Raw genomic sequence first — 139,319 nt, forward strand, 5'->3', positions numbered from 1 at the left:
GTTGGTCCTTTCATCTTGGACTTCCCAGCCTCCAGAACTGTGAGAAAAATAGCTATTGTTTATGAGCCACCCAGTTTATGATATTTTGTTATGGCAGTCTGAAGGGACCTAAACACCATGCAAGCAAGAAGAGAATTGAGTAAAATATTTAAAGTATTGACAGCGAGAAAACAAAGTGAAATTATTCCTCAAATATGAAGGAAAACTAAAGGCTGTCAGAAAAACAAAAATTGAAGGAATTTGTTGTTAGTAGATCTGCCTCGCAAGAAATATTTAGAAGATGTTTTTTAAAGAGAAGGAAAATGAAACCCTAGAGGAGAAAGAGGGAAAAGACCTCTCTGACCTCAGCCGTAGCAATCTCTTACTCGACACATCCCCAAAGGCAAGGGAATTAAAAGCAAAAATGAACTACTGGGACCTTATGAAGATAAAAAGCTTCTGCACAGCAAAGGAAACAACCAACAAAACTAAAAGGCAACCAATGGAATGGGAAAAGATGTTTGCAAATGACATATCCGACAAAGGGCTAGTATCCAAAATCTATAAAGAGCTCACCAAACTCCACAACTGAAAAACAAATAACCCAGTGAAGAAATGGGCAGAAAACATGAATAGACACTTCTCTAAAGAAGACATCCGGATGGCCAACAGGCACATGAAAAGATGTTCAGCGTCGCTCCTCATCAGGGAAATACAAATCAAAACCACACTCAGGTATCACCTCACGCCAGTCAGAGTGGCCAAAATGAACAAATCAGGAGACTATAGATGCTGGCGAGGATGTGGAGAAACGGGAACCCTCTTGCACTGTTGGTGGGAATGCAAATTGGTGCAGCCGCTCTGGAAAGCAGTGTGGAGGTTCCTCAGAAAATTAAAAATAGACCTACCCTATGACCCAGCAATAGCATTGCTAGGAATTTACCCAAGGGATACAGGAGTACTGATGCATAGGGGCACTTGTACCCCAGTGTTTATAGCAGCACTCTCAACAATAGCCAAATTATGGAAAGAGCCTAAATGTCCATCAACTGATGAATGGATAAAGAAATTGTGGTTTGTATACACAATGGAGTACTACATAGCAATGAGAAAGAACGAAATATGGCCCTTTGTAGCAACGTGGATGGAACTGGAGAGTGTGATGCTAAGTGAAATAAGCCATACAGAGAAAGAGAGATACCATATGCTTTCACTCTTATGTGGATCCTGAGAAACTTAACAGAAACCCATGGAGGAGGGGAAGGGGAAAAAAAAAAAAGAGGTTAGAGTGGGAGAGAGCCAAAGCATAAGAGACTCTTAAAAACTGAGAACAAACTGAGGGTTGATGGGGGTGGGAGGGAGGGGAGGGTGGGTGATGGGTATTGAGGAGGGCACCTTTTGGGATGAGCACTGGGTGTTGTATGGAAAACAATTTGACAATAAATTTCATATATTGAAAAAAAAGAATAAAGAGAAGGAAAATGATGTATGTCAGAAACTCAGATCTATATTTAAAAAGTAAGAGCATTAACAAATGTATAAGAAAGGGAGGAAAATTTTATCTTATTATAGTTTTAATTTGTATTGCTTTGAATAGAATTAAAGGTAAATATTTCTTTTTCCAAGTTAAAAAAATATATTCACTCGTAGCTTTTTTAACCTTTTAAAATCAATCTTCCTACAGCGAAAATATATACATTTCAGCAAAAATATATACATTTCAGCAAATGATGTTGCAGCAATTAGACAACCATGGCCAAAATAAATACACAAGCCTTGATGTAAAACCTTACACTTATAGAAAAATTAACTCAAAATGTATTATAAATTTCATTAAAAGATAAAAGATTATAAAATTTTTAGAAGAAAATAGAGGAAAAAAGTCTAGGCAAAGGGTTCCTAGACATGACAGCAAAAAGCACAATCACTAAAATAATTAATTTTTTCTACAAAAGACTCTGTCAAGTGTGTGAAAAACAATTTCAAAATTGGGTGAAAATATTTGCAAACTGCATATTTAGCAAGACTAACAAATCACAAAGGATTCAATTGGAAAATAGGCAAAAGATATTAACAGACCAAAGAAAATGTACAGATGGCAAAAAGCATGTCCAAAATCATTGAGCATTAAGGAAATACAAATTAAACGATAATGGAATATCACTATGTACCTTTTAAAATGGTTACAATTACAAAATAGTAATAATATCAAATGCTGATAAGGATGCAAGGAAACTAGCATCCTTTATACATTGCTGATGGGGAAATAAAATGGTACAGCCATTCTGAAAAATCCTGTGGTAGTTTCTGGTAACATTGTATTCACTTACCATATGATCCAACAATTGCACTTCTGCACGTTTATCTCAGAGAAATGAAAACTTAATTTCACATAAAAGCTTGTACATAAATCTTCATAGCAGTTTTATTGTCAATAACCAAAAACTGAAGAAAAAAATCCTTCAATGGGAAAATGGTTAAAAAAATGTAGTACATTCATGCAGTGGCATACTATTCAGAAATACAAAGAAACAAACGACTTATACATGCAACAATTTGAATGTATTTTAAGGGCACTAAAAAAAATTAATAAATAAATGGCCAATATCGAAAGGTTATATAATATATTATTCCATTTACATTACATTTTTCAGATGGCAAAATGGAATACCTTGAAAATGATGAACTTTTAGAGAAGACAGATTAATGATTGCCATCACTATCTTCTGGCAATCACTAATGTGTTGTTGCATGTATAACTAGTTTGTTTCTTTGTATTTCTGAACAGTATGCCACTGTATGAATGTACTACAGTTAGGTAGAAGAATGTAAACGTTGGAGAAGCTAGGTATAAGGTACATGGGATTCTCTTTACTATTTTAGCAACTTCCTACGATTCTATAATTATTTCAAAATAAAGCTTTACAAATGTAAAATTTAACAAATTAAATTTTCCCAAACATTTATATATTGATGTAAATGTGTTTAACCAAATTCTTACATTGATTTATTTCTCATTTAATATATCAGATTATTTAAAATATTTCAGCCCTGTAAGAATTGGAACTTTCAGTGTCTGTTTAGTACGCAGTCAGGGGAAAAGAGTGTTGTGACTCACAGTTATGAAATCAAGCCCTGGTCGTGGGGCCCCATGCTGAGCATGGAGCCTGCTTAAGATTCTCTCTCCTTCTGCCCCTTCCCTGCTTGTTCTCTCTCTCAAAACAAAACAAAACACCAACTAAAGCCCTAGGAAAAGAAGATGCATGCCCATTTCCAGGTGCCAATAATACTTATTTCAGCCACTACTTGGCTACAGATTATGTCTTTGTATGGTAAACACACACATTAAATGGACTAATTCCTTTTTCTAGGTACATAGGATAAAGTAAGTTTAATTCAAGGGAAGTATGCTAGTATATTATGGAACAAGCTGTTCGTGAAATCCGAATACCTCCCCAAAGTCACTCTGTAATAGGTAGGAAGAGATACACCAGTCTAGAACATATATAGAGTCATAGGATGTGGTAGAAATGAGATCAATAGCTAATTAGATCCAGGGGCGCCTGGGTGGCTTAGTCAGTTAAGTGTCCAACTTCGGCTCAGGTCATGATCTCACACTTCATGAGTTCGAACCCCAGGTCGGGCTCTGTGCTGACAGATTCTGTGTCTCCCTCTCTTTCCACCCCTCCCCCACCTCACTCTCCCTCCTGCTCACACTCTGTTTCTCCCTCAGAAATAAATAAATATTTTTAAAAACTATTAAAAATAATTAGATCCAACATTATGGAAGGCCTTATATACCAAATAGAAGAGTTTGAATTTGATACAGAACTAGGTTCTCCTCAAACTGTTCTGCCTAACTGTCTCTAATAAGAGAGAGGAACATAAATATACGTGTCTCGGGATTCTGGAAGTTTGTTGAAGCTACCTGACACTTGCTAAAATTACTTTGAAGTCTCATGTGTTATCTTTAAAATTCAGCAGAAATTTATATGCTAATAATGAATATAAAATATATTTATTACTTATCAAAGTATTAAAGTGCTGCACAAATATTCATGAGGTATTGACACTGTATAAAAGTATGTTGTGCTTATCCCGTGACACTATAGCATGTCATAATGTATACCCTAAAGCATAAACACCACAGTTTCAAAAGCCTGGCATAGGCAATAGGTAGCCTTTTCTACATTCTTAAACAGAGGTGAAAGTGCACTTTTAAAAAGATTTACCTGAAAACTAATACCACAGACTTCATTTTTGGCAAAGTACATTCATATCTGACCCTTACATTAACCTATGGCAGTATGGCAGAGAAAGTATATTCATGTCCATTTATAAATAGATGAGGAAATTGAGACATAGAGAATTTTAATTGCAGTTAGTTAGCAGCAGAGCCAAGAGAACCCATATTGTGACTCTGAATCCAATGCCAATTCTATAATTCCTGATCACCCTAGAGCAAAATATAGGATAAAATCAATTTATCTTGGATCACATTCAAGAGAATTTAGTTGTGCCAGTACTATAAGGTAGATTTTCCCCTTATAGGTCACCCTAACATATACTCTGAGGACAGCATTATGTAAGTTCTCTGGTATAGTAAGTTTTCATTTGCTACGTGCTATCTGCTACTGACACTGACATCTTTTTCTAAGTGAAGAAATGCTATTGATTGTACTTAAAAGAATAAAATTGACCTGCTCAAATTTACTTGAAGGAAGGAAGGAAGGAAGGAAGGAAGGAAGGAAGGAAGGAAGGAAGGAAGGAAGGAAAGAAGGAAGAAAAAGAAAAATGTTCCCCCTCCTAAACCTCATTGAAAGTGGTCACTACGTCAGGGAGACATTTTTTTATAAATGATTTGGGAATTCTCACTGCTATATCCTTAATTTTTAAAACTTTAGTGGGCAATTACTCTGAATAACCCACCAGAAACAAATAAGGACTCAGTTACCTTCCTGTTCTGAGGTTGGCTATTTGTAAGATAACTAACCTACTCTACTTGCACTCACTGAATACTATGCTCATAGCTACCAACTTCTGGCTCTTTCAGAGGGTCCTCCTGCCTGGAGCCATTAAGAAAGTTTTTTTTTTATTTTTATTATTATTTTTTTAAACATACTTACCCTTTTGACTAGAGCCAAAAGCTTTGAAGTTAGTTGTTGATAACGAACCTGTACCTGATGGGCAACCTGGACACTCGACTGAATTTTCCACTAGCACTACCTCAAAAGCATTATCATACTAGTCTCTGGTTCCAGTAAAGGCAGACTTCCTGGAGTATTCTGAATTGGATTCTCTTGGCCTACTGGGCACAGAAAATCCTGCCAAATTAGACCTGGATTCCTGGACTCCTGATTTACGAAAAGTATAGCATGGCATATTTGATATCCATGACCTTCTTTCATATCCACTGATAGCAAAAGTTTCTTGTTTTCCTCTAATCTTATTAGCAAAATATCCTTTGAAAAAACAGAAAAGGAGTAGAGATGATAATAAGAGAATGAGATAAGTAGCTAACTTTGAAAGCAGTTTCTAAAAGAAATAAACAGGGATTTTGGCCTAGGAAAAAAGCTTTTTTCATGAATTGTATTTTTGTTTTTGTTTTTATTTTTATTGACAACTAGGTAGACCAAAATTAAGAACCTAAGAATTTAATCACTATTCTCATAGGGATTATAACTGCCAATTTATTTTTTAAATATTTCTGGCATACATGATTACACTGATAAAAAAAATCTACTAATTACGTTTAATCTTATTTTCTATGTTCAGGGATAACATTCACTACTGTAAATAAAATTAATGGTAAGAAATTAGTTATAATATGTGTTAATGGTGCCTTAGAAACTTCTTCTGAAAAGAAAGAAATGTCAGGCTAAATTGTGATTAAAAGAACTAGTAGTTTCCAGGGCTCCTGGCTGGCTCAGTCAGTTAAGCATCCAACTTCGGCTCAGGTCATGATCCCGTGGTCCGTGAGTTCGAGGCCTACGTCGGGCTCTGTGCTGACAGCTCAGAGCCCGGAGCCTGCTTCAGATTCTGTGTCTCCCTCTGTCTCTCTTTCTCTCTGCCGATCCACCACCTCTCTCTCTTCTCTCAAAAATAAATAAACATTAAAAAAAAAAAAGACTAGTAGTTTCCAAACTTTGCTCAATATTGTAATCACCTGAGAATCTTTAAAAAGTACTGATGGCTGACTCCCACTCTCACATTCTTATTTAATCCCTATGAAGTCCAATCTGAACATCAAGATTATTAAAAGTTCTCCAGTTCAACAGTTTATCTAGTGGAACCAAAAGTACACCACTGGAAGTCTGAAGTCCTTAGTTCAAATCCAGTCTCTTGCTTATTGAGACTGTAGAATCATTCAACTCAGATGACCTTTGCAAGGCTTTTTTTTTCTTATCTGTAAAAGAAGGATATTGATAATTCACTTTCTATCTTTATTATAGGGATTTGTGGAGATTAAATAAGAAACTATACAGGAAGTCACTTTATAAATTATTATCAAGTAAAAGATGAAATGGTACATAAACATGAATTATTTATATTATATTATATTACATATAAATATACACATATACAAATAAATTTATTATAAGGAATTGGCTTACAGGATTATGGAGGCCAGCAAATCTACTATTGACAGGGTAGGCTCGCAGGCCAGACACCCAAGAGAACCAATGTTCCAGTTCAAGTTTGAAGGCCATCTCCAAAGAATTATGTTTTGCTCCTGGTAGGGGAGTGGGTAAGGAGGAATGTGGTGTTTTTGTTCTATTCAGGACTTCACATGATTGGATGAGATCCACTCACATTATGAAAGACAATCTGCTTTACTCAAAGTCTACCAATTTAAATGTTAATCTCACCCAATAATACCCTCACAGAAACAAATAATGTTTGACCAAATATGTGGGCATTCCCTAGCCCAGCCAAATTGACACGTTATTATTCAACACAGTATTACTGTAACCATTTTTAACAGGTAACTGAAAAAAAATCCCACTGAAGAACTAGACCAATTAAAAATGTAGGTTTATAACTACTGAGTTGTATTCTTGGCCCTCATGTTCACCTCAACTTTGTCCCAAATATGTTGACAAATATGTTGTGAGTTGAAGGACAACAAACAGACCTTCTCTCAAATCCTCAGAGGAAAATCATTTTAAGAAAAAGGTTTTCAACTATAAGTGATTTTTCCACCCTTAACCCCAGAGTTACACCTAGGGAAAAAAATGTCTCAGATTCCAGTGGCACCCAAGACTGGCCATATGAGTAGGTGGTATGATCTGAGAAATACCAAGAGGCCGCACCTGCCAAATATACCTTCCCTTAGGGACATTCCTGGAATTCTCATCATTAAAGACAAAACAGAAAGACCCTTTTAAAATGCATAGAAGTGCTAGGATACCATGGATTCATTTACCAGGTTGACTAGAACATGAATAAAAATAGCTTTTTAAGATGGAAAAAATGCCTACTCTCATCTTTACCCTGGCAAAACTATTTTTCTTTACCAGATAAAATTTAGCATCGCTAAATTAATGTACTTCTTTACCTGAACTCAAATAAAACATATACTTTATTGGCTATTATGGCTTTATTACCTGATTCCTTGCTACCTTGTCCATATATTTCTAGGTGGCCACATTGCCACATTTGGTTCTCCACAATAGGACCTACAATAAGCTTAAAAGAGATTTTTTTTAAATTTTCTTAGTAAACACTGGTGGAGTTTGGGGGTTCCTTATCTTTATTGTTTAGAGAAAGCATAAAGTTCAGATTTTTAACCTTAAAAAATGTACATGAATTGCAAATAGAGAGCCATCAAAACAGTTGGAATATAATAATGTTTGCAACTAAAACTCTAACATGAATAAGAGGTTTTTTTGAGGAATACATATATGATTTTTTTAGTGTTTACTTTTTTTTCTGAGAGAGAGAGAGAGAGCTCATAAGCAGAGGAAGGGGCAGAGATGGAGAGGGAGACAAAGAATCCCAAGCAGGCTCCAGGCTCCAAGCTGTCAGCACAGAGCCTGATTCAGGGCTTGAACTCACTAACTGTGAGATCATGACCTGTGCGGAAATCTGACGCTCAACCAACTGAACAACCCAGGCACCCCAGGAAAATTATTTCCTGTGCTTATGAATACATATCTTATATTCCATGCAATCTGGGTAATCAAGAGTAAGGTTCACTTCCATCGTTAGCTCTTGAACCTAATCCTAAGTATTAGTATTTGAAACTCCCTGGGTAAAATCACCTGAGTCCAATTCAAAAAATAAGGATATTTTGTCTCCACCCACAGATATATGTCTCTTCCCAGAGACTGCTTTCTATACTTCTTGACCTCCTCTAAAACTACATTTCTTCTCTAACTTCACTGTGACCTTGGCTAATGCTGCTGTGCATTTATCACTTCTTTCTACAATTCACAGCCTAACACTCTCACCTCCAAAGGTGACTCAAGAATCTAGTACTTCTCTGAGTGATAGATTTCTGCATCATGGGCATCCTAACATTATTAAATACATGAAACACATGGTGGGTTGCAAAAGTCCTGATGGTTGGACAACTCTGTAAATATACTAAAAACCACTGACTTATACCCATTAAACGGATGGATTTTGCAGCAAAATAAATAAATAAATAAATAAATAAATAAAATTAAAAATTAAAAAAAAAAAACCTTAATGTGTGCAAATGAAACAAAAATGATAGAGAGAATCTAGGGATCCCAGAATGGAAAGCAGAATGTTACAAAAGAATCTAAATATATTATAAATGTATGAGGCAACCATACTGAAGGAGGAGAGAAAAAAGCATTAATCTAAGATTTTTGAGAGTGAAGACTTAAAGGATAAAGGACTGTACATAAGCATTGTGTTCTACATTACATAGTTGTTGCTGATAAGGGTAAAAATTAACAATTCTGAAACCACACATGTATACTGCCATTGAACAACTAAGCAAATAAATGGCAAATAATGGGAGCCAAGTTTCTCACTATTGAAGTAGGAGATTACATAGATAGTCAAAGAAAGGAAACTACAGTGACCCATGTAATAATGGATTAAAATTGGAGACATCAATATAAACTTAATATACAGACATACGGTTATATATAGATTTATAGACATGTGACTATACAAACATATTCCTCACTCTGTCAGTTGAGAAGGTCTAGAAGCATTGACACGCCAATAACAACAACCCCTCTTAGTGCCTAGATCCAGGGTTCCAATACCATTCTCCAATAAAAGTAACCTGAGATCCTTAAGGAAATGGCTACCTGGGACAGAAAATATATAAGATGGTCCTGGAGCATCTTGTAGTGACACTATACTGTAGTACAGAAAGTGTTTAAAAATCAAAACCTTACAGTGACAAGTGGTATGACAAAGAGATATAGAAGCCAACTAAAGAGCTCCCAAAGGCCAAATCCTTGAAAAATTTCAGCATTAAAATTAAATAGTATTGGATTATAATCCAAAGTAAAAATAGAATGCATGAGTCCATGCTAATACAAATAAATAATTAAAGAAATTAAAAAAATGAAGAGAAACACTCTCCCATAGGGAATACTGTATATATATATTACGTAGTTTTTATATATAGTGATTATATATTACATATAAATATAAAAATATATAGTAACATATTTTATACTATATTATTACATATTTATTTAAAACACTTTTTGATATTCCACACTCAAAGAGGAGGTATACAACTCCCATTTTTAGGAAAGGACTGTGCATAGTGACTGCTTCCAAAGAGTACAACAAAAACAATTCTAACTAAAGAAATTCCACAAAATACCAATATTTCTTAAAACTGTTAGGGTCATCAAAAATAAAGTCTGAGGGGAGCCTGGATGGCTCAGTCGGTTAAGCGTCCGACTTCACTTTGACTCAGGTCATGATCGCGCTGTTTCTAAGTTTGAGCCCTGCATCGGGCTCTGTGCTGACAGCTCAGAGCCTGGAGCCTGCTTCAGATTCTGTGTCTCCCTCTCTCTCTCTGCCCCTCCCCAGCTTGTGCTCTGTCTCTCTCTGTCTCTCAAAAATGAATAAATGTAAAAAAAAAATTTAAAAAGTGCATAAAAAATAAAAATTTAAAGAAAAAAAAGTCTGAGAGGGGTGCCTGGGTGGCTCAATTGGTTGAGCTTCCCACTTTGGCTCAGGTCCTGATCTCACAGTTCATGAGTTTGAGCCCATGTCAGGCTCTGTGCTGACAGCTCAGATCCTGGAGGCTGCTTCAAATTCTGTTTCCCTCTCTCTCTGCCCCTCTCCTGCTTGCACTCTGTCTCTCTTTCTCTCTCAAAAATAAACAAACATTAAATAAATAAATAAATAAATAAATAAATAAATAAATAAAGCTTGAGAAGCTATCACAGCCAAGAGGAGCCTATGGAGACATGGCAATTAAATGTAATGTAGTATCCCAGACAGGACACTGGATCAGAAAAGAACATTAGGGGAAAAGTGAGGAAATCTGAATAAAGTATGAAATTTGGGTAATAATAATGTATCATTATTGATTAATTAATTATGATAAATGTACTATAGTAATATAAAATCTGAAATAGGGAAAAATGTGCTTAGGGTTGTATGGGAATTCTCTGTACTATCTTTGCAATAATTCTGTAAATCTAAAACTGTTCTAAAGTAAAAGCTTCTTGCACCTGGCTCACTCAGTTGGTAAACCATGAGATTCTTGATTTCAAGATCAAGAGAGGAGAGTTTGAGCCCCACATTTGGTGTAAATATTACTTAAAAGTAAAATCTTAAAAAAGCAAATAAAATGTATTAAATATGCATTTATATTATTACATCTTAAAATAATATTTTAAGGGGGTTAACTTATATGTAAGCATGTTGTGGTTGACATTTATTGTCACTTTAGCCCATGTATCATCATTGTTTCCTAGAATAAGACAAAAGAATATTTATAATACTTTAAATGAAAACAAACTATCCCCACAATAGCACTATAATATAAGTAGCATTATTATACCCCTTTTATAGAGACTAACATAGATAGTAAGTGGTATATATGAGTAAGACCCAAATCCAGGTACCTCTGACTCTAAATTGTGTATTTTAAACTATCCTATCATACCTCTTCCCCAAACCATACACATGTGGTTAAAAGAATGGAAAAAAAAAAGGAAAGAAAGAAAGAAAGAAAGAAAGAAAGAAAGAAAGAAAAGAAAAGAAAAAAAGAAAAGAAAAGAAAAACTATCAAAGACATGTATTCAAAGAGAGTAATTTCTTCCTTGATGAATATATGCATAATATTTTACATGCCAAAAATTGATAGTATCTATTACGTTGTGTCACATTTGAGCATAATATTTATGAAGTTCAATAGCCTTTACTTACTCTTTTCAAGATTAAGAAATAAGTTTGCACTTCTTTTTTACAAAGAAATAATTTGTTTATTATATTCGAATGAAATTGTTCACTGTTTTTTGTATATACTTTATAATGCATAGATTGGTAGAAATAATTTTTAAATTAAACATTTTTTAAAAATATGTATTATATAGAAGCTCAAGAATAATCTTTAATATTATTTTACTGATTTTACTGATATAAAGAGCTATTTAGCTTTTAGCTAATATTTGGAGTAGATATGGCTAGATATTTAATATTTTTTCCCTGAACTGTATAGAATACAGTGTACCTTGTATTTTATGTTTTCTAAATTTCTGTACTTATTTAAATAAAATGCTACCAAGCCAAGTAAAACATTAGTTTGGTAAAGCTGAGTTCCAGCAAATGAACAAGAACCAGTTCTACAAATGAAAGGGGTCTGGTAAGATTCTAAGCCTTATTTTTCTCTTTATACAACTACTAATTAGGGGCAGAGGCTGTAAAACAAAACCTAAAACTGTTCAGTAGAGAAATTTAATTAAGATTTCAACTTTATTCTTCTAAGAATAAATATGCTCAAAATACCTTATTTGATTCTTAATAAGCATGAAAAATCTGACTGACCCATTAACCCAGACTGACCCACTTTACAAATACAGTTGCAAATTTCAAATTTCTCCTGCTGACTTTATTATACTATGTTAAAATAAATGTTAAAATAAAATAAAATAAAATAAAATAAAATGTAATCTCTCTTTTTAGATTAGAATCCATGTGAAGACACATCTATTAAACTTGCTGGAACTCAAAATCTGCACTAATGTAATAACCAGAAACGACAATGAAAATCCCTTTCTGAACTGTGGTGGTCATTCTCTAAATGGCCCCAGTTGTGTTCAAAATAACCTAATCAAATAACTGGGGACCAACTACTTCCTCTTTCTTTCAGAAAACAATTTGACCCAAGGTTAAATGAGGTTTTAATATGCTGTCATCCACAGAGAGAGGCTAAGATAATTTCTCTTTCAGTTATCAACAGTTCTAATCTCTCTATATTTCTCTAGAGTCATTGCCATGCCCCTAAAAAATACGAAAAATAATTTGTAAATGGATCAAACTTTCAAAACTATTTCACAATTATTAACTATCAGGACCAATGGGATAGTAGGAAAAATCAGTACAAATAACAAGCACCGATGATCCACAGGGTCTCAGGGTCTTTCTAAGGCACGTATAAGTACAAATTCTATGTGGCTATTTTTATCTGAGCTGTTACCTTCAAATATTTTTAACAAGGCCCAAACCTATTTTAGTGTCCCTATTAATTGTTTGTATAATGTTGAAAAGAAATATTTATTGTCATCTGTCAAATGAAGGCATTGAAACAACGTAAATCCAGCTTTGTGTTTAAAGTTACATAGATCTACATCATTCCTTATTCTTCGCCAAAACAGAATTTGTCATAATGGCAGAGAAGCAATATGATATTGCATGGTACATCGAGTAACAAGGGTTGGTCTGGGTAATGACAGAATTTGACTCCAGCCATGGCTTTTTTACCTGTGCTTGCTAATTACTTAATCTCTGTGTTCCTCAGTATACTTATATTTAAAATAAAGGTACTGTGCTAAATGACTTCTAAAATGTCCAATAGGGGGGCGCCTGGGTGGCGCAGTCGGTTGGGCGTCCGACTTCAGCCAGGTCACGATCTCGCGGTCCGTGAGTTCGAGCCCCACGTCGGGCTCTGGGCTGATGGCTCAGAGCCTGGAGCCTGTTTCCAATTCTGTGTCTCCCTCTCTCTCTGCCCCTCACCCGTTCATGCTCTGTCTCTCTCTGTCCCAAAAATAAATAAACGTTGAAAAAAAAATTAAAAAAAAATAAAATGTCCAATAGGGTCACCTTGGTGGTTCAGGTCACGATCTCACAGTTTGTTAGTTCAAACCCTGCATTCTGGCTCACTGCTGTTAGTGCAGAGCCTGCTTGGGATCCTCTGTTGCTCTCTATGACCCTCCCCCGCGTGTGCATTCATTCTCTCTCTCTCTCTCTCTCTCTCTCTCTGTCTCTGTCTCTCAAAAATGAATAAACAAACAGGGTGCCTGTTTGTTAAGCTCAGTCGGTTAAGCTTCTGACTTTGGACCAGGTCATGATCTTTTTGTGAGTTCAAGCCCCGTGGTCTCCATGCTGACAGCGCAGAGCCTGGAACCGGCCCCCTCTTTCTGCCCCTCTCCTGCTCACACTCTGTCTCTTTCTCCCTCAAAAATAAACATTATTTTTTAAATGAATAAACATTAAAACTTTCTATACCAGTGGGTTTTAAAAAAAAAAATAAAAAAAAAAGTAAATGTCCAATAGTTCTGGAGTTTTCAATGGAGTAGAAAGATCATAGTAAATGTAACTCCTAAGTAGGCTAAAAGAATTCCTAAAAAAAAGTCATCAAAGGCAAGATAAGAAAAAATGCTGTACTTCTTTTGTTAATATTATAAGGAAAAAAATCAATAAATAGAAAAGAATAAATCAGCAAATTTCAAAAACTTGAAATTTTTACTAATAAGGCAGTTTTTCTAGGATAGTGTATATTTAGTTAAGAAAATTCTTGTTTACAGGTGCCTGGATGCCTCAGTCAGTTGTGTCCAACTTGGCTCAGGTCATGCTCTCATGGTTCACGAGTTCGAGCCCCATATGGGGCTCTGTGCTGACAGCTGGGAGCCTGGAACCTGCTTCAGATTCTGTGTCTCCCTCTCTCTCTCTGGCCCTCCTCCCTCTCTCTCTGGACCTCAAGCTTGGTCTCTCTCTCTCTCTCTCTCTCTCTCTCTCTCTCTCTCTCTCTCAATAAATAAAAACATTAAAAAATTTTTTAAGAAAATTCTTGTTTCTCTAGTCTAAACTATAAGTTCCTAGAGGATAGGTACATTTTCTCTTCTTTTCGTTTTTATCATTCAAGTCAACTTCATGGTATAAGGTTGTCATCAGTCTGTTTCTCACCATTTACTCTGAAATATTGGCACAAGCACAAAGCCACCATGTCATTCTCCCCTGAAACCTAAAAAAGTGTAACAAGTTCCCTGCTTGATAACTCCTGTTGAATGTCTAATAGGCATTTTGAATCTAATATGCCCCAATTGCAAACCTTGCTTGCCAACTTCATTAGTTTTTTGTTGCTATGTAACAAATCACAATAAACTTAGTTACTTAAAACAACACCCATTTGGGGCTCCTGAGTTGCTCAGTTGGTTAAGCATCTGACTCTTGATTCTGGCTCAAGTCATGATTCCAGGGTTGTGAGATTGATCCCAGGGCAGGGCTCCATGCTGAGTGTGAAGCCTGCTTGAAATTCAATCTCTCTCTCCCCCCCTGCCAGCCCTTCTTCCCTACCTGCATGACTCTCTCTCTAAAGTAAATAAAAAAAATAAAATTAAAATAAAATAAAATAACAATACCCATTTACACACAGTTTCTATAGGCTAGAAGCTTAAACTTCTCAGGAGTAGCTGAATTCTCTGTTCAGGATCATGTAGGGCCAAAATCAAGGTGTTAGCTGGAGCTATGGTCTCACATAAATCTTGGGGTACCCATCCAAGCTCATTTATATTGTTGACAGATTCAGTTCCTTGTAGATGTATTATTACTGAGGTCCCTATTTTCTTGGTGACTATCATCCAGGAACAACTATCAGCTAGTTGTTCAGCCTAGAGGCTCCCTCAGGTCTTTGCTATGAGATCTTTTCCTCTCTCAGTTATCTCAGTTTGCTGCTTCTTTGAGGTCAGCAGAAAAGCATCTCTCTGACATTTCACTTTCCTTTAAAGGGCTCACCTGGTTAAGTTAGGCCCACATGCAATAATATCCCTTTTATTAATGGAATATGAACTGATTTGTAACTTAGTTATGGGAGGGATATTCTATCATATTTATGATCCCTGCTCACTCTCAAGGAAAAGAGTTTACACAAGACATGTATACAAGAAAGCAGGGATCTTGGGAGCCATCTTAGTATTCTGCTCACCATACCAACTTACATCCAAACTTCTCTTATGCAGGTCTTCTTCCAATGACTAAACTGTTCTAGCCAAAAGTCTAAGAGTCTTATTTAATCCTTCTTTCCCTAACAACCTATAATCAAGATATCATGAAATTCTGTGAGCTCTACCTCCAACGCATATGTTTGACTCCTTCTCTCCATTAATTTCCTCTATAATCTTTTCTCCATGAAAAGTGGAATGACTTTTAAATTTTACTTTTTAAATTTTTAAAATTTTATTTATTTTTAAACATTTTTTAAACTTTATTTTTTATTTTTTTTAATGTTTACTTATTTTTGATAGAGAGAGACAGACAGATCAAGTGGATGAGGGGCAGAGAAAGAGGGAGACACAGAATCCAAGGCAGGCTCCAGGCTCTGAGATGTTCGCATAGAGCCTGATGTGGGGCTCGAACTCACGAACTGTGAGATCATGACCTGAGCCGAAGTTGGACACCTAACTGACTGAGTCACTCAGGAGCCCCTATTTTTTAAATTAAAAAAAAAATTTTAATGTTTATTTAGTTTTGAGAGAGAGGGACAGAGTGTGAGTGGGGAAGAGACAGACAGAGACAGAAACACAGAATCTGTAGCAGGTTCCAGGCTCCCAGCTGTCAGCACAGAGCCTGACACCGGGGCTCATTGTCATGAAGCCTGAGACCATGACCTGAGCTGAAGTCAGTCACTCAACCAACTGGGCCACCCAGGAGCCCTGGAATGACTTTTATTAAAAAATACTCCTCCTCTCTCTGTGCTGATGTTGCCTTCAAGCCCTCTCCCAGCCTGATCCTTCTCCAGAAGAGTGGATCTTAACTCTCCTATTGTGTCCTCCTAACCTTTAACCCCCTCCTCCATTTTGTGGGCTAAATTACCTATATTTTATAGAGAAAACTCTAAATTTATAGAGATGAAAGGCCCAGGATGGGCCTGTGTCTGTGTATAAACTGTGCAGACTGTGAAGGAAAAAAAAAATTAATCACACCATGTTATCCTTCTTTGACTTCATTTCCCATTTTGACTAAAAGTGAGAATCCTAAACAAGGCCTACTAGGCCCTATGTGAAGGCTTGTTTGATGGGATTCTATTTAACATTTAAATGACTGACTAATGGAGAGAGCCTTGTGACCATCACAGGAAAGAATATGTCTGGCAGAGAAGGTGGTTAATCCAGAAATCCTGAGGCAGAGATAAACTTGACATGTTTGAGGAACTGAAAGAAGGGTAGTAGGACAGACCACTTGCAGTGGGAAGGAAGTAAGGTAACCATAGTTTCTGACTCTTCTAGGAAAAATAAGTGTCAGGAAAGATAATATGTAACTTGTACCAATGTAATTTAACATTGGTTTCCTCTGTCCGTGTTTAAATTTTTTTTTCAACTTTTTTTTTTATTTATATTTGGGACAGAGAGAGACAGAGCATGAACGGGGGAGGGGCAGAGAGAGAGGGAGACACAGAATTGGAAACAGGCTCCAGGCTCTGAGCCATCAGCCCAAAGCCTGACGCGGGGCTCAAACTCACCAACCGCGAGATCGTGACCTGGCTGAAGTCGGATGCTTAACCGACTGTGCCACCCAGGCGCCCCCCTCTGTCCGTGTTTAAACTGCTGGTTACACGGGGGTGCTTTGTGGGTTCTTTGGAAATCTTTGATCACTGCGGTCTTACACCAATATCTCCCTTGATGAGAGTAAATACATTCCCATTGGGTGGTTGATTTTGATACCTCTCTCCTTATTATCTTTTTCTCTTACAGTAGTTCCCTTTTAGACAAGACTCTTAGAGTGAGTCTAAGGCAGCTCCAAGGCTCTTTATAAATGTCCCACATCTGGAGCAGAGGAAACATGCAATCCTAATACACTCTTGGTAGGAATGGAGTTACTTCCTACCTGCATCCTTTAATATGTTGCCTCAAGCTGCTTAAACCAGATTTTGTTGTTTAGATTTCTTGTGTCTCTGTCCCAAGTTGCAAAGGGCATTTATGCAGTTCTACTTGTATTCTATTCTTCTTAATGCCCTTCTCACTTGACTTGAAGTAAGCGAGAAGCAATCCACTACCATTCATGAGAGACTAACACTCTTACAATTATTTTCAATTTCCTACTTTCCGCTTAATTACTGATTTTAACTTATATAAACACTGACCTTTCCAAAGCTGATTTTTAATGATGTGCTTTGTAATTCTAACATGGGTTGTTCTGTAGTTCTCTTTAGATGCTGGCAATAGGAATATACTTAACAGAACATACACTGGTACTATTATGCTGGGGTGTAGCTCCTGGCTTTATTATTCACCATAAATGTGACCCTGGTTAAGTTACTTAAACTTTCTGTGCCTTAATTCCTTCATCTGAAAAATACAGAAAATAATAGCATAAATCTCACAGGGTTATTAAGAAAATTAAAGTAACTATATACACAGGCTTATATACAGTCATATACATATCCAGCTATGTAAACACATTTACACACAAATATACACACAGCTGAGCATGTATATGCTTGTGTGTGTATATATATATATATATATATACACACACATATATATTTATATACACATAGATACATATATATACATATATATACACATAGATACATATATATACATATATATACACATAGATACATATATATTTTTGTATATATTATTTATCAGCATATACTTGTATATATTTTATACCAGTATTTATGTACAAGTATATATATGTATTTATTTTCACTAATAAATATTAGACGTGCTTATCACCTATTATTTTATTGTCAATCTTTGTAGGCCTTAAAATTGAGACAAAAAATCTCATTTTGAGATTCTGTCAAAAAACAGGAAGAAATAAAATGATAAATTTTCATGATAAATCACAAGTAAAGGATGTGTGTCTACTACACACATTGTTTCAAAGTGTTTCACAGTGTTGCAAAAATGTCTGAAATACATATGAACATAAACATTCAAATTTATTTATTTTTTATTTTTATTTTTTTTTTTTTACATTTATTTTTGAGAAACAGAGTGAGACAAAGTGTGAGTGGGGGAGGAGCAGAGAGAGAAGGAGACACAGAATCTGAAGCAGGCTCCAGGCTCTGAGCAAGCGGCAGCACAGAGCCTGATGCGGGGCTCGAGCCCACAAACTGTGAGATCATGACCTGAGCCGAAGTCAGATGCTCAACCGACTGAGCCACCCAGGTGCTCCAAACATTCAAATTTAAAAAAAAAAAAACACTAAAAAACCAAAAAATCTTTCCTTTAACAAAATAGTTTGAGTTCATAAAATGCCCTAAGAGAGTGGCCATTATTATTTTTAACAATATAATACTATATATGTATTGCACTTAAGTGTTCAAAATGTATTGATTACATTATCACATTTGATTTATATTAGCTCATTTGAAGCAAAAGCCATTTTACGTAGCATTATTACATTTTTATTTATTCTTACATGAAAAAAACTGAAATTAAGAAACATTGTGATGTAAGGTGACCCAGTAAATAAAGGTAATAGAGCTAAATAGAAAACAATGCTCCAGCAAGTCCTTGTTTATACTGCCGGACAATGCTCCCTATCCAAGTACAGGAGTAATTTACCCACTATTTGTGATTGCGCAGTATTTTGTGCATTATTTGTAAGATATATAATTAGTATACTGAAGATAAGACTTATAGAATAAATTAAAGTAACAATTCTGTTTTATCTTCAATACTTCCTTAAAATTTATTCAATGTGGGAAATCTTCCCCGCCCTTGGATGTAAAATTGGCTAGGTCTCATTACTTTCCAGCTTACTCTTAGGTAGTAAGCAGTCCTATGATCCCTTAAGACCCAAAACATTGTCTCACTTCAAAAATCATAATATATACAATCCAGATTATTAATCAATGTTTCAATAGCTATTCAAACTGAGACTTCTCCTTCCCAAGGCCAAGGTCTATAGTGGGCTGCCTCAAAATAATTAGAATGCTTGATTGTCCTTTGCTCTTTTTCCTCATATGCCTTCCTCCTTCCTCACTAGCTAGCAGCTTTTTCAGATTCTTCCAGGGTCAAATAAAGCAGGAAATATAGAACAAATGTTTTTTCCTTGGCTGATTGTGCCATATTCTCTGTGCTTGATATGTAGTTAAAGCCCTAATTTCTGATGGGATGATTGCATGGATACTTTGGAGGTTTCCATAGCTGTGGTGTTTCATTCTCCTGGCTGAATACTCTTTATCCAGTCTCTAATTTCCCTGGAGACTCCCTCCCACAATCTCACACTATTGGAGTCCTTTCAACAATCCAGGCTGGTCCTCTTCAGCAGCCCTTAAATGGCTTCGACCCAGCTCTTTTTCCTAAGGGCCCATGTCTGGTCCATTCACATATCCTTTGTCATAGCAGGTTCTAGGAGAATATGCTAGTCTCAAAGCAATAGCAATAATCTCCTGCCTCTACACCAAGCAGCTAGTCAGCCTTTTTTCATCCTCTAGATAGATGAGGTGAGCATCTGCCTCCAGGCTTGGGGCACCACTAGATAGCTGGACGTTCTAATGTGAGTTCAAATAAGGTTGTAGGACAATAAGGATAAATGAAGCAATGAAAAATAAAAGCAGTGAACTTAGATGTCCTTCTTTGAATTTTGTTCTTTATAATAAGTACAGAGGGTCTGACTTCTAATCCTTAAAATTCAAGTGTGCAAAAGTACTAACTTTATTTTTCTATACATAAACAATTTCTATTCTGTGCCCCCCTCCCCCCTGTTTTGCTGGGTAGTAAAAATAATCTTGGTCAATTTAGAGTAATCTTAATCATTTTAGTTACTTACCTTTGTACCTACAAACCCTTCACTGAGGTTATATCTAAGTTGCAAAGCTCTTAGTATCACATAATTAGAAAGTTTTATATGGTTCTTAATGGTCACTTCACACTAATTTCCATCATGGGGTACTTCTTTTTCTCTTCTATATTTTCTGTCATTTGCCCTTGTATATGACAGCTGCATCTTCCTCTTCCTCAAAATAACCCCTCCTACCATCTGTTGGTTCCTTGCTCCCTCCCTGTGCTGCTCTCAACTTAATGGAAAAACATACTTTTGCTCTCTAGTCTATATTAAAGGAGCAAGAGATTCTAAGAGGCTATCTTAGAGCTGTGTCTTGAATACCCCATCCATCTGTACTCTTTTGTTCCTCTCCATGCAAGGGGGAGAGTGTATAGATGAAGGTAGAGGAAGAGTAGGGTAGATACAAAGTATACAGCTTGACAGGTCTCTAAACTCCACTTGAGAAATATCAGGTCCCTTAGAATCCCAAATTTTTGAGATTGATCTATTGTTAATTCCCATTAACCCAATAGTTGGGGAAACAAGGTACATAGACTCTCTTATCAAGTGATCCACCAATATCAAAATGCTCTTTATCCTCTGCTTCTTGTCCTCTTCTCCAACAAAAAATTTTTCTTGGTGGGTTGGGAAAACTAGTTTTGATTGGTATAGTTAGTTTATTTTTGCACCTTGGCTTTTTTCTCCTATTATTTGCTTTGTGTGTGTGTTTTAAAAATTCCTTTTTATTTTTGCATTTGAAAGTCAAACACCAATACTTTCATTTTATTGTTGTTATTCTATTGTTTCATCCCTTTTCTAGGATATAAGCTCAGAACACCCTGGTTGCTGCTAGAATTGGGGCCAGGGTTGAGAGGGGAGCGTAGGGTGGGGGAGAATACACCATATAATAACCAAAATATCAGGAAAAATGTTTCAAAATATTATATTGTTACATAATGACCAGGTTAATTGGGTTTATTAGAAAAGAACTATATAATTTAGAGTGACAATTTCATAAAATGTTCTATTATTTATTCTTAAGTAAAAATCAATTATTTTCTGAGTCTTAAGTAATTATGTCTAAAATAAGTCTTCTGTTAAATACTGGGTTCATTATCAATCTTGAGGCAGTTATTAAGGATTATTAAAACAAATACAAATGGAAAAATTCAGTTTCTTGCATAAAGGAGTGCCTAATAAAATGTATTTTATTAATGATAAATATCACAATCTGAACTTTTATTATTTTCTCACCCATGTAACTGAATACTAAAATCCTCAGTTTGGGGCGCCTGGGTGGCTCAGTCAGTTAAGCGTTGGACTTCAGCTCGGGTCATGATCCCATGGTTCATGGGTTCCAGCCCCATGTTGTGCTCTGTGCTGACAGCTCAGAGCCTGGAGCCTGCTTCTGATGGTGTCTCCTCTCTCTGCCCCTTGCACACTTGCACTCTCTCTCTCTCTCACAAATAAATAAACATTAAAAAAAGATTTTTTTTAACCCTCAGTTTGTCTCACGCAATCACTGAAAGGTCTAGTCAAATAAGTTTCCATAAAACCTATGAAATACATCTGATATTAATTGTACTTGTTAAGTGTGGTGATCAATATGTCCAAATTCTTTCAAATTGGATGTTGTATATACTTTCATATGGGATTCCAAAATTATCTGAACATTTCTGAATTTTTAAATTATTCAATTATAATATAATTAGGCCTAATTGAAAACCATTTTGGAAAGGATACAAGGTAAAATTATTACATATATATGTAATTATATATATATTTCTGTAACTCTATGTAATATTTTTACCCTGCATGTTTTCCAAAATCACACAGACGCCCCAGCAATTTAATCTTTTTTTAAAATAAATTCTAATGTTAGTTCCTAATTAAGGAAAAACTTGAATACTGCTCTTCCTTAACACATGCTACAAAATAAAACCCCATTTCAGTGATTCTGTAGTCTGCTCTTAAGAAAATCTAGAATAAGTGTTGCAATGTGAGTCAAAGACAGAACACTGAAATTGATTCATATTTCACAGAGATCTGCAAAACTGTGGATCTAGATTGCAGCTCTTAGCCACTAGCCAGCTTTGCCTGCATTTCCATGATAGGCTCTGTCTTCACTTTTTAAAATACTAACAGGCTTCTTGTGGGTGGGATCAAATGACTGCCCCTCTCCCTTCACCTGTGAAATTTCAGAGCCTATTTGAAAAGGGCCATTGTTTCCCAGGAATGCCAGGCCTAGTCCAGGAAAGAAAGTCTTCATTTCAACAGGAATTTGGAGCCTGCCTGAGAAGGCCAGCCAGTTTACTTGGTGAAAACCAGCAATTCATTCAAGTTCTGAACAGTTACTATCCTGGCCTTACTCTCTTACTCTTAACTCCTAAGCTTTATGACAAATGTGGGTTTTTCCCCCTAAATTATAGGTGTGTGTGTGTGTGTGTGTGTGTGTGTGCGTGTGTGTGTGACAGCAGAAAGAAATAAGTGTGTACGCAGTGTAGCATGCGCATAGGCAGTGAGCTGATGAAGGAAACCTCTCTCATCAGTGAGCTGCAGCCATGAGTATGAGACATAGGTTCCTCTGTTCCAATTTCTGCCCCTACAGTTACAGCACTTGACTACATTAATGTGACTAAGCTCATATGTTTAACAAGCATTTTGAAATAGGTTCCCAATAAAATATATTTGCACAAGAATACAAAACAAAGATATAATACTTGCATTCAAGACCTGGACAGAAAGCTCCTGTCTGAAGCATATCAAAAATAATTTCTAAAGTAAAATTAGGACCAGAAGCCAAAATAATACATTGTTTTAAAACAAACAAACAAACAAACAACAACAAAAACAAAACATCTCGTACAGAGATACAGAGTCACATCTTTCTTATTACAGTCTACAGGGGTTGACTATGAATTTACTACCTAAAATTCCTACTGTTTAGAGTTCTCTGACATTTTCTACAAAATGACTTGGACATTTTCCAAGATTTGTTCATTCTACTAATCAGATATTTAAGTTCACAGAATCCTTATTAAGAAAATCTACAGCTGCCCCTCAATAATTTCAAAACATCACCCAAGCATTCAAATAGACTAAAATGTAAAAAAAAATTAAAAACAATAATAATGTCAATGAACTTGAAAGCAAAACACTCACCCTTATGTGTGTTTATTAGCAGAGAAGGAAGTAGTGATGCCAATACAGCCTCAGGATAGGATTTTGGAAATATTTTTTCAAGGCGAGGGCAAGCAGTGTTAAATATGATTAACTTCTTCATTCACAACCTTCATTATGGAAAGCTTTTTATTTTATTTTTACTTTATGATTCTTGACACAACCCAGGTTTAATCTCTCATTTAACAATAAAGTACCATTAGTTTGTGATAAATTACCATGTAATTATTTCCAAAAAGAATGTTCTAATATTAGAAAACAGAGTTAAACAAAGGCTAATCAAGTCAAACAATGACATTTTTTTCTTTGCTTCTCCTTCGTCAGATGTTTCCTGTGATCTTGTGAAAAACCTGATGTTGTAACATTATTAGTCACTGGACTTTAGGAAAGATGGGGCACAAAAGGAAGCTTGTCCTTTTGAGACCTGGTTTTGAATCGGTTACAGACGACAGAAAAATACTCTTTTGTGGCTGCTAAAGTTCAGGAATGAATTCTGGCAGTCTTACCCAATTCCCTAAAGCAGAGTCCACATTACCAACATCTAATTGGCAGGCTTCGCGTGTAACTCCCACTAGGGGCCAGGGTAATGAATGGATTTAGCGAAGGTGTCCTGAGTCATCTGTAGAGTGGCTGGTCTGGACACTGAGGCTCTTCCTTATAAACTCCCCAGACATGTCACTCAAGGAAAAGAGAGAGGCCTAGGAGTTTGTATAACAGTGACAGACTCGGCAGTTTTATTGAATTGTATTCCTAAAATGCTTATTTTCTTTATTTGATCTAGAAAACCAAAGGAAATCTTAGGAAAGAAAACATTCTTGTTGGATCACTTCATTCCTATATTTCCATTCCAAAATCTTTTATATTTGACTTGAATATGACTATAGTTGAATGTGACTTCCCCTAGGCCTATGACAGGTTATTTTTTAGGTAGTCAGGGAAGAAATTTGGCCCATTTTTGCCTAGAAAGCAAAAGATTAAGGGTGACCCAAAAGCTAGATTCCTACTCTAACAAGGTGAGGTTCTAAGAATAACATTATGTAATTTCTTTTTTAGTCCTTAGGCTTGCTCTATGAGGATTTACTTTCATGCATTAAGTAACTTTTATTACTATATTATTTGTTTACTCCCTCTAGTTCTATATATATCAATAGCATTAAATATTTAATATTAATTCATTTTTATCTTAAGTCTTTAAATCATTTATGCCAAATTCTATCTGAAATATTTTTATATCTGCCTCTTTAGCAAAGTTCCAACAGTCTCCCAAATCTGGCAATCAAGACTAAATACTGACTACACTTCAGTGGTAATACTACTGTCTAGTTGAAATTAGAGAAGTAGGGAGAGTTGAGAACAAAAACAAAATGGCAGTCATGCCAAAAATAACGACTGAATGTTGAAGAAAGCACTCTCACTTTCTATCAACAGACTTATGAAGAAGTAATATTATTTATTTTCTTAGCAAACATTTTCAACATTGATTCCTCTTGAACTAATTCATAAGGCATTGTAATCTAATAGTTGCAGAGAATTATGTCATGAGATCATTTTCATCCTTTGTTATGTTAAGTCCCTTCTCTTTCTTGAAATTACCAATGAACATATACACTACATATACTACATTTTTTTAAATGACTAAAAAGATAAAGAGAAGTTTCAATAACAAAATCCACATTGCAAAGTTAGGTGCTTTGAACTTTCTCATCACCTTACCAGGGTTTCCGCATGGGCAGCCTAAAAGACAACTCAGCAACTGAATGGAACTGCAAACAATGGCTCCTTCACAAGTGGGTCTTTAATTGATTACGGCTGTGTTTATGGAAGCAGAAGAGAATTTACACAAGATGACAGATTCCCTTCATTTTAAGGGGGTTTTACTGGCATTCGCGTGGTAAGGGTGGTTTCTCTATTGACTAGTCCTGCTCTTTCCCCACATATACCCACCTGATAACTACCCATATGAATGAACATTAAAAATGATTACTTTATACCACTTTTTATTAGAAATATCTCCTCAGGTTTTTGTTTTTAATAAAGTAAAATTTACACTTTATAAGATATAGCTTGTGTTTAGAGAATCCAAACAAGGTCCTGCTTTCATCTATCTTTTTGCTGTATATTCTTATAAATATTATACAAAATATTAGACAAAATAAACAACAGAAAATTCTTAAAACTAAATTTAAGGGGTCTTTCTTCTTTCAATTTGTTTAAGAAACTGCAGAGATGGGAAATTTTAAATCATATGATGTGACTCTCTCACCCAAGTAGTAAGATTTACTTTCATCATTTAATTATCTAAAAATTTCTGATTTAAATTTTTGTTACATTTTTATAATGTCTTTATGCAAGGGAGTACTATGGTCTTTCTAGTAATTTGGGGCACACACAATTTCAGATTTAGCTATATTAACCTCTAATTCCAATATGCTTTTCATTTGTCTGTTAATAGTGACCTCTACAGGTCTACTATAACAACAACATAGTATCTGTAGGTAGCTGCTCTGAGTCAAAGGTTTATCCAATGAAGAACAGTGGTATAATTGTAATATTAAGTTTAAAATATTAGACGCACTGTGCCAGTTTATATTTTAAATCTTTAAACCCCACACAAATCAATGGGTTCCATAAATATCTGTGTATTCCAATTTAAAAACAAAGTGATATCTGACAAGGTCTTAGCTGATTTATTCAAAAAGATTAATAAATTTTGATAACTCCAAAGAAGAAAAACCTAAAATGTATGTTAATGGCAATATTTTTGTTATGTAAAATTAAGGAAAAAAACATTATATTATGGGTATGACTTCTTTTTCTAAAAAACGTGTGAACATGAGTTGATATAAAAGAATAAATCTGTCTTACCTTAGAGCATTAACAGCATATTCTTCCTCATTCACCATGGACTTCTTTCCAAGCTAAAAGCACAAATGAGTACTTGTAAAACTTTCTTATTTTTAATAGATTGTATACATTTATTTTATTAACACAGTATTAATTCATTGACTTTAAATAACAATATACTTGGGTAAATCCATAAAAGATAAAATTTCATTGTTTGCAGTATTAAATTTTGTAATTATATACAAGTAAACTGGGAAATATTTCAATATTGATTAAGTTACAGTTACCATTATGGGTATTCAAGGTAAAACTTTCTGACTCAAGTCAGCCAAAAAAATTAATCAATCCAATGACTAGTTTTCAATCCAACTTCTTAGTTTTAGTTATTTTCCTCTATTTAAACTAGACATTCTAGGGGCGCCTGGGTGGCGCAGTCGGTTAAGCATCCGACTTCAGCCAGGTCACGATCTCGCGGTCCGTGAGTTCGAGCCCCGCGTCAGGCTCTGGGCTGACGCTGACGGCTCAGAGCCTGGAGCCTGTTTCCGATTCTGTGTCTCCCTCTCTCTCTGCCCCTCCCCCGTTCGTGCTCTGTCTCTCTCTGTCCCAAAAATAAATAAACGTTGAAAAAAAAAATTAAACTAGACATTCTAATGAACACTTGAAAAGTATAAATTAATATATTGTAATTTTCTGACTCCAACCTCTTACCTTTCCATTTATTCACTTATCTTTTACTTCACTGAGTGCTCAAGATTATTGATATATCTTTATTTTCCCCTTGCTATGGCCTAATACTTCAAACACTTTCTTGTCAACATCTTACACTCCTTGGCACTTTTCCATTACATGCCAGTAGGCTAACATAATCCTAACTTCAATGATACCTTTCTGTCTGATTTACGTAGGCCTATTCTCAGAGGAGCTTGGCAATTATAGAATATGTTTGAGCTATAATGTCCCCAGTAACAAACCTGCAGGTGGCAGTAGTGCAGGGAGACCCTCCCCCAGGGGATCAGTGAAGGACCAAACCCTTGGATCCCTAAAATTTGGAGTTATAGAGCCTAGCCACAGACTTAACATAAAGCACAGGAGTGCTGTGCTGCCCGGCAGGCAGACAGTTCAGACTCAGGCAGGGTGAAGGCAGGGTGAGGCCAGGGACACACGGAAAAGTGAAAGTCTGCTCTTCCGTGAAGGCTTCCTGAAGGGTGGTGGGCATGAGCTCCCCACTCAGGGGTCAAGCAAGCAGGGAAATGCCATTTTCACCCTGTCCATAGCACTGATCAAAGTCAGGGACAAAACAATGCCGCCTAGTGGAGGCAGGAGCTACCTACACCAATCCCCCTGCACCCTGCAGGCGTGTCTACACTGGGGCAAGTCCCTCTGAGAATCAGTGCAACAGGCTCTTCCCCGGAAGACCAACACAAACCCTCTGTATGCACCAAGTCTTCAGATCATAGAGCACTACAAAAGCTTTAGCTCTAGGGGAAATAGTATACAGCTTCCTTTTTATTTTTATTTTACTATTATCATTTTTAAAAATTTTATTCTCAAACTATTCCAAAAAACAGAAAAGGAAGAAAAACTTCCAAATTTATTCTTTGAGACCAGGAATACCCTGACACCAAAATGAGATACAGAATCCACTAAAAAAGAGAACCACAATATCACTGAACAAGGATGCAAAAATTCTCAATAAAATATTAGCAAATTGAATCTAATATTAAAAAACTCATTCACATGAGCACCATGATCAAGTGGGATTTATTCCTGGGTTTTAAGAATGGTTCAATAATTCAAATCAATCAATGTGACACACCACATTAATAAAAGAAAAGAACCATATGATCCTTCCAATAGATGCAGAAAAAGCATTTAACAAAGTTCATAATCCATTCATGATAAAAACCCTCAAAAAAGTAGGTTTAGCTAGAATATACCTCAACATAATAAAGACAATATTACAAAAACCCACAGCTAACATCGTCCCCAATAGGGAAAAACAGAGCTTTTTCTCTACCATCATAAAATTGATAAAGACAACTTATCAATTTATCAAGAAATCATAAAATTGATAAGACATGGATGTCCACTCTCATCTCAGGGATGTCTTATTTTACATAGTACCAGAAGTCCTAGCCACAGCAATCAGGCAACAAAAAGAAACAAAAGGTAGCCAAATGAGCAAGAAGAAGTCGAACTTCCAGTATTTGCAGATAACATGATACTCTATATAGAAAACCTGAAAAACTCCACAAAAAAACTGCTAGAACTGATAACACAAATTCAGTAAGTCGAGGGATACAAAGTCAATGTAGAGAAATCTTGCATTTCTATAACCAATAATGAAGCAGCAGAAAGAGAAATCAAGGCACCAAATTGCGCCAAAAACTAAAAGAGATCTAGGAATAAACCTAACCAAAGAGGTAAAAGATCTGTACTCTGAAAAATATAAAACACTGATGAAAGAAAATGAAGATCACACAAAGAAATGGAAAGACATTCCATGCTCATGGATTGGAATAATAAACATTGTTAAAATGTCTATACTAACCAAAGCAATATACACATTTAACGTAATCTCTGTCAAAATACCACAAACATTTTTCAAAGAGGTAGAACAAACAACCCTACAATTTATACGGAACCACAAAAGACCTCAAATAGCCACAGTAACCTTGAAAAAGACAAGCAAAGCTGGAGGCATCATGATTCCAGACTTCAAGCTATATTACAAAGCTGTAGTCATCAAGAGAGTATGGTACTGGCACAAACACAGACACACAGATCAATGGAACAGAACGGAAAACCCAGAAATGGGCCCACAACTATATGGTCAACTCATCTTTGGTAAAGCAGAAAAGGATATCCAATGGAAAAAAGACCATCTCTTCAACAAATGGTATTGGGAAAACTGGACAAGTCATGCAAGAGAATAAAACTGGATCACTTTCTTACCTCATACACAAAAAAATAAATTCAAAATGGATGAAAAACCTAAATGTGAGATAGGTAACTATTAAAATCCTAGAAGAGAACATAGGTAGTAAACTCTCTGACATCGGCCATAGCAGCTTCTTTCTAGATATGTTTCCTGAGGCAAGGGAAACAAAAGCAAAAATAAACTATTGGGATTTCAATAAAATAAAAAGCTTGTTCACAAAAAAAGGAATCAATCAGCAAAACTAAAAGGCAACTGACAGAATGGGAGAAGATCTTCACAGATGACATATCTGATAAAGGTTTAGTATTTAAAATATATAAAGAACTTATAAAACTCAACACTCAAAAAATGGATAATTCAATTTAAAAATGGGCAGAAGACATGAATATAGATTTTCCCAGAGAAGACATACAGATGGCCAACAGACACATGAAAAGATGCTCAATATCACTCATCATCAGTTAAATACCCATCAAAACTACAATGAGATATTACCTCACGCCTGTCATAATGTCTAAAATCAACAACACAGTTGTGCCTGGGTGGCTCAGTCAGTTAAGCATCCAACTGTTGATTTTGGCTCAGGTCATGATCTCACAGTTGGTAAGATCAAGCCCCACATCAGGCTCGGTGCTGAAAGTGTAGAGCCTGTTTGGGATTCTCTCCCTACACCTCTCTCTGCTCCTCCCCTGCTCACACATGCACATGCATGTACATGTATTCTCTCTCTCTCGAAATAAATAAATAAACTTAATAAAAAAAACACACAAGAAACAACAGATGTTGGCAAGGATGTGGGGAAAGGGGAATGCTCTTGCTCTGTTGGTGGGAATGCAAACTGGTACAGCCACTCTGGAAAACAGTATGGAGAGTCCTCAAAAAGTTAAAAATAGAACTACCCTATGATCCAGCAATTGCACTACTAGGTAATTTCCCAAAGAATACAATAATACTAATTCAAAGGGATACAAGCATCCTGATGTTTATAGCAGCATAATCAACAATGGCCAAATTATGAAACAGCCCAAGTTTTCACCAACTGATAAATGAATAAGAAGTGACATATATATTATATCTATAATATATATATAATGGAATATTACTTAACCACAAAGAAGACACACATTTGAGCTCATTTTAGAACTCTGTGTGTGTGTGCATGTGTGTGATAGTCACCAGGTGTAGTACTGAAGTGATGAATAACTATATTGTACACGTGAAACTAATATTACACTGTTAACTAACTGGAATTTAAATAATAAAAACAAATAAAATGAACCATGTGACTAAAAAAAGATAAAATATTATAGCTCAATAATTATCATGTACTTTTCATATCAAGTTTGGGTCATATTAAAATTTTTGTGGAAGTTCAAAAACGTAAAGTGTCTTGTAGTCACTATTAAAAAAATAAAAATAAAAAATGAAAAAACAAAATAAAAAAGGGATTCTGTCAAAAAAAGAAAGGAAATAATAAGATTAAAAACAAAAACAGATGATGTTCAATAAAAAAAAAGTTGGTCTTGCAAAAATTTATAAAATCAAGAAAAGTCATAAAATTGATCAAGTAAAAAGAGGGAAGGCCCAAATAAAGAGGATTGGAAATGAAATGGGGACATAACTAATTGCACTTGCTGCTGGCATTAAAATTATAATAAAAGATATAACAATTATTTTTACAACAACTTTGAAAATAGGTGGACTAGAAAAATTCCTAGAAACATCCTACTGAATCTGAATCAAAAAAGTGAATGAAAATAGAAAAGTGCTACGTTTATTTTAAAAATTGGATCACAATTAAATCTTTCAATAAAGAAAACTTTAAGCACAAATAATTAGGCCAGCAAGTTCTATCAAACTTTTAAGAAACAAATAATTATAGGGGCGCCTGGATGGCTCAATCAGTTAAGCATCTGACTTTGGCTCAAGTCATGATCTCACGGTCCGTGAATCTGGGCTCCGCATGGGGCTCTGCACTGACAGCTCAGAGCCTGGAGCCTGCTTCCCATTCTGTGTCTCTCTTTTTCTCTGCCCCTTCCCAGCTTGTGTTCTCTCTCTCTCTCTCTTTCTCAAAAATAAATAAATGTTTAAAAAAAGAATAAATAGGGGTGCCTGGGTGGCTCAGCCAGTTAAGCATCCGACTTCAGCTCAGGTCATGATCTCACAGTCTGTGGGTTTGAGCCCTGCATCAGGCATTGTGCTGACAGCTCAGAGCCTGGAGCCTGCTTCAGATTCTGTGTCTCCCTCTCCCTGCCCCTCCCCTGCTCATGCTCTGTCTCTCTCTGTCTCAAAATAAATAAAAAGCATTTCATTTTTTTTTAAATAATAAATAATTATAGTCTTTCACAAATATAATTTTAGGTATAGAGAAAAGAAGCACCCCCATTTTCCTTTATGAAGCTAATAAAAACTTGATAACAAACATTACAAAGACAGTTCTAGGAAGTAAACTGTGGCTTATTGAACTCACAAACATGCATTCCAAAATTATAAACAAAATATATCCAAACTGACTCCTACAATGAATTTTAAAAATAAAATATTGTAGGGTGCTTGGGTGGCTCAGTCAGTTGAATGTCTGATTTTGATTTTGGTTCAGTTCATGATCCCAGGGTAGTGGGATTGAGCCCCACAATAGACTCTGCACTGAGCGTGGAGCATGCTTGAGATTCTCCCTCTCCTCTCTCTGACCCTCTGCATCTTTTCCCTGATCATGTTCTCTCTATATAAAAAACAATTTAAATTAAATTAAATTAAGTTAAATTAAAATAATTGTGATCGGTTAAGTTTATTCTAGAAGCACAGGGTAGTTTTAAAATTAGCACTAAAAGTTTCAGAAAGATCGTCACACTCAAGTTTTTAAGCTGGAAAACAATTTTCTGAAAATATAATGGTACTAGCAACAAATGTTTATCAGGGTAATAAAGATTATTACTGGCTTGGTCGGAAGATGGCAGCGTAGGAGGACACTGGGCTCACCGTGTCTTGCGGATCACTTAGATTCCACCCACACCTGCCTGAATAACCCAGAAAACCACCAGAAGACTAGCAGAACCGATTCTCCGGAGCTGGCGGGAGGGAGCTGGGGTGGAGGGGCAGCCCACCGGCAAAGCAGAGCCCCCGTCTGGCTTGCAAAAGCAGAGGGGCCAGACATAGTGTGTTCTGAGAGCAAACAGGACTTAACATCTGGAAAGTTATTGGTTAACAGCTCTGCTTGGAGAGCGGGAGGGCTAGGGGACAACGGGAGGGAGAGTTGTTGAGCCCGGGACAACAGAGCTCAGCTTGGCAGGGAACAAAGGCGATCACCAGCACCATCTCCCTCACTCATCCCCCAGCCAAATCCCAAAGGGAACAGTTTCTGTCAGGGAATTTACTTGCACTGCGCAAACAGCCAACACTGTGCTTCTGCGGATCTATCCCTCCAGCGGCAGGTCTCACTCCCTCCCAGTGCCGCAGGGCCCCTCCTGAAACAGACCACCAACGGAAAAGCGAGCAGAGGCTGCTGCTCCCGCCCCCTTGCACCTTGCCGATCCACCCCAGCTAATACGCCAGATCCCAAGCACCACAAGTCTGGCAGTGTGCAAGTAGCCCAGATGGGCCACACCACCCCACAGTGAATCCTGTCCCTAGGAGACGGGAAGAGAAGGTACCCACCAGTCTGACTGTTGCCCCAGCGGTGGGCTGGGGGCAGACATCAGGTCTGACTGTGGCCCCCCCCACCAATGCAAGCTATTCAAGACAGCACAGGTGAAGTGCCCTGCAGTTCGGCACCACTCCAGGGACTATCCAAAACGACAAAACGGAAGAATTCCCCTCAAAAAAACCTCCAAGAGGGGCGCCTGGGTGGCTCAGTTGGTTGAGCGGCTGACTTCGGCTCAGGTCATGATCTCGCGGTCCGTGAGTTCGAGCCCCGCCTCGGGCTCTGTGCTGACAGCTCAGAGCCTGGAGCCCGTTTCAGATTCTGTGTCTCCCTCTCTCTGACCCTCCCCCATTCATGCTCTGTCTCTCTCTGTCTCAAAATAAATAAACATTAAAAAAAAAAAAACCTCCAGGAAATAACGACAGCTAACGAACTGATCAAAAAGGATTTAAACAATATAGCAGAAAGTGAATTTAGAATAATAGTCATAAAATTACTCACTGGGGTTGAAAACAGTATAGAGGACAGCAGAGAATCTATTGCTACAGAGATCAAGGGACTAAGGAACAGCCAGGAGGAGCTAAAAAATGCTATCAATGAGCTGCAAAATAAAATGGAGACGACCACGGCTCGGACTGAAGAGGCAGAGGAGAGAACAGGTGAACTAGAAGATAAAATTATGGAAAAAGAAGAAGCTGAGAAAAAGAGAAATAAAAAAATTCAGGAGTATGAGGGGAAAATTAGAGAACTAAGTGATGCACTAAAGAGAAATAATCTATGCATAATTGGTATTCCAGAGGAGGAAGAGAGAGGGAAAGGTGCTGAAGTTGTACTTGAAGAAATAATAGCTGAGAACTTCCCTGATCTGGGGAAGGAAAAAGGCATTGAAATCCAAGAGGCACAGAGAACTCCCTTCAGATGTAACTTGAATTGATCTTCTGCACGGCATATCATAGTGAAACTGGCAAAATACAAGGATAAAGAGAAAATTCTGAAAGCAGCTAGGGATAAACGTGCTCTAACATATAAAGGGAGACCTATAAGACTAGTGACCGATCTCTCTACTGAAGCTTGGCAGGCCAGAAAGGAATGGCAGGAAATCTTCAATGTGATGAACAGAAAAAATATGCAGCCAAGAATCCTCTATCCAGCAAATCTGTCATTTAGAATAGAAGGAGAGATAAAGGTCTTCCCAAACAAACAAAACTAAAGGAATTCATCACCACTGAACCAGCCCTACAAGAGATCCTAAGGGGGATCCTGGGAGACAAAGTACCAGAGACATCGCTACAAACATGAAACCTACAGACATCGCAATGACACTAAACCCATATCTTTCCATAATAACACTGAATGTAAATGGACTAAATGCACCAACCAAAAGACATAGGGTATCAGAATGGATAAAAAAACAAGACCCATCTATTTGTTGTCTACAAGAGACTCATTTTAGGACTGAGGACACTTTCAGATTGAAAGTGAGGGGATGGAGAACTACTTATCATGCTACTGAAGTCACAAGAAAGCTGGGGTAGCCATACTTATATCAGACAAACTAGACTTTAAATTAAAAGCTGTAACAAGAGATGAAGAAGGACATTATATAATAATCACAGGGTCTATCCATCAAGAAGAACTAACAATTCCAAATGTCTATGTGCTGAATACAGGAGCCCCCAAATATATAAAACAATTACAAACATAAGCAACCTTATTGACAAGAATGTGGTAATTGCAGGGGACTTTAATACCCCACTTACAACAATGGATAGATCATCTAGACACACGGTCAATAAAGAAACAAGGGCCCTGAATGAGACATTGGATCAGATGGACTTGACAGATATATTTAGAACTCTGCATCCCAAAGCAACAGAATATACTTTCTTCTCAAGTGCACATGGAACATTCTCCAAGATAGATCACATACTGGGTCACAAAACAGCCCTTCATAAGTAGAGAAGAATTGAGATCATACCATGCATACTTTCAGACCACAATGCTATGAAGCTTGAAATCAACCACAGGGAAAAGTCTGGAAAACCTCCCAAAGCATGGAGGTTAAAGAACACCCTACTAAAGAATGAATGGGTTAACCAGGCAATTAGAGAAGAAATTTAAAAATATATGGAAACAAACGAAAATGAAAATACAACAATCCAAACGCTTTGGGACGCAGTGAAGGCAGTCCTGAGAGGAAAATACATTGCAATCCAAGGCCTATCTCAAGAAACAAGAAAAACCCCAAATACAAAATCTAACAGCACGCCTAAAGGAAATAGAAGCAGAGCAGCAAAGACACCCCAACCCAGCAGAAGAAGAGAAATAATAAAGATCAGACCAGAAATAAACAACATACAATCTAAAAAAAACTGTAGAGCAGATCAATGAAGCCAGGAGTTGGTTTTTTGAAAAAATAAACAAAATTGATAAACCTCTAGCCAGGCTTCTCAAAAAGAAAAGGGAGATGACCCAAATAGATAAAATCATGAATGAAAATGGCATTATTACAACCAATCCCTCAGAGATACAAGCAATTATCAGGGAATACTATGAAAAATTATATGCCAACAAACTGGACAACCTGGAAAAAATGGACAAATTCCTAAACACCCACACACCTCCAAAACTCAATCAGGAGGAAATAGAAAGCTTGAACAGACCCATAACCAGCGAAGAAATTGAATCGGTTATCAAAAATCTCCCAACAAATGAGTCCAGGACCAGATGGCTTCCCTGGGGAATTCTACCAGACATTTAAAGCAGAGATAATACCTATCCTTCTCAAGCTATCCCAAAAAATAGAAAGGGAAAGAAAACTTCCAGACTCATTCTATGAAGCCAGTATTACTTTGATTCCTAAACCAGACAGAGACCCAGTAAAAACAGAGAACTACAGGCCAACATCCCTGATGAATATGGATGCAAAAATTCTCAATAAGATACTAAAATAGAATTCAACAGCTCATAAAAAGAATTATTCACCATGATCAAGTGGGATTCATTCCTGGGATGCAGGGCTGGTTCAACATTCCTAAATCATTCAACGTGATACATCACATTAATAAAAGAAAAGATAAGAACCATATGATTCTGTCAATCAATGCAGAAAAAGCATTTGACAAAATTCAACATCCTTTCTTAATAAAAACCCTCGAGAAAGTCAGGATAGAAGGAACATACTTAAACATCATAAAAGCCATTTTTGAAAAGCCCACAGCTAACATCATCCTCAATGGGGGAAAAATGAGAGCTTTTTCCCTGAGATCAGGAACACGACAGGGATGTCCACTCTCACCACTGTTGTTTAACATAGTGTTGGAAATTCTAGTAGCATCAGCAATCAGACAACAAAAGGAAATCAAAGGCATCAAAATTGGCAAAGATGAAGTCAAGCTTTCGCTTTTTGCAGATGACATGATATTATACATGGAAAATGCGATAGACTCCACCAAAAGTCTGCTAGAACTGATACAGGAATTCAGCAAAGTTGCAGGATACAAAATCAATGTAAAGAAATCAGTTGCATTCTTATACACTAATAATGAAGCAACAGAAAGACAAATAAAGAAACTGATCCCATTCACAATTGCACCAAGAAGCATAAAATACCTAGGAATAAATCTAACCAAAGATGTAAAAGATCTGTATGCTGAAAACTATAGAAAGCTTATGAAGGAAATTGAAGAAGATATAAAGAAACGGAAAAACATTCCATGCTCATGGGTTGGAAGAATAAATATTGTTAAAATGTCAATACTACCCAAAGCAATCTACACATTCAATGCAATCCCAATCAAAATTGCACCAGCATCCTTCTCGAAACTAGAACAAGCAATCCTAAAATTCATATGGAACCACAAAAGGCCCCGAATAGCCAAAGGAATTTTGAAGAAGAAGACCAAAACAGGAGGCATCACAATCCCAGACTTTAGCCTCTACTACAAAGCTGTCATCATCAAGACAGCATGATATTGGCACAAAAACAGACACATAGACCAATGGAATAGAATAGAAACCCCAGAACTAGACACACAAAAGTATGGCCAACTTATCTTTGACAAAGGAGGAAAGAATATCCAATGGAAAAAAGACAGTCTCTTTAACCAATGGTGCTGGGAGAAGTGGACAGCAACATGCAGAAGATGAAGCTAGATCACTTTCTTACACCATTCAAAAAAATAAACTCAAAATGGATAAAGGACCTGAATGTGAGATAGGAAACCATCAAAACCCTAGAGGAGAAAACAGGAAAAGACCTCGCTGACCTCAGCCGTAGCAATTTCTTACTTGACACATCCCCAAAGGCAAGCGAATTAAAAGCAAAAATGAACTATTGGGACCTCATGAAGATAAAATGTTTCTGCATAGCAAAGGAAACAATCAACAAAACTAAAAGGCAACCAACGGAATGGGAAAAGATGTTTGCAAATGACATATCCGACAAAGGGCTAGTATCCAAAATCTATAAAGAGCTCACCAAACTCCACACCTGAAAAACAAATAACCCAGTGAAGAAATGGGCAAAAAAACATGAATAGACACTTCTCTAAAGAAGACATCCGGATGGCAAACAGACACATGAAAAGATGCTCAACGTCGCTCCTCATCAGGGAAATACAAATCAAAACCACACTCAGATATCACCTCACGCCAGTCAGAGTGGCCAAAATGAACAAATCAGGAGACTATAGATGCTGGATAGGATGTGAAGAAACGGGAACCCTCTTGCACTGTTGGTGGGAATGCAAATTGGTGCAGCCGCTCTGGAAAACAGTGTGGAAGTTCCTCAAAAAATTAAAAATAGACCTACCCTATGACCCAGCAGTAGCACTGCTAGGAATTTACCCAAGGGATACAGGAGTACTGATGCATAGGGGCACTTGTACCCCAATGTTTATAGCAGCACTCTCAACAATAGCCAAATTGTGGAAAGGGCCTAAATGTCCATCAACTGATGAATGGGTAAAGAAATTGTGGTTTATATACACAATGGAGTACTACATGGCAATGAGAAATAATGAAATATGTCCCTTTGTAGCAACGTGGATGGAACTGGAGAGTGTGATGCTAAGTGAAATAAGTCATACAGAGAAAGACAGATACCATATGGTTTCACTCTTATGTGGATTCTGAGAAACTTAACAGAAACCCATGGGGGAGGGGAAGGAAAAAAAAAAAAAGAGGTTAGAGTCGGAGAGAGCCAAAGCATAAGACACTCTTAAAAACTGAGAGCAAACTGAGGGTTGATGGGGGATGGGAGGGAGGGGAGGGGAGGTGATGGGTATTGAAGAGGGCATCTTTTGGGATGAGCACTGGGTGTTGTATGAAAACCAATTTGACAATAAATTTCATGGATTAAAACAAAAGATTACTATTACTAAGATCATTTCACTTTTTGTGAGGTGACAAAATATTAACTTGAAATATGTTGTGATAAATTAAAGATGCATATTGTAATCTGTAGGGTGAGCACTTAGGAAAAAGAAACAGGTACAAAGAGGAATATCTAAAAGCTATGGGAGGAATTAAAACAAAAGTCTGAAAAGTAGCTAACATGGTTAGTTACTGAGGGTTTAAAGGTGGGGATCATGAAACAGAATTGGAAGAACTACAGTGTATACTCAATTAGAGGTGAGTAATCAGCAAATGCATTGGATACTATATTGTCACTCTTCAATATATTATATTATGTTTATTTTTAAAATCTTTGATTCTTTCAGTTCTCTTTTAGAATTGATTGTAGTGACATGATGAATGAGATAAGGCTTGATATGTAATATTTACATTTGTCTAACATCAGAGACGCTATCCTTGGTGACAAGATGTTTGTCGAGAGCCAAGAATATATCTGTTAACAATTGTGTGCTGTAGGTCATAAAATGCTAAAAATATATTAGAAAGAAAAAAAAAGATCAGTTGATAAAACCCTTAGGAAAAACACCTTTGAATATAGGGCAAAGCTTCCATTTGTAGGCCCACTCTTTCAAGTCTTCTGAGTACACTGATACCATTATGATTAATGGGGGAAGGCTAAAATTGGAGGGGATCTGGGAAACATGCTAGATATAGACAGGATTTTAAATTTTTAAGAAAATTGACTTGTAACTTGGCATAAGATATCCTTTAATGACTAATTTGATTATGTCTTAGGGAATGGCTTATGTCAGTAAGTTTACAGAAGATTCAGAAGTCAGACTAAGTAGTGATCCCTGCTATACAACTCAAGGATCTCAGAGAGACTAAAAGTCTTATGAAGAATCAGTCCCATACATGGGATAGTAGGGCCATTGTTTGAGTCCCCACAACTGAAGCACTCCATAATTTAGAGTATCTTATTTGTCAAGGCCATTTGGGCAGGGCCTCTCAAGCCCAGCCCAGCACCCACAAAGAAGTTGATCCCTACTTTTCCCCTTTGGAGAACTCTCCAACTCTCTATCCTTGTTTTTGTTTTGTTTTGTTTTAAGTTTATTTATTTACTGAGAGAGAGAAAGAGAGGAGGAGGAGGAGGAGGAGGAGAGATAGAGAGAGAAGAGAGAGAATCCTAAGCAGGCTCTGTAGTGTCAGCACAGAGCCTGACATAGGGCTTGAACCCATGAACTGTGAGATCATGACCTGAACCTAAATCAAGAGTCGTACACTCAACTGGCTGAACCACCCAGGCACCCCTCCAGCTCTCTACCCTAAGTGTTGTCTTGACTAGATGGCATGAGTAGTTTTGGGTTTATACTTATAGGAACCATAGTTGGTCTCTGTTTCCTGGAAGGTGGCTTAGCAAACCAATCATTTCTACTGGCTGGGGTAGTATTTCTTTAATGTAAGATTGGCTTCCAGAATCCTATTGATATAATTTTTGAGGGGATTTCAAATACAGGCCAAGTTCAAGGCTATGAGATATATTAGTCTTTCACAGAACATTGGTCTTGAGCTTTATGTATGGCCTTGTGCATGGATATCAATTGTATATAGTTTAACTGCTGTGCCAACTTTGGTCAACAACACCCAAGGGAGGTGGGATTGGCAGCAGACATTTTTTACTCTGAATATCCTGCCCCAGACATCCTGGGTGTTTACTCTCTTTGCCGACTCCACCCACGTGTTAAGCCATCTTATCCTCCAGGGGTGGCTATGCATATCTTCTTTGAGGGCTTTCAACACTATTGTTCTGTAATACCAATAGGTTCTTTCTTCTTCTTCTTTTTTTTTTTTTAATGTTTATTTATTTTTGAGAGAGAGACAGAGAGAGATAGCACAACAGAAGCTGAGGAGGGGTAGAGAGAGGGAGACACAGAATCCAAAACAGGCTCCAGGCTCTCAGCTGTCAGCACAGAGCCTGACGCAGGGCTCACACTCAAACTGGGAGATCATGATCTGAGCTGAAGGTGGACCATTAACCAACTGACTCACCGAGGCGCCCCCAATGGGTTCTTTCAATCAACGTCCTCTCTTGCCTTTAATTGATGTGATTTCATGCTCTTCCAGATAAGTTTTAAGCCTTTCTAGGTGAAGAACAGACAATCAATCATTGTACAACTAGGACCACTTTTCTTGCACTGCTCCTAATGTTCCTCATCTTTCCTCTCATCACTGCCAGTATATGTAGGTACAGGTGCAGTCTACATTAAATGAGATCACATTTTTAGGACTACAATTATTGTGTCCTAGAGTTTAAGAGAAGACATTGTTATAAATGGGTTGCTCTATATTTACGCTATAAAATTCCACATGGTAAGCTTAACAAAACCAAAAAATAAATTATCATTATATTTCCTCCATGCTCTGAATAAGACTTGCATGAATGTCATCAAATAAAACACAGTTTGAGAGAAGAATTGGAAGTCACTATTTAGAGCAACATTATGGATGAGAGAGCAACATCATTAAGTAGTGACAAATAAATGGCATTGGAAATAGAAAGGCAAAAAGACCTGGATTGTTTCAATAAAAATATGTTCCAAAGACCATAGCATTGTAAAAAATAAGTTGCTATCTTTGTCTTGTAGTGGAAATATGACACTGGACAGGAATCACACCTTTGACAATAAAGAATGAAAAGAAATAGCTCCTGAATTAAAAAGGAATGCATAATGCTTGAGCACCATAAAGAATTTTTATTCATACTATTGACAATAAACAAATATGATTGTGTATTTTTTCTATCCACTGTTTTCGATCTTCATCAACAAATCATAATACCTCCTATGGGCCCAGAAATTTTCTAGTTCTTAAAATCAGATTACTTATTTCTATAGTAAGTTATACCAAAAATATTTTCTTGGTGTCTCATTTATCCTAGGAGTGATCCTACATTTTGAAAAAGGCTGGGGCAGAGGATGGGTGTAAAGGAGTAGGAGAATAGTAGAGTCAACTAATTTTGAGTCTTTGTATTAGATGTTTTACATTAATTAGACATTTAATCTTCACAATTGGCCTATAAAATAGATATTTATGAAGTGCTTTCTAAAAGTGTACTTATTTTGAGAGAGAGAGAGGGCACAAGCAGAGAGAGGTGTAGCAAGAGAGTCCCAAGCAGGCTCCATGCTATTAGCATGAAAGTCGATATCTCAGGCTGGATCTCACAAACCTTGAGATCATGACCTGAACCAAAACCAAGAGTCAGATGTAACTGACTGAACCACACAGCTGCCCCTATATTGGGTATTTTTTTTTTTTAAGAATACATCTCTTTTTTTTTTAAGTTTATTTATTTATTTATTTATTTATTTATTTATTTATTTTGAGAGAGAGAGAGAGAAAGAGAGCGCAAGCACAAACACGCACAGGGGAGGAGCAGAGAGAGACAGAGACAGAGAATCCCAAGCAGGCTCAGTGCTGTCAGCACAGACCCCAATGCAGGGCTAAATCTCACAAACGGTTAAGATCATGACCTGAGCCAAAATCAAGAGTTGGATGCTCAACTGACTGAGCCACCCAGGTGCCCCTATATTGGGTAATTTTTAGAACCAAAACAAATAACTTAGTTCTATCAACAAGAGTTTATTTCAATGTGATATTTCTTGGAAAAATAATACAACATAAATACATTTTAACAATCTATATGACTATATTAAATCTGTCCTTGTGATTTTTCAGGTGTCCTTTAAAATTTTTTTTATATTTTATTTATTTTTTATAGACACAGAGAGACAGAGCACAAGTGGGGGAGGGGCAGAAAGAGAAGGAGACACAGAATCCGAAGCAGGCTCCAGGCTCCAAGCTGTCAGCACAGAGCCCGACGTGGGGCTCCAACTCACAAATTGAGAGACCATGACCTAAGCCCAAATCAAACGCTCAACCAACTGAGCCACCTAGGCACCCCTCAGGTGTCCTTTTAAATGTTCTTTGAATTTTCATCTTTAGGGAAAACAAGTCTTTAACAACATGAAGCAAACTTTAGAGTATCCATTTCTAGTCCTGTAATAAGGGAATATAACAATGACTTTAAATTTGAATTTGGTATCATCAACAAGAAATTCAAAAGATCCACTGAACACCCAATTTAAAGAGAAGAGTTAATGTGGCTATAGGAAAACTCATTAAAGATAATGCTGATCTTTAATCATAATTGAATTCAATGTTCTATTCAATTAAATAGAACAATTGGAAAGGAGCCATCATACTTTGTTTTCTGGTAAAAAATAAATGTATGCAGCAGAGAAATAAAAAAATGCCTGATGGAATTTTCTTTGATCACCAGGTTGTTTCTTTCAGGGCAGATAATCCTCTTTCTGGTCACTCATAATACAAAGGAGATGGTATAACAAAAGTCTAACATTTATATAATGTTAATCATACACTTGACACTATTCTAATGTTCTACATATATTAACTCATTTAATCCTTATAATGTCCTAATGGAGAAGATACTATCTCTATTATTCCTATCACCATTTTGCAGAGGGGACCATTGAGACAGAGAAATTAAATCACTTCTCTAGGTCCACACAACTGGTTAATGGCAGAGTGGAATTTGAACCCAACTGATCAGGCTTCTGTGTCTATGTTTTAATCACTATGCAGCATAGCTTTTCTATAGAGTACAGTGGTAGAGCATAAATGCTGCGGCCAGATTGCCTAAAATAAAATTACAGCTCCATTACATACTGAATATGTGACTCTCAGCATAATTTTTCTCAGCCTCAGTTTCCTCATTTGCACACTAGAATACCTGATGTAAATCTTTGTCAGGATTGTATGAGGTAGTCCACAAATAGCACTCGGTCTAGTGCTCAATAATTGGAGGCATTCAATCTTTATGAGCCAATTATGATAATGAAGCCATTCTTCCTTTTCCTATTATGTAAGTAGAGTGATGTAGATTCATTGAGGAATAGCCTCAAACTTTGGCCTGATGGGCAAAAGGGATCAACCAATATATGGGTAGTTTAACATATAAATATTACATATCCTTAACTTTGTGCTTATATTTTTAATATGCTTGAAAATAATATTAGGTCATGGAACATATAATAAATTATGATATTTTATTTAATCTAAGATGCTATTGATTATGTCCCACAATCTTTTATGACACAATATTAGCAAAATGCTCCCAGCTACATGGAGATAAATTGTTTTTCACCTATAATTTTATTGAACATATTTTATATTTATTCAAGCATAGATTTTTAAATATTTTTAAATTTTATTTTAAAGAGAGAGAAAGAGAGTGCAAGCAGGGGAGAGGGGCAAAGAGACAGAAAGAATTCCAAGTAGGTTCCATGCTAGCATGAAACTTGACACAGGGCTCAATCCCATGACCCTATGATCATGACCTGAGCCAAAATCAAAAATCAGACACTCAACTGACTGAGCCACCCAGGCACCCCGAAACATATATTTTTAACATATATCACATGAAGGAAAATGCTAGAAAAAGAAATTTGTTTGTTCCTAGAAAATTCATCATAAAGCCTGACTCTACTATATCTGTTTTTAACTTGGAGTCATTTCTTTCCTTATTTTTTCAACACAGTATTGTTCTCTGTGCCATCAAAATTGCTGGTGATGCAGCATTTCTTAAAAGATTCTTGTCTACATGATTTTTCTTTTAAGTTGCTGATATACACTCTGAAAGTTGTGATGCTAGTGCTATTCTATCTGAATAAGCTCATAGTTTTACTTTTTTCCTCATTCAAATTACATTTTTCTGAAACTTAGGCACCTTTTGTTCAAACAGAAAGCTTTTAAACAAACATGTGTTTCAATACTCTAACAATAATCTTGCATGATTTGTGAAGTTGGTCATTCCATCCTCTGTAAGATTTATCTATTTCAAGACTTCGTAATCTCTACAGTTACACTATGTAGTGTGTAGTAACAATACATGTAGTTCCAACAACACACATAACTCAAGGAGGTGAGTAAAATATGAATAGCTATGCCAAATTTGCATATGTGCAGGCATTAACTAGTACATCATTATCGACACTTAGTTGATAGCAGTTGTAAAATGCATCCCAATTTTAAATATGTTAGTTATTTGGAAAAAAATATACGTCTTCAATTTGGTGAAATGCCATGATTTACTACATTGTTCATCTGATTACATAAATGTATCTGTCATGCCTCCAGTGTCACGAATTCCACTATGCATAGCTTTTTCATCCTCTCTTTCTTTGCATATCCAAACAGGAAAATTTTTAACTTCTCCCAAACTTCAGTTTAGAATAGCGATAACAAGCCCTCTGGCACAGGGCTACCAGGAGAAATATTGTCTACTAACTAGTCTATGAAAACCAAGATAAAAGCTTGTAAGTTGTAGTTAATCAAAAGTCAACCTATTCTTCCAAATGTTTGTGTTCACACTTCCTCCCTACAACTTACACCCGTTGTAAGAGTTAATTACCTTACGTTTTGAAGGAATAGAATGTACTACAAGAATGTGCTCAGCTCTTTTTAGACCTGTAAGGCCCAGTTAGACTCATTGCAGAGGTTCAAGAGTATATTACAAATCTACAGAGCTGTGATAATTTTGTCACCAATTATTTGCTCTTTTCTGTCCAAAGCTTCTGAAAAAGCTTACACAAAGTTTAGAATTAGAATGTAAACAAACCTTTGCATCTCCAGTGTAAAAGGCATTAACCCTATTCTTCTGGAGAGTGACCATTAAGATCTTGACATTTATCCTTTTTAAATATATACCTTTATATTTTTTCTGCTCCAAGTTTTAAAGTTCTACTTTAATACTATTTGTTTTCTGAAATAACCAAAAGGCAATATAATTTTTTAAGCAGAGAAACAACTTACAGATAATAGAGGCTAGAGATTAAAGAACAAAACATTCTGATTAAAACTTAAATCTCAAATTGAAATTTAACAATCTTTCATAACAACCTAAGTAATTCACTATTCTTAAATAAATTCGAAGAGAAAAATCTCTTAGGATTTGGTCTATATTTAATTTATAAATGTAATTTTTTTAGTGAAGCTTTGTTTTCTCAGACACAAGACTCTTCCAAGTTTTTTATAAATCAGAGGAAATGTATGCAGCAAATTCCAGTTTATTTATTGACATATCCAAATGTATTTCTGTGCAGAGCATTCTGCTATAGAATATGAGATTGAAAATATATATAATTCTAAAAATATGCAACAAGAAAAGACGAAAAAATGGAAAGTTGAATCATATGGGTACAAAATGTGATTAGGTGTCATTTTAAGAACACTGTATTCCTTTAAGAACTAAAAGACCTTATACATCTATTGAGTTATAACTATTCATAACTAGTTATAATTAGGTTTGACTTATATAAGAGAGATTTAATTTCAGTGATCCAAGACAGAAATGTTCTATTTTTAACATGCATCTGCTGAGGACATCGTAGGAAACGTCTTTATTCCTATTAACAGAAAAAAACAAAAAGAACATGGAGGATCACCCGTGGGAATTTTGTGGGTCAGCCCTGGAAGGACTACAGATCACTTTTGTATTCCACTGGTTAGAACTCAACCACATGACCACTTGTAACTACAAAGGAAACTGGGAAAGAACTCCCAGCTGAAAAAGAAGAGGAGGCTATGGATTGCGTGAGCACTTAGAAGTTGTGTCACTTCTCCTCAGAGGCTTTTTTTTTGGTATGTGTGTGACCATTAAATGAATTAATACATACGGATTACTTTAACAATTCCTAATTCGTGGTAAGTGCTCAATAAATGTCCACTCTTATTATTTTCAATTCTTTTCCCACAAACAAATTTTTGTCCTTTAACTCAGAATAACTAAGTCTTACCAAAAGCATCTTTAAAAAAAAAAGAATATTTATTCTATTTCTTTATGTTTCTGCCAAATAGAGTCTAGTACTGTTGACCTATAGTAGTTAATTTAAAAGATCTAGTTGACCTAAATATAAATTTAATTTTGTATGAAACTTCCACACTTTCATTGAACATATTATTGTCCATGTAAACTACTATTTTAAACATAAAATAGATTACCTCATATTGATGTTACATATAAATTTTACGACAAAGTAGGAGATAAACATAAACTGATCTTTGGTAGATTAAACAGTGCATTTGTAACAAGTGTGATAGGAGTAACACTTTTTCTTCTGCTCCCTGACATTCAATATAAGAATTTGGAAAAAAATTCCCTAAACTAGTTTAATTAGTGTAGGTAAAATGGTGAAAAAGGAATTAATGAGAAACTTTTCCCTAGTAAATTAAATTTATAGCTGATAAAGAGCACTAGAAGACTCCATTTACTTAAATGTGTATCCTGTTAAATATTACTGTCCTTGGAACTAGTGTTTAAACAATTATTCCAGGCAGTGGTTCAATATGGAAATTAGTGTAACTAACTACATCTTACTTTATCCTACTAAAAAGTACAGCATTATAAAGTTTTCACATTGTACTCTGAAATCACAAGTCATTAACTGTCTCAGCATGCTACTAAATGGTGCATTCCAATTCAGAATGTGGTTCTAATGAGCTTCTTAATTAGCTTATCTTAAATAAAGTAAATAGTATCTAACAGTATTTGTTTGAAAAACACATTATTTGAGAGATATTATTAAATAAAAAAAAAGAACATGTGTGGCAATCACTAAGTGAAGAAACAGACTGAATTTAAAAACTTTTTTGTATTAAAATATAACTGACATTTAACATTAGTTTCAGGTGCACAACATAATGATTTACGTATGTAGTGTGAAAAAGTCACACAAGTCTAATTAACACACATTGCTACACATAGTTATTTTTCTTGTAATGAGAAATTTTAAAATCTATTCTCTTAGCAACTTTGAAATATACAATACAGTGTTTTAACTATAGTCACCATGTTATACATTACAAACCAGAACTTATTTGTTTTATAACTTTTTACCAGTTTATTCCTTTTCACTTATGCCCACTCCCTCCTCTGGCAACCATCAATCTGCAGAACTGATTTTTGAAGGTATACAACTATATATAACTATATAAAATTTAGAAGATTTTAATATTAAAAGCCCATCTGTGACAATTTAAAAGTAACCTCAATATTCAACAAAATGGGTAACTGATGTTGAGTAAAAGTAAAGAATTTCTGGGTAGGTTGACAACTTTTATATTCTGTCAATGCCTTCCAGTTAAAGACCACCAGGAACATACCTAGAATTAAATTAAGTTTATTACTTGCTACCATTAAGAGAAAATGCATACTAAGAAGAACTATGGGACTTTTCAGGTAGGAGCAGTTAGAAAAGACTTATTGTAGGATTTGGGTTATGATTGATTTGGGTGAGGGTACGACAAAGAATGCCCTGAATTGAGTTCTTTCAGAAAGCAGGACAATTTTATAATTGGGTTTCTCAATAAATCTCATTTATATAGGAAAGGTATACTAGAGTGAGGCTAAAGCAATAATTGGTTAAGAAGCAACAGCCGTTCATATTAACTAGGAAAGGGAGGTGTTTGCTTTCTTGTGGCTTCCATAATTATTCATGTTTTGTGTTCAGACAGGATTATAAGGTAAGCTTGTGTTTGTCTTGTTCTCTTATGGTCTCTCATGACCTTTGCCATCTACAAAATTATTCCATGCTCAAGAACACCAACACTTAGCTGTAAAAGGCTGGCTGACAGGACCACCAAAGTCTGATTGATAGTATCAGGCCACCCACAAATTTTTCCTTTCTCTTTCTTAGTATCGATTGATTGATTGATTGATTTTATTTTTAGGTTATCCCTACACCCAATGTGGGGCTCGAACTTAAACGTCAAAATCAAGAGTCACGTGCTCTACTGACTGAGCCAGAGAGGAACCTCCTTAGCATTCTTTTATATAAACAAGTAATTGCTTTGAACTCAATAAATATGTGGCTTTGTTTTTACTAAATTCTGCTGCACTATACCATCATGTGTATTGACATAGATGTGCTGCGGAATAAGTGATATGGCTGGAGTGAATTCAGCATTAATTTTCCTAAGTTTAATTTTTTATTATAACTATGATGTGATCTTCAAGAAATATAAGTTTTAATAATATTTGATGGGCTTCCAATTTACATTATGGGTCACATAGAGAAAATTTTTCCATCAAAACTAATAATCCAGTAGGATTTGAAAAAATATATATGGAGAAGCCAGTTCTGTGGCATGTAGTGGAGTATATATAGAGAAAATAAAGCTGAAATAGGAACTGGGTTTTTAATTTATTTTAGAGAATCAAATTTAGATAAAGTAAAAATAATAAAGTAAATAGAGTACAAATAGCTAATGGTTAACATTTATTAACTTATTAAATCGATAATATTAACTGACATTTTGAGTGTTTACTATGGACTAAGTAACTGACATGCATTAACTCATTTGCTCCTTGCAACAATGACATGAAACAAATTCTAGCATTATCCCTATTTCACAGATGAGGAAAATGTATTATACAACTTGCCTAACTTAGGCTAATATATAATAGACATATATATGAAATCATGTCTGTCTGAATTTAGAGCCATGTCCTCAATTTTTATGCTATTACTTTACCTTCTAAGGAGGTTCTTCTAGGAAAATCATTAGTTATAGGGGTTAAGATTATGAGACATCAGAGTGCCCATTCAGTATGACAGGATAATATGATGCCAATTATTGACGATGAAATTAGTTTAGCCAAATAATACAACAAAATATTAGTATAAAGTATGGGAAAGCTCATAAATAGTTTTCTACTGTGAAAAACACAAGAACATATCAATAGAGTCACGAATTTGAAATGATTTATCACATTATGTTCAGGCTATGTTGAGGCAATGAAATGAAGATAATTGTTCAAAACAAATGTAATTTCTAATGATTTTTTTTTTTGGAATTTACTTTTTAAGCAATCTCTACACCCAACATGGGACTTGAAATCACAACTTCGAGTTCATGCTCCACCGACTGAGTCAGCCAGGTGCCCTGAAACAAATGTAATTTTTAAATTATGGCTTTAACCCCAAAATAGATAATCCAGTAAAGAAATGGGCAAAAGACATGAACAGACACTTTTCCAAAGAAGACATCCAGATGGCTAGCAGACATATGAAAAGATGCTCAATATCACTCATCATAAGGGAAATACCAATCAAAACCACAATGAGATACCACTACACATCTGTCAGAATGGCTAAAATTAACAACTCAGGAAATAACAGATGTTGGTGAGGATGCAGAGAAAGTGGAACACTTTTGAACTGCTGGTGGGAATGCAACGTGATGCAGTCATTCTGGAAAATAGCATGGAGGTTCCTCAAAAAGTTAAAAACAGAGCTACCCTATGACCCAGTAATTGCACTTCTAGGTATTTGTCCAAAGGATACAGAAATGCTGATTTGAAGAGGCCACGCACCCCAATGTTTAGAGCAGCACTATCAACAATAGCCAAAGTATAGAAAGAGACCAAAATGTCCATCAACTGATGAATGGATAAAGAAGATTAACACAGGAGCATACCTGTGTTAATATATAGCATATATATTACTATTATGCTAAGCAATATATATATATATATTATGCTAAGCAAAATAAGTCAGAAAAGATAAATATCATATGATTTCACTCATATGTGGATTTAAAGAAACAAAACAGATGAACATAGGGGAAGGGAAGCAAAAATAAGATAAAAACAAGGAGGGAGGCAAACCATAAGAGACTCTTAAAGAGAGAACAAACTGAGGGTTTCTGGAGGGGTGTTGGGTGGGTGGATGGGATACATGGGTGATGGGCATTAAGGAGGGCACTTGTTGGAATGAGCACTGGGTGTTATATGTAAGTGCTGAATCACTAAATTCTACACCTGAAACCATTATTATATTACATGTTAACTAACTTGGATTTCAATAAAATAAAAAAAATAAAAATAAAAATATGGCTTCAATGAATAGATCTTTCAGAATAAAAGGGGGGTGAGTACTTTTCATAATCTGCCTCTATTTTGCTAGATCTTTCAGAATAAAAGGGGGGTGAGTACTTTTCATAATGTGCCTCTATTTTGCTAAATAAAACTTTTTAGTTGAAATGAAAGCACAAATCTAGATTTCTCTCTTTACATTTGGAATTAAATTTTAATTTAAGACATATTCTCAGGACTGCTATCTTCCCCTAGATCATTACTAGATGATAAGTAAAAAGGATTAACAAAAGCAATGTTGTAAAATGATATGATCCTTCCAGAAATTTGCCAATAACTTGGCAATTGAAAAATCTTAAAATTTTCATACCCTGCTTCCTTATTACTCACCAGAAATCTACTTCCAAAATGCAGACAAAAATTTATGAACAAAGAATTTAATCAACCTAAGTTTTATAATGTTGGAAACAAGCCAAATTTGCAATATTAGGGGAATAGCTAAGTGAGTTATACACTCAAATAATTTAACGTGAGGTGGCAATTTATAACTTGTCTTTTAGCATTTTTAATGATGTAAGGAAACTATGCTGTATCAAGAAATAACAAGAAAGAAAAATAAAAATATATAAATGCATACATGATCATAACTATAAAAATGCATATTAAAAGACTGAAGAGAAATATAGTGTACTTTTAATATTGAATATTTAAGAGCAGTAATGATATATTATTTAAATATTCCTTAAAACTTGACTTCTAAAATTTTTAACAAGTATAGTAGACATGCCTGTCATTTCCTCTCCTAGACACTCATTTTCTAGAATCTACTATAACCACAGACCCTAGAGAGACAGATTTTTATGACCCTTTCACCCATCTCCTCATGTTCAATCATGAATAATCATCTAGCCCAAAGCCCGTCAAGATACTGGCAGTCCAATGATAAATCTGAGTCTTTCAAGAATTGAAATGAGACAGAGAGATAGCAATCAATTACTAATAAGAACAGATACCAAGTATTCATAATTTATAGCTGTTACTGGTGATTCTAATTGGCATCATACTAAATAGGTTACAAGGTGGTAACAGAGAAAGACACAGAATAGTTCAGCATCAAAGAGAAAGCTAGAAGAGCAGGATTTAGAGTCCATAGGGCTCCTGAGAATGTAACAAAGACTGGTCTCTGTTCCTGACATCCCAAATCCAGGTCCCATGAGGTCCAACATTATTCATTTCCATTCTTTAAAATTATGAGACATCCATGGCTTTATAATAAACAACTTTTTACTTGACCCAGTTTAAGTTGGTTCCCATCCCTGAAAACAAAAGAATTTTACTGAATAAATGAAAGGAAATATGCCAGAACAACTTAATATACTCCCATTCTTATGAAAAAAAAAATGGAATAGGAATCTGAGCTAGAAAAGCACAAGTTTCAATTGTGTCCCTACAATTTTTTTCATTTTGAGTTCTGAAGTTAACATGTTTTCTTTTATGTGACTAGTCGAAGTTTTACTTAAAAGCAGAAGAATGAGTCAGAGAGATTGGCAAAAGGAGAAGTCTGACAGAATCCAAGCATGAAAAGCACTCAACACACTGACACTGGCTCTGAGATGAAGAAGAAAGATTTCTTTCGAAGCCAGGGGCAATCCCTAGCTGAGAGCCAACAAGGAAGGAGGACCTCTGCCCTACAACCATAAGGAACTAGACTCTGCCAACAACCCAAATAAGCATGGAAGTGGATTCTTCCTAGAGCCTTCTCATAAGTGCTCAATTAGCCAACACTTTGATATTGGCCTTGTGAAATCTGGATCATAGAAACCAGCTAAACCAATACAGCCTTCTGACTTATGGAGTTATGAGATAATAAATTTGCACTGTTTTAAGCCACTAAGTCTGTGGTAATTTATTATGGCAGCAACAGGAAACTAATATACCACTTTAGACCATCAACCCCTTGTTGAGTGTTGAGATGACTACAGTCACATATGATACCAGCTGAGTCTAGACCAAATGCTGATCCAGAGAGCTGTTTGATGTCTTAAGCCACCAAATTTTGGGGTGATTTGTTAGGCAGTAATAAATAACCAATACAGAAATATGTACTGAGAACTAGAGTCTGCTGTATTCAAATTTGAAAACCAATGGTATTGACTGTAAGATTAGGTCAAAGGTAGAGCCTTGTAAAGTAGAGAGGAAATGCTTAGTGAGGCAGAAAAAAAATGGTGATGAAATTGCCATAGGAAGCTAACCTAGAAACCATGTGCCTAGATATTATATTCCAGTAAGATATGTATAGTGAGAAGAGCACAGTCAAATCCTTGGGAAGCAGAAACATGTAAGGGGTCCAGAAAGAAAGAAGCTATCAGTAAAGGAGATTGACAAGCAGTGTTTGAGAAGATAGGCTGAGCCAGGAAAGAGCGATTCAAGTAAATCAACAATCAAGGTTGGCAGGGGTGTTCAGAAAGGTGTGTGTGAGAAATTTTACCATCTGTCTTCCGGACTTTAAAAATATGTGTATATTTTGATTTAGAGTTATGCTTTTGGCCAATTATCCTAAAGAAAATCACAGCATTATTTTAATAGCTAAGGAAAAATTCAAAAACAACTGAAACATCTGACAATAAATTATTGGTTAAATAAATGATACGGCCATTTTGTGCAACCATTAAACCATTAAAAATTATTTTGTTAGAAAGTGTTTATTGACATATAAGATAGTAACCTTTCACTGACCAGTGAAAAAAAGTAGATTACAAAATTTCATAGACTTTGCATTTAAAAAATATGTATGAATATCTATGAATATTCATAAATATGAAAGTATGTGAATCAGAGTTATTCTGAAAGTATATACAGTGAAATAGTAATGTTAATCACCTCTGAATGGTAGGATTACTCTTGATTTTTTTCTTTATTAGTGTTTTCCAATTTTCTTATTACAAACATGTGTAAGTCAGGATTTTTTCACTAACATTAAAGAAGACATCTTTCTCTAAAAAGAGTGCTCAGAAATACTAAATGCCACAAATAATTAAAAAGGAAAAAAATGCTAACTTAATCTGACATTCAATAGATTATTCACAATTTAAGAAAAGACATTTCATTTGAATTTGGAAGCTCCATGGAGGTTGAGGAATGAATGGGGGCATCCACTTCACAGAGATGTCATGAGAACAAACCAACAGGATGTGGCTTAAGATCTTAACCAATGCCTGATACATATTAACAGAGTAGGCAATCATTCAGTGAACAGCAGTTAATTTTAGGGAGGATGAAAATATCTATATTCTAGTGTACAGACTTTGGGTTTAGATTATGTTCAGCAAGTGCTTTAACCTGTCTCAACCTCAGTTTCCTCATCAGTAAATAGGGAGTAGGAGATATCTACATATATTTTGTCAGACAGTTAAGAATTAAATTTGACAGTCTGTGTAACACTCGAGCTTTACATGCTGGCTTAGAAATGTCTCTAATTACTAAATAAAGGAGTGGAAAGAGGAATCTTTTAAAAAGCCTTTGCAAGAAGATTGGCTGTGAAATAAAGGAATAAGTGTGATTGGAGTACACAGAAGTAAGGGAGAGTATTTTGAGGACAAGAGAAATCAATTATACACATGCATTTTCTGGAGAAAAGGAAATAGTTAAAGAGAGATAAAAATGAAGCTTTGAAGAAAGAAATGGATTAATCTGTGAAAAAATATCCTTGAAGAAATGCAGGTAGGTGGGGTCTACAGCATAGGAGAGGCATTTATTTTAGTCATCTTTCCTGTAAGCCAGAAGGTAAGAACAGGTATCAATATCTTTAGGAAATCTTTAGGAAATTATTTTCTTGGTATGTCCCACCTTGAGTGGGCTTCTCCCTGAAGCTTGGGGAATATTCATTTTTGACCCACAAGTTTGAAAGCAGCTATTATTATTATTACTATTATTATCATCATTTTTTGTCTTCCTTCATGTATTAAAAAAGCATCCCTTCCCTCACAAAAAAAAGGGGGGGGAGAAACTTTGAAAGGTATTTTACTGAATTAAGATAAAAAACATTGAGAGAAAGACACTTACTTACTTGAGTAGTGCCTTATCCAAACACCTTACCCAAAAATTATTGCTAGGCCCTAGATATCTTTATACAATTAAGCCTCAGTAATGTGAATTCCCACTCCATATAAACACTGGTTAACACAAGGTATGAGTTTGTTCCCTTAGTACTTTGAATTAACATTTTGAACACTTTTCACTTTTTGGGCTCTGGAAAAGGAACATTTTTAAGGTATTTTTGGCAGGTGCTTTGGCTCGCTTCACTGAATCTATTCATTAGTACAAGGGAGCATTTTCCACTGGTTGCAGACCAAACCTAAGGTAAAACTTACTGGGTAAACATTTCTGTTTACCTGTCATGGTAAATTATTTGATTTATGGTTGAATTAGTTCACTATACACAATAGTTTTGTTTGATAAAGAAATTAAGAAATAACATATGGGGCCAATATAGATGGTTGGTAATATGCTGAGGACCATATAACACTGAGGTTTAAATAAAGTGGATCATAATATAATCTGTATAGCTATATTCCAATTATCATCATCATTTTATTTTCATTTGAAATAGAAGTTTCCCCTGCAAAATGAATACGAACATACTTCATATTTAGTAACTGTTTTGGTTGTGCCCTTGAATTAGGATTATCCAGAAAAATAGAACCAATAGTATGTATGTATATAAAGAGATTTATTTTGAGAAACTGGCTTACTGGATTATGGAGGCTGGCAAATTCAAAATCCACAAGGTAGGCTGGCAGGTTGGAGATCCACTGCAATAGTTCAAGTCTGAAAGCCTTTTCCTGTGAATTCTCTCTTACTCAGAGGAACTCAATCTTTTGTTCTATTCAGGTCTTTAACTGATTGGATGAGGCACAACCACCTTGCAGAAGGTAATCCACTTTACTGAAAGTTTACCTGTTTAAACATTAATCTCACCCCCCCCCCCAAAAAAAGTCTCAGAAACATGGAGAATAATGTTTGACCACATATCTGGGCACCATAGCCCAGCCAAGTTAATGCATAAAATTAGCCATCATACGCTTCCTTAATTGTAATCAAGTTTAATGCAACTTTTAAAATTAGGCTAGAAGGATACATACCTGTGAGAGATAGAGTTGGTACAATAAGTGAATACCAGAGAGAAAACTGTCAGTGTCTTTCCTCACCTCAGTCACTTCTGTTATGCTGGTAAATAGGCTGCGTGCAATACATGCCACCCTGCCTGTCTTGGATCTCCACTCTCACTCTTTAATCGTTACCCCTATCTGGAGGAGCCACCAATATTTGTCTGCCTTTGGCCTTACTCAAAAATATAGGCAGACAGTATCCCGTACTGTATTTCTCTTCTCTCTCTCTACTTCTCTCCTCTGCTTCCCTCCTTTCCCCCTTTCTCTTTGGAGGTCTCCAAACCCAGGGACTCCCCTCATTTAGCCTATGCCTGAGTGGGTAATACACCTTTAAATTACTTTTAATCATTGGCTCTGGCGAGGACTGTTTGTCATCTAATATTTTGCACAGGAGGTAATGCAGACATGACAACTGGCCCAGTCATGCAAAAGCAATAACACCAAACTGTTAAAATGATCATTCCTAGACAGAAGTGCAGAGGTTAAAATTTCTAGTTTCTAATCAATGTATATGTGTATTAACAAATAAATATTTCATATTAAAAAATTCATTTTAAAAGTAGGCCATCTAATTAGAGTAGCTCTGATGAATACTATATAGATCATGCATTTTTATTGTATACATTTCAAATATAGTATTACCAACTGCATAAACAAGAATGAAGTCTATTTTCACACAAGTTAAAGGCCCTTGCAGGTATGGCAGTTGTACTATACGAAGTAATCAGAAGGTTAACTTCCTTCTGTCTTGTGGTTTGTCCATCTCTGGAGTCTCAGACGGCTCATTACCACTTGCACAAATTCTAGCTAGCAGTAAAAAGGAAAGAAGGAAGGAAAGGTATTTTCCTTTCTTTTAAGGGTATTACTTGTGGGTGGCAGAGATTATGTCTGCTCATATGCCATTGTCCAGTATATAAGCACATCTAGCTTGAAGGGAGACTGGGAATATTTAGTCTGCATGATCTAGTGCCTAGTATTATAAGAAGAGGGAAAATGGATGACAGGGAATAAATAACCAGCAGAGTTGACCACATATGTAAGCTTTAACTTAATAATTAGATGGATATGTATTTGTATGTACGTGTGTGTGTGTGTGCGTGTGTGTGTGTGTGTGTGTGTGTGTGTGTGTGTGTAGGGAGAGAGGGGAAGAGAGAGAAGTGGGGAAGGAAGTGAATAGTGTGATTCATAGCTTGAAATTAACTAAAATTGTAACTATCCATCTGCTATGATGGTAATATAATTCAACTCTGTCAATAGGATTTGCTTTATGTCATAAGGCATACTAGATTCATTTTGATTGATTATGAAAATATGTATGCACTAGAAAATTTTTCTGTGGATATAAAATAAACTGTGTGGTTTATTCATGAATTAGTCATATGAAAAAAATCTCTTCGTAGATAAGTTTCAGCTATTGCCACAACTGTGCTTGTAACAAACTACCCTATGACTCTGAGGCATAAAACAACATTTATTCTTGCTTACACATTTGTGTCCCATAGAGGTCGGATGATTTAGGCTGACCTTGGTTCCAAACTATAGGTTAGGTTCAAGTCTGCTCTATCTTTCCTGGATCAGTGCAACTAGTGGGTTACCCAGGACATGTTCTTCACATGACAATAACAGAAGCACAACAGGGCAGACTCAACTACTTTATATAAGTTCTGTCATGGCTGCTAACAGTTCATACCCCACTGCTAGTCAAATGTGAAAGCCTTGAATTAAAGGCTGATGAAGTACTTCCTACCTACCTGGAGACATGGCAATGGTGTGGATATATATTACTATTATAAGGAAGTGAAAATTTGGATGACTACATGTAATTTCACATGGCATATCAGACTTATTCCTTTAAATTACTTTATTGATCCGATACTTACTTGGCTCCAATTATGTGCAAGGTACATTTTCTTTTTTGAAAAAAAAAATACACTTCCTACTCTAAAGAAAATTAGCCTGGTGGAAGATTACAACAAACTAAAAAACAATTATAGTATAATGTGGTAAATTCAGTGATAAAGATATGGAGAGGGCAATTCACAGACACAAAGGCATCTGTTCCAGCCTAAGAAAAAGGAAGAATATTGGGAAGATTTCCTGGAATAAATGTCTTGAAAAGCTATGTAAAAGAGAATTAAATTCTATCAGTTATCTTTTGATGCATTAAAACTGCCCAGAAAACCTCTCAGAAGTTTTATTCACATGTCTTTGGGTTTGCTGGAGTGGCTCTACTTCACATGATGTTCATTCCCTGCCTGGAGCCAGTAGCTAGCCAGGGTATTCTCCTCATGGTAAGAAGCTGGATGGAAAGCCTGAATATACAAATACATTGTGTTATATCTTTTAAAATCCCACTGGCCAAAGCAAGTCATATGACTGAGTAAAACATTAAAAGGTAGGGAAGAAAGTATACTCTTTCATGTTTGGGAAGGAGGGTAAAGTTGTAAAGTTACAGGGCAAATGATTACAGGGAGCAGGCAAAAGAACTGAAGCAAATAACTCAGTCTACCATAGAAGTAAAACAAACCTCCAAAAACCCCATTTCCTACAAACACTGATCTGTCTACATTAATATATATTCATATATGTCTAATATTATAATAAAAACAAATACATAAAATGAATAAATGCAATTAAAAATACATACTCAGTTTATATTGTGATTAGTTCATATTAGATGCGATTTAGTCCATATCAAATGTTGGGCACTATGGTATGTGTTTGGATATGTTAATAAATATACACCATACTAATTCCTACAGCATTGGGAATGCTCCCTGATACCATGGTCCACAATGATAACATTTATATAGTATTTAGTTATCCATTCTTTACATAAATGTTTATTTATTTTGAGAGAGAGAGAGAAAGCATGAAAGCGGAAGGGGCAGAGAGAGAGGGAGAGAGAATCCCAAGCTGGCTCCACGTTCGGCGCAGAGCCTGATGTGGGGCTTGGCTCCATCTCACGACTGTGAGGTCAGGACCTGAGCCAAAATCAAGAGTTGGATGCTTAACCAATTGAGCCACTCAGATGCCCCTTATACTTTTTATGCCACTTTTCTATATTCTCACAGAATTATTTTGTGATATAACTATATAGATACATTAATTAAGCCCTTTATTAAATTCTCAGTACCAATTTTGGTGTTTTTTTTTGTTGTTGTTATTAAACATAATAATATAGGACTTAATTTTGTAGACTGACTTTAGTAAAGTTAAAACCAGTGGCCATTAATAGGACATTAACAGTAACTAACAGGTTTATGTATGTGTGTTTTAAGTTCCATGGAAAACAGGACTTTGCCTCTGCATTACAAGGGGAGTTTAACAAAGTAGTTTCTCAGGTGTCATTCAAGAGAGTCTGGTGGTGTAGGCTTTTTTATGGATTCAAAAACATCTAATAGAAATTGATTAAATCATTTAGTACATGTTATAAAAAAGCAGTCAGTTGATACAGGTAGTCCTAGAATCCCCTTTGGGAACAGGTTTTGGGTTTAGGAACTCTGGAGAAAAGACATGAAGACAGATAATAATGGACAAAAATAGTTCTCAATTCTTGGCTATTTATTTTTTCTGATATGTACTTTGAACATAAAATAAGAAATGCAGTAACTCCTGGAATCATTATTGCACCATAGCCTAACTAACTTGGATGTAAATTTAACAATCAATCAATCAATCAATCAATCAATAAATAAAAGACATGCACTAGATGAGTGTGTATAAAGCACACTGGAACTGGTAAATGAAGATGCATGCTATTTTGTATATCATTAGTATTTGCAATGAATCTGTGGATATTTAGTAGAATTGCCTAACTGTAAAAGTCATAATAAGATGCTTTTCAGACTCTCCTTGATTATTAATTAGAAGTAAAGACTTTGAATAATTTGCTTTCTTGCTGTTATTAAGATGTCCTCAAGTCTCATGACTGATAGCCCTAATTCATATTATTTTCTAATATATCTAATCTGCTATAAGAATTAGTATAGTTGGATAAGCCAGGCAGGATTTTCAGCTTCCTTGCTGTCAACATTCTATACAAATGAATGCCACCAATATTCTTAAATTGAGACATCTGATGTGAGAATCTGGTAAGTACTTAATGGAATATATAAATCCAACCTTGACTGGATATGCTTGGTGTCAAATTTAACTACAAAATTTAGCTTTCAACAAAATTTGAAAGTTATAACAATGCAGTAAAAACCAAACATTATTAAATTATGCCAAAGTTCATCATTCATTCATTACAATAAGAGTAGCTAACAGTTATTGAGCTCTTATAGGCACTTTACATACTTTATTTCATTAAATCCTCAAAGAAATTCTTAAGCTTGATATTATAATTATTTTACAGATGAGGTTCAGAAAAGTACTTTCTCATGATTATACAATTAATAATATGAGTTTTTCCTTACCTATTTATGTCTATCTATGGCTTAATAGTATAAACATAAATATGCTTTTCTTCAATCATCAAATATTTCAGGCAAAATAACCCAGATTTTTTTTTCTACTAAGTTATAGTGCTCTTTTCTACTTTTCTCCTTTTCTACTAAGTAGTGCTTATAGTGCTCTTTTCTACTTTTCTACTTTTCTACTAAGTTATAGTGCTCTTAATTATTTTGTTCATTTTTCCCTTAGGTAATAATTGAACAATTACAATGTGTAAGAAATTGCCCTAGAAATTGTTGACAGAGACTTAAAAAGGAAGATATGGTCCACTACCTTCATGAGTTTCTTAGTCTGATGATAGTTTAATAAATATTCACTGACTGATTGAATGGCTGACTGATGGCAGTGAGCCTACCCATTTTTCTCCTTCAAATTTTTGTCAACTGTTTGCTTGAAAACCACAAAATGGAGGTTTTTAGAATCATTCATAAACTAAAGATATGTATCTGAATAAGAAACTAAAGACATAGCCCAAATAAACTAAATCAATAAGTTAGAATTCTTTTGGTTGCAAGTGACAGAAAATGCAACAAAGCTAGATGTTACAAAAAAGGAGGGATACTGGCTAACATAAAGGAACACTGTAGGGGTAAATCTATCTCTAGTTCAGAAACAAAACTGCACCAGGATCAATTTTCAGTCTCTACTCCCCTTGAGGCTCTGATCTCAGGCCATGGTCCTCCAATTAACAGAATCCAAGCCACTCACATCAAGTCCAGTGTTGAAGAGAAGATCTGCCCTGGTATTCACAGCAACAGTCCTGAAGTTTACTTCAGTCGGACTGGCTCTTCTACTCATGTATGAAATAAACTCAGTGGCCGGATGGCAACTGCTTCAAGTCAATGAGTCTAGCCAAGTACCTAGGGGTAACTCAATTCAAACATGAAGTCTGAGGAATGGCTGAGCAGAGAGCAAGTTCCCCAGATAACTATCAAGAGACTCTTGCAAGTATTTTTCTGATGGGGGCTATGCTTTATTTTACATAGAATAGGTTGCCAGGCTGCTTAATTCTAGAAAATTAGAGTATTTTCTAGAATTACTGAGCAATTCTCACCAAAATAATTTATTTAGCAACTATTGACTGCCACGCTTTGATTGGTTAGCTATACTATAAAAATTATCCAGAAGAGAATAAGATATCATTTTTAATCTTAAGAAATAGGTATTTTCTCTGACTTTATAAACTTGGTTTATCTAAAATTATGTAAAAATAGTTAAAAGTGTTTAAAACATGATAGAAGCAAAAAAACCCTTTAAGCAAAAAAAAATCCTTTTTTCTAGAAGTAGAGAAAATTTACTTTAAATGAGGCTTTTGATTAAGAAAAGGTAAAGCAAAGATCCTATTCTGGAATGAAAAGTTTAAAAAGATACAAGTTAGGGGTGCCTGGGTGGCTCATTAGGTTAAGCATTGGATTCTTGGTTTCAGCTCAGAGAGCCCCGTGTGTGTTGAGCTCTGTGCCGACAGCATGAGTTTGGGATTTTCTCTGTCCCTCTCTGCTTTGCCCCTGCTCATGCTTTTTCTCTCTCAAAATAAATAAATTTTTAAAAATATAACAAGGTAGTTGTTTCATATAATATTGTAAGTGCTTTCTTTACTGTGAAAGGAGCTGCATTGATACAGGTGGTCTCTGTTATGAAAATGAATCTTTGCTAAATTTGGATGAAGATGAATGTTTTTGAAAACTATTTATTTGGGGGAGATGTGATACCTACATGCCTGCCTATCCTTATCCAAATTGTTACTCGTAAGTGTTACAGATCAAAACAAGACACTAGATAAAGGCAAGAAGGAAAAAACTGACCTCAAGTAGATGGAAAAAATTCTACAGAGGCAGAACTGTGAGTGCTGGAACCCAACCTACATTGTTCAGCTGTACTTGCTCACATGGTATTATATACACTGAGGAATTTGTCAATGTATAGTAATCGTTGTTAGGCAATGTTTTAATTTAGAAGTGAGGTAGCAGATTCATGGATGTCCTTTTTATTATTACTAGGCTCTATAACATTTATATTAGATATGTTATTTTATATCTATCTAATAGTATATTCGATATATATTAAGGGAAAATAATAAAGGGATTGGTTGAATTCATGCATTGGGATACTATAAAACATGATTTGAAGAACAGTATATAATTATATAAGATGTTTGTAATACATTACTAAGAATTACAAAGTAATATGAATGATAAACTTCAATTTTTACAAATACATGTATATAAAATAGGTAAACAACTAAAAGGAATATACAAACTGTTAACAGAATTTATCAATAGTTGATGGGGTTATATTTTATCATTCTTTCATTTGCTAATCAGCACAGTTCAATATAAATATATATTACTTTTAGAAAATATTAACTTATTAATTTCCAGGATGGTATAGTTGTTTTTTAAATATGTGAGTTGTTAAGGTGACTTAATCTGGGATATTTGTGGGACAGTCATATATTTGAAAAATTTACTTGGGGGAAGCCTTCTTAGTATAATAGCTCAACTCATAAATCCTCTCTCAAGTTGAATATAAAATAATTTTTTGAGTCAGGTTTGAAAGACAATAGAGTAGAGAGATTAGAGAGAGGCAGAAATCAATGTAAGACTCAGAATTCATGCTACAAGTCTTCCCATGATGTAAGAAATCACTGTACTGAATGTGTTTTTCCACTTTGAATCGTTTAAACTGAGAAAGACTTTTAATATGTCTGAATTCCTTCCAGCATTGCTAATGGTAGCAAGGTGTAAAAAATTAATATTAATAATTAAATAATTTATATTCCTTTCATTCTAAGCCACTGTAATTGAGACAGTTGAGTAATAATCACCCTTCTTACTAAGCATAGAAAAGGAAGAAAAAAAAATCATTTCTTCAACAGTTGAAAGAAAGTTAATCAAGTTTCTTTCTTATAGCCAACAACATTTCACATCACATTACAAAGGGAAAAATAGGGGCGCCTGGGCGGCGCAGTCGGTTAAGCGTCCGACTTCAGCCAGGTCACAATCTCGCCGTCTGTGAGTTCGAGCCCCGCGTCAGGCTCTGGGCTGATGGCTCAGAGCCTGGAGCCTGTTTCCGATTCTGTGTCTCCCTCTCTCTCTGCCCCTCCCCTGTTCATGCTCTGTCTCTCTCTGTCCCAAAAATAAATAAACGTTGAAAAAAAAAATTTTTCAAAGGGAAAAATAATAAGACCACTCTCTTAAAGTACTATTATTCATGTTACATGTCCACATTTTGAATATATTTTAGTAAATTTATTTTACCAGAGCATCTGCATATATTTAACCAATTTTAATTAATGGATATTTATAAAATTAATTTTCAGAATCAAAAAATTTGATCATTTATTTGTAGGCTCTTCAACACTTTCTTTTCTTTCTTTTATACCAGGTGCCTGTTAATAATTTTGTTAAACAAAAGTAAAGTTGAACAAACACAATGGCATTGAACCCCACAATTTCTTTTCCCAAGATGATACATTAGTAGCTAGAAGAAAACAAAAATGACACATGGTTCACATCAGTGTGAGTGACCAATAATCAAAATAAAAGTTAAAGTTCTTGTATAAGAATGAGAAATGGAGGGTATAAGATATAGAATAACTCATGTCTCAGCCAAAATCATAATGGATTTTTAGAACCAGCAGGCATAGGTTTGAAAGGAAACTTTTGTTAATAATAAATACTATAATAAAACTTTCTAAACACTGTTTTTTAATAGAAAATTATGAATAATGCAACAAGGAGCTAGTAGAATGACAGAAATGCTAAAAATCATCACTGCAAAAGAAGCTGGTCAGAAGGGTAGAACATACAATGGAATAAAGCAGAATAAAATATAGGCGACTCTTCTTATTTTATTATTAAACTTTCATCTTCATATCATCCTGCCAACCTAAAAAACATACATATGACATTTCCCCCTCTCTTCCACTTTCACTCGGTTTCATGAGGCCTGATGCCAGCAACATTTGCCTTGCCTAAAACAAGTTTGCCATCTGCTGTCAATTACTAGTAACTACAGAATATGAGAATGCATTCAGTGCATACAAATATGCATTCATTACCTCAAAACTTATACCATTGCTTTTTCTTTTTTCAACAGAATTTATAGAGTTTCTATTATGAACTGGAATCTTGGGATACGGCGGTGAGAAAAAAAAAGACAATATGGTTCCTAAAAGTCTCATGAGGAAGACAGATGTTACTCAATCACCAATTAACGTAAAAAAATGCATCAAATATAACAATGAAGCACTAACTCTGTGCCAGATTAATTCATATAATACTCATAAAAAGCCTATGGGGAAGATATTTTCTACATTTTACTGATCAGAAAACTGAGGCAGAAAGTCACATTACTTCCCCTAGGTCACACAGAACAGGAATATAAACCCAGACTGTTTCACTCTCAAATCTGTGTTTTTAAACACTTCTGAACGTGGTGGTTAAAACTAAAACTTTGCTATATGCAAGAAAGACAAATATATGATTGGAAAGCACTCATTAATTCACTATTTTGGGGGCATCTGGGGGGCTCAGTCGGTTAAGTGTCTGGCTTTGGCTCAGGTCATGATCTCACAGTATACATGAGTTTGAGCCCCACATTGGGCTCTCTGCTCTAAGCACAAAGCCTGCTTTGGATCCTCTGTCCCCCTCTCTCTCTGCTCCTGCCCTGCATGCTCTTTCTTTCTCAAAAATAAGTAAACATTTTTAAAAATTCATTATTTTTGGCCTGTGAAGAAGCAAATATAAAAAAGACAAGACAAACACACTTAACACACACGCATGAACACACTCATATACATAAGCACTAATGTATAATGCATAGGCTGTTATATGCCCAAAATATAATACATCAGGATAAGTGATTAGTGATGGGAAGGTGAGGAGGTACACTATTTCCAGGAAAATCCTGAGGAAAGGACATCTGAATAGGCATTGAATAAATGTGAGGGATGTGAGCATCTAGAAGAATGCTAGAGAGGTAGATAACACAAACGCCATTAGGAAGGATTCTATTTTTCATTCTTTGTCTCCACCCTCCCACTCCCCTCCCCATATGAAACAAGGATGACTAAAGGGGAGTGCATAAGAAACATAGTAGGATTATATGAGATTACAGAAGTACCTTAAAAAGCTTTAGAGGACATGGTAAGGACTTTATATTCCAAGTGTGATGGGAAACCAATTGAAAGGTTCCAACAGGGAAATAACAAAATCAAATTTATGTCTTTTTTTTAACGTTTATTTATTTTTGAGAGAGAGGCAGAGAGAGAGAGAGAGTAGGGAAGGGTCAGAAAGACAGGGAAACAGAATCCAAAGTAGGCTCCGGGTTCTGTACTGTTAGCACAGAGCCTGACACGGGGCTCGAACTCAGGAACCGGAAGATCATGGCCTGAGCTGAAGTCAGATGCTTAACTGACTGAGCCACCCAGGTGCCCCTCAAATTTATGTCTTTTAAAGATCACACTAATTACTGTGAACAGAGTAGCTTGCAGGATGTATAGAGTGAAAACAAAAGAAATTGATCAGAAGGTTATTGCAACTTTCCAGGTAAGTCACAATTATGAATCTAAAAATCAGGTGTGCTGGCTGGCTCAGAAGGGAAAGGATGCAACTCTTGGTCTCAGGGTTCTGAGTTCAAGCCCTACGTTGGGTGTAGAGATTACTTAAAAATAATCTTCAAAAAAAATGTTTTAATCTAATAATCAAACTTACAAATTACTGTAATACAAAGGAAACTATAGGTGTCATAGTAGAAGTTACAAAGTATATAGGGCATCAAAGTTTGTATTTGTATGAAGACCAAGAAACTCATCACTAGGGGCCAGCATACACAACCATACTTAAGTACACAGAGAATACGTGAATGTGTTCAAGAAAGAGTAAATACACTTTACTATGTAATAAGGTGCATGGAAGGGTGAAACATAAATTAGAGTCAAATAATGGAGCAACTAAAAGGACTAGGGACATTAAAATTAGTCTATTTTTTTCTTCTCTGCTTTCTTACACAGCTTCCTGTAACAACTCAGTTACATGCTAGTTTCCATCTGTCATTGTGGTTGGTCTATGTCTTTTTAAATGTCCTTGAGACTGTTGGGGAGAGAAAATGTTGCTCAAAAATAATTAATAAATCTGTTCAAAAGACCACCAAACTGTACCACATCTCTAGTCTGACAAACGTAGGTGTATTTGCTGCCAAGAAATTATACATTAGCAAGAAATGCGAGGATTTCACCAAAACAAAGGTAGAGCCAGTGGTCTTATCGATTTGGGGTTAAGGTAGAGCTTAACTAAAATTTACTTTTTCATTTATTTTAATTCCAGTGTAATTAACACACACTGTTATATTAGTTTCAGGTGTACAATGTAGTGGCTTCAACAATCCTGTACATTACTCTGTGCTCATCACCATAAGTATACTCTCAATCGTCTTCATCTATTTTACCCATCCCCCTACTTACCTTCCCTTTGGTAACCATCAGTTTGTTCTCTATACTTAAGAATCTGTTTTTTTGTGTGTGTCTTTTTTCCTTTCTTCATTTGTTGTTTCTCAAATTCTAAGTACGAATGAAATCATATGGTATTTGTCTTTCTCTGACGTTTCACTTATCATTATACCTTATAGATCCACCCACACTGTTAAAAATGGAAGATTTCATTTTTAATGATTAATAGTCCATTGCAAATATATAAAACACCTCATCTTTATCCATTAATCTACTGATGGAAACTTGGATTCCTCCCATATTTTTGACCATTATAAATAATGCTGCAATAAACATATGGGTTTATTCACCTTGGTGTTTTTATATTCTTTGGGTAAATGCCCAGTAGTGTGATTACTGAATTGTAGGGCAGTTTTATTTTTAATTTTTTGAGGAACCTCCATACCATTTTCCAGAGTGGTTGCACCAGTTTGCATTCCCACCAACAGTGTACAGGGGTTCCTTTTTTGGCATATCCTTGTTGATACCTGTTGTTTCTTGTGTTTTTTATTTTAGCCATTTGGACCAGTGTGGGGTAATATCTCACTGCGGTTTTGATTTGCATTCCCTGATGATTAGTGATATTGAGCATCTTTTCATGTGTCTGTTGGCCATGTGGATGTCTTCTTTGGAAAAATATCTGTTCTTCTCTTCTGCCTATTTTTAAATTGGATTATTTGTGCTTTTTGGGTGTTGAGTTATGGAAGTTTTTTTATACATTTTGGATTAGCCATTATCAGATAGGTATTTGCAAATATCTTCTCCCATTCAGTAGGTTGTCTTTTAGTTTTGTTGATTGTTTCCTTCACTGTGCAGAAGCTTTTTATTTTGATGCAGTCCCAATAGTTTATTTTTGCTTTGTTTCCATTGTCTCAGGAGACATTATCTGGAAATATGTTTCTATGGCCAGTGTCAGGGAAATTACCACCTCTCTTCTAGGATTTTTATGGTTTCACCTCTCACATTTATGTTTTTCTTCCATTTTGAATTTATTTTTGTTCACAGTGTAAGAAAGTGGTCCAGTTTCAGTCTTTTGCATGTACTTGTCCAGTTTTCCTAACACCATTTGTTGAAGAGACTTTTTCCCATTGCATATTCTTGCCTGCTTTGTTGAAAACTAATTGACCATTGGTTCATGGGTTGATTTCTAGGTTCACTATTCTGTTCCATTGATCTATGTATCTTTTTTTTTTTTTGTGCCAGTACCATAATATTTTGACCACTTTATAATATAATGAGAAGTCTGGAATTGTGATGCCTCCAGTTTTGCTTGTCTTTCTCAAGATTTCTTGGGCTATTTGGGGTCTTTTGTGGTTCCATACAAACTTTAGGATTGTTTGTTCTAGTTCTGTGAAAAATGCTGGTGGTATTTTGATAGGGATTGGATTAAGTGTGTAGATTGCTTTGGGCAGTATAGACATTTTAACAATATTTGTTCTTCTAATCCATGAGCATGAACTCTTTCCATTTCTTTATGCTGCCTTCAATTTTTTTCTTCAGTATTTTATAGTTTTCAGACTGTAGGTCTTTTACCTCTTTGGTTAGGTTTATTACTAGGCATCTTATTGTTTTTGGTGCAATTGTAAATGGCATTGATTCCTTAATTTCTCTTCCTGCTGCTTCATTATTGATGTATAGAAATGTGACAGATTTCTATAGATTGATTTTATATCCTGTGACTTTACTAAATTCATGTATTAGTTCTAGTAGTTGTGTGTGTGTGTGTGTGTGTGTGTGTGTGTGTGTGTGTGTGTGTGGAGTCTTTTGGGTTTTCTATATAGAGTATCATGTCATCTGCAAATAGTAAAAGTTTGATTTCACTATTCCTTACTATTGGATACTATTCACTACTTCCTTACCTATTTGGATACCTTTCATTTCTTTTTGTTGTCTGATTGCTATGGCTAGGACCTTTAGTATCACATTGAATAAAAGTGGTAAGAGTGGACATCCTTGTCTTGCTCCTGGCCTAAGGGGAAAGGCTCTCTGTTTTTCCCCATTGAGGATGATGTTAGCTAGGGGGTTTTCATATATGGATTTTATTATATTGAGGTATGTTCCCTCTAAACCTACTTTGTTGAAAATTTTTATCATGAATGGCTGCTATACTTTGTCAAATGCTTTTATGCTTCTTTTGAAATTATCATATCATTCTTATATTTTCTCTTATTGATGTGATGTATCACACTGATTGATTTACAAATATTAAAACACTCTCACAACACAGAAATAAATCCCACTTGATCATGGTGAATGTTTTTTTTAATGTATTGTTGGATTTGGTTTGCTATTATTTTGTTGAGGATTTTTGCATGCATGTTCATCAGAGATATTGCCCTGTAGTTCTCTCTCTCTCTCTCTCTCTCTCTCTCTCTCTCTCTCCCTCTCTCTCTCTCTCTCTCTCTCTCTCTCTCTCTCTGTGTGTGTGTGTGTGTGTGTGTGTGTGTGTGTGTGTGTGTGTGGTATCATTATCTGGTTTTGGTATCAGGACAATGCTGGCATCATAGAATGAATTTGGAAGTTTTCCTTCCGTGTCTATTTTTTGGAGTAGTTGAGAAGAATAGGTATCGACTCTTCAAATATTTGGTAAAATTTGCCTGTGAAGCCATTTGATCCTGGACTTTTGTTTGTTGGGAGTGTTTTGATTACTGATTCAATTTCTTTGCTGGGAAATAGTCTGTTAAAAATTTATATTTGAAAATCTCTTGTTTCAGGTTTGGTAGTTTATATGTTTCTAGAAATTTATCCATTTCTTCCAGGTTGTCCAATTTGTTGGCATATATTTTTTCATAATATTCTCTTAATATTGTTAGTATTTCAATGGTGTTTGTTGTTATTTCTCCTTTTTCATTTGTGATTTTATTTATTTTGGTTATTCCTCTTTTTTTTCTTGATGAGTCTGGCAAGATGTTTACCAATTTTCTTGATTTTTTTCAAAGAACCAGCTCCTAGTTTCATTGATCTGTTCTACTATTTTTTTTTAGTTTCTGTATCACTTATTTCTGCTGTAATCTTCATTATTTCCTTCCTTCTGTTGTTTTTAGGTTTTATTTATTGTTCTTTTTCTGGCTCCTGTAGGTGTAAGGTTAGGTTGTTTGAGACTTTTCCTGCTGATTGAAGTAGAACTGTAATACTATAAACTTCCCTCTTAGAGCCTCCCAAAGATTTTGAATCACTGTGTTTTCATTTTCATTTTTTTCCAGGTACTTTTTTATTTCTTCTTTTACTTCCTGGTTAATCCATTCATTGTTTAATAGCATGTTATTTAACCTCCATATATTTGTGGTCTTTTCAGATTTTTTCTTGTATTCGACTTTTGGTTTCATACTGTGGTGGTCAGAAAAGATGCATGTATGACTTTCATCTTTTAAAATTTGTTGAGGCATCTTTTGAGGCCTAATATGTGATCTATTCTGGAGAATATTCCATGTGCACTTGAAAAGAATGTGTATTCTACTGTTTTAAGATGGAAAGTTCTGAATATACCTGTTAAATTCATATGGTCCAGTGTGTTATATAAAGCCATTATTTCCTTGTTGATTTCCGGTTTAGAGAATCTATCCATTGATATAAGTGGGGTTAAGGTCCCCTACTATTATATTATTGTTGATTAATTCCTTTATGTTAATTCCCCTGTTAGGTGTATAAATATTTACAATTGTTATCTTCTTGTTGGATTGTCCCTTTTATTATATAGTATCCTCTGTATCTCTACAGTCTTTGTTTTAAAGTTTATTTTGTTCAATATATGTATTGCTACTTTTTCTTTTGACATCCATTTGCATGATAAATGTTTTTCCATCCCCTTTCTTTTTTTTTATTATTTTAATTTTTTTTAACATTTATTCATTTTTGAAAGACAGAGAGAGACAGAGCATGAATGGGGGAGGGACAGAGAGAGAGGGAGACACAGAAACAGAAGCAGGCTCTAGGCTCCGAGCTATGAGCACAGAGCCCGATGCAGGGCTTGAACTCACAGACCGTGAGATCATGCCCTGAGCCCAAGTCAGCCACTTAACTGACTGAGCCACCCAGGTGCCCCTATATCCCCTTACTTTCAATCTGCATGTGTGTTTAGGTAGAAAATGAGTTTCTCGTAGGGAGCAATAGATGGGTGTTGTTATTTTATCCATTCTGTCACCCCTATGTCTTTGATTGAAACATTTAGTCCATTTACATTCAAAGTAACTATTGATAGATATATATTTATTGCCTGTCATTTTATTACTTGTTTGTGGTTGTTTCCAAAGATTTTCTCTGGTCCTTTCTTGTCCTTTTCTCTTTCATAGTTTGTTGGTTCCCTTCAGTAATATATTTGATTTTTTTTCTCTTTATTTTTGTGTATTTGTTAGTGGTTTTTGACTTGTGGTTACAATTAGGTTTGTAATAACATCTTCCACATATAGCAGTCTATGCGTTTTTTAAATTTTCTTAATGTTTATTCATTTTGGGGAGCATGAGTCACGTAGGGGCAGAGAGAGAGGGAGACACAAAACCCAAAGTAGGCTCCAAGCTCCCAGCCTCAGCACAGAGCCTGATGCAAAGCCCGCACCCAAAACCCAGAGAACATGACCTGAGCCAAAGTCAGACACTTGACCAACTCAGCCACCCAGGTGCCCCATAGTAGTCTATATTATGTTGATAGTTGCTTAAGTTTGAACCCATTCTTTACTCCTCTCCTCCCTATATTTTAGGTATATGGTGTCAGATTTGCATCCTTTTGTTTTGTGAGTTCCATGATGGAGTTTTAAACCAAAATACTCATTTTTCACTCCTTTGTGTTTCCTACCTTCATACTGTCATTTTTGTTTTTTCCTTTCCACTCTAACAGTCCTCTTTAATATTTCTTGCAGGGCTGGTTTAATGATCAAGAATTCTTTTAACTTTTGTTTGAGAAACTCTTTATCTCTCCTTCTCTTCTGAATGATAGCCTTGCTGCATAAAGTACTCTTGGCTGCAGGTTTTTCCCATTCAGTACTTTGAATACATCTTGTTGCTCCTTTCTGGCTTGCAAAGTTTCTGCTGAAAAATCTGCTGATAGCCTTATGGGATTTCCTTTGTGTGTAACTGTCTTCTTTTGTCTTCTTTTTTTTAATGTTTTTTTTTTGGGGGGGGGGAGGGCAGAGAGAGGGAGACAGAGGTCTAAAGTGGGCTTTGTGCTGATAGCAGAAAGCCTGATGTAGGGCTCAAATTCATGAACTGTGAAGTTGGACGCTTAACCAACTGAACCACCCAGGTGCCCGTGTCTTGCTTCTTTTAATATTTCTTTCTTTATCACTGTATTTTTCCATTTTACTCACAATATGTCTTGGTGTGGGTCTGCTTTTGTTGGGGGTTCTCTGTGTCACTTGGATCTGGATATCTGTTTCCTTCCTCAGATTAGGGAAGTTTTATTTCTTCAAATAAACTCTCTGGTCCTCTTTTCTTTCTCTTCTCCTTCTGGACATTCGATTGAGTCATTGAATTCCCTAACTATTCTCATTTTGCAAAATTATTTTTCTCTCTTTTGTTCAGCTTGATTACTTTCTATTACTGTCTTCTAATCATTAATTCATTCCTCTGCTTCTTCCAGTCTGCTGTTCCCTCCATCAAGTGTGTTTCTCATTTAGTTTATTGAGTCCTTTATTTCTATTTCCTTCCTTATCTTTGTCTTAATGGTCTCACTGATGTCCTCCACTGTTTTTTAAAGTCCAGTGAGGACATTTAGGATCATGTACTTTAAATTCCCCATCAGGCATGTTACTTATATCTGATATCCTTTGGTTAGATCTCCAGCCATGGCCTTATTTTGTTATTTCATTTGGGACAAATTCCTCTGTCTTCTCATTTTGTCTAAGTCACTGTGCCTGTTTCTGTGTGTTAGAGAAGTCAGCTATACCTCCTGTTCTTGAGGGTAATGGATTTATGAAGAAGAGGTCTTAGAGTGCCCTGCAGTATAGTGTTCCTTGTTCCCCAAGGACTGGTGCTTCCAGAAGTATATCCAGTTGTGCTGTGTGCACTCTGCTGTTGTATCATGGCTGCTTTATCCTTCAGGTCAGTCACCAACAGAGGTTCTTTGACTGTTGTGGGCAGTATTTGGTCCCTGGCCTAAATGTGGCATATTTTAACTAGGTGGGCACTGGTCTGCTTGTGAAATGAGACCTGCTGCTGGAACCAAGATCCTGAAAAACTCTAAGGTCAGGATATGCAGTGTTGGCAGGGGTATGGACCAATCTTCTGGGGATGGGGGTCCACAGTAAAGGGACTGAGGCATGCATGACTAAGAAGGGTGTTTCTTACAGAACATGGTGTGGGGTGGGGGTGTATGCAAGTTAGGTAGGGAGAGCCAGCACTGCACTGATTCCTGCAGGTGATTCTGTGTTTATGCTGAAGAGTAGATAGAGGGAAAAGGCCTGTCAATTCCTTTATTCCTGGAGTGTTCTCTCTGTGAATGCTGCCTTTCTGGGAAACACTCTAATATGAGCAAGATGGGCCACTCTGTGCCCCAAGCATAGAACATAGAACAGATGACTGTTTCTATGTTGTATGTCTATGTGCTGTTTGCCTGCCTTCTTTCTAAGAGCAGTCCCAATGTCCTCCAAGCTCTCTTAGAGCCAAGCACACTGACCTTTAAAACTCCAGGCTTTAAGCCCTGCAGGTTGCAGGAACTTACAAAATTCAGGGTCTCTCACTTTCCAAGCCAATTTGCTATGGAGATTCATTTTCCCCATGCACTCTCTTGTGTGTTAGTCTATCTCTCAAGCTTCTCCATAACCATGGATCCCTCCTCACCACAGTGACCACAATCCATTTCTCTCCGAAGCCACATCTCTGCACTTCCTACCTTCTTCAATGTGGCCTCTTTTCTACCTGTAATTGTGGTGTTTGTTCTTCCAGTCTTCAGATCAATTTCTGGGATAGATAGTATGCTTTGATAGTTACATAATTGTATTTGTGGGATGAGGCCAACCTAGGGTCCTCCTATTCCTCTACTATCTTCCCCTCCCCAAATATACTCTTATTATAAGACTAATATATAATATATATTCTTCAATATGTATATAAAGCAAATTTAAAATCTTATAAATAAAAGCTATATATTCACATAGAGAAAATACTTATTTTGAGGAATTGGCTCATGTGAGTATGGAGGCTGTAAAGTCCCATGATTTTCCTTCTGTCAGCTAGAGATCCAGGAACACTGGGTATATAAATCACTCCAAATTTGAGTGTCTGAGAACCAGGGGAGGTAATGGTATAATTCTCAGTAAAGGCCAGAGGTGAGATATTCCAGCTCAATAGTAAGGCAGGAAAAAAAGGGACAGACTCTTTCACCATATACTTCATGTTCCATTCAAGCTCTCAAGGGATTGTATGATGCTCACCAATATTAGACTAGGCAAACCACTTTACTGAGTCCACCACATCTAATGCTAATCACATCTAAAACCACCCTCAGAGACAAACCAAGAAATAATGTTTAACCTGGGCATCCTGTGGCCAGTCAAGTTGACTCATAAAATCAACCATCAGAGTGTATTTTTATTCATAATAGAATTTGCTTTGCTATGGCTAAAAAAAATAATAACCCTAAACTATCAGTGCATTAACATAATAAAAGATATTTCTTAATTATGGAAAGTTTGGTGGGAGTCAAGTAATTTTGTAAGGCAGTTGTCATTTAAATGGTGACTGTGTATTCTGTTATGTTTACCTGTCTACTTATGTTTACCTTATCTCTATAATCTCAATGTGTGGTCCCCATGATCACTGCTTTCACATCTACTCTTCCATGCTATGGTCTGGAATTGACACATGTTGCTTTCACTAACAGCCCATTGACCAGAATGAACTGCATAGTCATACCGAAGAACAAGGGAGTTGGGAAATGAAGAACACATGGAATAATTGTTGAGCCTTTTTGTGTCTGCTGAAGGGGCAAGGACAAAAGTAGAATGGCCATAAGGCCACTGCAATTTCAGAAAGTTCATGGTGGCTTTAACAAGGGTGGTAACAGTGGGGATGGAGAAAAATGGTCCAATTTTTGATATATTTTGAAGGTACAATAAGGGTTTGTTGAATGGAAAGTCATGGGGTATAAAAGATAAAGAGAAATCAAAAGTAACTGAGATGGAAAAAACTTGAGAGTTTTAAAGAATATCAAGAGCTCAGTTTTATTTATTTATTTATTTAACTTATTTTTGAGAGAGAGAGAGAGAGTGAGCAAGTATGGGAGGGGCAGAGAGAGAGAGAGAGAGAGAGAATCCCAAGCAGGCTCAGTGCTCTCAACATGGAGCCCGATGTGGAGCTTGAACCCATGAACTGTGAGATCATGACCTAAGCTGGAATCAAGAGTCAGACATTTAACCGACTGAGTCACCCAGAAGCCCCAAGAGCTCAGTTTTAAACAACTTATGTTTTTGATGATTATTATATAACATGGAGGAGGTATCAAAGCAAGCAGTTAGATATAGGAAAGAGGTATAGGCTGGAGATATTAAATTAGGAGGCATCAATATATGGATGATTTTAAAAGCCATGAAACTTGATAAATTACCTGTAGGATGGGCAGAGTAAAAAGAAACTCCAACATTTGGAGGTCAGGGAGATAAGGAGGAACCAGCAAAAGAAACAAAGAGAGTGATCAGAATGACTGAGGGAAAACATTGCAAGTGTGGTACCCAGTAAGTCAAATGAAGGGAGCTTAGTTTGGGAGTTGTGCTTTGTTTTGGTTGTTTTTACAGCAGAGAGTAAATAATTGTGTTTAGTGATATTGATAGATCAAGTAGCATAAGATCTGAGAAATTACCATTGGATTTAGCAATGTATTGGTCATTAGTGACCTTGAAAAGGGCAATTTAAGTAGAATAGTGGGGTTGCTCACTTGATTAGAATAAACTGCTAATGAAAAAATTCAACTGAGTAAATTTGAAGATCTAATTGGCTTTATTAAGTGATTCATGAATCACTTAATAATCAGGCAGCATCCGATCTAACAAGCAGGTTTTTATAGGTAGGGGGCTGGAGCAAGAAGTTATTAGCAAAAGAAAAGAAAGGATTGTTCCAGACAAGTTTACCTTCCCTTAGGGGAGCTTAGGCAGATTATCTCATCTTCATTTCCGGGGTTGAGAGGGTGCATGTGACAGACTACCTAATTGATGCTTAAGAGAAAACTCTTGATTACTTAAGACTAAATTTCTGGGGGAGGTTAAAACTCCAAGTAGGTTATACATTAAGCTTTGATTTGGTGACAGCCTAAGTGAAACCATTTTGGGCCTGTGGTTTTCTTTTTAACAATTCCCCCCCCCTCCCCCCACCATTGATCAGACTCAGTTTAACTAAGAGATGTGATAAAAATGTAAGGCATCAGCACCACTCTTAGCTACTGCTCTAAAATTCTTGCAGTTTGTGTTTTTCCTTCAGTGTGGTAGCCATATGTCATGCGTAACCTCCATGATATTCACAAGTCATGGTTTCATTTAAGTCAGTCATTTTCTTGGCTTCTCCTCCAAGGTTTCACTCTCAGGAAGATCATCTGCTTGGTAGTTAGCAGTTACAAACATGCATTTCAAGTTTTTGAGAGGATACAATATGCCAAGGAGATTATAAGAATAGTTCCCAATGTTCAGAGTGCACTTCAAAGCCATAGTCCCCAAGACATAAATATAATCATGAATTCATAAACCTAAATCAAAAGTAAAAGAAAGACTTCCTTGAAGAAGTGAACTTTTTAAGCCAAGTGGCTTGCTCCATGATTTAATATAATGAAGTTTTAACTTCCCCAGAAGTGTTAATCCAGATACAGCAAGTGGTGTTGGCCACAGCTCAAACACCTCCTTGCTCAGCTGTAAGATAATTATGGGCTATCCTATTATCAAGAACTTTGGCCAGAGAGTCTAAAGACCTTTTTGGGGCCACCATTACTTCAGCAGATGGTTCTGCAATAATTAAGAATTAAGGAGAGGTTGTTGGTCATAGCCTCCTTTACATTTAGCCCTAACCAGGGAAATAGAGACCTGACAAACAGAAAGAATCCTAAATCATGAAAACCTCCTTAAGAGGTCCTTTCTAACTCAACAATGTAAATTCAGGGGAGTCAACCAATGAGAGATCTTATTTTGCTTGTGAAAAGTTAGGGCACAATTAGATTTTCTCCTAGCCTGAAATAAATTCTAGATTACCCCCTCTTAGCAATGGACTGGGAGATATAGATGATGGCATTATCTTTCCAGGCAAATGCCAAAGTACAGGAAAAGAAAACAAGGGGAAAGGGTTTCATCTTTAAAGTCTGCAGTTGATTCACTGTCATGGGCAGAATCAGTTTACCTTGATGTCACCTACTTCTCCTCCTTGTCAATGTGATTCAGAGGTCTCCAGTGTCTTATAGTTTCACAACAGTATCAGTGGTTAGGAGAACTTGGTAAGGTCCCTTTTAGCTGAGCTCAAGAACTGTCTTCCTTTGATAATGTTTCCAGAATACCCAGTCACCAGGCTTTAGACTGTGCCCAACAGGTTCCTCTGAGTTGGGATCCATAAAGTCTTCTATAACCTGTTGATAGGTTTCAGCATAAGACATGGAAGATTTACTGTAGTTGGTCATACTAGCAGGAGAAAACAAGGGATCTACAGAAAGCTGTATGCCAACAGACATTGGTCTGCCTGTGACTATATAATGTGGTATGAGTTTATGCTTCCCAAAGGAAAGCTTCTAATAGTAAGACCAAGGGCAATCAATACCTTAGGACAGAGAAGTCCAGTAATTTTGGCAAGTTTAGAAATGTTCAGTTTGAGGATCCCATTAGTTCTCTCAACCTTGTCTGATGATGGAAATGATATGAACAGTGATAATTCCAAAAAGTTTTCAAGATTTCCATTAAGGCTCATGTGATTTTTCTCCGTGAAGTAGGTGCCTTGGTCATCAGAGATCATGGAAGGTATATTAAGTAGGAAACACATTTTCTAGCAGTTTTTTTAGCTACCATGAGGATATCAGCCTTATAGGAAAAGAAAGCTTCAATCTATGTGGAAAACACACAAAAAAGAACAGGAGCATATTGGTAAACTATACTAAGAGACAGTTGAATGAAGTCCAGCTTCAGGTATCCTAAGGGTCCAAAGGGAGGAAGTGTGAATCCTCTTGGAAAAAAACCAGTTTCTCCAGGATTATGGACATGACAGGTCAGACATCATTGGTAGACTATTTTTGCAATTTTATAAAAGTCTTCCCTGCAATGTCTATTAATAATTTGAGACATCTTGAATGCATGAGAGTGGTTAAAAAAATGTAAACACCAAAAAAATGGGGCATGCCAGGGAGCCAGAAAGAACTGTGCAGTCATCTTGGGTTTCCCATAGCCTTAATTTAAATTTGTTATGTTTATTTTTGAGAGAGAGAGAGAGAGAGAGAGAGAGAGACAATGTGAGCAGTGGAGGGGCAGTGAGAGAGAGGGAGACACAAGATCTGAAGCAAGCTCCAGGCTCTGAGCTGTCAGCATACAGCCTGACACAGGGTTCAAACTCATGGACCACAAGATCATGACCTGAGCTGAAGTCAGACGCCCAACCAACTGAGCCACCCAGGCACCCCAACCCCCCATAGCCTTAATTGTTCATTTAATTTACAACTATTGTTTACCCATCTTAATTTCTTTGTTTTAGAAGTAGGCTGTTGCCATGGGCAAAGACATCAGGATGGTAAAAGTCTGGCATCAAAGGGTCATTTTCTGCAGAGGCAGAATAGACTTCATCCACATATGCCACAATCTTTATAGATTCTGTTGCTGCTGCCTCTGCATGAAAGTCAGCTAAAGCATTTCCTTGATACTCAAGTTTAGTCCTTTTAATATGAGTCTCATTTTTGATGAGACACTTCAGAAGGTAAAAGAATATTTTCAAGTGGTAACATACCAGGACACGTATTTCTAGGAATTTCACATAATTTCTAGAACTCTTATATATTTATACAAAAACAACATAAAAAAAGAATAGTATTAGTTCTTATTTGACAATACTTCCCATATAGTTTAACATATGAAATAAGCCTAGTTTATTAACAAATCCCTTGGAATGTTCCAGGGAAATTTCTAGAAAAATTCCAGTTTCTTCTAGGACTAAAAGACTTCACTTAGAATTTGATTTGGGGAAGTTTGTAAAAATAGCACACAAAAAACTTTTTTAGGGCTGACCTGAGTAGTATCACAGATCATTATAAAACTTAATTACCTATTAGCAAAATTTAGTTTTTTTTTTTTTAATATCCTTTATTTTTAAAAGAGAGAGAGAGACAAAGCACAAGCGGGAGAGGGGCAAAGACAGAGGGAGACACAAAATCCCAAGCAGGCTCCAGGCTCTGAGCCATCAGCACAGAGCCCGACACAGGGCATGAACTCATGAACTGTGAGATCATGACCTGAGGTGAAGTTGGATGCTCAACCAACTGAGCCACCCAAGATCCCCCAAATTTAGCTCTTTTAATATTAAGAAGACTCAGGGGTACCTGGCTGTATCAGTTGGTAGTGCATGCAACTATTGATCTTGGGGTCATGAGTTTGAGCCTCATATTGGGGAAAGAGATTACTTTAAAAAGAAAAAAGATATATACGTACACACACACACACACACACACACACACACACACACACACACACATATATGGAAAACTCAGTTTTCCTAGGTAATCAAAGACCTGATAAAGACAGTAGACACAGGAAATTATTTTTTATAAAACACAGAATATTTGTTTTCTAGGCAAATCACTCAAAAGGTAAAGAAATGTTCATAATCTATTAACAAAAGCAGACCAAAAATCCAGCAACTTTGTCCTTTTAATGGAGAAAGCCAAATTCCAATTTTGTAAGTTTACTTTTGATATTAAAACTTACTCATTCCAACCTCCTGACTGATGGGGTTTTAGAATGGTGGGGGTCTGTAGCCCATGGCCAGGAACGAATTCTTGAGACATCTTTGGTGCAAAAAAGGTGATTTTATTAAAGCACAAGGACAGAGGACAGGCTCCTGGGCAGAAAGAGCTGCACTGGGGTTATGAAGAGTGACTGGTTATATACTATGTAATTTGGGGGAAGTAAAGGCAAGAGGGAGGCCTCCAGAAGGACTTTCATATGTTAAAGAGAAAAAAAATATATGCTAAAGAGGACTCCTAAGATACCTGAGTTCTTGCTTTTGTGAGTTCTTGCTTTTGTTTTCCCCCTAATAAGGGATTAACATTATGACAGTAGGGGGTTCCTGGAGAAATGTTATACTCTATTTGCCTCAAGTATTTATTTGTCAATGGGCTGCAGGTTATAAAGAAATTTAACTTTACCTACCATTTCCTTCTTGCCTTTGTTCCCCACATCACTATGGAGGGGAGGGTGATATTGGAAGTACACATTTCTAGACATTAGGCTATTGATAAGATTGCCTTTTTCTTGTAATTTACTAAGATATTTGAAAATTGTCCTGTATGACTGTGATCTCTATCAGTTAACTGTTTGTTTTCTTTTCTTTCCTTTGTTCTTGGGCAGCCAGGAGTACCTGAGGAATATCACACATATACCATGGGTGGGGGTGGCTATAGGGTGTCAGCTTGCCTTATGGTCCCTTATCACTGACCACATATAAAATTATTTTCCAAAGTTTCCTTTTTCACAAACTTTCTACAATTTTCTTTTTTATATTCAGATTTTGTCTATTTTCTCTTTAAACAACCAGTCTCATTTTAGGACAAAATTACTTTCTTTTTCCTCAACAAAAATTGCATCTCAATTTCTCCTATCTTTTAATATCGAAAATACATCCTACTTTCTTGGTATGATAGGAAAAGATAGGATAAAATAAGCAGAGAGGGAAACTTCCTGAGGTCCCTTGGTGGGGAAAAACACGTATTTTGGAACAATGCTGGGAGCATCTGACCACAGTATGCCCTGGGGCATAAGGTTCCTCTTAAGAATGTAACAGACACCACCCCCATAGGTTTTTCTCAGGAATTTGACAAAAGACCTCACTAAAAATAAGTAGATCATAAAACCTATGATTCACAAGGAACAGGTATGGCCTTAGACCACCCCTTATACAATGGAAATGAGTCAATCAGGAATGGACAACCCAACACCTAGCTATCCAGTCAATAAGGGTAGAACCTGAGAAGGAATAAGGAGGAAGGGTGGGGGGGTGGGGGGTGGTGGTGACCAGAACCTTATAAAACAAGGACCCCTGCCTATTGTCCATAGGTATGATGACTGAGCATGAGGCAGGCTGAGGGCAAAACACAAGCCAGAACCAACCTTCCCTCAAGGTGGGACATGTGTGATACTCCTTGGACACTCCTGGCTACCCAAGAACAAAGGAAAGGGGTTTAAGTGCTTGCCATGATAATGTGGGAAACTAAGGCAAATGAGAAATTAAATTACCTTACTGCCTACAGCCCATTAACAAGTTCTTGAAACCAGCAGAGTGACCTCCCTTTAGAAGCTCAGTGATGACACTCGCTGGGGGCAAAAGAGAACCTTGGCTTAACATTGTCCCAACCTCACAGATCCTGTAAGTCTACCTCCTTTATCTCAACTGCCCCAAGATATATGCTGGCAATCATACTCCAAACTTATAGCCCCCCAATATGCATCTGAAGGGTCTTACGACTGAGGTTTTATTAAAATGGTGATGAATGGTGTTTTGCTAGCAACAGCTAGCCCCTCAAGGTCCTGGAAACCTTGTTTCCAAAATTCTTTAGAGACTTACTCTATCCCTGATCTCCTCCCAACCTGAGGGTATATAATGAGTTACCCATCATGACTCCAGTGCAGCTCTTCCTGCTCATGGATCCTGTCCCCGTGCTTTAATAAAATCACTCTTTTGCACCAAAGACATCTTAAAGAATTCTTTCTTGGCCATCGGCTCCAGACCCCACAAACCCCCCATCATCCCAAAACTTCATCAAGTATTCACCTTCGAATGCCCCTCTCTGTAAAGAGAGCTTTCCTACTATTCTTCCTTTCTAATCTTATATTCTAATAAACCTCTGCCTGCTGCTCATTCTGTGCCCACCTCTTCAGTTTTCAAAGCAGTGAAACAACGAATCCCAGGTAATGAGGTAAAAAATCCTACAACATAAGGAGATATTTCCCTTATTATTTCTAGTTGTTTTAATCACATATTAATTAGAATTCTTAACTCTTAGAAACCTTAATTTCTAGTGAAAACTAGAAGTAGGCAATTGTGAACCTTTATACCAGCATTCTTTACATTGGCAAATTTATGAACACATTTCATAATTTCCAGATGCATGTGCCTTTTCCAATGTAGCATTAACACATCTGAATATCTTAGTTTCTCTGTTATAAAAAGCCAAAAGTAGAGAAATCTATGTTTAGTAATTAACGTTTTATTATTTTATTAGAAAATGATCCCAATATTCAACAAATTTAATTCATCCCGTAGCAAAACTTTAACGTTTCGAGTTACCAAGAAGATTTGGGGAAATAATTTTTAAAGTCTACCCAAAACGTTATCTGTTCAATCTACTCGTTTTTAACAATTATGTTTAGATTATGTATAAAAACTTCATAAGACACCAGATAAAATCAACTATAATTCTAAACTATTTTTGCTAACAAATTGCAAATGATATTACATGAATTTAACTAGTAAATAAATTTAACTAGTAGAATAAAATTTGTTTATCAGAATTATATTCGATGTTGATAACTCTAAAGACATGCCTCTTTTAATTAAACCAGTGAATTTATTGAGCTAACTTTAATTTCCTGAAGATTATCCCAGAATACAATGATGTAGAGAATAAAGGTAAAAGAAATATAGATAAAATTAAATCTCCTTAGGACTTATAGCCCATTGACAAGTACTTGGGACAGCCAGAGTGACCTTCCTCAAGGAGCTTAGCTGCCTCAATGATGATAAAACTTTGCTAGAGGCAAAAGACAACCTAATCTTAATATTAACAATATTAACCAGACCGCCAAGATCCTGTAAGTCTTCTTTAACAAATGAAAATCCTTTTGGAAACTTCCTTTGTCTGTACTTCCCCCAACTCCAAAGTATAAAATCAGCCATTTCTCACAAGTCCAGTGCAGCTCTTTCTGCCCAGGGGTCTTGTCCCAGTGTTACAATAAAAACACCCTTTTGCACTTTTCAAGAATACTTTCTTGGCCATTGACTCATGGACCCTAGTTCAAACCATACCAACAAGAACCTGAAAAACATTTGGGTTACTTTCTATTACATTTCTGAGAACTTTTATGTACACTAATTTACGTAAGTGCTAGTTTGTTTAAGCCAGTTAAACAGAGCTTTAGCAAATTAATTTTGGCAATACCATCTGGAGGTAGAAAATATCACACATCTACAAGACAGATATAGACACATATGAACTGTATGTTCAGATATACAGAGACCTTATAGCTTCCATTTTAAAATTACTGCCATGAGGTGTGCCTGGTGGCTCAGTCCATTAAGCATCCAATTCTTGATTTAGACTCAGGTCATGATTTCATGGTTTGTGGGTTCGAGCCCCATGTTAGACTCTGAGCAAACAGCATGGGATCACCTTGGGATTTTCTCTTTCTCTCTTTCTCTCTTTCTTTCTCTCTCTCTCTCTCTCTCCCCCCCTCCCCTGTTCACATTCTCTCTCAAAATAAATAAATAAACTTTTAAAAGAGAGATAGCTGTTTAATAGCCTCTTCAGAGTAGATATAAGTCTTATAATCTTTGTTTTAGGTACATTTTCTCTATTTTTTTATTAGACATTTGCAATGAATCTTCCATTGAAACTATTTTAGAAGTTTGAAAACTTTTGGAGACTTCTGCATGCAAATTAAAATAAGTATCCCATTCTACTTAATTTGGGGACTGTTAATTTCAAGTATTCTTCTTAAGTGATCTTATCTAATTATAATGTTTCCCATAATGGCCATTGTAATTTTAGGTTGTTTTCAGTAAAACTGTTCATCTTGCTAGATATCTGCAACTTTCAGGACTATAGCTCTTAGATATAGAATAAGCAGGTGTGTGCTCAACTCTCTAATCTAAAGAATCCTATTTCTTTAAGCTAGGCCTTTTAGTTAGGATTCTTGGAGGCAAACGCACACCTAAGAGGGATGTGCCATGAGGTTGGTTTTGGGGAGGTATTTTACAGTGTACCTCATTGTACAGATATTTTCTTGAAGCTGGCAAGTAACCGAGTGTCAGTCTAACTTATTCCATAACCAAGTTATCCTACCATGGGAGTCTTCTTGAGATGGAAAATACTCCAAAAGCCTTTAAATGCTCAACCCATGTCTATCAATGTTTGCAGCTTTATTTTTGGCTTCCAATATTCCCATTAGCTACTAATTTCTATTTAAAACACCAAGTCTCACACTAAATGCAATCCAGCTTAAATCAGACCCAGTCCAATCCCAGACTCATTCTAGTTCTTAAATCAGACCCTGATTCTGAACTCAGTCTGGTTCTTAAGTCCAACCCAGTCCAACTCTAGCTGGTAACTACCAAAAATTCCCAATACAGACCAAACTAGAAAACTCCAGTAAACAGGGACTACAGACTGGAACTGGGGAAGGGATTCATATATCGCATTGTGGACTGAACCAAGGGTTGACTGACGATCTGTTACAGCTACTTTTAAGTCTAGAATGACTTATTAACTCTGGACAAAAAAAAAGGCCAATTAGGTCAGAGTTCAAACGTAAAGAGAGCAGAGCTCAAACTGAGAGGAACTCACCAACGACATTTGGAAACAGCGAGAAAGACAGTGAATTCAACAAGGTTCATAGAGCACCATGCTTCTGTTTTTCATTGTCCCTGAATTTTGATGGAGGTTTGCTTCGGATCCCACTGCTGCCACCAAATCTGTTAAAGAACAAAATTCAACTGAATAAATTTGAAGATCTAATTGGCTTTAGTAATTCATGAATCAGACAGCATCCCATCTAGAAGGTGGAGGGGAGCTCCAAGGAATTGCACAAAATAAAAGGTTTTTATAGGAAGGAGGATGGAACAAGAAATTATTAGCAAAAGAAAAGAAAGAACTGTTCCAGGAAAGGTTGCTTTCCCTTATAGGGAATGGTAGAAAGTCTTTACTAAGTAGACCACCTCATCTTCCTTTGGGGGCTGGAGAGGGCCCAATTGACAGATGCTTAACAGAAAACTCCTGATGGACCAGTTAAGATTATATTTCTTGGGGAGGTTGAAACTATAATTATGTTATATATTAATCCTTATTTCAATGACTTGGCCTAAGTGATTCCATTTTGGGCCTGCAGTTTTCTTTGTTAACAAAACTGAAGAAAATATAGGAGAAAAAAATATAAAAATATAGGAGACAACAAATATAAATCCTATTTCTAGAAGTTTTGCTATAAACAGAAAGAGATGGCAGCTGGAGAGGGAAGTGGAAACAAAAGTTGTTTTTTTTTAATTTGTATATTTGCTGATATGAAATGTTGGGGTTCAGTAGTGAATGTTCAAGAAAGAATTCTTGAAATGTCTTTGGTACAAAAATAAAGATGGTTTTATTAAAGCACAGGGACAGATTCCTGAAAGAGTTGCACTACAATTGTGAGGAGTGACTAATTATACACTTTCAAGTTGGGAGGGGGTTAGGGATAGCATAAGTCTCCGAGGAATTTGCAAGCAAGGTTTCTAGGACCTTGAGGGGTCATTTACTACTGTCTAGTAAAACCTTAGTCATGAGATCCTTCAGATGTATTTCAGTGGGCCATATGTTTGGAGGGCTATTGCTAACATATATCCTCTGCAGGAGGAGGAGGTGAGGGTAAGAGATAAAGGAAGTTTCCAAAGGGATTTTTATATGTTAAAGAAGACTTATAGGATCCTGGAGGTCAAGCTAATGTCAAGCTAAGGTTGCTTTTGCTTTTTGCCTCTAGCAAAGTATTAAAGGTAAGGCACTTGAGTTACTAAAGAAAGATCACCCTACCTGTCCCAAGTACTTGTTAATGGGCTGTAAGTTGTAAGAAATTTTAATTTTTTTCTATATTTCTTTAGCCTTTGTTCTCCAAATCATTTACTTTGCTTTTTTAAAAATTTTTTTTTTATTTTATTTTTTGAGAGACAAAGAGAAACAGAGCATGAGCAGAAGAGGGGCAGAGAAAGAGGGAGACACAGAATCCAAAGCAGGCTACAGGCTCTGAGATATAAGCACAGAGCCTGATGTGGGGCTTGAACCCATGAACCATGTGATCACAACCTGAGTTGAAGTTGGATGCTCAACTGACTCAATCACCCAGGTGCCTCTGCTTTGCTTTTTCAAAAAGCAAAATGATAATAGCATACATACTGAATGAGACTGGCTCAGAGTACCCAAGAAGGCAGGGGATCCACTTCTGAGGTGAGAGTTTGGCTTAACCAAAGAGAACAAATATAAGTATGATTGATGGGTATGGGAGTCCTCAATTTTTTTCAATGAGATTAACAAACAAGGTTGTAATATAACACTAAAAGTGGAAAGAAAGTTCAAAGTTAGGTGACAGAGGGAAAAATAAGGAATTGAAAATTTATTAGAATCAGGTTAGAGAAAAAGTGAGCTAGAACAATAAGAGAAATGGTAAGCATCAGGGAGGCTGATGCTTCAAAAAGAAAGTTGTCAAATGTTTCAAGTGCTGTGAAAAGTTAAAATGACACTGAAAAAGTCCACTAGATTTAGAGATTTGGAGATATCTGTTGACCCTAGTGAGAATTATTTTAAGGACTAATGGAATCAGAAGTCAGATAGAAATGCATTTTTGAGTGAGTAGAAGGTAAATGAATAAGGATAATTTATGTTTCTCTCTAGATGTTTGGCTATGAAGGAAGAGGAGACTGTTTTTAACAAAAAATTTGGGAAAGAATTCATGAAACTCAATAGCAAAAGAATATACAATAATTCAATTAAACATGAGCAGAAAATCTAAGTAGACGTATCTCCAAAGAAGACATCCTGATGGCTAATGGATACACAAATGGATGCTCAACATCAGTAATCCTCAGGGAAATGCAAATCAAAACCACAACGAAATACCAACTCATGCCTATTAGAATGGCTATTATCAAAAGAAAGAAAGAAAGAAAGAAAGAAAGAAAGAAAGAAAGAAAGAACGAACAAGTGTTGGCAAGGATGTGGAGAAAAAGGGAATCCTTGTGCACTATAGGCAGAAATGTAAACTGGTATAGCCACTATGTAAAACAGTATGGGGCCTCCTCAAAAAATAAAAGTAGAACTACCATATGATCCAGCAATCCCACTTGTGGGTCTTAGCTAAATAAAACTAGCTCAAAAAGATATATGTATCCTCACATTTACTACAGCATTATTTACAATAGTCAAGATATAGGCTAAACAACCTACACATCTCTTAATGAGTGAATGGATGAAGAAAATGTGATATGTAATGAAATATTATGAAATATTTTTCAGAAATAAAAATGAAGGAAATCTTGACTTTTGTGGCGAAGTGGATGGATCTCAAGGTCATTTTGCTAAGTGAAATAAGTCAGACAAAGAAAAATGACATCTGATCTCACTTACATGGGACTCAAAAACAAGACAAAACAAAACCAAGCTCAGAGATACAAAAAGTGGTTGTCATAGGCCGGGGGGCGGGGTGAGGGGGGGAAGATGGGAGAAATGGGTGAAGGATGTCAAAAGATACAAAGTTCTAGTTATAAAATAAATACTGGAGATGTAATGTACAGCATGGTAACTAGAGTTAATAATATTGTATTGTATATTTGAAAGTTGCTAAGAGTTGATCTCAAAAGTTCTTGATCATAAGAAAAAAATATTTGTAACTATGTAAGATGATGGATGTAAACTAGACTTACTGTGGTGACCATTTTGTAATGTATACAGACATCATATCATTATGTTGTATACCTAAAACTAATATAATATTGTATGTCAATTATATTTTAATTTAAAAAAAAAGTCTGAAAAAAAAGAGTAAATTCCTTTCTCAGGTTAGTTCTCCACAGCCTTCCAAAAATAGCAGAAATAGGCCCCAGCAGTGCTCCTAGCTTCATGGGAAAAAATAGGGAGCTTGAAAATGGAAAGGAATGCAGATAAACTAGGGACGGAATCCAAAGTAAGGGCCAAGGAGCAGGGAAAGCTATTCTTATCTCAGAAGGTACTCAGTGATAGAGGGGGGATTGATGAATATGAGCCCCTAAAAACCACATTAGCAGAGACTTCCATCCACAGAAAGATAGAACCAGAGAGAATCAGAGTGAGATAAAGAACCAACATTTGGTCAATGAGGTAAGATACTCCCAACCTCTAACATTCCCTCCTTCCTTGCAATGAAGAAAATCAAAACCAAAAAGAAGTTAGAGCCACAATTCTCAAACTGTACGCTGAGGTGCCCCAGGTGCCCCAGCCACGTCACAGGAGTGCTATGGAATAATTTATTTTGATTTTTAATTAATTAATTAATTAATTATTGTTTTAAGCAATCTCCACATGCAACGTGGAGTTTGAACTCATGACCCCAAATCAAGACTGAGCCAGCCAGATGCCCCTGCTATGGAACATTTTAAATATTTGAGGGAAACAGCAACACTCAATATCTGCCAGACACTACATGAATCACCAGCTTGAAATATTTTTGAATTTAAAAATGTTTGGTGGGGTGCCCATTGTCTCAGTCAGTCAATTCAAGCCCCATGTTGGGTGTGGAGCCTACTTAAAAATAAATAAATAAATAAATAAATAAACAAACAAACAAATAAATGAATAAAAAATCTTTGCAAAGCTGGGTTTTTGGTTTTTTTTACCCCTGTTGCTTTGAGAAAAAACAAGTGCCTCTTGAAAGTCAAGGTGGAACAGGAAGCAAGGAGGCACCAAAGGATGTTATGAAAAAATTATTGAGACAATAAAAGCAACATGAGTTGAGAAAATTTGGGAACCTCTGCAGTATAACAAGAAAAGAAAATGAGAAATGTGCAACTCAGAACAGAGCACATCCACTTCTACTCAAACATGGGAGAAATAAAAGCAAATTATATCTTCCTCCTATCTCTCAGGTTAAGGCTAAAAAGTGAGGGTAAAAAGTGAGGCCTGAATGTAATTTAGAGTTGACATTTCAAGACCACTGGGACTATTAACTGAAAGTGACTAAGAAATTATGAAATCTGTCTGAGCTATTGGCAAGAGAAGGATAAGACAGATTTAAGTGAGTGCAGATAAAAGTAATTAAATTAAATGGTAAACTATCCCAATGAGTTGTGATACTCAATTATAATATATAAGGACCATTAAATTTATGTTGATGGCCGATGGAGCAATTTTTGACCATAAGAAACAGTTATAAATATTAAGGTTAATCCATTCCTGAATTCATTCCTTGAACAGATATTTATACATTATATGCTCATCATTTAACTAATGGTAAGAGACACAGCAAAAGTTTGCAAAAGACAGTGTTTAAAGCAGCATGCCTTCTCTAATAAGTTTATCCCTCTACCCTGTCTCTATTTTTTTTTTTCTCCAAAGCACATATAACTCTCCAAAGGAACTTATTTACTTATCTACATGTTGTGGTCTATCTTTACTACTAGAATATAAGTGCCAAAAGAAAAAGAATTATCTTGTTCTTTCTCCTCTCCTCCATTTCCCAACATTGGCACGCTCCATAGATCAATACTGGGCCCCCTTCCCCTGGCCTACACTATCTCTCATCCCTTGGATAGAAATATTATGTGTGTTGCTGGGAAAAAATATTTACAAACAGAGAGGGATGGAGACAAACCACAAGAAACTCTTAAATACAGAGAACAAACTGAGGGTGGATGGGGGGGGGTGGTGGAGGAGAGGTGAAAATGGGTGATGGGCCTTGAGGGGGGGCCTTTGTTGGGATGAGCACTGGGTGTTGTATGTAAGCCAGTTTGACAATACATTATGTTAAAAAAAATCAGAAAATCGTCGAGTACTACCAAATACTAATACTAAATTAGAGCCTCCCGAATTGCTCATAGTGCTTAATACAACTATAGAATTTAGACGTCCAAGCTTTCTTATGATAATAAACATCAGGGATTTCATGTTAAAAAAAAAAAAAAAGGTCCCTTCCCTGCTTCTCCAACAATGCTTCATGAAAGCAGAAGTTTAGTATATTGCTTGCTGTTATATCTTTAATACCTAATTAAGTAGGAAATAAAAAGTAGGCTCCATAGGCCCCTAGACTATAGCAGCACCTGTACAGAATGTAGCCGACTGTAACAAATACCGCTCTCTAGAATCCTCAAGGGATTCTAGAAATTTTCATATCCAAAATTTAATCATTATACACACACACACACACACACACACACACACACACACACACACCCCTACTAGAAAAATCAGTGAGGAAGATTTCTGATTGACTTCTTGGGATGATCTTTCCCTCACTACATTCAGAAACTAGGCAGGATAGTGGATCAAAGTGTAACGCCAGTCACGCTAACAGGGTCGAATCTCAGCTTTGCCATTTACTAGCTGTAAAACTTAAACATCAATGCCCTCATTGTATATCAATGCCCCCTGTACATCAACGTCCTCACTTATAAAATCGAAATGAGTACCTACCCCCTTAGGGTTGTTATGAGGATTAAACGTGGAGATATATCGCTTTATCTATATAATCATTTATTTACATTTATTAGAGTATATCTCCCTAGAGGCCACCAATTCCGTGAAATAAAAAGTGGCCAGAGCCTATGAGGCTGCTATATGCACGATGATTCAAGAAAACAAAACACATTTCTTTGTTAACTTTTTGTTCCTTAAACTGAGTTCTAAATGCACTTACTGAAGGAAGAGCCTGCTATCTTTAGGTTTTACTCTTCCGAGACTGTAAGCAACACCCCCCCCCCCCGCCGCCAGCCAGTCAATACGCTTTCGCGATTGGCCAGGAAACAGGAATCCAGTGAGCTCAGCTCCCGCCCAGGCCAGCGCCGCGTCCCGTTTTGCTCCCCGCCTGCGCTGTCGCGGCGGTGGCTCTTTCATTCCCTGGGTTTACGTTCTTTCCCCTTCACGCGACTGGGGCCCCTCATTCCTTATTTGATACATTTTTAAATCCTCACGCTTCTCTAGGGCAAAGGTTTTTTTTTTTTTAATACCTTCAGCAGCTACCTGTAATTTAAAACCACTTTGCTTTCCCTTCGTTTGGAACCTAGTTCTTCATTTTTAGAAACCGGTTTCCGAAGAGACATCCGTCGCGGATGCAAGTCTCGCGAGAAAGTGACCCTCTATCGCGGTATTTCTCTGTTTCCAGAATCCTTAGCGCGAGGCGGAAAAATACTCATTTATCCCCAGCTTCTGTTGATTAGCTCATTTTCACTGCGGCCTCTTCGCTTTCCGTGTTGCAGTTTCTCTGTGGGAAATGGCGGCTCCCGAGCAGCCTCTACCGCCGATGGCAAGAGGATGTCAGAGCTCTGCTTCACTCTCTCCGTCACGGGGCGACCGAACCCTTCTTGTGAGGCACCTGCCAGCCGAGCTGACTGCTGAGGAGAAAGAGGATTTGCTGAAATATTTCGGGGCGCAGTCCGTGCGCGTCCTGTCAGATAAGGGACGACTGGTAAGGGCGCTTCTGTCCCAAGCCGCCGGGGAAGGCCCTTGACTCGGGGAGGGGGAAGGTTTGACAGAAGGAAGACAGAAAAGAGTGGGAAAATGCGCTTGTGTAGTGAGGGCGTGTCTGTCTTTCCTCTTTAATGTCCAGACGTCTTGCGTACCATGTGAAGTTTTAATTGGCTTGAGCCTGCGTTAGTCACAGCGCCGCCGAGAAGGGCAAGGCAGAAGAGTGGCTTATGTTCCCTTTTCTGATCCATCCGGGGAATCTCAAAACTCCTCTGAATTTGAGAGCATTTCTTTTAGACTCAGTACTCAAATATAAAGTACAAAGGACTTTGCAAAAATGTTGGTTCACGTATATGCCACTGTGAAGATATTCATTAAAATAGAGGAGAAACTACAATAGTAACTTCAGTAAGCCAGTTATAGAATTTCTACTAGATTTTTTACGAAGAAATTATTCATAAAATCTTTTTCTAAAGTAAAGTGAAAAAAATAAAAAGGGGCACCTGGGTGGGTCAGTGGTTGAGGCTTCATTTCTTGATTTCGGTCAGATCGTGTTCTGTGGGAGGTGAGATGGAGTTCCTCTCCGGCTACCCGCAGAGCTTGGACCCCGCTTAGGATTCTCTCTCTCTCCCTCGCCCCTCTGCCCCGCTCATGCTCGCTTGCTCGCTCTCTCTCTCTCTCTCTCAAATAAAATAAAAATAAAATAAAAATTTATTTCTGACGGAATCTTTGAGGAACAATATTTTGAGACTGCAGGAATTTACTCAATAACTTCATTTGCTTTTATGCCTGAAGATGTTTTAGATGGGTTTCACTCCATTAAAATTGTACGGTGATGTTAAGTTTCTGCAAGATGGTCTATGATGCAGCGAAATCAGTGGTTTTAGTCTCCTCTGGTGATTCTAATATGCAGCCACGGTTAAGAAGTACTGAGAAGAACGACCAGTTTTGATCAAAGTGTCATGTATACCAGCAAGTACAAGTATTCTGTGTTATTCAGTTTAAATACACTCTGATTAGGTCATGTTGGATCAGATCTGACAAAATTAGAATGTGTGATATAATATAAGCAACTCTTGACAACAACTCTTTCACAGCATAAGGATTCATTTACTTTTGACTTATGTTTTTTTTCTGATGGTTTTTAAACTATTTACAGTTTATATTGAAAAATAGACTTCTCCCATTGAACCCTTATTACAAGGATAAATTACAAAGGAAACATGCACTTAATGATTTTCTGTTGGTAAACATTTTTAAACTTCGCATTTATCTTATAAAGTTTTTAAGATCTTCATATATATTATAAATTGCAGATATTTGTATATTGAGATAGTTTAAGAGTTGTCCTGTGTATAGTAGGGGTTTTTAAACTTCTGGTCTATTGAACTATTTAAAAGCACGTGTAAAACATACTGTATATGTGTGTACACCTTCGTATTTAAAAGGCTACATAGCTGTCATCTCAAGGAGCTCTGAAGCAAAAAAGATTCAGAACCACTGTACTGAAATTAATTATCAGTTAAAACAATCTCGATTTTCCATCCTTTTCCATGACTTTATTAATTTTTGAAATCACTGTCAACTGAAGTATCAGACTTCCTTATGGAAGACTGAAATTATGTTACAAATAATTTGTACCTTAATTATTTTTCAGAAACATACAGCTTTTGCTACTTTTCCTAGTGAAAAAGCAGCTATAAAGGTATGACTTTTTTATTTATTTATTTTTTTACTATTAAAGTTGTCAGCAATTTCCTATTATCTTTGTTCAAAAATGTGATGTTAAACCACAGTTTTCAAAAGCAAAAGGGTCTGTATTTCAAGAGTTTTCTTCATAGACTGCATTTGGTTTATCAGTTGGCAAATCTTCTCCAATGTTTAGGTATTTGGAAATTAGAATAGATTCACTGGAGGGGCGCCTGAGTAGCTCAGTCAGTTAAGCATTGGACTCAGGTCATGATCTTGCAGTTCGGGGGTTTGAGCCCTGTCAGGCTGACAGCTTGGAGCCGCGAGTCTGCTTCAGATTTTGTGTCTCCCTCTCTCTCTCACAGTAAATAAATAAACAAACAAATAAACATAGATTAACTGGAAAGCAAATTAAGATTGAATTGTAATTTCATATGTAATTAAAAATAAATTCTAAAGGATGCAAAGATTGATAACTGTCTTTAACTGCAAGGTAAGATGTTTTAAGTATTAAAGGGAAAATACATGTATTTTAAAAACCCTAGGGATTCATTCACAAAGAAGTTGACCTTTGAGGTAGACCTTTAAATGATTAGTTGGATTTTGAGAAGAAAACAAAGGGAGATGGGCCCTCTCAGGTTGGGTGAACACTAAGTGAAGCTGTCAAACATAGAAAGTTGTAAGTAGAGCAAGAATTAAGGGTTGAAATAGAAATAGGACTTGGAAAATAGGTTGAGATCTAAATTTGGGTGGGAGGGAGGGACTGAATTTTGTTTAGTAGATATTAAGGCACTGATAGTTTTGAACTGGCCAATAATATAGTCAGATCTGTGAAAATATCTGGTAGAGTTCATGTAATGGATTAGATGGGGAAAAACTAAAGGTAGGAAGACCAAATGGAAAGCCAAGACAAGAGAAGTGTTATAATGGGCAAGGCAAGATAAAAGGTCTGAGTAAATCAATAAGAAGACAAAGGAAGACGTAGGTATACACTTGGTAGAGAGTGAGTTTGTAGGTCTTGTGATTCCTATACATAATTAGGTTTGAGATTTTTGGGCTGAGGTATTAGGTTATTACATTAGCTGACATTAAGGGCAGGATTTAAAAGATACTTGCAAAGCTAGATAATGAATTCAAATGCTATCTGTTAACTTTGAGGAGTCAGTGAGCTACTTCTGTGGAAATATTTTTAATACAGTTAAAAATATGGCTTTAGAGCTGAGACAAGCTCAAAATGGAGTTTTTTGAATCAGGTGAATGGGTATGGTTGCCCAAGGAAGACAGACCAGCAAAGGAGAATGAGAAGAAGAAGTTGAAAAGGAAGTAGAACTACAAAGTAAGTAGCTGAGAGAGGTGGGGGAAATTAGCTAACATTAAAAATGAAAAACCATATATCCTTAAAGAGAATATGTATGACATCCATTTTGCGAGGAAGAAAATAATAATAAAGATTTATGTTCTCATTGAGGCTCACATTCTCTAAAGGGGAGGCAGATTATAAATAATAAACATAATTGTTTAATATTTTAGAAAATGATAAATGCTATGGAATACAGAGGAAAAGGAAATAGGATCAAGAGTGCTAGATGGGAATGGTTAAGTTGCTGTTGAGTTGATAAGGGTCATATTTGAGTAACGATTTGAAGGAGGTGAAGGACGTTAGCTAAGAGAGTACCTGGGGAAAGTACATTCCAGTCAGAATAATGGCTGGAACGAGGGCTGTAGTATGGGAGAACATCATGTTTAAGTAAGCCAAAGTGGCTGAAGCAGACAAAATGAGGGAGAAATAATTGGATTTGAGGTTAGAGAAGTAATAGAGGCCATATCATGTAGGTATTCTTTTTTTTTTTTTTTTTAAGTTTATTTAGAGAGTGAGCAAGAATAAGCAGGGAGGTACAGAGTGAGAGGGAGACAGAATCCCAAGCAGACTCTGTGCTGACAAAACTCACGAACCCTGAGATTATGACCTGAGCTGAAATCAAGAGTTGGACACCTAACCAACTAAACCACCCAGGCGACCCTCATTTAGGTATTCTAAGGATCCTAGATTTTACTCTGAGTAAATGGGGAGCAATTGGAATATTTTGAGCAAAGCAGTAACATAATCTAACATATCTTTAAAAGGATCACCTTGGGTGTTGTGTTGAGAAGAGATGTAAAGCAGGGAAGAGTAGAAACAAGGAAATCTGTAAAAAGGTTATGGTGGCAATTTAGTTCAGAGATGATAGCTGTTTGGAATGAGGTGATAGAAGTGGTTAGATGCTGGATATATTTTGAAGATAGAAACAAACAATTTCTTGATGTGGGAAGAAGTCTTACAGATGATTCCAATATTTTTGACATAAGTGAGTAGAAGAATGGAGTTATACCAGCAACTGAAATGTGAAAAGTTCCAGATAGAAAATATTTGAGGGGATGAGGAGAGAGCATTAGTGGCTCAGTTTCTGAAGTGTGACAAGTTTGAGATGTTTGTTTGACACCTAACAGGAGCCATCCTGTAGTTTGGATATGTTTTCTTGGACTTCAGGACAGGTTTGCGCTGAAGTTATGAATTGGGGAATTATAAGCATAGTGATGGAATTTAAATTTAGGATGCTGATTAGATCACCAAGATAGTAGCTGGAAAGAGGGCCCATAATAGAATTCTGGTGTATGCCAACATTTAGAATTTGAGAAGGCACAAGCCAAGAGATTAAGCAGTAGAAACCAGTGAGCTAGGAAGCAAACAGCAGGAAAGTATGATGTTTTGACACCAAGTGAAGAACATGTATCAAGGAGGGAGTGATCAACTGTGTTAAATGCAATAAGATGATGATTGAAAGTAGACCATTGGCTTGGCAGTACAGAATTTGTTGTCTTTACTAAGCAGTGCCAGTGGACTGAGTTGGCGACTGGATGGGAGCAAAGGAATTCTAGGTAAAGGGCTTAGGTAATTCGTAAGTAGTTTTACTGCAACAGTAATTAAAGGAGGGGAGAAGACCAAAGTGGGATCAATGGATGAAGAAAAACAAATTAGGATGGGAGAAATAGAAGCATATTTGTGTGCTAATATGGACGATTTAGTAGAGGACAGAAAATTAAAGAAGACTTCCCATACAGTTTCAGGGAGCAGAAGAGAGACTCTTGAGTAGATGAGAGGGTGGGATTTAGTATACAAGTCCAGCAACTGGATTGAGATTAAAAACATGACTAGTTAATACATTATAGCAGAAGGTAGAATATGTAGATGCATATGCTGGTAGATGGGAGTTATAGTGGGAATCTGAAGTTCTCATATAGTTGTTTCAGTTTTCCCAAAGTAGGAAGCAAAGTCCTAGGGTAAAGAATGGGAAAGGAATGTTGTGAGGGTTGAGGAGCCAGGAGAAAGTACAAAGTAGTCTTAGAAATTAGTAGAAAAAATGAACTAAAAATGAGATATGTATGGCATCATTAAGTTCCACTCCAGATTTGTGGTTGTGGTCATGAATTTAAAGTGAGTCCAGGCTGATTGTGTTTGTTTTTTTAACCTTTTCAGTTGCCTAGGTATAGGCAGATTTGGATTTCAGCAGATTTTAGTTATGGTAAGTGATAGGAAGCAGTCCCTTAATAAACGACAAAGGCTAACCAGCCTGACATTAGAAATGGGTAAGAAATAGCCAAGGAAATATTAACAGCATTAACAAAGAACATGTGTAAGTTATTATATAGATGTTCTCTAACAAATAATTTTTGGTGGAATTATAAAATATTTTACTCTTGCTTTTCCAACTGAAGGCATTGACAAGACTTCATCAGCTGAAACTTTTGGGTCATACTTTAGTTGTTGAATTTGCAAAAGAACAAGATCGAGTTCATTCCCCATGTCCCTCTTCAGACACTGAAAAAAAGAAAAGGTATGTAGATAGGTTTTGCTAAAATTTTAAAGTGTTTTTAATCAATTGTGTTTCTATTGAGTTGTCTTCAGACCAGCAAGTAAATGATTTCAGATAATAAATGATACATCTCTTGAATCTAGTGTATTATATTTATGTTTGTTCTTAATTGTGCATTAGGAATCTTGAGTGTTGATTTAATATTACGAATTTAATCAGTGTGAAGTGAGAAGAGGGTAGGGTGAAAAGTAATCAATTTTAAGTGGAGGAAAAGTAATCAATTTTAAGTGGAGGAATATAACTAGACTTCAATTTTAAGTGGAGGAATAAAACTAGTATAAGTCCTTGTATTACAGATAGCAGGGTGTCATGAAAAGGCATGGCCTTTGAAATCAAAGACTTGTATTTAGTTCCCAACTGTAACTCTTTATAGTTATAAAACTTATAAATTTGGTTTGCACTAGTGGTTCTCAGAGTACTCCCTGGACTGGCTGCATCATCTGCACCCCAGATTCTTGGGGTGCCTGGGTGGCTCAGTTGGTTAAGCATCCATCCATCTCTTGATTTCAGATCAGGTCATGATCTCACTATTCCTGAAATTGAGCCCTGTGTTTATTATCTGTCAACACAGAGCCTAGCTGGGATTCTCTGTCTCCCTCTCTCTGCCACCCCTCTGCTCACTCTCGCTCTCTCTCTCTCTCAAAATAAATAAATAAACAAACATTAATGAAAAAAGAAATACAGATTCTTGGGCCTTACCCTAGTCCTACTGAATTTGAAATTTGGTGGGGGGAAGGGTAGGAAGGGGAAGATAAAGCCCAGCAGTCTGAATTGTAACAAACTCTTTAAGTGATATTGATACATGTTAAGAAATTTGAGTACCACTATTGTATACTGTGTGAACTCCAGGGGTATTTTTTTTGCTTTTTGTTGTTGTTTTTTTGTCTGTTTTGTCAATGAGATTTGTCATACCATCTTCATAGGGTTTCATTGAAGAGTAAAAAGACTAAATGAAAATGTGTGCCTTGTATAATGTCTAGGATAGAGAAGGACGTTTACTAATGTTGATTACTATTTACCTTTCTTTTGCTATTTGTTTGAGAAATGGTTGGAAGTTTTATTTATTATGGAACTATTTTCATAATACAGTACCATGTTTGAAAAGGTAATATGTCTTTTCTGTATGCAGTTTTTTTACTCTATTTCTAAAGATAAGATCAACTGTGATTCTGTATTTTTTAGATCTGATGATCCTGTGGAAGATGATAAAGAAAAGAAAGAACTTGGTTGTTTAACCATAGAAAATGGGATTGCACCAAACCATGGGTTAGTATTTTTTGTTAGTGTCTTGTTGTTTTTTCAGTTTTGTCATTCAGAGTGTGTGTGTGTGTGTGTGTGTGTGTGTGTGTGCACGTGTGCGTGCCTGTATTGCAAATAAGATGTTCTACAGGATATTTTATTATCTATCATGTATATTTTTAACATGTTGATTGAACATTTTCAGCAGCTAGAGTTTGTCACTGAATTTGGGACCATTAAAATGTTAAGAGCTATAAGGGCACCTGGGTGGCTCAGTTAAGCATCCGACTTTGGCTTAGGTCATGATCTCACAGCTCATGAATTAGAGCCTCGCGTCAGGCTCTGTGCTGATAGCTCAGAGCCTGGAGCCTTCTTCAGATTCTGTGTCTCCCTCTCTTTCTCTCTGCCCATCCCCTTCTCACACTCTTTCTCTCTCTCTTAAAAATAAATGAACATAAAAAAAAATGTTCAGAGCTATAAGATAAGCTCTGGTAAGAAATACCTTTTTTTAGTGCAGTCAGAAAGCAAGTTTCTTTTTAAATGTACTTATTTGGGATTATTAGGAACAAGGTAAATCTAAAAGTACTGAATTATGTGAGCAATTTTGTATGTTACCTAAAAGTGAGTTATTGATAAGAAATTTACTAAAACATGATAAACATTTTAAATATTTTTTTAGGCTGACTTTTCCTCTGAATTCATGTCTCAAGTATATGTACCCACCACCTTCAAGCACAATCCTAGCAAACATAGTAAATGCTTTGGCAAGTGTGCCTAAGTTCTATGTACAGGTAAGTAGAATGAAACGTAACTTTCCTCAAAGTAAATGCTTAAATGACTTGATAAGTTATTCTCCATGCTAATTTTTATACTTTTCATAATAGTGTTAATCAGACTAATTCCAAGATGCAATGATATTATAGTAATTAAAGGTGTCTTAGTTTGGGTTGCTATAACTAAGTACTGTAGACTCACTGGCTTATAAACAGAAAATTATTTCTCACAGTGCTGGGGATTGGAACTCTGAGATTAGGGTGCCCGCAAGGTTGAGTTCTGGTAAGGGCCCTTTCCTGGGATGCAGGTGGCTGTTTTCTCTTTGGATCCTCACCTTGCTGAAAAAAGGTGAGAGAGCTCTCTCGGGTCCGTTTTATAAGGGATACTAATCCCATTCATGGGAGTCTACCCTTATGACCTAATTACTTCCCAAAGGCCCTACCTTCTAAGACCATCCATCACACTGAGTGTTAGGATTCAGTATATGTATATGGGTGGAGGTTCAGTCCTTTTCAAAAGGTAATGAAGTGTTACTGGATTCAAGTAGAAGTTTTTCTAAACTGTGGTATAAACATAGCAATATGCTTACTATTAATAATACTAATAAACACAATGTAATTTGGGAAATATAATTTCTGGTAATTTTTGTTACTTAAGCATACACCTTTAACATAGAGATTCTTTCTTAAAGAAAAAGGCAGAGTAGACCCTTAAGCAAATGTTTGAAAGTATTGATAGTACTAAGATACTTTGAGGTACAAAATGTACACGATATTTATTTTCTTTATTGTACCTTCTGTTTCATAATTCTACAGTAATTAAGGGGAAAGACATAACATTTTGATAGCATTCACATTGCAAGAACATGACATTTTTAATAATGAGAATAATAGTATTCGTAGAATTGACAAACATTTCAGGAAGGCTAATCTTCTGAGATATACCAGCACCTGGTATTATCCCTGTTCTGGGATAAGGCAAGAGGTGGCCAGCCTTTGCACTAAATCAGGAGTGTTATTGCAAAGTTTTAAATTACATAAAATATAAGATGTGAGTTGAATCGGGTGCCTAGGTGGCCCAGTTGGTTAAGCATCCAACTTCGGCTCAGGTCATGATCTCATGGTTTGTGGGTTCGAGCCCCGCGTCGGGCTCTGTGCTGACAGCTCAGAGCCTGGAGCCTGCTTTGGATTCTGTGTCTCCTTCTCTCTCTGCCTCTCCCCCACTTGTGCTCTGTCTCTCTCTATCAAAAATAAATAAATGTAAAAAAAAAAAAAAGATGTGAGTTGAATCGTCATTTTATTATATGATTTTAAACGTGTTTCTACTTTAAGGTTCTTCATCTTATGAATAAAATGAATTTGCCCACACCTTTTGGACCAATTACTGCGCGACCTCCCATGGTAAGAAATCTCTTAGAATTTTAAAGATTTACAACATCTCTTCTGAGGTGGGATTATTTAGGATAAAGTTCACAAATATTGTGCCAGTAACCTCTAATGTGCATTGAAAATAAGGGACAAATACAAAGTTAATAGAACATTAGTCAAATGAACAATTAAAAGTGGAAAAAAGCCAGAACATGAAAGAGATGCATTTGGTAATAGAGGCCATCATTTCTGTGATAGCTTTTTTTTTTTTTTTTTTTTTAACATTTTTTTAAATTAAGTAAGCTCTACATCGTGGGGCTTGGACTCATGCCCTTGAGATCTAGTCACATGCTTGGGGTGCTTGGGTGTCTTAGTTAAGTGTCTGACTCTTCATCTCAGCTCAGGTCTTGATCTCTAAGACCATGAGTGTAAGCCCTGTGTTGGGCCCCATGCTAGGAGTGAAGCCTACTAACGAAAAAAACAAAAAGAGTGGCATGCCTTACCTACTGAGCCAGCCATTGCCTCCCTAGAGGCCATCATCTGCTGCCAGTGTTGTTGTTCAGTCCTCTGATCCAGAACGTTCTGCCATTTTATAAAATAATTACATTCAACAATTATGAAAATTTCCATTGTTTCTGGTTTTACTGCATATAGAACTTCATTTGCAAAAGACAAGAAATGTTGCTAATAATTTTTATTAGAATTTACTGTGCAAACCTATCAGTAATTTAGATCATCTGTGTCTGCTGTTGAATAATTCTAGTTTCTATTTTGGTGTTGTACTCTTAGTATTTGTTTAGACAGTAGCATAGAGAAATTATTTTGAGTCCTAACATTTAAGTAGAACATTTGCTTTTCTACTATGTATTGCATATTGGCTACTTTTCTAATGTCTATACTATTAACCTTGATAATATTTTGTAATCCCAACATCTCAATGCCTGGCACATTACAGGATTATTAGTTAAGATTAGGCTAACTGTTGGGTGCATGGGGGCTCAGCTCAGTTGGTTAGGTGTCCAACTCTTGATTTTGGCTCAGGTCATGATCTTGTTGTTTGTGGGATTGAGCCCTGTATCAGGCTCTGTGCTGAGAGCGTGGAGCCTGCTTGGGATTCTCTCTCTCCCTCTGCCTCTCAGCCCCACAAGCTCACATGCACACCCTTTCTCTCTCTCAAAATAAAAAATAAACAAAAAAAGATTAGGCTAACTACTGTTAACATAAAACTCAAATCTTAGTCACTTAACACAGTATAATTTATTTCTTATGCATGTTAAGTCCATCCCAAAATGGACAGAATGGTGTTGTACTCTACTGAATCATTCAAAAGACATAACTTCATTACGTGCATTCCCATATCAGTGAGGGTATTACCATATATCTTGCAGATCAAGAAGGAAGAGAGGATTATGGGTGGATTTTTTTTTTTTTATGCTAGCATTTTGTTGGCTAAAACTGTTGTATGGTGAAATCTAACTGTAGGAGGTTTGGAAATTTAGTCCAGCTAGGTGCGAAGGAGGAAGAAACAAGTTTTGTGATCAATTAGCCATCTTCTGTAGCAGGTGTTACTCAATGTTGCGTGTGTAAAAGAATATCGTGAGGGAAAGAGATCTGAGAATAATGTGTCTGGATGGAAATAGTTTTTCTGTTCTATAAATATCATGGATTGCTGTAGTCTTTTTGTTTTTTCTTTTAATTAGTATGAAGACTATATGCCATTACATGCACCTCTTCCACCTGCATCTCCTCAGCCACCAGAGGAACCTCCTTTGCCAGATGAGGAGGAGGAATTATCAAGTAAAGAATCAGAATATGAAAGCAGTGATGATGAAGACCGACAGAGGTTTGTAATATCAAGTAAGATTTGTTTAGATTTGAAGAAACAGAATGATTCACTTGCTCTTATTAAATTTTGCCTGTAATTGTTCGTAATTTGGGGTGATTAGAATTTGTCCCCAACCCTCCAACTCTTGACCATGCATATTAGGTACAGATTAAGACCTGGGACTATATATTAAGACCTAAGGAAAAATTTTTGGATTATGAGTGATTTTTTAGATTGACGATTATGATACTATAAAGTACAATTGATCCTCATTATTTGTGGATTGCTTATTTGTGAATGTGCCTACCTGCTAAAATTTATTTGTAACCCCAAAATCATTACTTATAGATAGGGCTTTTATGGTCTTTTGCCAATGTGGGCATGGTGCAATGATGAAAAATTTGAGTTGCTTGACGTGTGTATTCCCAGATGAGGTATAACAGGGTGACATTCTGCTCCCATACTGTTAACAGGTATCCTTTTCATGGTCTATTTAATACTAATCTTTTCACATTTTTATGCTGTTTGTTGGAGATTTTGCTGTTTAAAGCGGTTTCCAACCATAGTGTTGTAGTTCTGTCTAATGTTTACAAGATCAAGGAGGCTGTGATGTGTCTGATGGAGAAAACACATTAGATAAACCTTGTTCAGGTTGGAGCTGTAGTGCTGTTGACTGTGAGTTCAGTGTTAATGAATCAACCATATTTAAAATAAGGTGCCCTTAAACCAGAAACACATAAAACAAGGTGTTTATAGATCAGTTGGTGAAATGTTAGAGAATAGGCTTGCAGGAAACTAATCCTGACTTTCCCCTAGGGGCATTGATTCATTCATTATTCACTAATTCTTTGTGGACACTTTTTTTGGCGGAGGGGACACTTTATAAAACATAACTCTCTCGAATAACAAGAATAAGAATAGATTGTATTCATATTTTTTCAGCTTATTCCGTGAATTTTATTCACCTTTGACTATTTCCAGAGCATTTCTGAGGGATTTTATGCAAAGCCATTCATAGTTACTAATGCAAGTGAATTTATTGGTTGTTCTTGACAGCCTACATATATTTTATTTAAAGATTCTGGTGAAAAGCAGTAAGTTGTTAATAATGTCCAGGTGTATAATCCATAGCATAGCCTAGAATAGGAATTGCTAAACATTTTCTGTATAGGGCTAGAGAGTTCTGTTATAGTAGGAAAGTAGCCGTAGACAAACCTACATGAGCAGATTTGGTTGTGTTCCAGCACAACTTTCTGTTTACAAAAACAGGTAGCTGGCTGAATTTGGTCCTAAGGCTGTTAATTGGCCAATCCCTCCTCCAGCAGACTAGTATGTGCACATGATGGGAATCTTTTTTTTTTTCTTGTTTTTTAAGATTATTTATTTATTTTTAAGATTATTTATTTATTTTTAAAGTTTAATTGTTTTGAGAGAGAAAGACCAAGTGTGGGAGGGGCAGAGAGAGAGAGAGAGAGAGAGAGAGAGAGAGAGAGAGAGAGGGAAAGAGAGGGAAAGAGAGAATCCCAGGCATGCTCCACACTTGAGTGTGGATCCTGACATGGGGCTTGAACTCAGGAACCGTGAGATCATGACTTGAGCCAAAATCAAGAGTTGGATGGTCAATCAACTGGGGTCATCCAGGCGCCCCTAAGATTTTTTATATTTAAGTAATCTCTACACCAAACGTGGAGCACACCAACTGAGCCAGCCAGGTACCCCATAGGTTGGGAATCTTAGGTAACTGTACAGAAGTCAGATACAGGAATAGTTGACAGGAGTCAAAACCCAAGCAGAGAATCTAGGCAATAGTTACAAATAATCAGTAAGAATTTCACTATTAATTGAGTCAGTGTTCACTTAAGTAGTGGCTCAATATATATATTCTTTCAAGAGAAATAGTTAAAATCAAAGTGTAGGTGGAGCCAAAACTACATAAATGGGGTGACCAGAGTGTCTTCAATAGAGACATTTTAGGAAAGCTGACAGCTCTTGGTAGACTATAACTTTAACTTGTTACTGAATAAAGAACAACATAGAGTGTTGCCTTGTGTTAATTCCATAACCTCTGTAAATTTTACTTTCTTTGTAAAAATTATGCAAACTGGTGAAAACTCTGTTGTTTTATTTAGGTTTTCATTTAGGGATATAGTGAGGAATTCTCTAAGTAATTCATCTCGAGTAATGAGAATAAAGTCTTTGCATGAAACAGTCTCTGGTTTCTGCTTTTCCAGTATCTTCTGGAAATTAAAAAAAAAAAAAAGGAAAAACAAAAACCTGTACTGTTCATTCAGCAAATATTTGTTGATTACCTACCTAACTTATGCCTGGCAGTGTTGTAGAGGCTTAGTGTACTTTGAGCAGTTTGTGAACAGAGGCATGTTTTTGTATTACTAGATTTATTCATAAAATTTTGGGTAAACTATGATTGTTAAGAGGCTTTATGTTTACATAGCATAAGCTTAAATTTTTCCTCACTTAGATTTAAAGCTTATGTTAACGACTTAATTCTCTTTTCTTGAATTTTGTGTGCATGTTTATTTTGCTTCCAAATTTCACAAATGTAACTATAGATATAGAGCTATCTATGACTAGTGGTTTTTGAGCTTGTGCTCTGTGGAAACACCACGTCCGATCCTGTGGAAGATACAAAAAAGCCTAGACAAGATCTTTTCTAAATATTATTCACACTCACAATGAAGATAAACTACATACAATGTATCAATTGTTACACCTTGATAGTTATTTATAAACTACTTCAGAGTATAGTACTGTATTTGAAAACATTGTTCTCAAGTAACTTATCTTGTTTGTGTAATGATTCATGTGCAACAATTATACACAAAATGCTTTAAAATAAAAATACTTCAGTTTAGGCTATCTTTAATTAGAAGAAAAGTCAGTCAATGAAAGAGAAAAGTTACATAAGTTGTTGTATTACTGTATCCTGTTTTAACTTTTTGGCATCAGGTGTAGTCATTTTATTTGAACAACTAATAATTTTTATACTAAAACGTATCTTTTAGAGATAAATTGAAACTAAGTAAATTTCCAATTCCTTTAAAGTAAGATGAAAGTTGACCAAGGAAATTTAGAATATGAGCTTATTTTAAATTATTATCTTAATTGATGGCTTAGAAACTATACTTAATGGAGCCCTGGGTGGCTCAGTTTGTTGAACGTCCGACTTCAGCTCAGGTCATGATCTCGCGGTTCATGAGTTTGAGCCCCACATTGAGTTCTGTGCTGACAGCATGGAGCCTGGAGCCTGCTTCAGATTCTGTGTCACTCTCTCTCTGCCCTTCCCCCACTCGCACTCTGTCTCTTTCAAAAATAAACATTAAAAAAATTTTAAAAAACAGACTATACTTATGCTACATAAATCCTAATTTACTAGAATATGTCATTTATACTTATAGCTTAATTTATATTATATGCGCCTACATGAGGAATTTTTTGTTTTTATTTTTCTTTCCCTAATGTAGAATGACCAAACTAATGGAACTAGCAAATCTTCAGCCCAAAAGACCAAAAACAATAAAGCAGCAACATGTTAGAAAAAAGCGAAAAATAAAGGATATGTTGAAAACACCATCTACTGCACACAGGTAATTTTGTTTTGGGTTATGAAATAAGCATTTTCTGTGTACTTTGTCTACTTGCTTAACTTATGTCATTTAAAAACAATTATGGCAGATATTTTACTTGCCTGTTTGCCATGGAATTTTATGCATTTTAATATCTTAGATAAAATTATCATTAATTGCAATTTTAGTTTTTTTTTAGCTATTCTACAATATAATTTCCCTTGAACTTGTAAGTAACTTCATAGAGAGTTTTCTAAAAATCTTTTTTCCATTTGAAAGGAATGAGTCTTATTTTTTTAAAGTTTCATATTAAGTATAAATATGATGTATGTTTCTTACCTATGTATGTCTTGATACCACAGTTCCATGCTTTTAATCTCTATAGCAGCACAAATAACTAAAGATAAGTCATGTGAATCAAATTCAGTTTTCCAATAGCCACATTAAAGGAGTAAAAAGATGCAGATGAAATTAATTTTGATAGTATATTTTATTTATCCCATAATATCCAAAATATTATTTTAGCTTATAATTAACATAAACAATTATTGACATTCAACATTTTTTTGTACAAAGTTGTTATATTCTTGTGTGTATTTTATATGCTTATATTTTAATTTGGAAAGCAATATTTCAGGTGCTCATTAGCCACATGTTTGGCTAGTGGCAATTCTGTTGGACAGTACAGCTTTATTGTACAGCATATAGAATACAGTACATAAACATGCATATATTAAACATAGAATGAACTTCTTTGTGTATTGGTAAATATCCTCAAGTTTGGAATCAGTAGTCCCCAAGTACTGTCTCTGTCATCTAATGAGTGATATCCCTTAATCTCAATCTCCTTGTCTAACTAGGAATTTAATAATACTCATATTAGAAAATTTGTTAGGATTTATTGAAGTATTAAATGGAAGTTACTTTGTGTAATGCTTATAGTATTATGAGCACTTTATCATTGTTATGGTAAATATGAAATGAAGTTTTACTCAGGATTTTATTTGCAATTACAAAGTAATGCTGTCACTGTTTATAAACAGCAGTTTACATCCAGTGCTGTTACCTTCGGATGTATTTGACCAACCACAACCTGTAGGTAATAAGAAAATTGAATTTCATATATCTACTGACATGCCATCTGCATTTAAGAAAGATCTAGAAAAAGAAAAAAATTGTGAAGAACAAAATTATGGTAAGCATATTCTAGTTCTTTATTTAATATGCTATGTAAAAATTCTTAATCTGCTTTTTGTGTTAGAATTAAATATTTGAAATATGCAGACTTCCTTAATATCATGAAATACTATCCATTTTGAACTTTTTCCTGTAATCAAAATTAGTGCTTAATGATGAGACCATCACTGTTGCCTTTTGCTAGCAATGAACTATGGGATGAAATTTAGTCTGGTTTTTGCTGATGTTTACACTAAAAATACAATAGAAAAGTTTCTTCTGTTGACTTATGTTTTCATTGTTAGATGTGATGTTGTATTATTGATTAGGAAACAAGCTATGTGACTATTGTGTCTGTTGTAGATTTCATGTAAATTTTTTTTTTTATCCAAAAGACATGGAAGATTGTTTACTAAGATGGTGTTAAGTGTAAAGATTATTAACATTACAGATACTTTTTCTGCTTACTTTAGGCATTAATTTGATATTATAATAACATTCCTTTTTTTTAATCTTGTTTTTTAATTTTGGAAATAATACGAGCTTATAGAAAATAAACATATAAAGTAACATTTTAAGAGTTAACACCTCAAACCCCACTGTGCCCTATCTTACTCCATAGAAGACGGCCATTGTTAATAATGTAGAATATAGTTATTCTTCAGACCTTATCCTACACATGTGTAAACACGTTTTCTTTTTTTTTTAAATGGGCATCATGTTTTATGTATTTGCCATTCACTTAATATTGACTTATTGAAAGTGTAGAGCATAGCAGACTTTGTGCTCGACACTAAAAGGCAAGTTAGGCATTGTCTCTGACCTCTTGGAGTTTAAAATCTAGTGGGAGTGGCTTACTGTATTAGAACATAAAATATATACCTTATTTTGTTTTATGGTTGCATAATACTACATAGTCTAGTTGCATTAATCTTTATTTTTATTTTTTTTTAATGTTTATATATTTTTGAGACAGGGAGAGAGAGAGAGAGATAGCATGAGTGAGGGAGGGGCAGAGAGAGAGACACACAGAATCCGAAGCAGGCTCCAGGCTCTGAGCTGTCAGCACAGAGCCTGATGCAGGGCTTGAGCCCACGAACTGTGAGATCATGACCTGAGCCAAAGTTGGATGCTCAACTGACCGAGCCACCCAAGTGCCCTTCATCAATCTTTATTTAACCATGCTCTGTTGGTAGAAGTTGAGGTTGTTTCTGTTTACTATTTGAGAAACCACTGGAACATAAATTTTTGCACATGTGTTTTTGAGCACTTATGTGAATATATGATCAGAGTTCCAATAACTGTTAGAAAGTGAGTGGAAAAACTGCTTTTAAGTCCTTTCTCAGGGTTAGTGAGAAGGCATTACCTTTTTTTCTTCTTCTTTTTTTTTTTTTTTTTTTAAGAGAATGGTATGATGCCTCCATCTGTACTCTTTTCCTGGCCCTGCTGGCATTAGGGTTGGGCTTGTGTCAGCCATCTGACCATAATCTCCACCAGAGAGGCAGCATGTGCAGTACCCCGGCCCCAGAGCACAGTGCCCATCACAGAAGAGGAGATAATAAATATTGTGAGAAACAACCAAGATGATCCAAGTAAACTGCTTGGCCTGGTCTAAATGTCTAAATATTAGCTATTGTTGTTTAATAAACGAACAGTAGGTAGAGCACAGATAGCTCCTTTTTTGTTTATATATATATATACACACATATATATATGTGTATATATATGCATATATATATACACATATATATATACACATATATACATATGTATATACACATATATATGTATATATATGTGTATATATATATATATTATATATATATATATGTATATATATATGTTTATTTATTTAGAGAGAGTGAGCCCAACCAGGGGAGGGACACAGAGAGAGAGGGAGAAAGAGAATCCCAAGCAGGTTCTTATGCCATCAGCGTAGAGCCCGATTCAAGACTCAAACCCACAAACTGAGATCATGATCTGAACCAAGATCAAGAGCCCAATGCTTAACTGACTGAGCCACCCAGACACCCCTATATTTTTCTTTTTGTATATTTTTCTTTCTTGTTTCATGTTAGTCACCCTTACATGCAATATTTTTAGTTTTTAAGTTTAATTTTCTCAAAGGTTTAGACCTGTATGAGAGGGTAATAGTCTTCCCATTCTACATCAGTGCAAGTAGTAATGTTGAGGTAATAGTAGAAGCAGTCTTAAAGTTTTTTTTCTTATTGATGCTTTCAGGCCACAGGAGATCTGTTTGTACAACAATTTTTCAACATTATGTACAAACTTTTGTAATTCTAAATATGGCATATTCTTTGCACTATTTTCATAGCTTTTTAGTTTTTTGGTAGTATGACTAGAATTTTTCTAGTGAATGTTTAACCCTAACCCTATCCTTCCCATACCAGTTTAATTTTTGCTGAAGGTAAAATTCATGTTTTGTAAATGAAATCTTTAATGTTGCTATATAAAATTTAAAATTTGCCATGTTGGGGAACCTGGATAGGTCAGTTTGTTAAGTGTTAGACTTCAACAGTTCAGGTCATGACCTTGCAGTTTGTGAGTCCAAGCCCCACATTGGGCTTTGTGCTGATAGCTTAGAGCCTGGAGCCTGCTTCAGATTTCGTGTCTCCCTCTCTCTCTGCCCCTCCCTGCTTGTTTGTTCTTTCTCTCTCAAAAATAAATAAACATTCAAAAAATTTTTAAGGGGCGCCTGGGTGGCGCAGTCGGTTAGGCGCCGACTTCAGCCAGGTCACGATCTCGCGGTCCGTGAGTTCAAGCCCCGCGTCAGGCTCTGGGCTGATGGCTCGGAGCCTGGAGCCTGTTTCCGGTTCTGTGTCTCCCTCTCTCTCTGCCCCTCCCCCGTTCATGCTCTGTCTCTCTCTGTCCCAAAAATAAATAAACGTTGAAAAAAAAAAAATTAAAAAAAAAAATTTTTAAAAATTGCAGTGTTTTTGAATTTTCCTAGTCAGTAATCTCTTAAGTATGAGTACTTGTTTTTCTGTACTTCTTGCAGGATCCAAGAGTAGGATTGACTTTTTTTTTGGTGGGAGAGTGGGGAGAGATTTAATGAAGTTTTTTTGGTAACTTCGAATGAAAGTGTCTTATGATTTCAGCAAATGTTCTGATCTTAATCTTTTAATCTTTGATGGTTGTTTTCTAATATTCTGATGTAACATTATGAAGTCATCAAATGCATTGTATAATCTTGAATGACCACATGCCATTACAGAATGCCTTTGATAGTTATGTAATTTATTTAATAAATTGCAGATTTCTTTCATGTAATTATTCATAGTTCAGAGTGGGTAGGTTAAACAAAATACTGTTGACACCCCCTCCCCTCCAACACACATTTCTGCTTATCTTGCTCACCACATTTAATTAGATATCCCCTCTGGCACCTCGAACTAAATTCCTTGAAAATAAATTCATTTTCTTTCCACTTTGCAAGCTCTTACAGGTAGCAACACAAAGCAACCATTTGGCTGTTTAGCTTTTGTCTGTGTCTGTTTCATGTTACAGTGACAGAGTTTAATAGCCATGGTAAAAACCATATGGTCTGAAAAGCCTAAAATATTTGCTATTTGAACATTTACAGAAAAAGTTTGCCTACAGAAAAGTTCTAAAGCATTGAGAAAAACACTACAGAGTTTTAGTGCCAGAAGATACCTTAAAATGGAAAACAAAACCTGTTTTGAAGGGAGGGAATTTTTAATTGCTGATGTTAACATTAACTTTTAGATTTACCTGCTACTGAAGGTGATGCACCCAATGTAGGATTTGGAAAAATCTTCCCCAAACCTAATTTGAACATCACAGAGGAGATTAAAGAAGACTGTGATGAAATGCCATCAGAGTGTATTTCTAGAAGGGAGTTGGAAAAAGGCAGAATTTCTAGAGAAGGTAATTTTGTGAAATAAACCAGTGCTCATTCCATTTCTTTGATGCTTCAGAAACAACAAAACTTTTCATGTTCTTTACCATATTTAAGGCATATCCTTCAAAACATCTTTCCAGTTAATGTTTTTAATCACTTTTTTTTTGATTTTTAATACCCATATTCGGTAGGGAGGAAAGTGTCTCTCAATACAGTGTTTTCAGTCTATATATAATTGGAAAAAATTTTTGTTTTCATTCCTAAAACTTTCATATGACATTTAAAAAAATCAAGTGGCCCATAATTTGTAGTTCTATATTCCAAATGCAGTAGATATATCATCACAATATTGTGTCTGAGATGCATGCAAAGCAGTTGTTTGTTTTAAAAAAAAAGTTTCAATTTTGTAGTGATTAAAGTCTGTGTTTATGGATTTTATTTCCTAACATGATAGTTTTTTATTTCTAAAGAATTTTTCCTGTTTTACTACATTTTAGGAAATTAGGGGTTTTAATTGACGTGTAGCATGTTATAATTTTTTCCATAATAATGGGAAATAACCCTCCAGCTATCATTTTTGCATAGAATGTCAGTTGTTAGGAACTGATAATTGACACTTAATAGGAGTAACTGTATTCAGTTACTGTGATTCAGAAGCCACAGTTTGTATGAAATACTTGATTATCAGGTTTGACTAAATTAATACTTAAATTTGACTGTGTTTGTGCCTGGTGGTTTGGGAAATTGACTTTAAGCAAAACAGTGACACAAATGGTTGATAACATTAAATTGCTTCAGTCTTTTTAATAAAGTAACATCATAAAGGAGCCTCAATAATAGATATTTTATTGGATAAGTTTTGGTTATTCTAGATGCCTGATTTTTTTTTTTTTTTTAAATGTTGATTTATTTTTGAGAGAGATAGATAGAGCATAAGTGGGGGGAGGGGCAGAGAGGGAGGAAGACCCAGAATCTGAAGCAGGCTCCAGGCTCAAAGCTGTCAGCACAGAGCCCCACGTGGGGCTCAAACTCACAAACTGTGAGATCATGACCTGAGCCAAAGTCACATGCTTAACTGACTGAGCCACCCAGTGCCCCTAGATGCCTTAAGTTCTTAAATTTATTTTCATATTATCAACTCACATTTTTAGTGGGTATTTTTGTTAATAATACTGCTATTAATGGCTGTAGTTTTGACAATTTCATATGCTTTTTTCATCTATTTAACATTTGTATTTGTTATTATGGTTTTTCTTTGAAAAAAATTAATGAAAAAATACTAATTTTATATTGTTTTGTTTTCCTTTTAAATAAGAAATGGAAACACTTTCAGTTTTCAGAAGTTATGAACCTGGTGAACCAAACTGTAGAATTTACGTAAAGAATTTAGCTAAACATGTTCAAGAAAAGGTAAGTTGAAATTTATAAATTGGCTTTTTATTTTACCTTTTTTTTCCCCTGAACCTTCTTATTTTTCTTTTTCTTATTAAAATTCTAGGACCTTAAGTTTATTTTTGGGAGATATGTTGACTTTTCTTCAGAAACACAACGGATAATGTAAGTGGAAGCATATTCTTAAATTTTTTTATTTTATCTGTTACAAATTAACCCCTTTTTATCCCAGCATTTTCCCTGTTGCATAAGTTTTAGATATCTAAAGCAGTAGTCAGCAAACTTCTTTGTAAATGGGCAGGTAGCAGACATTTTCTATTTTTAATTTATTACAGGCCATAAAGTGTCTGTTGGAGCTACTCAGTTCTACTTTTGTAGTATGAAAGCAGGCATAAACAATACATAAACTATTATTTATGGCTGAGTTCCAATAAAACTTTATTTATACAAGTAGCATAAATTCCAGTGTTAGTCCCCAGTTGTAAAGCAGTGGTTCTCAAACTTTACCCTGAGTAAAAATCACCTGGAGAGCTTGGTAAAAACAGTTTCTTCAGTCCATCTGGGTTGAGGTAAGACCCATGAATTTGTATTTCTAAAAAGCTCATGGATGATGCCAAAGCTGCTGGTCCAAAGACTACACTTTGGAAACTACTGCTTTAATAACTCATGCAGGAATATATAGCAGTCAGGCCTAATTTTCAGATTCTTAACATTGGTAGTAACTTCCCTTCTTTTAATTAGTCTGCATTAAGCAAGTCTCCCACTTTTTGTGAGAGCAAAAGAAATGGATGTGATTTGTAAATGAGTTAAAAGCTAATGTTTAGAGTTAGAATATCATTCTTTAAAATGCCATCATTAGTTAACTCAAGTATTTAAGACCCTCAACCATATAAATTAGAAGTAGGGAAAAGTAGAAAAGGAAAAGAGACACTTGAGTAGAGGTAAAAGAGTGGAGATAAAAGAGTAACTGGAACTAGTTAGTCTTGTTTTAATCTTTTGAAGTCTGCTGGCTTGTTTATACTTGTCAGTGGCAAATATCTTCTTATACTATACCAATAGTTTCTGTTGCTAGGCATGCAAAATACTGTTCCTTTATCTTGTTTCTACTTTTGAATCATTATAAGAAACAGAAGAATATATGTATGAAATGTTTAGTGTACATAAATACATATGTGTGTGTGTGTCTATCCATTTCCTCTGTTTTTTTGTATTGCTGCATTTAGAATTTGAGAGGAAAGATAATTCTATATGGAGAAAGCTGTATATGTCAAAATGATCAATTAATTGTTTTCCATGGGACTCGTCATGTGAATTAAAAAAAAAATTACTGCATTTTTAAAGTGCTTTGTATGGACTATCACAGTTGTAGGCAGTACTTTAGTTGTAAATTACAGTTTGGTTTTTCCGATTTTCTAATATAGTTTTCCAAAAAATGTTGAAAAATGAATATGCTATAAAATAATAGAACACTACACTTAGAATAAAAAAAATCTGATATCTGTTTCACTCTAACTTTATCTGTATGACCTTGAAGTCACTCATTCTCTGTAGGCGTCACTTGTAAAAATGATTTTGACTAGATAATAAAGTCCGTTTCTACTTTGAAATTCTATGTTACTTTTCTGTGGTACCTCTCAGCCTTTCTGTTCTTGGTTATGTAGTTGTTTTTTGTCACTTGGGTAGATAGTATTGAGTTGGCTGTATGAAATTTTTTAAAAATAGAGCTACAAAATAAAAATTTAAATTTGTTTTCATAGTTTCTAGCAATATAATTTTTAAACAATGTAAATACAGCATGGCAGAGTATCTCTTTGACAAGCACATGTTGGGAAACAGTGATAATGAGAGCTAAGCCTTAGGCTGTCTTCCCATCGCCACATGGGTGACTTCCCTGGTCACTGAGGCAGTGCATGTATGTTGGGGTGACATTTTCCCTTTTCTATAAGTTGTACCAAAACATCTACTTAACTTCCTTCATTTGTAACATTCCTTCAAACAAAGTAATTTGGTACCCCCCAAAAAATAAATAAAAATAAACTACCTAAATACATTTAACATAGCTTTAAAAAGCTAGATATAAGCACATTATCAACTTTTATTACGTAGAATCAATTTTAGAACAGAATACAAAACATAATTTTAAGAAGTCTTGAGTAATGTTCTAATCAGACACTGTAGTCATTTATACTCTGAAATAGAAAAAATTTTAGATGTTTGACACATTTCTATTCCCCTCATCAAAATTGTTTGACATTCTTTAAATCAAAACCTCTTTTTCTTTCTTGACTTCTAGGTTTGATATACGTTTGATGAAAGAAGGTCGCATGAAAGGACAAGCTTTCATTGGACTTCCAAATGAAAAAGCAGCAGCAAAAGCCTTAAAGGAAGCTAATGGATATGTTCTTTTTGGAAAACCTATGGTGGTTGTATCCTTTAAACAGTCTTTTCCAAAGACAATGTGTCTTTTAAGCAGAAGGGTATACTTGCAACTAATTTTTATGTTATTGTTAAGAAGTCTCAACACTTGGCATTCTAGCTCCAGATGCTCAGTTACAAACATACTTAGCTGAATCAGGTGGTTGTTTAGATTTTTATTGGAGAATAGAGGAACCTCAGCAGCATGGGGTTATTAAAATTTAGCCATGTTTAAACATTTCATTTCTACAGCTCAGTAGTACATTTTTATGCTAAGCCTAAAAGACTATAGTATTCACAAATCCACTAGGAGTCATTTAAAAAAGATATGATTCACTGCAGTTTTACTGTTTTATTTTGTAATTCATATTTCTATTTGAAAATTTACCAAAATATATTATTGATTAAACGTTCTGCTTTTAGTAGTTAATGCAGTTTGCAAGATAGAAATCAGAGGGATATATGTAGTGAAGGTCCAGGTGTAAAAAAAATGACTATAAAGGTAAATTTTGTACTTTTGCAAATCATGAGCAGCAGGTAGGCACTCAAAAAAAAATTTGACAAATGTCTGATAGTAGGAAGACAAGTATAAGAGATACATTTTAAAAACTGTACTTCTGGAGCGCCTGGGTGGCTCAGTCGGTTGAACATCCGACTTCGGCTCAGATCATGATCTTAAGGTTCATGGGTTCAAGCCCCACATCAGGCTCTGTGCTGACAGCTCAGAGCCTGGAACCTGCTTCGGATTCTGTGTCTCCTATCTCTGCTCCTCCCCTGCTCATGCTCTGCGTCTCTCAAAAATAAATAAACATTAAAAAAATTTAAAAACTGTACTTCTACCCTATATTAGAATGTTCTTAATAATTATTTAGAGAGGATTACTGTCATGTTTGTGAAGGAAACCTTAATTTTTAAATATTAGCAATTTGCTCGATCTGCTAGACCAAAACAAGATTCTAAAGAAGGAAAAAGAAAGTGTTAAAAATTAATAAAGGTAAGTGTGGATATAACATAATAAAAGAACAAACTGTCTTGAGATAAAATTAAGGAAAGATAAAAGCCTGATAGTGATAAATTCGGTATCTCCTAAGGTTTTTAAAGGATGTGAATCAATTGATCGATACACCCATGTCTCTATCTCTCTGTGTCACTGTGCAGTTAATTCTCAGTGAATTTCAAAATTTTAACTACCTTATGAATAAAGCCCATATGTATGTAAAAATTTAGTTTGGAGAATGAATTTATGAGAGGAATGAGTCTTTGTCTTAAATCTTTTTCTAGCTAGAGGAAAGCAATGCTTCTTAAACTTTAATATGTACTATGGTATTCCGAAGGTCTGATAAAACAGTTTGCTAGGCTTCCCCTCACCCTCACCCATTTCCTAACTCAGTAGGTCTGGAGTAGGGGTCTTGGGTAGTCAGTCATCCCAGTTTTCCTGTGCTGAGACTGGGAAAATGTCTACCAAGCCAAGACAAATTGGTCACTCTTAATGGGCCTAAGAATGTGCATTACTAATTATATATGTCACAGAACTATTTACATATTTTTTGAGGCAAGAAATTTTTTGCCTTTCCAATAAGTAATTTTAATGCGTACTTAAGTAATTTAATGATTAGAAGTGGTAGAATTAACCATTTTAAGCTTCAAAGTTTGTGTTACATTGTTTGATTTTAGGAAATCAAATGAGTAGAAATACATTCATTTTGTTTTATTTTAAATCTTCCTGCCTTTATAAACTGGAGGAACATGAAATAACTTGGTCAACTTCACTGGTGTTAAGCTGAAAAAAATATAATTAGGGAAAATTTTGCAAAATGTTTATTTCTTTTGTGAAATGCCATGATAATTTGAATTTTGTGAAGTATATATCCTGATGTAGTCAGAATTCTTACAAATACCTTAATGGACCAGTTAAAAATAAACAATTTTCAGTGTGTGTTTAAAAAAGTAATTTATTTGTAAATATAATGTGAAAACTGAGAAAAAAATTAAACTGCATTCTGCTGTTCTTCTTTAGAAGCATTCCTGCGTAAATACTGCTGTAATACTGTCATACAAAGTGTATCCTTTCTTGTTGTATCCTTTTTGGGGCAGTGTTTTTTGTTCTTCCTAGAAATGTTTTGTCACTTTCCCACTCATGGATTCAGAATAAGCAATAGTTTTTTATAATTTTATTCAAATGAGTTATTTTTAAAATTATCAACATTGATTGGACAAATCATTTATGTGGTGTTTTTTTTGTTTTTTGGGGAGTTTTTTTGTTTGTTTTTTTGTTGTTTTGTTTTTTTTTTGTTGTTGTTTTTGTTTTTTTGGTTTTTTTGCTTTGTTGCTGAATTTTCTATGCCGTTCTTGAGGTTATGTAATTTTTCCAGGGAAAGTTAGTGAATCAGGTCAACGTATTTACTTGGAGAATGTATGCATTTGCTTTAACACAGAAATTAGTCTTGTTTCTTATATTTATGTATTTCCTAAACCTAATTCAGTAACATGCCTTCTGTTTTATGATGTATCTGGTTTAGGTGTTCTATATAATGTGTTGTAAATTTTGTTTGGGGAAAGGATTTTTTTCATTTAAAAAAGTACACATAATGAAAATTAAAATAACTGGATTTCCTTGTCAGTTCCAAATAAGAGGAGCAGACCTCACATCTCAGGTTTTAATATTGATATGTCTTTTGAGATAGATAGCAAGCAGAAGTATCTTTTTTCCTCTTTCTTTTTCTAAACAAAACAAAAGGAATAAGAAAAGAGGAACAGAGAGGAGAAGACATAATGTTGACTCAGGGTAGCACATTAAGTGAAAAGAAACAATACTGGTAGGTATACATAATAACAATGGTTTCCAGACTAGTTGATGACTGGTATTACCCAAAACAGTGGTTTTTAATCCTGGCCACATTTTGGAATCACCTGAGAAACTTTTCAAAAATACTGATAAAGAAAAAAGAAAAAAACCCCTGAAAAATAACACTATTGCTTAGGTTTCTCTCCATTTTGATTTAATTGGTCTGGCGTACAACATAGATACTGGAATTTTTCAACCCTCCTAATGTGTGACCAAGGTTGAGAACCACTGAGGAAGGTTTTTACATATAAAGATTCCTGGGCTTTCTCCTAAAACTAATAAATCAGAATTTCTGTGAATGAGACCAAGAATCTAATTCGAAAAGGTTCCTTCAGTAGTTACAAGGGCTGACCAGTTTAGATACTACTTAGATTAAAATAGTTAGATGCCTAGCCATCCAACCTTCTACAAGTAGGAAAATCAAGAATTAGAGCCTCTACATTTCTTGCAAATTCTATTCCTAGTACTATGAAAATAATTCAAAATTCTGTTAATAAATTATCACTCTGAGTACGAAAATTTGCAGATGTTGAAATTGCTATTTTTTAATAGAGACAGTTAAAATGTTTTATTTTCTAATGTTATAAATCCGTTTCCATATAAGCTGTTTATGTTGACAATCAAAAATTTGTAGTACTGACATGATTCACTAATTTTCTAAATATAAATGTTTTAGCTTTTAGTTATTTTAAAACAATTGAAATGTTTTATAATCATTATTTTTAATGAATTCTTACGGTGTTTTAGGTTCCTTTTGCTTCCATGTCTTCCAACTGCTTTCCAACTTTGAGGAGAAGAAATTGACACCTGGACTATGGAACTGTGCGTAACAGCTTTTAAAGTATATTTAAAAATTAAATCTATATGCATTTAAATCTGTTTATTGGGGATATATTACATGTATTTTAATCATCTTCCTCATATATAATAAATTATTTTCTTTCCAATAAATGTTCTTAATTTTTCTTTATGTTTAATACATTTGGAAAGTGTAATTTGATAATTACATAAAAAATTTTCCAGGTAAAAATTTTTTTTCAGGTAATTTTACAATACTAAATAGAAATTTTCTTTTATGATTATGGATACAGCTCTTTTTTCATTCTTACCTGGATACCACTGCACTCACATACTTTTTTTTTTTTTTTAAATAATGTTACTACTTATTTCTTGTAATTATTTTAGGAGTGGTTTGTTTGGCTATGAGTTTTGCTGTTTTTTGTTGTTGCTTGTTTTGTTTTAGTAGTGGGAGATTTTTCCCACTACAGGGGATTTGTATTCTTGTTCTTAATTGTCTTTTATTTTGGTGCCCCCAAACCTTAAAGGTGTAAATGTTTCCCATACAAAAGTATCCTGTTATCTTAGTGAAATTAGTTTCAGCTATGTGTTAATATAAAACTTTGATATATTTAATTTGTTTATTAAAAGTGTCCTGTGAATATGTAATAGTAGCTTCATCTTAGAATCACTGCCCAAAGACTTGGGTCTTTGTTAGAAAGCTGTTGTGAATCACAGTTTATTCTTCATAGCATTGTGAAATAAAGAAAATAGAAATTTTAAAGGTAAGCATTAGAAGTATGGTGAAGTGAATCCGGGAACATGCTCGTGTTTAGATGTCAAATATGTAAAGAAGACTAAGGAATAGGCAGAAGCCAAATGAAGAAGGTATCTCAAGTAGGAAGGGGTGGTCAACTACATCAGATCTGTTCTTAACACACCTCTCTCCTGACAAACTGATTTGATAGATGGAAGAAATGAGAGGAGGTAAATTTAATATAGTGAGAAATGAAGATGACTGTTAGAAGAGTCTTGCTCTCAAGGGGAATAGAAAAATGTACTCTTAATCTAGGGAGATACAGTATTAAAAAGGTTTTTGATTTTGTTTTGTTTTATAAAGATTGAGGATATAGCATGTTTGTATGGACTAATCCAGTAGAGGAAAAAGCAAAACCAAGTATGATAGGAGGGAAAGGGATATTGCTGGAGGTACAGATACGGTGTACAAATAGAAGAGTTAGTTTTAAAGATGGGCATGAAACATCTCATTAATAGCAACAGAAGGGACAGATTGTGTAAGTCTAAATGGTTATAGTTTGGTAGATACATAGTAGGAGCATGTAGAAGTTGTGTTCTATTTTTTTCAGTGAAATAGGAAGGAAGCAAGATCATGAAGAGGAAAAGAGTGTTGGATCCAGGGGCAAAAAGGAAGGTGTAAAATAGACACTTGAATGGCAGAGTGAATAGACTTAGAAGGATGGCTAGAAGGTACTTAAGTGGTGTTTTGAAGTCTGTTGTTAATTTAAGTGACACTAGTCAAATAGTTCTGTGTTCATTTCCAAGTATTCTAGAATTGGTGCTATCACTAAGTAGACAGAATTGAATTTAATTATAATTGAAATATTCCTAGGTGAATACAGCCAAGTGGGAGAAATGAAAAAGTGTTGATACACTCAAGGGAATGAGTATAAAGAAGTGGTGTAGAAAGAGATCTGGGTAAAGAGCAAAGTGAGAAAATGAAGGTTAAGACACAATGGAGAAATGGTATGATCAATTACAGATTGCAGTATGATTAAAGATATGTTGGAGTTATATACTAGAGTAAGAAGTACAAATTTGGGAGGTTGAAATAAGAGAATAAGGTGACGGCAATTGACAATAGTAGAGAGAATACGGTAATTAGTGACTGCAAGTTCCAGGATGTGGACATGGTAGTTGAGTGAAAGCAGAGTCATGGAAAGAGATTAATTAAAGATACTGAGAAACTTGGGTATTAAAAGAAATATCTAAGTGGATTTTGAGATTATTAAGATTTATGACAGGAGCAGTGAGCTAAGAGCTAAATAAAATTATTCCTTAGAACATGTAATTATATCAGGTATGCAAAAAACAGTTTTTAAAAATTAATCATAAAACTTTTCTACAGTGACAGGAAGTTCAGGTTAATTTACTGAAAAGTGGTATACTGCAGTGGTTTTATAGATGTATATTCTAACATCACATCTTGTTTCTAAGGCTTAATTGCTTTATGGCCTTGGTCAAGTTATTACCTTCTCTATCAGTTTCCCTGGGCATAATCATAATACTTAGGGTTGTTGTAAAGATGTGTGATGAATATAAAATACTTAACGAGTCTGATATATGTATATCTATATAATATTCAAATTCTCCATAAATATTAACTCTTGTAGTAGTAGTTGTGGTGGTTCTCAACTCACACCGATTCCAAAGGTGACATAAACATTCTGAGATCTTAGACAGACAGTCATTTCTCCACTGTGATGACCAGAACTTCTATTGCCTCTGTTCAGCAGGAAAATTTCCTCTATTATTCAAGTTTCTTCTAGCTGATCTAAGAAGTAAATTGACATGAGACATAATTCATAATTTCAAGAAATGTGCTTCTTCAAAATATAATCTTTCAGTAAAACATAAGAAAATGTTCAGTATCAGAACTCAAGCTTATCTTTAGTTTCTCTGTAATAAGGAAGCCACAAGTAGATAAATCTATGTTCAGTAATTGTTTCATTATTTTATCATATTTGGAAATGATTTATTAGATATTCCTTAAATTTACCTTAACTCCTCAGTTAGCAAAACTTTTAGGTTTCAGATTACCAAAAAGATTTGGGGACAATATTTTAAAAGTTTACCTAAAACCTTTTTATCTTACCTATATCTGTCTAACTTACTTGTTCTTAACAATTATGTGTAGGTTGCCCACAAAAACAACTCTGTCTGCAGAATCTGACATTATTCTCAGTTTATATTGTTTTGGGCTGACAAGTTTTGCAATAGAGATTACATGAACTTATTTGACTTTCAGTAAACCCAGGTGGAATAAAAGTATTATTTTAATGCTGATAACTCTAAAGACATGTCTATTTTAATTAAACCAAAACCTTCAGTTAGTTTTAATACCAAATACTTTCCCAGATCACATGAAGTTGAAATTCATTTGGATTTTCTTTTTTATTTTGAGAAATTTTAGGAATTCAAAATTATTATGTGCTTAATTTTCTTTAAGCAAATTAAACAGAGGTCTTTTACAAATTAATTTTAGCAATACCAACTGAAGGTAGAAAAAGCCATATATCTACAATAGATACATATACTGACAAAGGCAGAAGCCTTACAGTTAGCAATATTTGAAGAGAAAAAGGGGCAAGAGAGCCCTTTTGCAGTGTACTTTTTAAAAAGAGCTGCTTTCAGGGGGTGCCCAGGTGGCTCATTTGGTTGAGCATCCAACTTTGACTCAGGTCATGATCTCCTGATTCATGAGTTCGAGTTCCACATAGGGCTCTGTACTGACAGCTCAGAGCCTGGAACCTGCTTCGGATTCTTTGTCTCCCTCTGTGCATCTCCCCAACTTGTGCTCTGTTTCTCTCTCTCGAAAATAAATAAGAATTAAAAAAAAAAAAAAAAAAAAAGACCTGCTTCCTTCTTTTTTTCCTTTGCCTTGGTAGTTGTGGGCTGTATTTACACTTCAGAGATACAAGATTTATGACTTTAAGGGACAGAAAAAGAATGTAAATTGTGTGTGTGTGTGTTTTCTAGGAGTTACAGGATAATTGCTGTTTAGAATTTACCTTTTTTAAAATACAGCACAATTTTGCTTCAATATCCTGATCTTTATAGTATCTATAAACGTGTCAAGAGGAATAGGTGAGGTTTTGGAATTGGTAGAGACTGCGGCGGGGCAGGGGGCGGGGTTGATTTGCTTCTAGAGTTGCATTTTTCGTTTTGTAGAAATTTGGCAGGCAAACTTGTTTCTAATTCCCACAAAGAACTGAATTACAGTTAGAATATCAGGATTGATCAGCCATCTAAAACTTGCCTCTTTAGATCAGGGAGATTTCAACTGAAGTGGGAATCAGAAGATTTATATCTTTGTAAAAAATTCTGTAAAAATTATTTTAACAGAAGCCTTCACAATTCAATGTTGGCTTCTGTTAGCCCCTGAATATCAGCCTTCTGCTCTTCATTTGTAGGAAGGCCAGAAGAAATTATGGTCATCTGTTTATTCTGTAGTGGGGAGGTTGTGAGTGGCTACTAATCTTCTAATTTCTTTCTAAATTTGGTGGGATCTTCTGAAAGTGGAGGTAAAAACAGGCTTTGTAATTTTTAAGATTTACTGCTCTCCTAGGGACATGAAATTTTTTTCCCCCTGGGTGGGGTGGTTCAGGATATATCTACAAATGATATTGCATAGGAATGCCTACAGCTGGCAGAGCCTGATTACAGAGCTCTGGAAAGTAGGAATTGTTATGAAACAGGAAAGTGAGCCGTATCACTTGCTTCAGTGCTTTTGTTAAATTCCACTTCATGGGTTTTATTTAGCATTGACATAAGTTACCTATATACTTTGAATCTAGAGTTTAGGCTGGAGTACTTTTTGTAGGGAAAGGGAAGTTAAAATAGGCAGATGGGGCCAGATTTTAAGAAGGGGAATTTACTTTGAATGTAGACATCAGTATTTGTCTTAGGTCTAATTTCTCTTTCATTTTGTCAAGGGAATCCCTAAGGCTGGCAATTACTATACTATTAAGACAATTAAGAGCTGTATATAAAGAAATTTTTTTTAAACAGCCAATGTGAAGGATTTATTTTCTCACCATTGATGAGTAAGATTTTATTAATTTTATTTATTTATTTAAAAAAACTTATTTTTTAATGTTTATTTTTTGAGAGAGATAGAGACAGAGCATGAGTGGGTGAGGGGCAGAAAGGGCAGGAGATGTAGAATCTGAAGCAAGCTCCAGGCTCCAAACTGTCGGCACTGAGCCCAATGCAGGACTCGAACTCATGAACTGCAAAATGATGACCTGAGCCAAAGTCGGATGCATAACCGCTGAGCCACCCAGGCACCCCAAGATCTTACTCATTTTAATAGCAACTCAAACCGATAAGCCTTTTTATGGAAAGACTCCTAGGTGACTTTCTAGGCTTAGGCCATGAATGTGAGAGGCATATCTAGAAGGCATAGATGATAGATACAGTTCTCATGATCCCAAAGTTAATAGTCTAAGGAAGCAAAAACCTTTGTTACATAGGCAGTGTGGATGAGTTTAGTGAAAACAGTGTCTTTGATAGCACACAGAAACCTGAGATACCTCCAGTCATAGACCCATTAATCTGTGACACCAGGCAGATGCTACTGGAATGGGACTTTTCGGCAGTAATCAGCAAACCACAAAAGTCCCTTCTGGACTGGGACCTTTTATGACTTACCTTTCTGAGAGCTGGCTTGGCTGGACAAAGAGAGTGCTGCTTTCAACTTCGTATCTCACAACCCCACTCTCTGTGGCTACCAAGGTGCACCCCAGTAAGTACACCCTCCAGAGTGGTGGAGACCAGAGAGAATATATTCACAGATCACAAATCCAAGTTCTCAAGACATAAAGCAAGACAAAAGGAAAAACCTCATCCAGTTTTTACGTGGGAGACCCACACAGCAAAGTTTGTCAAAGCATATGCCAGTCTGATGAGAATTGTGAACTCAGAAGTCTGTAATACTAGTTTGAACAGCAGACTTGTAAGGGCCTTTGCTGATATTCTTAACCTGTAGTAATTCCTTTTTATAACAATGGAGCGACGATCTCTGGAAGGAAATCAGTCAGTAAAAACCAAGAGTACTCTCTACCAAATTAATTCGAATTGCTAAGCCCAAGCAACTATTTCCAAAAATATTTTCTCTCGCTCCTCTAAATTTAGAAAGAAAAAGGACTCATGCTGCTTGTTCCACCGGACCTTGCAGACAGATTGCAGGAGGTTGACATGGTAAGAAATCTTACCTTTTGCCAGCTGTCTCAGATGTGCCAGGATTTTTCAACTACAACAATCTCAGGGTGAGCAATATTTAGCAAGTTAAAGTTTATCCTGCCAACTAGCCAACTGTTGGGGAGGAAAAAATTTCCTTCAAGATTCTTCTAACTGGTCTAAGAATTAAGCTGACATGAAACAAATTCATAGTAGGAAACAAATTTTAATTAATGGAGGCCCAATAATAACACGAAGTCTTAAATATTCAAGTTATATGCTTCTGTACATTTTATGCAGATGTTGCCAGGTGAACTGGGGAGACCCAGGGAGATTCCAGGCCAGGGGTCCTCAACCTAGCTGAAGGAGTTGTCAAGAGCTCTCTGTCTTGTCTTGAAAAAACTGAAGGACAGGCACACAACACAGTGGATGAGCGACATAAGCAGAAAAGTTTATTAAACTGAAAAGTATACTCTGGAGATATGAGAGCAAGTGAGCTCAAGAGAGAGCTGTGTGCCTTAGGGGTTGGGTTTCTAACTTTTATTGACAGTTGTTAACTAGGGGGTGGAATATTTATTACTTGGGGCAGGAAGCAGGCTTTCATACTTTTTCTTACTAATTTGGTCAGGGGTTTCCTGTCATGGCATCTGCCATCTTGGGCCTGTCTGGTTTGATCCAGATTCTTGTGGACTGCTACCAGGACAGGCCTCTCTCTGACGTTTCTGATAGCTGGCCATGACTTCCTTTTTGCTGGCCTCCAGGTATCCTGTTAGAACCTAACTGCTTACTCCAACACAGACATAAATCAATGAGGAATTGACAAGATAAAGAAAACTTAATTTGGGAGCTTCAAATAGTGAAGGATTCTAAACAGAATTTAGGCTATGGTTGTAAGTTACTAAAACTAACAAGACCTGTTCACACAACCTTCACAGCTCTGAATTTCCTATCTCTGGTGATAAAGATACCTCAGGGAGAGTGCCTTTCATTTATTTCCTGCTTTCAGGAGACAAGGTGGGGAGGGGGAGAGCATTCTTAATAATTAGTATGCCAAGGTGGCACATTTTGGGGACAGCCTGTCCTTGGCCTTCACACTTCCTTGCCACACTTGGACGATGAGACTTCTTGGCAAGTTTAAGAACTTTGGTGTCCAGGAATTATTAACCTGTTTATGGATAATGCACAACCATCCCACCACTGTGTCTATTTGATAAATTGAGCATATGACCCGAATAGGTCCAATTAGAAGGATTTCCAGGGCTTGTACAGACCTTCCTTCCTTCCTTCCTTCCTTCCTTCCTTCCTTCCTTCCTTCCTTCCTTCCTTTCCTTCCTTCTTTCTTTTCTTTCTTTCTTTCTTTCCTTTTTCTTGCTTGCTTGCTATCTTTTTTCTTTCTTTCTTTCTTTCTTTCTTTCTTTCTTTCTTTCTTTCTTTTCTTTTCTTTTCTTTTCTTTCTTTTTTTCTTTTCTTTCCTTCCTTCCTTCCTTCCTTCTTTTCTTTTTCTTTTCTTTTTCTTTTCTTTTTCTTTTCTTTTTCTTTTCTTTTTCTTTTCTTTTTCTTTTCTTTTCTTTTCTTTTCTTTTCTTTTCTTTTCTTTTCTTTTCTTTTCTTTTCTTTCTTTTCTTTTCTTTCAACTGGATAGAGCTATACCTGGAGCTGCTAAGCATTATCCTGGTAATTGTGATAATTGTTTGTTATCGGTGAGTTTTTAAAAAAAATCATCATGGAGAAGTACTAATAATTTAAGCCTATACTAAAAACCCTAACAGCTAGTCTGTCATTGAATTTTTTAGTTACTATAAACAAAGCAAACTTTATTTTTTTTATATGAAATTTATTGACAAATTAGTTTCCATACAACACCCAGTACTCATCCCAAAAGGTGCCCTCCTCAATACCCATCACCCACCCTCTCCTCCCTCCCACCCCCCATCAACCTTCAGTTTGTTCTCAGTTTTTAAGAGTCTCTTATGCTTTGGCTCTCTCCCACTCTAACCTGTTTTTTTTTTTTTTTCCTTCCCCTCCCCCATGGGTTCCTGTTAATTTCTCAGGGCCCACATAAGAGTGAAACCATATGGTATCTGTCTTTCTCTGTATGGCTTATTTCACTTAGCATCACACTCTCCAGTTCCATCCACGTTGCTACAAAAGGCCATATTTCATTTTTTCTCATTGCCACGTAATATTCCATTGTGTATATAAACCACAATTTCTTTATCCATTCATCAGTTGATGGACATTTAGGCTCTTTCCATAATTTGGCTATTGTTGAGAGTGCTGCTATGAACATTGGGGTACAAGTGGCCCTATGCATCAGTACTCCTGTATCCCTTGGATAAATTCCTAGCAGTGCTATTGCTGGGTCATAGGGTAGGTCTATTTTTAATTTTCTGAGGAACCTCCACACTGCTTTCCAGAGCGGCTGCACCAATTTCATTCCCACCAACAGTGCAAGAGGGTTCCTGTTTCTCCACATCCTCTCCAGCATCTAGAGTCTCCTGATTTGTTCATTTTGGCCACTCTGACTGGCGTGAGGTGATACCTGAGTGTAGTTTTGATTCGTATTTCCCTGATGAGGAGCAACGCTGAACATCTTTTCATGTGCCTGTTGGCCATCTGGATGTCTTCTTTAGAGAAGTGTCTATTCATGTTTTCTGCCCATTTCTTCACTGGGTTATTTGTTTTTCGGGTGTGAAGTTTGGTGAGCTCTTTATAGATTTTGGATACTAGCCCTTTGTCCGATATGTCATTTGCAAATATCTTTTCCCATTCCGTTGGTTGCCTTTTAGTTTTGTTGGTTGTTTCCTTTGCTGTGCAGAAGCTTTTTATCTTCATAAGGTCCCAGTAATTCACTTTTGCTTTTAATTCCCTTGCCTTTGGGGATGTGTCGAGTAAGAGATTGCTACGGCTGAGGTCAGAGAGGTCTTTTCCTGCTTTCTCCTCTAAGGTTTTGATGGTTTCCTGTCTCACATTTAGGTCCTTTATCCATTTGGAGTTTATTTTTGTGAATGGTGTGAGAAAGTGGTCTAGTTTCAACCTTCTGCATGTTGCTGTCCAGTTCTCCCAGCACCATTTGTTAAAGAGGCTGTCTTTTTTCCATTGGATGTTCTTTCCTGCTTTGTCAAAGATGAGTTGGCCATACGTTTGTGGGTCTAGTTCTGGGGTTTCTATTCTATTCCATTGGTCTATGTGTCTGTTTCTGTGCCAATACCATGCTGTCTTGATGATGACAGCTTTGTAGTAGAGGCTAAAGTCTGGGATTGTGATGCCTCCTGCTTTGGTCTTCTTCTTCAAAATTCCTTTGGCTATTCGGGGCCTTTTGTGGTTCCATATGAATTTTAGGATTGCTTGTTCTAGCTTCGAGAAGAATGCTGGTGCAATTTTGATTGGGATTGCATTGAATGTGTAGATAGCTTTGGGTAGTATTGACATTTTGACAATATTTATTTTTCCAATCCATGAGCAGGGAATGTCTTTCCATTTCTTTAAATCTTCTTCAATTTCCTTCATAAGCTTTCTATAGTTTTCAGCATACAGATCCTTTACATCTTTGGTTAGATTTATTCCTAGGTATTTTATGCTTCTTGGTGCAATTGTGAATGGGATCAGTTTCTTTATTTGTCTTTCTGTTGCTTCATTGTTAGTGTATAAGAATGCAACTGATTTCTGTACATTGATTTTGTATCCTGCAACTTTGCTGAATTCATGTATCAGTTCTAGTAGACTTTTGGTGGAGTCTATCGGATTTTCCATGTATAATATCATGTCATCTGCAAAAAGCGAAAGCTTGACTTCGTCTTTGCCAATTTTGATGCCTTTGATTTCCTTTTGTTGTCTGATTGCTGATGCTAGAACTTCCAGCACTATGTTAAACAGCAACGGTGAGAGTGGGCATCCTTGTCGTGTTCCTGATCTCAGGGAAAAAGCTCTCAGTTTTTCCCCGTTGAGGATGATGTTAGCTGTGGGCTTTTCATAAATGGCTTTTATGATCTTTAAGTATGTTCCTTCTATCCCGACTTTCTCAAGGGTTTTTATTAAGAAAGGGTGCTGGATTTTGTCAAAGGCCTTTTCTGCATCGATTGACAGGATCATATGGTTCTTCTCTCTTTTTTTTTAATGTGATGTATCACATTGATTGATTTGCGAATGTTGAACCAGCCCTGCATCCCAGGAATGAATCCCACTTGATCATGGTGAATAATTCTTTTTATATGCCGTTGAATTCGATTTGCTAGTATCTTATTGAGAATTTTTGCATCCATATTCATCAGGGATATTGGCCTGTAGTTCTCTTTTTTTACTGGGTCTCTGTCTGGTTTAGGAATCAAAGTAATACTGGCTTCATAGAATGAGTCTGGAAGTTTTCCTTCCCTTTCTATTTCTTGGAATAGCTTGAGAAGGATAGGTATTATCTCTGCTTTAAACGTCTGGTAGAACTCCCCTGGGAAGCCATCTGGTCCTGGACTCTTATTTGTTGGGAGATTTTTGATAACCGATTCAATTTCTTCGCTGGTTATGGGTCTGTTCAAGCTTTCTATTTCCTCCTGATTGAGTTTTGGAAGAGTGTGGGTGTTCAGGAATTTGTCCATTTCTTCCAGGTTGTCCAATTTGTTGGCATATAATTTTTCATAGTATTCCCTGATAATTGTTTGTATCTCTGAGGGATTGGTGGTAATCATTCCATTTTCATTCATGATTTTATCTATTTGGGTCATCTCCCTTTTCTTTTTGAGAAGCCTGGCTAGAGGTTTGTCAATTTTGTTTATTTTTTCAAAAAACCAACTCTTGGTTTCGTTGATCTGCTCGACAGTTTTTTTTGATTCTATATTGTTTATTTCTGCTCTGATCTTTATTATTTCTCTTCTTCTGCTGGGTTTAGGCTGCCTTTGCTGTTCTGCTTCTAGTTCCTTTAGGTGTGCTGTTAGGTTTTGTATTTGGGATTTTTCTTGTTTCTTGAGATAGGCCTGGATTGCAATGTATTTTCCTCTCAGGACTGCCTTCGCTGCGTCCCAAAGCGTTTGGATTGTTGTATTTTCATTTTCGTTTGTTTCCATATATTTTTTAATTTCTTCTCTAATTGCCTGGTTGACCCACTCATTCGTTAGTAGGGTGTTCTTTAACCTCCATGCCTTTGGAGGTTTTCCAGACTTTTTCCTGTGGTTGATTTCAAGCTTCATAGCATTGTGGTCTGAAAGTATGCATGGTATAATTTCAATTCTTGTAAACTTATGAAGGGCTGTTTTGTGACCCAGTATATGATCTATCTTGGAGAATGTTCCATGTGCACTCGAGAAGAAAGTATATTCTATTGCTTTGGGATGCAGCGTTCTAAATATATCTGTCAAGTCCATCTGATCCAATGTCTCATTCAGGGCCCTTGTTTCTTTATTGACCGTGTGTCTAGATGATCTGTCCATTTCTGTAAGTGGGGTGTTAAAGTCCCCTGCAATTACCACATTCTTATCAATAAGGTTGCTTATGTTTATGAGTAATTGTTTTATATATTTGGGGGCTCCGGTATTCGGCGCATAGACATTTATAATTGTTAGCTCTTCCTGATGGATAGACCCTGTAACTATTATATAATGTCCTTCTTCATCTCTTGTTACAGCCTTTACTTTAAAGTCTAGTTTGTCTGATATAAGTATGGCTACTCCAGCTTTCTTTTGGCTTCCAGTCGCATGATAAATAGTTCTCCATCCCCTCACTCTCAATCTAAAGGTGTCCTCAGGTCTAAAATGAGTCTCTTGTAGACAGCAAATAGATGGGTCTTGTTTTTTTATCCATTCTGATACCCTATGTCTTTTGGTTGGTGCATCTAATCCATTTACATTCAGTGTTATTATAGAAAGATACGGGTTGAGAGTCATTGTGATGTCTGTATGTTTTATGCTTGTAGTGATGTCTCTGGGACTTTGTCTCACAGGGTCCCCCTTAGGATCTCTTGTAGGGCTGGTTTAGTGGTGACAAATTCCTTCAGTTTTTGTTTGTTTGGGAAAACCTTTATCTCTCCTTCTATTCTAAATGACAGACTTGCTGGGTAAAGGATTCTCGGCTGCATATTTTTTCTGTCTAGCACCCTGAAAATCTCGTGCCAATTCTTTCTGGCCTGCCAAGTGTCAAAAGAGAGATCAGTCACGAGTCTTAAAGGTCTCCCTTTATATGTGAGGGCACGTTTACCCCTTGCTGCTTTCAGAATTTTCTCTTTATCCTTGTATTTTGCCAGTTTCACTATGATATGTCGTGCAGAAGATCGATTCAAGTTACGTCTGAAGGGAGTTCTCTGTGCCTCTTGGATTTCAATGCCTTTTTCCTTCCCCAGTTCAGGGAAGTTCTCAGCTATTATGTCTTCAAGTACCCCTTCAGCACCTTTCCCTCTCTCTTCCTCCTCTGGGATACCAATTATGCGTATATTATTTCTTTTTAGTGTATCACTTAGTTCTCTAATTTTCCCCTCATACTCCTGGATTTTTTTATCTCTCTTTTTCTCAGCTTCGTCTTTTTCCATAACTTTATCCTCTAGTTCACCTATTCTCTCCTCTGCCTCTTCAAGCCGAGCTGTGGTGGTTTCCATTTTGTTATGCATTTCGTTTAAAGCGTTTTTCAGCTCCTCGTGACTGTTCCTTAGTCCCTTGATCTCTGTAGCAAGAGATTCTCTGCTGTCCTGTATACTGTTTTCAAGCCCAGAGATTAATTTTATGACTATTATTCTAAATTCACTTTCTGTTATATTATTTAAATCCTTTTTGATCAGCTCATTAGCTGTTGTTATTTCCTGGAGATTCTTCTGAGGGGAATTCTTCCACTTGGTCATTTTGGATAGTCCCTGGCGTGGTGAGGACCTGCAGGGCCCTTCCCCTGTGTTGTGGTGTATAGCTGGAGTTGGTGGGCGGGGCCGCAGTCAGACCTGATGTCTGCCCCCAGCCCACCGCTGGGGCCACAGTCAGACTGGTGTGTGCCTTCTCTTCCCCTCTCCTAGGGGTGGGATTCACTGTGGGGTGGTGTGGCCCGTCTGGGCTACTTGCACACTGCCAGGCTTGTGATGCTGGGGATCTGGCGTATTAGCTGGGGTGGGTAGGCAAGGTGCACAGGGGCAGGAGGGGCAGGCTTAGATCGCTTCTCCTTAGGTGATCCACTTCAGGAGGGGCCCTGTGGCAGCGGGAGGGAGTCAGATCCGCTGCCGGAGGTTTGGCTCCGCAGAAGCACAGAGTTGGGTGTTTGTGCGGAAGGAGCAAGTTCCCTGGCAGGAACTGGTTCTCTTTGGGATTTTGGCTGGGGGATGGGCGGGGGAGATGGCGCTGGTGAGCGCCTTTGTTCCCCACCAAACTGAGCTCTGTCGTCAGGGGGCTCAGCAGCTCTCCCTCCCTTTGTCCTCCAGCCTTCCCGCTTTCCGAGCAGAGCTGTTAACTTATGACCTCCCAAACGCTAAGTCGCGCTTGTTGTGGGAACACAGTCCGTCAGGCCCCTCCGCTTTTGCCAGCCAGACTCAGGGGCTCTGCTTGGCAGGCGAGCCGCCCCTCCGCCCCGGCTCCCTCCCGCCAGTCCGTGGAGCGGGCACCGCCTCGCAGCCCTTCCTACCCTCTTCCGTGGGCCTCTCGTCTGCGTTTGGCTCAGGCGACTCCGTTCTGCTAATCCTCTGGCGGTTTTCTGGGTTATTTAGGCAGGTGTAGGTGGAATCTAAGTGATCAGCAGGACGCGCGGTGAGCCCAGCGTCCTCCTAAGCCGCCATCTTGCTGCTTCTCCCCAAAGCAAACTTTAAATAAGTACTTTTTCCTTTTGCTGAAGGGATTTGGCACCCTTATGGGCTGACTATGGGTCATATATGTTACCCTTAAAGCATAAAGAGTGAAGTTTGATATAAACCACATAAAGTGAGAGTTAGAAAGGGTTTGTTCTTCAGAGGAAAAGCACAGTGCTATGAAATTAAGAAAGTGGGTACTTGACAGCCAAAATCAAATGTTTTACTACAATATACAATATATACTTTTATTTCCATGTGATTTTCCATTTATGCCTTCTACAAAGGCTGGGATTAGTATGAGGGAAGTGAGACCTATAGGGTATAAAATTTAAGTAGTCAGGCACAGAATAATGCAGGTGCTCCTCATCCCAACCTAGCATGGCTCTGCCTCCTACTATAGTAACATAAATGGAATCAGCATAATCCTGATTAGGTAAATCAAAAGGCAGTAGCATTCAGTTTTCTGCTTTAGATGATTTGGAAAGTATATGCTATACAAATAAGACTCCTTTAAAATCAATATCAAGATATATCAAGGCTCTTAAAAGAAGTAAGAGAAAATAATATTTATTGAGCACCTGTACTTACAGTAATTATTTGATCTTCATCACCCTATAAGAAGAGAACACTTCCCATTGTGAGCAATGGAGGAGTTTTTTTTTTTTAATAAACTTTAGCTGTAAATTAATAAGATATTTGTTTTATTTATAACTCACTAATACATATAAAACAAAGAATATTGACCTAAGTATGATTGCTCAGGAGAGGTGATAGCCAACCACATATGTTAGGTACATAAGAGAACTGATGATCTCAGGAGGAATAGTGTTCTCACTCTATTCAGTTCTTTCCAAGAACTGAAGTTACTATATATCCTACTCTGACATTTTCTGAAAGGAAGCTGTTATAGAGGTATTGGATTCACATAAAGGCCAGTAAGAAATCTAAAGTAAATGTCTCAAACTCACTAAATATTGAAAAAATACTGGGAAAGGGAGAACCTGTATGCAACAAGCATAAGCTTTAATGCCTTGGGGTGAAATTAGGAGATGAATCAACATGTTAGAACATCTGTGATTAAAAGGGGTTACATCTGTTAGAAACTACATCAACTGAAAATGAGAAAAGGGGTATTTGACTATACAAGAAATGTTAATTTTTTTAAATTATGATATAGTACTGATACACTAAGATATTTGAAAATCTTAAGAATTCAAGAAGCAAGTCTGAGCAAGAGGTAATTTATTGTATGAAACTTCAGAGCTTAGAAAAAGATGCATAAAATACCATTAAATAATATTTATGGAGGCATTTAATATCTTGCTGTGGGAGAAAAGGGTGGAAGGAAAGATTGAGGTTTGGATAGCTCTATATATTGTACATTTCTTTTAAAAAGTTATTTGAAGAATATGTTGGTAAAATATTAACATCTGTTAAATCTGGGTCTTGGGACATGGGGTCTGTAATTTGTTGTTGTTGTTGTTTTGCATCTTTCTGTATGACCTATATCACAACTTAAAATAAAATAGTGGAACACCTCTAATCCAGTGTTTTGCAGCTATGTTTTCATATGCCCTCCCCAAAGGAACATTTTTAGAATTTTTTTCACTAATCACTCTACATGAAATTTTAATATCACAGTATACTTTTTGTTTTTGAACTGTATGTTTATCTGTTATGGATAAATAGTAAGATTTTTCTTCCTTTCCATCTCAAGAACTAAACAACAGTGATTCATTTGGAAGACACATGATTTGGTACTGATAAAACAATAAGTTCAAAACCTTAACAGATCATATAAAGTATATTGTCTGACCTTAGTTGAACTAAATTAGGTATCAGTAACAGAAAAAATGTGAAAAATGTTCAAATTTCTCGATATTAATATTTCTAAATAACGTGGATCAAGACAATTCTTAATGGAAATTAAAAAGTATTTGAACGGAATGAAAGTGAAAATTCATAAAAAATTTGTGGAATATACCAAAAGAGTGTTTAGTGAGAATTTGCTTATATTAGAAAAGAAGAAAAATCAGATTTATGAATCAGTTTTCCACCTTAAGTAACTAGAAAAAGAAGAGCAAGTAAAACCCAGAACAATCAGAAAGAGGAAATAATAAATAAATCAGTGAAATTGTAAGCAGAACAGTGGAAAGTATTGTAAACAAAACTAATGCCTAAAAGATCAATAACACTGAGAAAGTTCTAGCCAAATTGCAAAGAAAAAATACCCCCAAAGTTGTAAGAAAATATTTAGAATATTTTGAAAATGTGTTTCCATAAATTTACAACTTTGATGAAATAGGCCAATGTCATAAAAGTGACAAAATATCAAAGCTTGTTCAAGAAGTAGGTAACCTGAACAATCCTATAGCTACTTAATAAATTTACTTTGTAGTTAAAAATCTTTCTGCAAAGAAAACTAAAGGCCTAGATAGGTAGCTTCACTGGTGAAATTTGCTAAATATTAATGAGGAAACCAACAATTCTATACAAGAGAATACTTCCAAATTCGTTTTATGAGTCCTGTATTACCCTGATGCTAAAACAAGACAGGATACAAGAAAACTACATATCAATATTTCACATGAGTGTAGATGCAAAATATTAAGTTGAATCAAGTAATGTGTAAAGAGTTTTATAAATCATGACCAAATGCAGTTTTTCTTGGGAAATACAGGCTAGCCCAACCTTCGAAAATCAGTAAAAGTAATCCATATCAAGAGGCTAAGGGGGAAAAAAAACAAAACATGATTATCTTAATAAATGAAAGGAAAGCATTTGATAGACATTCATTCTTAATAAAATCTCAGTAATAATAGAACTAGAAAAGAGCTTCCTAAATCTGGTAAATAGTGTTTACAAAACCTACAGATGTCCTGATGGTAGTTAAAAACTAATTTTTTCCCCCAAGATTGAGAACAAAATGAGAAAGTGCACACTAATCTCCCCACTTCAATATCTACTGATAGCCAGTGCATAAAACAAAAACCATACAAATTGGAAATATATAAAGTCCCCATTCAGAGATGACTTGATTGTAGAAAATCCCAAAGACTTAAAAAGCCTACAACTAATAAGTGAGGTAAGCAAGGTTGCAAGGTTAAAAGTCAATGAACAACTGGATATTGAATTTTTTTTCTAAAAATACCATTTGCAATACTATCAAATAATCAGTCTACATAATATGTACTAAACCTACAACCCTTCACCAACTTTGATAATGAAAAGTGACTAAATAAATGGGGAGAGATAGATACTGTGTACATGAGTCAAAAGACTCATGATTCTTAAGATTATCAACTCTTCCCCAGTTGATTCATTACTACTCAAAAATCCTAGCAGTATATTTTGTGATATTTCCAACCTGATTTAAATTTCTTTAGAAAAGGAATAGAACTAGAATAGCCAGCGCAATTTTGAAAAAAAAAAAAAAATTCTTTTAAATTGCATAACTTAGACTACCTAATTCTAAGACTTCCTACAAACAAGTTAGTGTGGTATTGGCAAAAAGATGGACACACATATCATTGGAACAGAAAAGTCCAGAAATAGACTCACATGTACAGTAATTTTTTACAAAGGTGAGAAAACAATTCAGTGGAGAAAGTATGGTCATTTCAACATGATGCTAGAATAATTGCACATCCATAAGCTACAAAATAAAAACCTTTGTACGTTGCTTTCACTTTACACAAAAATCTCTTCAAAAATGAATCATAGCCCTAAACATAAAGTGTAAAACTATAGAACTCCTAGGGGGAAAACAATAGGATGAAGTCTGTATGACCTTGCTTAGACAAGTTCTTAAGTACAACATGCTAAGAAGGAAGGAAGGAAAGGAAGAAAGAATTGGTTTTTGTTAAATAAAAATCTTGTATTTTTCAGAAGACACTGCTAAGAAAATGAAAAGGCAAGCCACAGACTGAAAAAGTTTTGCAAAACATATATTTGAGTTTTATCCAGAATATATAAAGGACTTTCAAAACTAAGAAAAAAATAGCCCCCCCCCCAAAGGATAATAAATCTGAAGATCCTTTACCAAAGATAGATGGCAAATAAGCACGTGAAAAGATGCACATCATTAGTCCTTAGATAAATGTAAAACAGCCGCAGTAATATAGCACTGTACACCTATTAGAATGGCTTAAAACGAATTCCAACAGTAGCAACAATTGCCAAGAATGGAGCACTATAGCTTTCATACATTGCTGATGGAAGTACAAGATGGTACAGCTGCTTTGCCACAGTTTGAAGAAGTTTGTTATAAAGTTAAATGTACACTTATATGTGATCTAGCTTTCACACTTCAGAGTATTTAAAAGGAACAAAAAACTGCGTTCTCACACAAAAAACTTGTATGTGAAAGGATTCTGGAAACATGGTAGAGTAGGAAGCACCAGGAATCCATCTCCCCAACTAGATGACAATTGCACTGGTAGTATTTATTTGATGTAACTATTTTGGAACTCGAGTCTATTGAAGCCTTGCAACTTAACAAGGGAAAGCTCTCACAGTAAATAACAAGTTAATTTCATTCAAATTTAGCTCTTAACAGAGTAGCAGTTACCTATTAACCAACCCCAGCCATACAGCCGGCAGCTCTGCATGTATTCCTGGAGCAACTTGTGCACAGCTAGTGGGAGCCAGAGTAGACAAAAAGAACCTTCACCTCCAAATATTGGGTATCAGTGCTGATGGCTGATTTCTGTTTTTGATCATGGAGGTAAAGAACTGAGAAACCATGTTTGTTCTACCTCTTTCCATTGTAAGCAACTCCCCAACCCCTTATGAAGTGACTTCCAAGGGTATAAAAGGACTGATCCTCCTATATTCCCCCTGTTTTTCTTTGTTTTCCTTTCTGTTTCTGTTTCTTTTCCTTTCTTTTTTCTTTTTCTTTCTGTTTGTCTTTTTTTTTTCCCTTTAGAGAGCTAGACATTAAAGACTAGATATTCAAAAACCGCATATATCGGGGCGCCTGAATGGCTCAGTCGGTTAAGTGTCTGACTTCAGGTCATGATCTTGTGGTTTGTGAGTTTGAGCCTGCCTCAGGCTCTGTGCTAACAGCTCAGAGCCTGAAGCCTGCTTTGGATTCTGTGTCTCCCTCTCTCTCTGCCCCTCCCCTGCTGACACTCTGTCTGTGTCTCTCAAAAATGAATAAATGTTAAAAAAAATTAAGAAAAAAAATGCATATATGGGAAAAATTAGAAATTGACCACAAATACCCAAGGGAAGACTCAAACAAGATCTGAGAAGACCTTAGGTTTTATACCTCAGGCTGATCCTTAGCACAGAGACAGCAAAAAACAATAAAAAACTAAAACAGTAACAACAACAACAACCAAAAAAACCCTCATTAAATCCTAGGGAAAGAAAAGAATCTGATTTTCAGAATTAAGATATTGTTAGGTTAAAATGTCATTTTCAACAGAAAACCAGAAGACAGAATAAAAATCAGGAAAGTATGACCTATTCAAAAGGGAAACAAAAAACAGAAACTGTCCCTGAAGTAGACCTGATGGCATTTACAAGAGAAAGACTATAAAACAACCTATAACGATGCTCAAAAGATTAAAGGAAGATGCACAGAAAGCTAGGAAAAAAACGAACAAACCTGACTGAAAAGGACAATAAATGAAATGAAAAAGTCTCTAGAGGAATTCCAAGGAAGATGTGAGTAGGCAGAAGGAAGAATCAACAACCCAGATGAGAGGACAATGATTAAGTCTGAAGAACAGAAGCAAAAAAGATTGAAGAAAAATGAAGCATAAGGATATGAAGCATAAGAAAAATGAAGCATAAGAAAAACGGAGCATAAGGGATCTGTGGAACACCAGCAAACAGATGTATATACACTATGGGAGTCCCAGAAAAGGAGAGAAAATGACAGAATATTTGAAAAATAATGGCTGAAAACTTCCTAAATCCGATGAAAATTATGAATATAGAGATCCAAGAGCTCAACAAATTTCCAGTAAGATGAACTCAGAGACCCATATCAAGACACACCATAATCAGACTTTCAAGACAAAGACAGAGTGTTGAAAACAGCAAGAAAGAAGTGAATTGTTAAATGCAGGGGATCCTCAATGAGACTATCAGCAGATTTTTTTCTCTCAGAAACTTTGGAAAACAGAAGGCAATAGGCTGATAGATACAAAGTGCTAAAAAAAGGAAAAAAAAAAAACCCTCTCAACCAGATATCCTATATCTAGCAAAACCATTCTTCAAAAGTGAGGGAGAGGGCTCCTGGGTCGCTCGGTTGGTTAAGCATCCCAACTTCGGCTCAGATCATGCATGATCTTGTGGTTTGTGGTTCATGTCCGTGCTGACAGCTCAGAACCTGCTATGGATTCTGTGTCTGTCTCTCTCTGCCACTCCTCTCTACTCATGCTCTGTCTCTCAAGAATAAATACATGTTTAACAAATTTGAAAAAAAGAGAAATTAAGACAATCCCAAATAAACAAAGTTGAGAGAATTTGTTACCATTGGACCTGTCCTGCAAGAAATACTCAAGGGAGTCTTGCATAGTCAACTTAAAAGACACTAGACAGTAATTCAAAGCTGTTTGGAGAAATACAGATCTCAATAAAGGAAAATATATGGGCAATTATAAAAGCCAATATTATAATAGTGGTCTATAACTACACCTGTTTTCTACATAATTTAAGAGACGAATACATTTTTTAAACAATTATTAATTTATAAACCAGCATTGTAACTGTGGTTAGTAACCACAGTTTGTTTTCTACATACTTTGAAACGAATGATATTTAAAATAATTATGTTTTGGGGTACAAATGTATGAAAATGTAATTTGGAGGACTTCAACAATGAAAAGTGACGACAGAACTGTAAAGGCAGAGGTTTTGTATGTTATTGAATTTAGTAAGTGTTAAAACTTTAGAATGTTAAATGTAAACTCCATGGTAATTACAAAAGCTACAGAATAAACTCAAAAGGAAATGAGAAAGTAAACATGTCACTACAAAAAGTCAACGTAAGACATTGATAAGGCAGGAAATGACACCAAAAAAGCCATAGCGCATATAGAAAATAGGCAAAATGACAGAAGTCCCTCTTTTTAGTAAGTACCTTAGGTGTAAATGAATTCAACTCTTCAACAGTTCAACTCTTCAACAGTTCAACTCTTCAACAGTTCAACTTTTCAACAGTTGCAAGAATATATGAAAACACAATTCAACTATATTATGTCTACAAGAGACACACTTTAGATCCAAAGACACAAAAATATTTAAAATGAAAGGATGGGAAAAGATACTGCATGCAAATAGTAATCAAAAGAGCAGGGCTGGCTTTACTAATATCAGACAAGATAGACTTTAAATCAGAAAGATTGCAAGAGACAAGAACATTAAATCTTAATAAAAGAGCAAAAGGATATAGCAACTGTAAACTTTTATGCACCTAATGACAATCAAAAAATATATGAAGTAAAACTGACAGAATTGAAGGGTAAAATATTTAGTTTTACACTAATAGTTCAAAACTTTAGTACTCCCCTTATGACAATGGATAGAATGTGACAGAAGATAAGGATATAGAGGGCTCACACAATAAACTAACTAGAACTAACATATACGGAACACTCTACCTAACAACAACAGCATACACATTCTTCTCAAATGCACATGGGACATTTTCTAGGGTAGACCATGTATCAAGCTACAAATTAAGTTTCAATAGATTTATAAAAAGAGACGTACAAAGTATGTTGTCTGACTACAGCAGGATTAAGTTAGAAATCAATAATGGAAGAAAGTTGGAAAATTCACTTTACCACTGACATTAAATGAAATTCTTGAACAACCAGTGGGTCAAAGAAGAAGTCATATGGGAAATTAGAAACTAGTTGAGACAATTGAAAACCCAAATAATGTACCAAAACTAGGAGATGCAGCAAAAGTGGTGCTAAAGGAAGAATTTATTGTTATAAATCACACTAAAAAAGAAATATCTCAAATCAACAAGCTAACT

General features: G+C 36.0%; 1 protein-coding gene and 1 long non-coding RNA gene across 7 annotated transcripts; one reads left to right on the top strand and one right to left on the bottom strand.

Moving 5' to 3' along the window:
• Positions 1 to 24,038: 24,038 nt before the first annotated feature.
• Positions 24,039 to 90,405, bottom strand: LOC109502505. Of its 2 annotated transcripts, XR_006584606.1 has the most exons (5): positions 90,268 to 90,405; positions 83,897 to 84,024; positions 76,489 to 76,711; positions 26,200 to 26,252; positions 24,039 to 25,143 (listed from the first exon to the last, which is right to left on the bottom strand). It is a non-coding gene; the product is annotated as an uncharacterized LOC109502505 (long non-coding RNA). The 2 variants fall into 2 exon arrangements; XR_002161125.3 differs by lacking the exon at positions 76,489 to 76,711.
• Positions 90,272 to 118,390, top strand: RNPC3 (RNA binding region (RNP1, RRM) containing 3). 5 transcript variants are annotated; one of them, XR_006584598.1, is made up of 17 exons: positions 90,272 to 90,404; positions 90,517 to 90,725; positions 92,382 to 92,429; positions 96,167 to 96,285; positions 97,507 to 97,590; positions 98,243 to 98,354; positions 99,669 to 99,737; positions 101,405 to 101,547; positions 105,012 to 105,134; positions 106,157 to 106,308; positions 110,037 to 110,198; positions 111,488 to 111,582; positions 111,671 to 111,729; positions 113,858 to 113,990; positions 114,902 to 114,973; positions 115,997 to 116,795; positions 117,572 to 118,390. XR_006584598.1 is itself a non-coding variant. In XM_003990378.6 (15 exons), exons 1-14 carry the CDS (start codon positions 90,531 to 90,533, stop codon positions 114,959 to 114,961), a joined length of 1,554 nt encoding a protein of 517 aa, XP_003990427.1. In that variant the 5' UTR covers positions 90,430 to 90,530; the 3' UTR covers positions 114,962 to 114,973; positions 117,572 to 117,646. The 5 variants fall into 5 exon arrangements, 1 of the variants encoding a protein (XP_003990427.1); XR_006584599.1 differs by lacking the exon at positions 90,272 to 90,404 and having other exon boundaries at positions 90,430 to 90,725; positions 115,997 to 116,055; positions 116,717 to 116,795; XR_006584597.1 differs by lacking the exon at positions 90,272 to 90,404 and having other exon boundaries at positions 90,430 to 90,725; positions 115,997 to 116,040; positions 116,717 to 116,795.
• The last annotated feature ends 20,929 nt before the right edge of the window (positions 118,391 to 139,319 follow it).

This window comes from Felis catus, chromosome C1, assembly GCF_018350175.1.
Source record: "Felis catus isolate Fca126 chromosome C1, F.catus_Fca126_mat1.0, whole genome shotgun sequence".
Lineage (NCBI taxonomy): Eukaryota > Metazoa > Chordata > Mammalia > Carnivora > Felidae > Felis > Felis catus.

What these genes read in the sequence shown, in the direction of transcription:
- RNPC3 (XM_003990378.6), top strand. Translation starts at nt 90,531, where the DNA reads ATGGCGGCTCCCGAGCAGCCTCTACCGCCGATGGCAAGAGGATGTCAG. An exon ending in TTGTGAAGAACAAAATTATG is followed by an intron (nt 106,309 to 110,036) that starts GTAAGCATATTC and finishes ATTAACTTTTAG; the next exon opens with ATTTACCTGCTACTGAAGGT. An exon ending in TCAGAAACACAACGGATAAT is followed by an intron (nt 111,730 to 113,857) that starts GTAAGTGGAAGC and finishes CTTGACTTCTAG; the next exon opens with GTTTGATATACGTTTGATGA.